The sequence below is a fragment of the Dryobates pubescens genome, chromosome Z, assembly GCF_014839835.1.
Source record: "Dryobates pubescens isolate bDryPub1 chromosome Z, bDryPub1.pri, whole genome shotgun sequence".
NCBI lineage: Eukaryota > Metazoa > Chordata > Aves > Piciformes > Picidae > Dryobates > Dryobates pubescens.
This window is the reverse complement of record NC_071657.1, coordinates 121,692,817-121,836,995: the sequence shown is the minus strand read 5'-3', so window position 1 is coordinate 121,836,995 and position 144,179 is coordinate 121,692,817. Positions and strand designations below refer to the sequence as shown.

General features: G+C 40.0%; 1 protein-coding gene across 3 annotated transcripts; it reads left to right on the top strand.

Moving 5' to 3' along the window:
• The first annotated feature begins 33,916 nt into the window (after positions 1 to 33,916).
• MET (MET proto-oncogene, receptor tyrosine kinase) lies at positions 33,917 to 128,059 on the top strand. Of its 3 annotated transcripts, none has more exons than XM_054178394.1 (21): positions 33,917 to 33,987; positions 54,444 to 55,658; positions 70,566 to 70,757; positions 82,869 to 83,003; positions 84,395 to 84,568; positions 89,911 to 90,071; positions 91,202 to 91,304; positions 91,533 to 91,669; positions 94,575 to 94,739; positions 95,590 to 95,689; positions 104,660 to 104,878; positions 110,617 to 110,763; positions 113,758 to 113,914; positions 114,692 to 114,832; positions 117,201 to 117,431; positions 119,648 to 119,728; positions 120,352 to 120,533; positions 122,083 to 122,192; positions 124,321 to 124,486; positions 125,408 to 125,544; positions 125,702 to 128,059. In XM_054178394.1, exons 2-21 carry the CDS (start codon positions 54,459 to 54,461, stop codon positions 125,910 to 125,912), a joined length of 4,149 nt encoding a protein of 1,382 aa, XP_054034369.1. In that variant the 5' UTR covers positions 33,917 to 33,987; positions 54,444 to 54,458; the 3' UTR covers positions 125,913 to 128,059. The 3 variants fall into 3 exon arrangements, with proteins under 3 accessions (XP_054034369.1, XP_054034367.1, XP_054034368.1); XM_054178392.1 differs by lacking the exon at positions 33,917 to 33,987 and adding an exon at positions 34,268 to 34,424; XM_054178393.1 differs by lacking the exon at positions 33,917 to 33,987 and adding an exon at positions 42,478 to 42,560.
• The last annotated feature ends 16,120 nt before the right edge of the window (positions 128,060 to 144,179 follow it).

Below are 144,179 nucleotides of genomic sequence, written 5' to 3'. Positions count from 1 at the left end.
CTTCAACAGGTAGCCCATGTATGCATTAATTTAGAAAAACAATGTATGTTTTCAGCAATGCTGCACACACTGACTTCTGGCAAATGTCTTCATTTTGGGTAGGGTAAGCTTTTATCAACTTGTTTGCAGTGGATATCAAGCACCTACGCTTAAAACTTAGGTGCTTGATATCCACTTTGGTCCTTCAAGCATGTATATCCTGTGGCTATATGGCAAACCCTTAAATCTGGACCTACTTGCCAACTTAAAGAGACAAGTTTTCCTATAAATAATGAAAGAAAGATCACTGGTTAGTTACAATGTACTCTCTGCCACACAATAAATACCCTGTGCTACCTTATTGATCATCTCCCCTCTACATCAGGATACAAAAAAAACTGAAACAAAACAAGAGTATTATGTGTAGTTGAGGAAAATCCACAATGAAGTGTTTTATTTATATATAAATATGAGCCTCCAAACTCCTAAATTAGGTGCCTCTATTTGCAGGCTGTCTTTCCCAGGCACCTTGCCAGGGGGAGAAAGCCTCCACTGGAGGACAATGTAATCCACCCAAACTGAGCTTTCCTTCTGAACTGCTGGGTGCATTACCTGCACCCCAAAAGGCGTCCTCAACAAATACATTTTTAAGAAAGGGTGTTCAAAGTCAAATAGCCTTGCAAATCATCATCAGGATTCAGTATTCCAATTACTATTGTATTTTTTCTATTGGAAGCAGAGTTTCAGATAGCTCAAAATACTCTGCAGCAACTTTTAAATTTCATTGGAATTGCAAATTAAAAAGCTAGCTGCAAATTAATTTCTGCAATGTTGAAACAATTCGCTGTTATCATTTCAGCTTTTCTGCTTCATATAACATGCATTCTCAAATTTTTCACTATGATTAGTTAACAAAAATATAGAAGTTTCTACACAGCAGGGCTTCCCTTTTCCAGCCTGCATTAGAGCTGACTCTAAAAATGTGTAGGATAGAGGAAACCTTTGCACATATTCCTCTCTCCGGAAGGCACTTCTATAGGGAACTTTGTGTAAACAAAGCTAACATCTATTAGTCCCAGCACTGGGGGGAGGGGAGGGAAGAAAAAGGAAGAAAAGAACTGGAAGACAATATAGCCTAATATGCTTTGTGTATTTATGAAATCCTGGTTGCCTTAGTTCCACTGAGGGGGTTTAAAATTTACCTGAGTGTATTCAGTCTATACCTCACACCCAGCTTTGGAGAAGTGAGCATCTTTCACGAGGTCTTAGGGATCCTTTTCAAGAGAAGTTGAGAATATCCTAGAAAAAAACCACTTGGACCTATCTGAGAAATACCTTACATAAATAATGTAGCAAATCTAGGTGACACAGAAATGCATCCAGATGGGTCTTGGAAGCCTCCAGAGAAGGAGACTCCACAACCTCTCTGGGGAGCCTGTTCCAGTGCTCTATAACCTTTACAGTAAAGAAGGTTTTCCTCATGTTGGGGTGGAACTTGCTGTGCTGTACTTTACATCCATATCCCTTTGTCCTGTCACAGGGTGCAAGTGAGAAGAGGCTGTCCCTTCCATCTTGACACTCAGCCCTCATATATTTATATACATCTATTAAATCCCCTCTCAGTCTTCTCCTCTCCAGACTAAAAAGCCCCGGGTCTCTCCGCCCTTCCTCATGAGGCAGTGCTCCAGTCTCCCTCAATCATCCGTGTAGCCCTCCATTGGACTCTCTCAAGTAGATCCCTGTCCCTCTTGAACTGGGGAGCCCAGAACTGGATGCAATATGCCAGGTGGGGCCTCACTAGGGCAGAGTAGAGGGGGAGGAAGAACCTCCTTCCATTTGCTGGAAGCATTCTTCTTAATGCATCACAGATTCAGAAGAGGACAAATTCTAGCTCCTGCCTATGTCTATGCATTAGAAATTAGACTGGATTTTGATTTCTTGTGAGGGAGTTACTGTGTATCATGGCACATCTGACATGATGCAGCTTGCCCTCATGCCTTCACTTGATGCACACTGATATTTGGTGTCCCATGCTTACCAGGTGCCAGATGAAACACAAGGAGATGTTATGGGAGGCGAGAATAAGGCCTGAAGCTGAACACTTCTGGTCTACACCTGGTTCATGTAGATGCATCTGCTCCTTTTCAGGAGATGCTGGAAATAAGCAATAACCTTCTTAACTGAGGCTAAAGAGAGAAGAAAATCCAGGTTTTATTGTTAGGAAAGGTTTATATTGGGGCAGGGGGGGCGGAGTTAGAGGGGGTAGGGGGAGACATGCTGTTTAATAAATGACTGGTTGCTCTCATAAATCATTACATTATTGTGGAAAGCTGCTGGCAGTGCTGTGTACTGAGATGGACAAAAATCAGAGTCAGAACTGGGATGTATGACAAAGAACTTAATTACAAAATCTCTGACTATAAGTGTCAGAATTTTGATTGGCTTGTCAGTTAAAAAAAAATAATGTTATTGCTGTAAAATTAATGCTGGTTTAATTATAAATAATGCTTTAATTAAAACTCATGATACATTTCTCATTGTAAAGGTGCCATGATTCTTATACTGACAAAATATTCACATTTGAATAGTATTATTATATTACTTGGTTTTTACCATTTATCAGTAGATCTCACCGGTGTGACCCACTATGAATGGGATGAGTTTACAAAAGCATTTGAGAGTGTTTATGAAACATTAATGAGTTGTGTCCACAACCCTTGGGGTAGAAAAGTGCTCTTAAAACAATTTAACAGTTGGATAAACTAAGGCAGGCAGTTTATCCAAATTATTAGAGGTCAACACAGAAAACCAGCACCTATTGCAATCCAAGTGTTCTTATCCTCAATGAACAAATTCCAAACTCTTTCTCTGTATATTTTAAAAATTTTATTGCAGTTTAAAAGACTCTTCTAAAAGGTTAGCATATGGAAAAATGCATAATACCCTGATGAAATATGAATACACTCAAGCAGGCAAAATGCAAGGCAGGCATCATGATACTGTAAGAATTCCATCTCCAGAGGAACCACTGGAGGTGGTACATAAGCTTTAGAGTGGAAAGGTGAATCAGCTGGTGATAAAAAGAAGGATCAGTTCCACATCCACCTCTGTATTTCATACCATATTCCTTCTTTTGCTGTTTCTATAAAACAAAACCAAAACAAAATTTAAAAAACTCCACATTTTAATGAAAGAGAATATTCTGTCACTCAAGCTTCAATAGGAGTGGGTTAGTCATAATCTGCTGCCCAATCTATTGCATCTGGAATCTGACTGTAAATCAGAGCCACAAGCAGTTATCTCATTTTGCTGTTATACAATCATATGAGTAAAGAGGCTTTCCAGATTATTATTTATTTCATTAATAGGAAGAGACAGTGTGTAGATGCCTACATATTTATCTAACTGGAAGAAAACCTCCCCAAGAAGCAGCTCATCAGAGCACCGTCACTCACAGCAGGAAGGTGGAGGGGTTGTGGCAAGGAAGTTTTGCAGGGTCCTCTGCTCAGCAGCACAGCCACTCCTCCTGCTTTATCTGATTGCATCCCTGTGCCTGCCAGTTTGTTTTTAAAACCACCCTCACAGAAACATAAAGTCTCTTTTGCTCTGCAAATGAAGTTATATCTTTGTAGTCACTATTGAAGCTGAGCTAACAAACTGCATTGCTATCGTCCAGGTTGTAAATGTGCCCAAGGGCTGTTTGACAAGCAGGAGTGATGACATTTCTAACAGATTGCCACAACATTAGTTATTCAATACTGTACTGAAGTCAAAGATGCTTGTCTGTGTGGGGAGGACATATTTCTATCATAGATCCAGCATACTAAATATTGAGTATTGACTGAATTGCTAACAGTTGGAAGTAAGAATTAATTTTTGCTTCAGGCACTAAAATAGGTATCTAGAAAGAAAATCTTGCAGATGTTTTGTTGAGTATTCGCTCATAGGTCTAAGCCTAGAACATAACCAGCAAGCAATTTAAAAGATAAATGCTATTTAATTATAGTCTCATTAGTTATATTTTCTAGTTATTTTAAAATCTACTTTATGAGTAAAGATACATATTGTGCTTTTTAAAACACAGTTCAATTAAACATAAATTGATTAATTTTCATCTTCAAGAAGCTTTAGGTAATTGTCTGGAAAAGAAGAAATAAGCATGTAAAATACCTAGAGGTTTGAAATCAGTGCTGTCCTCTTCTTTGGGAAAGAAGACTCAACATTCATATCTGGTGAACAGAACAGACTCATAAATTAAAACCACCTGAAAGGTTCATTTGTGCTCCAAACTGTGTCTGCACAGCAAGTAAGTTTTTAATTCAGGTGCCAGGGTCCATTTAGTCAAAGGATACCTGCTTAATTTCTAATTACCTTCTTTTACTCCTTGTGGTTCTGCAGAGCCATTATAGACACCTGCAGAGACACACAACTGCATCTGCTGTTGGTCATGCAGGAGCCACAGCACTGTAAGACAGGTTACACTGGCAGAATCCATACAGCTGACATCAAGCAGTGAGAAGAAAACTTGACTTGCCCATGCAGATGAAACACCTCTAGGTCTTTTTAAAAACATCTTGAATCTGAGAATTAGCTAGCAAACATGAGAGCTAACACTGCGGATCAGTTGCTCACATTTCAGAGAAGGACTGCCAGTTCAGTTATCTCCCCTCAGCCAATTCTTAGAATCAAAGATAGATCTCACATGACAGTCATGTATAACAAAGGAAGCCAGATAGACTGCATGTAAACTAACAGGTATACCTATCAGATTAGCAATCAAAAATTAATATTGTAGAAGAGAAGCCTCGAGAAATACCCTAAAGGAATGGCAAGAGTATTTTTTCCTGGGCACCATATAATTATGTAATACCACTGTATGAAAGACAATTGTTGCATTTAAATTATCCTGGCAGATGTAGATTTGGTATGGTAGCTTTAGTAAGGCAATCAGAAAATCATACACCAATCATCTTGAAAACCCAGTTTGGGCATAGCTTTCATCCTTTCATTCCATGGACATCAAAAGGGTCAATCAGTGAATTGTATCTGCTCCATCAGTCTCACGGGGGCAGCAGAAAGAAGAGACAAGACATAAGGTATCTTGAAAGACACAATAATTTGTTTTCAGAATAAAGTCAACTAACATGCCTAATTTCCATCAATTTTATGTGAATATGCTGCTCAAAAGTCTTTAATTGGCCTGAAACTCTGGCCATTTTATGCTTGACTTCCACTGGCCAAAGAATGCCCTTGTTTTTGATGATGTGTGGTTAAAAGGCGTGGAGGGAATAGGTGTAGAAAGAAATCAACACGGGCAAGCTAGGAAATGAGAATACTTCACCAAGCAGTTCAGTTGACATGAAAAACACAAGTTCCACAGAGATCATAAAGCATTTTAGACAGTCGTAAGGCTCAGCAAATCATGTTATTACAGGTGGAAAGTCTTTGATTTTCACAAAGAAGGCAAAATTTGGCACTGAGCATACAATAATCCAAGGGATTTTAAGTTCTGTTTGGACAGAAGAAAATCTCTCCCCAACTTGTTCTTTTTAGCACTGCAAAACTTGGCTGACGTAGCCCATTGCCATAAAAAGAGGAGGAAAATTCTCAGAGATTAATTCAGGCAGTTCAGAGTCCTGTGTGTGACAAAGTGCACAAAAGCATGGGAAAGCCCCATATGTGCAAGCAGCTATATGAAAGACCAAAAGAGCCAGTTGAAATGGGGAGAGGAAGGCGTCTAAGAACATAGACTAAGCCAGTTAAAACAACAAGCCAAGGTCTGACTTTAAAAGACATTTTTTTAAATTTTATTTTTAACTCTAAAAACTGTTAGAATTAACAGAGAGTGAAAGCAGGGATGGGAAAACAGATGATGTTCAGGAGGCAGTCATGCCAAGCGTCTACAAACTAGTACCCCATCAAGTTTAAAAAGTCACCCCGTGTAAGACTTTCTAATCCAAAATCAGCCTGAAACTGTTTGAAAGTAGTTCTGGCTAATGTAAATAGTTCAGTATTTTTCAGGCAGTAAAATGCTTATGGCAGAAGTTCATTCCACAGCAGAGTCTGATCACCCAAGTGCGAGTGTTCAGTTCATTTTTTCCAGTTTCCATTGTATTCAGTGCTTTGTGTATGTACATCTCAAGTGCAGCCATTTACAATTTCATGCCAGGGCCCCTCACAAAATTAGCATTATTCTTAAAAAAAACAAACAAAACAAAACAAAACAAACCCAAAACAAAACAAAAACCCCAAACAGTTAATGATGTGCAAACTCTTTTCATTACACTGTTTTCTGACAAGTTTTCAGCTAAATCAAGGTCTTAGTGAGAACTGGCCGTTTATCAGACAAAATTTTGTGGTTTTCACAAGTGAAGATGGATTTGCACATCAAGGTTCAGGTAGCAGAAAAGTTAGAGGTGTGGCTTGTATGAGAAGCTGATGGAAGCTTCCCTTTTGACTGATAGTGCCAAATGCCAGCCAGCTTCAAGATGCCTGTGTTGCTATCCAAGGCCAAACCCATCAAGAATAGAGGTAGCATTTCTGCGATAACACATTTAAGAAGGGGGAAAAAATGATGCATGAAAGCAATTTCAGCCAGAGAATATGTGAGAGAAACAACTTTACAGACATCAAGGTCAGAAATGAAGAATGGGGAGGAGGTACTCCAGGAGCTGAAGCAGAGATTCCCCTGAAGTCTGGAGCAAAGACCATGGTAAGGAAAGTTGTTCCTCTGCAGCCCATAGAGGTACACAGTGGAGCAGATATTCACCTGCAGCCCATGGAGGACCCCATGCTGGAGCAAGTGGCTTTGCCCAGAGGAGGTCCTGTGGGGAAATTAGGAGCAGTTTGCTCCTGAAGAACTGAAATCAATGGCAAGGACCCATGCTGGAACATTTTGCAAAGAACTGAAGCCACAGGAAGGACCTGTGTTGGCAAAGTTTGTGGAGGACTGTCTCCACACTGGAACATGGGAAGAGTATGAGAGGTTGCCACCCTGAGGAGAAAAGGAGCAGCAGAGATGTGTGAAAAACTGAACTCATCCCTCATTTTCCATCCCCCTGCACCACTAGGGCAGAGGAGGTAGAGACATTGGGAGTGAAGCTGAGCCTGGGAAGAAGGGAGAGGTGGAAGGAAGGTGTTTTTAAGTTTTGTATTTTTCCTTATTATTCTACTCAGAATTGACTGATAATAAATTAAATTAATTTCCCCCAAGTCAAGCCTGTTTTGCTATGACGGTAATTGGTAAATGACCTCTCGCTGTCCTTACCTCAACCCATGAGCTTTTTGTTATGTTTTCTCTCTGCCGTCCAGATGAAGAGTGGAGGTGACAGAGTAGCTTTGCTAGGCACTTGGCATGCAGCCAGGGTCAACCCACCACAGCAGATTACCAGAAATCTAAATTAGCTATTTTTTTCCCCTTTTTTTTTCCTGCCTTAAAACAGATTACCAGAAATCTAAATAATCTTAATAACATTTTTTTTTCCTTTAAAAATGCAAAACATTTCAGAAATGTCCCTATGGATGTTCATGAAAGATGTAGCTGTCTTCAGGCCCCTCCGTTGCCCAGGTTTTCTGGTTGGATTAGATATCATATAACAAGTCCTACAGCCGGGAACTCTTAAAACAGACAGGTCAAGGGAGGAGCAGTTTGTTTAAAAAGCCCACACAGCTGAAGGCTTTGGAGTATGAAGCATGCAGACTACTGCTCCCATGAGATGCTTGAGGTATCAAAACAAAACCATTTGCGACTGAAAACATGAGCTTTATTTTTCATCATAAAGCATAATTTTCATTAAGAAAAATAATTTCTGAGCAGCTCCAAACACAACAGCCCAGTGGCACACACAGTTCAATGGCTTATTAAAACCAAAGTGGGGAATTTGCACGTTATGAAATTGAGGCACAGCCAGGGTATTCTCGGAAAAAAAAGAACCAGGGGACCTTTACTAACCGTTAGCAGTACAGATGCCAGTGATAACATCTTGTCCAAAACCTGTTACCTCAAAAGTGCTGCACCTCCCTAAGACCCTGTGAAGGAGGTAATCAGGAAGGATTATGGGGAAACTTAACAACTAATAAAAGCCTATTTTTTGCCAAAGGTGAGTAAAACTCCTTTCTTTTGCCAAAAAGGAAATTATTCAATGTGTACCCCTTTCTCAGTTTATACTAAGATGGAACAGACTTCCCTACATTTGACTGCTGGTATTACAAATACTGTATCAACAGACAAGAGGCACATTAGCAAGAAAAGCATCCAACATTTTCAGCACAAAGTGAAGCAAGTTCCCCAAATGAATATTTGAAAACCTGAGTGCAGCACAGCAAGTCAAAGTACTTTAAGATTATTAAAAAGCTCTTGTTCCCTCAACATTAGGCAGCTGGGGTTGTTTACCACTGTGGGATTTATTGGCAGCCATAAACTTGTAATGGCTCTTGGAAAGTGGGCACTACCTTAAGGTGATACTCTAGCACGTTAATAAAGTATTTCCAGCAAAATATTTACTGCCCAATGGCTCTATCAGTCAGGATCTTTCTTGTTTCTCAACTGCTTTTCAGCACTCTCAATGAGTGAGAGTCAGGTTCAAAGGAAATGGCACAACCCTGAAGAGCATCATCAGAAGCTGGGTGACTGCCTTGACAACAGTCTCCAGCCCCATGGGTTGGTACCCTGCCTGAGCACTGCCTGTGGTAGAGTGGTGTGAAGAACAGATGATTGGGATGGTGTGGTGGTTTGAAAGGAAAGGCTCTGCTTTCCCTCCGCCACTGAGAAAGAGACCACGGCTAAACCCAGTCGGAGAAATGAGATTATATTTTACAAGGAAACAGATTCTATGTAACACAACAAACACAGGTATTTTACAATATATACAGGAATATACAGCAAATGAACTCAACCAGAAACCAGACCCCCCACAGAGGGGGCTTCCCCCTGTGCCCTCTTCACCCCCTACCTCCCTTCTCCCCCAAAGAGGTAGAAGAAGAGACGAGGATGGTTAGCAGGACAGGGGAAGAAGTGGACAGGCCTGTTACCGGAAGGGAGTTAGTTCTTATCTCTTGGCAAGAAGCCCAGAAGCAGATCCAACCGAAAGGGACAGCGAAGGAAGGAAGACTGAGAGAAAGTTCCCAACTCCCCTGGGTTCAATCTCTCCTCCCACAATCCTACCAATGAAATTCGTTTAGAATACCAAAATATTTTACAAACATTTAGCCACTGTGCCCCTTCCTTAAAGGCACAGCGTCAAACGGCCACAGATGGATAGGCAGCCACAAAGCAAGCAGGGAGTCTATTCATAACTGCAACAACAGTCCTAATGTTTTAGCAGCCCTGGGATTGAAAAAAAGAACTGAGGTACATTAAGGGTGAGATAACAAATGCTGTGTCTTGCCAAGAGTAGAAGCCTAATCTGAAGAGGAAAGTCCATAATAGCTGGTCAAATCTATATAACAGGTCAAAAACCTGCAGGGAAAATCCCCCATTAAAAGATCATAGTTGCAGAGCTGTCTAAAATAGGGGAATATTTGAGCCTTCCTACATTGCCATTCACTACAAACTTCTGGTACGTTTTTTAGGAGCATTCAAATTTTAACAGATTTTTTAATAGAAATTCTGTACTTAAAAAAACTAAACAAGAACAAATCAAATGATAAAAGTGTTTTGTTTCCAAGATGTCAAGTGTTTGCTCACTCAGATCTTGAAAGCAGAGTTTATAAAGAGATTAATATATTAATAGCTCACAGTGCTTATCTCTGTCTTTCTATATTCATTCTGCCTTGGATATTAGAAGAACTGTTGGAGTCAGACTCTCTTTCTAAAAAATTTGTCTTTTCTGTGTCTTACACTGGCCATTGGAATGGGCTGCCCAGGGAGGTGGTGGAGTCACCATTGCTGGAGGTGTTTGGGAAGAGACGGGATGGGCACTTAGATGGTGTTGGATGATAGGCTGAACTTGATGATCTCAAAGATCTTTTCCAAACTAGTTAATTCTATTCTATTCTATTCTATTCTATTCTATTCTATTCTATTCTATTCTATTCTAATTTCCAGTGTTCCCTCAGGTAAGAGAAAGTCCTAAGATATAACCCTCTCTTACACAAAAGCTACATTTGAAAGTGTATTCGCACTCTTACCTTGTAAATGTTCAGTCCTTTAATTATTTGCTGGTAGATGAGAACAACATCAAACTGCACACTGGTTTGGAATTAATGAACCAGTACTTGACCTCTGCTTACACTGTGAGATTAAGACAGGCTTGCAGACAAGCATGAGGACATTGAGCCTCATGCCATGCACTCTACACATTGATGGATGATTTCCATACCTATCCCTGCCTCTTAGTTTCACTAAATGTGCTTAGCACAACCCATGAATAAACTCAGGCTGTAGGCTGGTTCAGCATCTCTGACCTCCCTTGTGCTCATCTGTTCAGTTCACCCAAGTGGGGGCAGGTGCCAAGGTACCTGACCCAAGGTACCAGACCCAAGCTTCCCCTTCAGGTATATGCCAAATATCCATCTGAGCCCACAGCAAGGCACATTTCTGCTCACAAATACTGTGGAAGGCTGGAAACTGGAATTAGAGGTTAACATATCAGTGGTGCTGCTCCTACACATGGCTGCAGCAGTGTATTGCATGATACTCGTCCATGTCAACAATTATTTCCTCAGGAAAGAGCAGAACTCTGCAAAATTTACTTTTGTAAATGTATACAAAGATTAGTCAGGCACAGTAGAGAAAAGTATTACTTGGATGCAAACTATGCTGCTTGTATCTGCCTAAGACAACAGTAAAAAACACAACACTTAGGTGAAATTGCTGACTTTCTAGTCTTTTAGCTTTAAAATATAATATTGATATTGACTTTAGATCTTGCTTGATTTACTTTAATTTGAGCTGGGCCTCTACAGAAACCTGTTGCCTAGGTAACAAATGCTGTGCACTGTAATAAGGCAAATTGCTGTTGAAATAAATAGTAATTATGGCCCTGGTTTCAAAAGTATTCTCTTTCTCTTTATTTCAAACTATCTTTGGGTAAAGCTGTTGGCATTGGCTTTGTTCATTGGCATTGTTGTATTGCATAGCAGCTGGGGGAAGGGAGAGTGCCCACTTACCTCTGTGTCCTCCCTCTGTTCCTCTAGCAGCAGTGAATGTATAGATGCTTTCAAATGGCATTTAATTCCTCAAGGGGACATCAATACAAAGTGCAAAGTTCCCATCAGGAAAGAGCAGGGGTTGACATTACTCCTGTTCAGCATATCTTACAAGAATCCCTTACAGATGAGCACCATAACTGAACCTTGATTTACTCAAGCTTTCACAGGCTTTTCCACATACCATGTAAAGTCTTGCCCTGACATGAGGTCTTGCATACCTATTCACATCCAGTAGGTGCAGGATTTGTTCAGCATATATGGCTCTGCATCTCATAGCCTGGTGATTCACAGACAAGTATGAGCTCACTTGAGGAGTAACAATATTATGCCTAGCATTCATCAATTTGTATTCATAAGGTATTTGAACTGAAAAAATTAATATGGGAAGACATTTCCATGGCTGCTTTCAGTTATTTCCCTCTTTATCAGTTTTTGCTGGAGCTTGTTGATCCCAACTCTCATAATATATCATGACCAGCCATAGTGTGGCTGTCCTGTGGGTGCCCCAAATCAGCCATGAGGGAGCAAAGACCACAGCAAGCACTTGTTCACATTTGTTTTGGGGCTCCTGTCACAGCCCTACCACAGCACACAGCAAAGCCAAAGTCCCACATCTCACCTTTCTCCGTGCCCCAGAACAAGAAAAACCACTGCCAGGCAGATATGTGAGGAGTAAACTGCAATGTGGCCACGTAAGACATGGGAGCCATATGTGGGAATGGAATACATAGCTTCCCTGCTTGGTCCTACCACCCATGCCATGGAAGAAGGATGCTCAGGTTATCACTTTCCACAACAGCTCCTCTGCAATTCAGAGACACAAACTGATGCTCCCCATGTTTCACTCTGCAGGGAGTCGGGAGCAGAAGACAAACTTCTCTGGCTGTAGAGAATAACTATCTGGAAAGAGTCACAGTAAATTCACCCCTACTTGCGTCTACTGACGCAAGATTTACTGGCTTGTAGCAAACTGAAAAAGGTAAGCTGTTGTTCTTCCAGGCTGGTAGATTGCTGGAGTGGTGGCACCATCTTTAAAACATTCTTCAGGTTTATAATTTTCTTGATATTTCCCTGGTGTTTCTACCTCTGTCATGTTTGCTTCCCAGGGCTTTCAAGTATTCTGCCTGATAAACTACCATAGATCCCAATTTAATAATGTTGATGTGACAGCAGTCAAAGAGGTGAGAGGATATGAATAAAAGAAATGTTCAAAACACCACTTTGCTCAGGAAGATGTTTCCTGTCCATTAAGAGAACTAAGTAAGTCCTGGAGTGAGGGAAGACTTAGCTTCAGGAAGTGGGAGTAAAGCCAGTCATCCTCTTGGCTTCTCGAGCCTCAGTAGGAGCTATAGCTCACAGAGACACCACTGCATAATCACATGTTTGCACCAGCTTTTCCCGGCATGGCTCAGAGTAGGTCAAGGATCCTTTCAAATGGGGCCAGGAGTACATTGTGCATATCTTTATACGCCTATTTCTGGTAAGGTTTACACACCTCTTTGGAAATTCAATAGGAGTTTTGAAAGTAAACTGAGCTGAAGAGGTGACAGCCATTATGGTTCAAGCTCTGGGACACTGCCCAGGCAAAGAGTGCTTCATCAGGCTTTAAAAGCTCCATGCTGAGAGCAAAAGGATCAGCTATGGAAAGTGAATTTTCACCTACTTTGGCTACTTCTTAAGACTTCCAAAAATGTGCAGATCATGGATTCACTGCCCCATTGAGAAAGAATGACATTTTTCTAGAGCTATCTGTCCAGCTTATTTAATGAGCCCTGAAACCACTTTAAAAGTGCGTGTGCATGCATGCATGTGTGCACTGGAGGGCAGGAAGGCAGAGGGAATCAGAGACACTTTATCAGAAAACATGATCTGTGTTTTACCGAGTTTGACACACACAATCTTATCTAATTATTCAGAACATTTAACATCACCTAACTCCAGATAAAAATCTCTTTCCTCTTCCCCTGCCCCCTCTTTGCTGAAACTTAATACACAGAGACTAATACAACACAAAACCGTCTCATTGAGCTTTAGGATGTAAGACAACATTTCATGACCTTTGCCATTGATTGCCAGCCAAGTTACATGCATCTCAGAGTCTCAGTGGGCTACCATTTGTCATTGCACTGACAGTGAAATATGGCTCAGCTTGTTGTTCTGCAGAAGTAGCCTCAGCCTGGGGCACTGGTGATGTGGGCCAGTTTGCAAGATGTTGTGCTATGTTCCCTGGGACACCCTGTGCTGAGTACCGTGGACAGTCCCTGGGTTTGGGGAGAGGCCACAGCCACCAAGGCAATGAGAGAGCTAATTCCGTAGAACAGCTTTGGAAACCAGGAGTGACAGCATTGTCAGCCCAGAAAGGGTGAACAATAATCATGCTTTTGGAAAGATTATTGTATCTTGGATGAAAACAGAAAAAAAAAAGCCTTCCTCACCAGCACAGTGCATTTCTACAGTAAAATGCTGTTTGTGAGTCCTGTGCTCTCCAAACTAGGGGTTACCGAGCCCCTCCTATGCACATTTAATTTAGGCAAAGGAAAGAAACTCTGAATCAGACTGTTTATTTGGGTGTAGTTGCTCTCCCACTGTGCTGGCCAAATTTTCTAAAGGCCAAGCAGGCTGCCAGACAGCTATTCTTTATCATTTGGTGCCTGCAAATTAATGGGTACTATTGCAAGGACACTTTGCATTATGTGAAACAGGCATGCACACAGCCCAAGCAAATGGGTGCTCAACCTGACTTATGCTGTGTGGGAAAGATCCTTGCCTACAATTACTGTCTTCACCACACAGACATTTTCCTGACTGACTCCTGAAGTCCCAGATTGATGTCCTTCAAATCCCCATTTAACACTACAGATTCTCACAAAAACCTCTCCTGCCTTTCTACATTTCTACAGATGAGTATACTAACACCACCTATGTTTTGGCAACACTACGCTGTTTCAGCAAACATCTTTCATTCAAGTTCTCTTAGCACTGCTTCACTCCTATCATCACAAGATTATGGTCTTTGCCTGTCCTTTGAGAACTGACTCAGTAATCAGGAATTTATTTAATCCTGTAGAAACCACAATGTGTTGAAGATGCTGGTATGCCTATTAACATTCTGAGGAAGTGCTATTTAGTACCTATTTAGGATGGCAGAGTTGCTTTTCTGATTACAGAAGTAAAACTGCCAGAAAGCCAGATGCAGCCAGATCAATGGTCCGGTGCTACTAGAATTCTCACTGGCAATGGCAGCCTTTGACCTTCCAACTCTATCAACTGGGCTTCTGGATCATCTAAATAAAGGCTCCCTCAGTTCTTCCTGTCTGATGATGCTCCTGATTACACACATAAAATATTCTGTGAAGGCAGACACTGACTCTCCTATAGCTTACATGAAAACTCTAATTTCTGTTCTTACAATGTTAAATATTTATGCAATGCTGAACAGAAGCAAAATCACAAGAGAATGGGATATCTGGAATCCCATCTGACTAGGCAGTGGAAGGATCTGAGCACTGATCCCCCTTACCTCAAGTGACTCCCTAAACTGACAAGCTACCAGGCAAAAAGAGAAGGAAAGTTCTTCACATTGGTTGCAAGAAGTGCAATGAGACTACTCTAGCTCCTAACTTGGTAAAGGTTTCCAGGCTGCCAGCCCACAAGGTGATACTCTGGGCATGGTACCTTCCTGTCTTCTAGCATCCTAGGCTGTCAAGCTTATCTCATGTGTGATTCTATATTTAAAAATGTGCAAGTGCATACACTTTGGTAAAAGAATAAAAGCCTTAATTCTAAGTGCAAATATTTGTACTTCTGCTTCTAAGCACTATGGTATTTGACACTGCTCAAATTAAAGCCCCAGTGTTAATCTGGAGCTCTGGTAGCAGCAGCATGAATACAAGCTTTCTTCTGTGTTTTCCTAGTGACCTTAACCCTTCTTTCTAGAAACAAAAATTCTTGCCTAGGATGCCTCCATGATTTCTCTCTCATCAAAAGAGTATTGCTGTGATAAATTCAGTAGGGATTCTCTTGTGACATGTAAAAAGCCTGGCCATTTATCTTCCTTGTGTTTAGCCAAATATTGCCAAATAAGGAGGAAGAGGTTTGATGAGTATTTTTCTCTTTTGATCATTGGTCTTTTACTAAGGAAAAAAACATAATTATTAATTATGATGGGTTTTGATATTTCTGTTAGTACTTTCAAACTCTTAAAAATAGCTTAATTGGATTTGTCTCACTAAAAGAGGATTCAAGTAATTTAAAGGTGGAGTAGAATCAGAAGCATATAGTAAAGGCTAGACCATGTCAGATGGATAGGTCTATACAGCACAGTACTCTGACAAAAAGCTAACCTCAGAGGCCTATGAGGGTGGGGAAAGGGGGTCAGCATCTAGTAACACTGCCTCAGCCTCCAACAATTTTCAGATGCTGAGCTTCAGTTTCACATAATAAACCTTGGTGGTTTTTTCCTTTGGGTTTTTCAGGAGAGAAAAGTCATGCATAAGACTGGAAAATACACTGAGGAAATGAGATAAATATCAGAACTCCACTAAAGTCAACAGATTTACATTTGAATAAAGCTGATAGTCAAGAAAAAAATAAAAGTACATTTTAAAATAGGATATGGATTAGGCAGAAGACATTTTCTTGACTGGAATCAACAGGACTATATCATGGCAATTGTTTTATCAATCTTCAAGCCAGCTCCCAGATTCAGAATGTAAACTCCAAGTACTCTAATTTTCTTACATAGTGTTAAACATCTGTGCTCTTCCATGTGATTTCTTTTCAGCACATTTGGAGTGTTTTTATTACCTAAATAGTAAGACCTATAACTGTAAAGTTTGTTTTTGCATTTCTGTTTAAAATCAATGTAATACCTCTTGGATATAATACACATCTTTAAAAAACTCACTCTCCCTGTTCACAGAGATGCAGTGGTGGTGTACAACACTTGTTCCTAGGTGTGCCGGCCACTTCGGAAGGGCAGGTGCAATGGCCCAAACAGCTCCACCCTCCATTTCCTACTCACAGAAAGTAGGGAACCAATGAGTGTGAGTAGCTTGTAACTCAGCCTCGTATGCATTGCATAAATTCAGAGGCCTAGGCAAGAAGCCTGGTAGCCAGGGATGGGACAAAGGGTAAAGTTGCTGCACAGTAGTGGCTAGGTCACTGCAGCTTCTGTGCCAGGAGTCTTTGGAGGATTATCTGCAATCTGTGTCTTTCTGGTGATACAACAGGTTACTGCCTTACCCTGTCTCTTTAGAATAATCCAAAGTAGAGCTAAGATGGAGGACCATGTTATGATGGATATGACACGGAAATAGATATATTCTTACTGTCACACTACAAAATCAAACCGCTGTCCTCCTAAAGATCGTTGGAAATGGATATGATAAAACTGAAGAAAACATCATGAGAAAGGAGAAGATTTTGATTCTGAATGTCATAGGGATTGCTGTAATCAACAGATATATCTCCACTATACTCACTCTTTCCAGCCATGAGAGGTGCTTCCAAGCTGGTTTTAGTGTAGTTACACTGCATACTGACAATAGCAGAGCTAAGGAGTTATGGACTACAACAAGCCAAAATACTTAAGGCTCCTGGCAATTTTACAGCTCATAATGAAGCTCATTTCAAGAAGGGCAGTTCCTTATTGCCAAGAACACTGATTATTAGGTTGTGTTGTATAAAACATGAACAAGAGTTTTAGTCCTGGGTATAAACATACATCAACTTTTGTCTTCTGAAACCATTTCAAAAGTCTTAGCCCAGTTTCAAGTGAACATGTCCAGACAACAGAATCTTGTACTTTCTCACATCTTCCTTGAGCAGTTCCAGAGGGGCCATTCTTTTGCTCTGAGAAATAGTTCCTCTGTCAGAGCATTGCAGTTCATTGGTACAATGGTGTTAGGAAGAATGTAATTATGTACTTCAGAAAGAAAGGAAAAATCAGACTTAGAGTGACATTGCTTCAGGGAGTAAAGTTTAAAAAAAACACACCCTGTTTCATAATTATAAATTCCAAATCTTTAAACTTCTTATGCTTTGACTGCCTGAAATAGTGTGTGTTCTTCTTTTGTATTTCTTAAAGTAACAAGAGCAATGCTTCTGTGAAAAACAAGACAGGATAGCCAGTAGCAGACAAAGTCTTATCCATTGGTTTAATTGCATCCTTAGAGCTGAAGCATGATCAGAACTTTAGCTATACAGAGCCAACAAATAACAATGGCAGAGTTAGATTATTTACATTTATGTACCTCTGACATTATATAAGATGTCCTTTTGTCTTTGCATTCAAGCAAAGCCAGATTACTTAAGCAGCCATCTACTGAATACCATCCCTTCATCTGGAGAGAAAAAAAAATACATATTTTATTTATATATATGCAAAGCATAAAGGTAATTTCAAATTAAGAGCCACTGGCATGTAAATGTGCTGATGACAATCCCTCTAGTCCCAAGTTTTATCCTACAACACCTACTATGAACCTTTTTATTGAATACCTGTGTAGTGGTCTCTTGGTGCTGTTTCAGAGATCAGAAAAAGCAAAGTTGTTTTTAAACTGAGATGTCTTTCCTGTGGTAAAGAGAATAGTGGATTCAATGAAGAACTTAATGGAATATAATGGTGTCCCTTCATGCAGATGCCTTTGAAGAGAAACCTGCAGGTAGTTCCATCCTTCATGATTGTAGATTACAGACCAGTTACAACTCATGTTACATAATTTTATTTTGTGTGTGTTTTCCTGCACTTTCTGGAGCACAAGTTAGAATGTGTCATGGAAGGTGTCAGTTACAAATGCATAATTATTACCTGAAACTTCTTTCTAAAACAGACCATCAAAATGGCAAGATCACACTTGAAATGGCAATAATCACTCCTGTTCTTAAATTGTGATGTTTATTTCAAGTAATGAAAAAATAACTAATATTTAGGCTAATTACAAAATGAGCAGTAATATGCTCAAGGTATCCATCACTATAATATTTGCATGTTTTGCAGGAAACAATACTTTGTTTTTAGGAACCAGGGAAGTTTACATGGGAGACAGCATGTTTTCATCCAGAAAACAGGAATTTCTACATGGAAATGTAAGTCACACAATATAGTTCCATCATTTTTCAAAACTCACTTTATAAAAAAGATTGTTAATTCAAATTTACAAACTTTTCTTTCTAAAACAAAGTATTGCAAAGTATAACAAAACCGAGGAAGCTGTTTTCCATAAAACAAGATGAAGAAACTTCTAACATCTTTCCAGAATAACTTCCAGCTCTCAGATTTCTCACAAATACTGTTTAAAGCTCAGGTCTCTGTGAGTATCAAATTCTGCAACACACTAGTTTTATAGTGTTGCAGTGACATAACTCCTCATGGCTTTTATCAAAAACATTGTGCTTCTTCAAATAGATAATTACAGTTGTTACATTAAAAATATTGTTGTAGTTATTACAGTTTGCTTTGGCTTTCACTTTTGCCTGCAGTGTTTCATTTACTTAGTTTCTTCCTACATTTTTGCCACATAAGATTATTTCTGGAATTTATGGTATCACCCTGCCTCCAGTTTGGCTTTTATGGTATCTCTTACCACTTTCTGAAGTGTTATGGCAGTTTCTAAAGTATTATGGCAGTTCCTTCACCTATGTGAAGTGTTGCATTAACCAATGTGTTTCTATCCTGCAGTGCTGGGAGTCAGCCTTGAACAAGTGCCAGTGCTCTAAGAAACTAGCCCCACAAAGAATGTTTTATTTATTGTGAATCTTCACCTTGCAGTTGTGTAGCCTCGAAGCATCTTGGACCAAATCTGTTCATTGGTGTGCTTCTGGAAGAAGGTAATAAAGGTGAACAGTTAGAACCTTCTGAAGATGCTGCTAGTGGCACTTTATTTCATCCAGTCTCTGAAGTCAGTCATGTCAGAGCATGCATCCACAGAGCTCTCAGGAAGTAAATACATACCAGTTCTGAAAAATGCCAATGGAAAATTGAGGCTGCAAGACAGTAGGGCTATGTATGATGTTCTGTATCTGCTCTCAAAGGATGGTTATTGACTTTCAAATTTACATCTTTCTGGGCTGTCCTTAGACTTTGAGTAGTGACCATCCTTTCACTCCTTGACTTTGCACTTGGATTGAGGTGTACAGTTACGAGCTGAATCCTGTTGCCTTGAGGAGAACAAAGTGGCCAGCTAGGTTATGTGCCAGATTTCCCCTTCAGTTTCTAATTTGATAAAGTAGACTTATCCCCTTTACAAGGAAGTTTGTTTTCCATTTAAGTATTAGTCCACATTGGTCTCAGGATGGGATTTGCCTAGCATCAATGCTAACTTTCTAAGAAGTAAGCTCTACAGTTGCTGTTTTGCTGCTGAGGGTGTGCTAAAATTGAAGTCTGAAATAAGCAGAATGGCTGCTCTCCAGATGGATCACCTCTCTTCGTTGACTGCAGATAGGATTTGACTAGTTTACATTACATACCAGGCTCTTGCATTCTCAAAATTAGGTGCAGTGAATCTCATTTTCAGCAATTACAGGAGCTTGAGCTTTATGTTTTGAATTCTGAGGCGATGAGCTCTGAAAAGCAACTCATCAACGAAAGCTGGGGGCCTGTGTCAGCTGAACAGCACTGGTGGGTATCAACAAGAGGCAGATCCAACAACATGGTTTCTTACAAGCCCCTTGCTCTACTGAGAGGGTAATCATCTTGCTACAACTTTCAAAAAACACCAAGCACAGGAAGGGTAATAGCAGCATTTTCAGAAGGTTAGTAAAAATCTTCACTAGGATAGCTTGTGAGGACACAGCACTATAAACCAAAGCCTTATTGAAATTTCAACCCTAATGTCCACCCACCCACACAAACAAAAAAAAATGTTACCTTCCTTTGGAAGTACCTTGAGATCCCACTGCAGACCACAGTTAGACTAGTTTGTTGGGTTCTTTTAACCTGATATTTTGCAGCAAGGATGCTGACTAAGTCAAAAGCTGATAGACTGCTAGTACTTTCCCATAATTTCCCTTGAGGGATAAACAGATTCTCCTAAGACTGACTGAGAAAACACAAGGGCTAGGAATTACACAGTCAGATACAAGCAACAAATTGTGAAAACAATGAAGAAACAATTGTGCATACGTGGGTGTGCAGTTCACACCCAGTTTACATTAATTTGCCTTCTGAGACCTGACTGACAAACTCTCAGGTTAATTTTAAGTGAAAACCTACTCCAAAAGAAGTATTCTCAAAATCTGAAACATTATTATTAAGGAAAGGTTGGTGTTTTGTTGGTTTTTTTTTCATGGGCTTCTGGGACTAAGATTGAAACATGCTAGAACTAGAAAAAGAGTTTGAGTGCACTAACAAGGATGATACTCAAAAATGAGACTAAGTTGGTCAGGATTTTCCAGCTTGGAAATGTGACAATGAGGGGAAAGTGTAAGAGGTACAAAGAAAAGAAAAGGGAGCGGGGGGAGGGGAAGTAAGGAAAAATATTTAGTATTTCTAAAAATACAGGAGAAGAGATCACACAAAATAACAAGGCAGAGGGGTTAATATATACAGGAGGAATTGCTGAAGCTTTCTTTTTTCACACAGATTCCAGTGAGTGGAACTCATTGGCAGAAGACAGTGAAGGCCAGAAGTATGTACATGTACAAAATGTGACAGGAAAAATGGATGAAAGAAATGTCGATCAGGAGCAACAAAACAAAAGCCTAAGGAATCAGCAAAGTTCTCCAGCCACAGACTGATGGAAAATGAGGAAAACATCCCTGTATGTTTGCTTTGTTCTTATGCTTCTTCCCCAAACACATGGTGAGTGTCAGGAGTGTTACGGGTTTTGGGGACTTCCATTATCACAGTATCGCGGTATCACCAAGGTTGGAAGAGACTTCAAAGATCATTGAGTCCAACCTGTCACCACAGACCTCATGACTCGATCATGGCACCAAGTGCCATGTCCAATCCCCTCTTGAACACCTAATGATTCCATGTAGCGATTTTTTTTATGCTTATGTAGTCAGTGTCTTTCCCTGGATCTCTCCTTCATTGCTATATCTATAACTACTTTCTGAAGCCATACCTTCAAAGTGCATTTTGTCAAAGCTCATGAATTTTGTAGTATTTCCCAGTTTCATCCTTCTCAGATGACCTGTTGGGCCTTTGTCTCCACTGGCTTACTTTTATTGCGGATTGATCTATATTTCTTGGTATGAGCTTTTGAAAATAATGAGACTTCCTCTTCACGTGTTCTCTCTTAAACCTCATCAAAACTAAGTGAATATTTTTTTGGTGAGAGAAATAGGAAAATTATCTTTAGTGATATTCTTGACAATATTAAACAAACTGCATTAGTGAGCAGACATGCTATGAATAACAAGTAAGGCAAAAGCAATAAGTGAAATAAATAAACATAAAACGCCTTTCAACAATTTGAGGACCATATTTGATGCAGTGCATTTTTTTCAACTAGCCAACAGAAGTGTGAGTATGAGTAAGATGCAAGAGCTAAACCCAAAACAATAAAGCCAGTGTTCAGAGTCACAGAAGAAGGAAGTATGAGCAACTTAAAAAGCAACTGAGAAGTGGTAAATAGAGAAAATAATAAATGCAAATAAATCACAGCTGCAGAGGGAATTACAGAAAGTTAAATGTTTGATGATGTGAAATCTAAGTAGTTTAATTCTAAGTGTTAATTATTTCAAGTGCCTTTTGCAGCATGCTGAGTCTAGTGAAACAGTATGAATCACTGTCTAGCCTTAAATATGAACCATAATGGAATTTATTTCTATGTTGGTGTCTGTTTTCCTGTTTTTTGACTAAAGCAGTCTTCAGGCATTGTTTACTTAAGGGCATTAGGCCCTCCTCCTAGTTTCTGCTTTGTCTTTATACAACACAATAGATCTTTGTTCACAAATGTCTTCACAGTTAATTTTACACATGCAGAAGTGCTATTTTTCATTTCAGGGAAATGTCTTGATACAAATATTGATATAACTTGTTTATTACAGCTGCCACTAGCTTGTTCTCAGAAGAGATTCATGCTGCACATCAAGCTGCAGCAATGTTTTACAAGAAGCTGTGCTTCAGATATTGTCTCTCACATATATGGGGTTTGGACATTCTGGTATTATTCTTGGCCAGCTCAAAAAGCAAGGACAGCACTGAAGTTTCCATAATATGGTTATGGGTTTTTTCTCATTCCTTGATTCATTAGGCAGTCATTAATGATGTGCTGAAGAAATGGTTTAGGTCCTTCAGGGAAAAAGATTGTGTTGTGTTTTTTTTGCTGAGTCAAATAGAGTACTTCTCAGCCCATATTATTCATAAGCCAAAAGACAACAGGTGAAAGAATTCCTCAGATGCACATATCTCAGACTTTCTCAGAGGTGAATTGCAAAATTCAGTTTAGACTGCAACGAACAATAACAAATGGAGAAGTCTTTTATTCCTTGTATAAGCAGCCTTCAATCACAATTTGCAAGAATCACTACATCTCAGTGCAGCATTAACTATTATGTGTTCTACAGACTAACTGATTGGCAGTTTAGACTACTATTGCTTTTTAAAGCACTGCTTATGTAACAATATGCCTCCTAACTTTCAAAGAACTCAGCTTACAGGGTTGCTTGTGTAAATAATAGCAAGATGCTCATCTATAACATTAGAAGCTGAAATATTTACAGAAATATGGATTCTATATTTCTGAATTCTGTGGGTAAGAAATGGGCCACTGCTTGGCCATGACTTGTGATACACGTTCATGACACTATGTAAATAATGATGGTAGAATGTGATCTAGATATTATCTCAGAATCCACGAGGTGGCAGTGTCATAGTTTTCTTAGTATCTCACCTTGAAACATTAATTTTCTTCTAAAATACCCACATATAAGTGCCATATTTATCAGTTTGCAAAATTTTAGAGAAACATTGGAGACATCTCTCTCATTTCCAGAATGTGACAATGAAAAAGTGTTTTCCTTGGAAAATTATTGCTTAAGAAAAGGCAGAAACTGTTGTGTAAAGTTGAAGAGGTCGATTCCTGTGAGGCATCTGCCATGTTCTGAACAGTTCAGTCTTGTGTTACCTACAGAGGCTTGTGAAGGATGTTGAACTCAATTGTGATCATATCATGCATAGAAATCAGAACATCGCACCCTGAAATCAGCCAGTCTTCAAGAGCTACATTCATTAACAGTAGCAAAATAATAATAAAATAATTAAAATAAAATAAAATAAAATACCCAAATACTTTTGTCTATTTCAGTTTTATTTAGAAAGCCTTGAGTTTGTTATTTAGTAAAATGCTGAATGTTAGGTCTATGTTTGAGAATATCAGATCTCTTTAATAAACAGATCCTTACACAGAATGTGGATATAAAATAGGTCCCTGTGTTCATGAAAATATATCTGCATTATATTTTTAAAACCACCAAGAACACAGAAGTAGTAAGAATATCTAACAAGAGAGAGATACCCTTGTCCTATTCTAGTCTTCCCCAGGAAACACAACATCCCTGTTGCAAATGAAGGAAAAGGTCATGAAGAATTTAACAAGTGGTTTCATTTGAATTCCCTGGCTGCCGTTGCCATTGCACTCACTGTAAGGCTGCTCGCAGGCTGTTTTGCTCTGTGCTGAGGGCAGGGGTTGTGGCCATCGCCTTGGCAGCTGGCTCTGCACCAAGATGGAGCCGGGTGGCCACCACAGTGAGAATATTCATGTAATTGGATAGATCTCACTTATTGGGATCTGTTGGATTACGAGGAGGATAGCTGATTAATGTAATCTTATTTAAACACAGTATATCAATCCAAATCTTTTCTACACCAGTGTGAGCTTTCCTCCCTTATTTTAGCAAGCTGTTCAATAAACACCAGGGATGTGGGACCATGAATACACAAATGGAGTTGTTCTTAGCAGAACTGGTGCTGGCATTTCCTAGCCACCTCTTGGAGCAAGAGGTGCACAAATGTCTACCTTGACTTTTCACTTTCCAGAACAACCCATTAAGCTCTGTGGCAGCTACAGTCTTCTTGAAAACTCATGCCTGTGATTGTACCTCTTCTTTCTCTCCTGACCACTCCCAAGTGTGACTTTCACTCCTCTTTTTCCAACTCTCCACCTAGCTCTTGCCCACATGTAACATCTCAGTCATGGTCCCAGCTCTTTTGCCACTCCTAACTAGGCTCAGTGATGAAGGTGCCCATTTGAACGTGCCTACTGGCAGGTGTTTGTATGTGAGTTGGGTGCTCAGGCCATGCTGCATGGAGGTGCAATTAATACCATCAGTTCAGGAAACATTTAAACCTCCAAAACGAGTCTCAGCATCTGCAAGACATGCTCACTCTTCTGTTCAAGTCAGTCTTTCAGCCTCTCTATGAACATCTCCAGCAGGTTAGGTCAAACCTGGTTAAAGCACAGCTTTCACCTTTCCTCAGAACTTTTGTCAACTGTGTGCTGCTGCAAGTGTCCTGGGGCAAACTGCCCCCTCAGACCTACCCCCAGATGCTCACACCCAGTCTAAGTCGCAGGCTCTGTCTGAGTAAGCTGTAACTTTTCAAGCTCATCTGTAGGTAGTCAGAGCAATGGTGCTCAGCAATAAAACTGAGCAGGGGTATCTGAATCCCTTCAAAAGGCACAGTGGTTGATTCCCATCCAGAAAAGAGGCACATAAGGTCTACACTCTATCTAGTGAAAAATGCATCAAGGTTTGATTAGGAAATCCTGCACTGGAAACTCTTAATTTTAAATATAGCAACCTGTTTCATGCGAAGTAAATGCTGTTCAGACTACTGAAACTGTGAACAGCCAACTAGAAACAAGGTGGTCCGTGAGCCAAATTTTTTTTGCCATCTGTTCCTGTCCATTTATGAACTATTTCCAAAACAGTCACAGAGGTAGATTGGTAGTCCAAGAGTATCTCATCATCCAACTTTAATGAAACTTATTTATCACAATTAGTGAAATTACCCCTTTATGTTTTGCTGCATCATTAATCTGAAACAAACAAACAACCACAAACAAACAAAAAAGCTGGGCTTTTCCTGTCTGACTACCTGTCTATAACTGAGATCCAGATAGGAAGCATCAAGAGTCCTGCATCTTGAATGTAGTATATGAAGAAAAATAAAGCCATTCAGATTTTAGATACACTGAGATACATTCTCAGATGTTTTTCTCTGTGCTGCTGTTTACCATAAAAGGAGATGAGATTGACGAGATTCACACCCTGAGCATTTCAAAAGACACATGAGCTGAGTCTTGCCCAGGTGAGGCAAGAGGCTGGAAGCAGAAACCAACCTACCCTAACACAAAGGCCACACCTAATACAAAAGCCACCCCACAGCAGGGAGATGGGGCTGGGTACCTTCCTTTCCTTCCTAGAAAGGAGCAGCCTTTCCTTTTTATCTCCAGCCACACTTACACCCTGGGCACTCCCCTGACATGTTTAGGTGGAGATTAGGCCTATTGCTTGATTAATGCCAATAGGACGTGTGCAATGAGACACATTGAAGCCTTCTAAGATAATGTTAACAATTATGACATCATTACTGTCATTAAAGAGCACTACCATGTCAGCAAAATATTTGCAGTACATTTTAGCTCAGACAAAAGCATCAAAAACTACTTTAAGATGTAAAAGATTTGTCCAGGCTAGCACTTTCAAAGGAAAATGAAAACCAACAATAAATTGCCAATCTTTCTACTTGTCCTTCAATGTAACTTCTGAGAGTTTCACAGAACAAATCCTTTATTTATCAGGGGACTGAGAGGATGGGTTGAATTGACACGGATGCTACAGCTGACCTGGATGCTTTGACTGAGCTCACAAGCTGACTTGACCAAGGTAACCAAGATGATCTCCTTCATCTGGTGACCAGTATGCTCAAGGCAGGTGGTCCAAATAACTGTAATCTCTTTCCTGTTTCTCAAGAAATCATTGTGGACAAAGCCCCCTGGATTTCACAAGCAAGCAGTTATGTGAACATCTGTCTAGCAACTAAATTACTGTTGTATAGATTAACAACACAGCATTGGCAAAATGAGTATTCTCGGAATTAGCTTCGTAACTCTAGGTCCCAATTACTAAGATGTCTTTTTAATTCCATTTTTACATGAAGCATACCTCCCTGACCCATTTAGATACTAAAAATAAAATAAAATAAAATAAATATTTCCTCTAGGTTTTTCAGACCTTTGGAAAGGTAATTCTGTATTAGAACTGCCTTTCTCCATCTGCTTCTCTAGAGGTTTCCTTCCTGTTGTACCTTAGACAACAGTAGTGTCCTCTGTTCCTCAATGCCTCATCAGTCAACTGAATCTAACAGCACTTCTCAGCAGAGTTTTTTTGGGAGGATTAAGGCAGCAGGAGTTTGAGATGGAAAACAGTTCTAAGGGGTGTATGAAAGTTATAACAGTGTATGGAAGAAAGAAAGGGTAAAATCTTTCTTGTCTCTCAGTTAGAAGCTAAACTTTGGGAGCTAACGTGGGAGTCAATCAGAGCTGGATTTGTCCTGATGGTAATTGCTGCTTTTATAGGATCATTTAAATTGTCTGTCAAATGAAAATATTTCTGTATAATGAGTATGCTATTAAAAACACCCCTGCCAAACCGAGGGCAGACACAGTCACCATATCTATGAGGGACTAGCACAGGCACACAGCTACTGCCATGCCAGGTGAAGAGCAGCTCACCATGCCTGAGCCTTCCTTGGCCTTTCACAGCAAGCTGGGCAGGCAGGCAGGGTAAGTACTGATATTTAATTTAGAAAAAAAAGTGTCACCTTGCAGATCCTGTCTTCTGATGTACTCATTATACAGCTAAATTTCCTGAGCTGGATGGGGTTTGTTCCACTGGTCATCTCTTTCCTGCTGCCCATTTCTTGGTGGGGTGCTTTTGTTCCTTCTTAGAGATAAAATTAAATCCATGAAAGTCACTGAAATCAAGAAGGTGTTCTTATAAAACTCACATTTTAACTTTGAATTTTCCTTTGTTAAATTCTCTCAGCAGAGAGAGGAAAATGAAACATAAAATTACAATTCTGAAGTAATCACTTTTGGTTTGGCTCAGTATTACCTAGAAACTTCTTGTTTCATTTTATTTGAAAATGTTCCCAAACTCAGTAAAACTTTAAACTTACCTGAGCTCTTGCTGGTGTATTAAGCATACCTTCTCTTGGGATGTTACACAGCAGTGTTACTAACTCCCAAAGGAATATAAATGGTAACATTTTAATAACAGTACAAAGACACTCTGATTTGTACTTTTTCTTTTCCTTTTTTTTTTTTCTGATGAAGAAACCAATTGCTATCAGTACAGATGTATTGTTAAGGGCACAAATATTTCCTGGCTACACATCACAGTTGTGCTCATGCCTAATTTAAAATAATGGGATTTTAACATTGACTTCATTCTCCACAGTATTAGGTTCATAATCAGCACATGTGTCTAATTAAATTACGGAAGTTATTGAAAGGAGTAATCTCCTATTAAGATTCATATGAGCTGGGCTGTATCCTAAACCAGCCTTATGAAATACAGCTTTTTGGCAAATACCACGTACTTACATCACTGTAGAATCAACAATGTTATTCTAAAGTTAACTTTAAAATGCAGACTTTTTAATGATAATGAACCAAACCCAGGCCTGACTTACAATATATTGGCTTGGTCACAGAATACATTTATTTGTCTTTAAAAATGTATCAGAAAAGACATTGTACATAAAATGTAACACATTCTAAGCCACATCTGGGAAATGGCTCATATTTGATGAGATTAAGTAAAAAGTCACTATGAGTTTTTAGACCTGTGTTTTTCATGGCCCTATAGAAGACAAATTTGATACATTCAGATATGCATAAAGAATCAGGTTTTCCAAATCAACAAATAATTCTGTGTCCCTAGAGGTGGTGAAAACATGACGATGAAACCTAGACAGAGTTCTCCAGTACTAAGCGTGCCAGACAAATTCCCACTATAAACTACATCAGTCTGAGTCTTTGCCAGAGACCTACACTTTGGTAGTTAGAGAGAGCTAAAATGCAAGTTCACAAGTCTGCAAATGCTTATGTATGGAATTGATTTCATTATCAAACATGTTCTGCAATGGCTTTCCTTTCTCTCCTCTTGATGTCTGGTCAACATTACGCCAAGAAAATACAAGTCAACACACAATCTGTTTTTCCTTGTATTCCCCTCGCATTTTATGAAAGTTGTACAATGATAATTTTTGGTTTTAAAGCTCTTTCCTGTGTCTCACATGTTTGAAAAAGTATTAAGGCAAGGTGCTATAAATGCAGGTATGCACGCAGAAAATCCTCTGAGATAGTGCTTACAAACAGCATTACCCTAGGCAGTAGCATCCTGAGATGCTTTCAGACAAAGGAGAAATCTGAAGGTGATATTTCTCTTTCAACCTGCAGGAGCTCACCAATGGTAATACTTGTGCAAATGGCACACAGCAGAGCTGCGTAGTGACGAGGACCACAACTGCAGAATCTGGGCTGCAAATGCTCATCACATTTGGCATCATGACACTTAGGTATGTGCTTGCCTTTAGGTATCTGATTATCACTAGTGAAGCTTATGTCCTTCAAAAGTAGGCTAGGTCAGAACTGTGTTTGTCCACGTGTGCTCACATGTGTGCTAGTACAGTCACACCCTCCCCCTGCTCACCAGGTGCACACATAGCTGGAGGCAGTGTTTGTCCCTGTGCTTTTAAATAGGCAGATTTTCTATATCAAATTATCTGGCTGATACAACCTTTGTAAACACAAACAGCAAACTGAAGGGGAAAAAACTGTACCCACATCACAGAGTCAGACTGAAAAGAGACTTCTGGAAACATTTTAACAGTCCAAAAATAATCCTGGAAATACCATAATTAGGGTGATATTACTACAAGACAAATGCAACATGTTTGCAGCCAGAATAAAGGCATGTGAAATACATTTTAAATGTACTGAAAAGGATGTCTTATACTTATCAGACCATTTTAAGACAACTAAATGTGCAGTATCAGTGAACATATGAAGATAATACACAGCAAATTCCTCACTTGGTAAATAGACAACTTCTGAATATCATCAGATTCCTTTCCAGTTATACAAACAAATCTACTGTGCCAAAGTGGCATGTACATGATATTGGGTTTGGGGTTGTCACTGTGCTTTGCCTGAAGGAGTTGACAATAAGATATACTAGAAGAGTTCACTACATCATGTGCTGGAAAGCCTTTGCCTCTGTGGTGTGTGTTCCTATCTTAAGGACATGAGCATAAAATCATGGTTTTGTACATCCAGAGATGCTCATTCAAGAATTTAACATATTTCAACACCACTAAGAAGGGAGGCAAGGCTACAGTGGGGAGTGGTGATGTATCATCTCCTCCCAGTTTCCCTGCTGCTTTCCAGAGAGTGCAGTGCCTCCTCAGTTTAAACTAATGTAAATCTCGGCTGCTGCAAGCCCATCCTCCTCCTTGGTCTCTGACCTCGTCCTTTTGCAGCCACTACCACTCATATTACTGCATAGCAGATGGGTTGAAGAGCTAATCTGTTTGTAAAGTAATCTTTTTGCTTTTTAGTGATCAATTTTTTCTGGATTTCTGAACTTCGTGTACCAGCTTCCCTAGTGGTCACCAAGGCTCTGGGGCTTGCACAACAGGGACACAGAACCACGGTAATCCAGACTGCAGATGCACTAACCCCATCCATTCTGGCAATCCACATTGATGCCTGCACCAGAGCAATTCTGAAATTGCTCAGTCATGGTGTTCATTTACAACCAGAAAGACAAATAAAGGAGGAAAATCCCTCAAAGTAAACAACAGACTTCCCTTTGCTCAGTCAATACATAGAGGAAAGAAATCATCTGTGGTCCACAGTGCAATGAGTGGAAACACCTTCAGTTATGGTCTGGTTTTTACACAAATGGAGAACGGCCCAGGGTAGCTTAGTGATTAGAGATTAAGATTTCTTACTACGAACTTTTATTTCTGGCTTTGCAAGGGACATTTGCAACCTTCAGCCACAGGCTGAAATTTCTTCTAGTGCCATTGTTGACTGTCACAGAAACAAACAGAAGGTACTTATTCAGCTTGCAGAATCTACAGGCTTAGTTAATAAATGGCTAGATAATTAATAAATAGCTATAAAACACAGTGATGATCAAATCTTCCAAGCCTACAAATCTAAGTAGCAATTATGATATTTAAACTGGTTTCCAGAGAGACAAAGCAACCATCTCAGGCATGCTTCCTCCAGACCCCAATCCCTCAGTCACTGTCATCTGTTCATGCCCACCTTGTGCTTTTTGAGTGCAGGAAAGACAGTAAAAAATGGATTATGTCAGCGTGACTTGAAGGGACAAAGTAGTCACAAGGAAATGTGCCTCAGGCACAATCCCTTCCCTGAGCTGCCCCTGGCATTTGCAGCCAGGCTGCCTTCCAGTAAACAAGGGTCTGCAAGAATTACAGTTACACATTACCCCAGCAGGCTGTTTCACTGATATTTTACTTTTGGATCACTGTAAGGAAGTTGGGTTGGGTGGAGTCATCAAAGGCTCTTTTTTATATATCACCCTCCAGGGAGACTCAGACTAAGCTACTGTCAGTCCACATAGCAGAGCACTACAGCGGGAGCATACCTGATACCCACCACTGTTAAGCTCAAGTCTAGAGATCTTTGTCTTGCGTGTTCTTTAGCATTAAATTAATTCCCTTCCACTGTCTTGCTCCTTGTGAAATCATTTACTCATGAGTAAGCCCCACTAAGTCAGAAGTCTCTGGAGTCTCACAATGACGTTTGCATTTTATATCTGCTCCCAAAGGTGTGAATTACTGCAGCAGAGGACAAAGAGCAGCTCCGCTGATGGTACCATATAGCTATGGTGTCATATAGTATAATGTTGTCCTGCTGGAATGGCCAGTAAACCCAGGTTTGATTCTGCAGGATAAAAAAAGGTGGTTAGATTTGGATTTACAAAGACATTTAAGTACCTTCAATTTACTGAAATTACGTAGGAGTACCTAGGTGAATCTGTTCTTTTGACTTTGTTTTGCTACCTGTAGTTATGATAAATTCATAGTCTCTGAACACAAGTCGCAATCAAACCCATTGGACTGAACTGGGCCCCTTAGTGTGCTGGGCATGAGCTACTGCTAAGGCATACAAGTATAAATTGCCCTGTGTTTTCATTCCTTATCTTTATGTTTGAAAGTTTAACTTAAATATAGCCCTGCAATTAGTTTTACTAACTGTGTGTTTGTATCCTTGGACAAGTGACAGTGTTTGCTCATCAGCTCCCTATCTCAAAACACATCAGGGCTGAAAAGCATGTGCCAATATTCTCCCTGGTGTGTTCCACTTCTCTTGGTAAATAGATCACCCTGACAGACTCTCCTTTACACACTTGAATTGTTTTTTCCAGTGCCGTCAGCTACCTAAAGTGTGCCACACAATCATACTTATGCCAGATGCCTTAGAGAGTGTAAAGGTCCAGCTCCTTTTGGACAGGATAGAGAAGTGAGGAAACATTATTTAAACCCTAGGATGATAAATAAGAATGTCACAGATTCTTTTTCATCAGTTCCTGCACCTGCTTCAAGCCTCTGAGAAGTGGTTCATAGTTCATACACATCATTGCAAGCACAGTGAAGGGAGTATCTGAGGATTATCAAAGCCCTGCTGCAGTGTAGTTGTCTCATACAGCTAACCTAAAATAACATGGCATCAGCATGGTCAAAATGGAAAGGAAACATCTGTTTCTCCTTTTTATGTTAGCGACGACCCATTTATTAGCTTTAGAATAACACAGGCTGTCCCACTGATAACAGCTCAGGCGCTGGCTTGTCAGCTGAGGCAGGTGCACAGGGAAGTGAGGAGCGGACTAAGAACAGATAATACAAGAGGCTGCTCTTAAGAGGATGAACATTGGACTCAAATATTTTTCTTTATCACTTTCTTTTGAAACTAATAAGGATGATTCTTTAAAATCTGGTGTGCCTGTATGGATGCACACTGATTTAACTGATCAATAGATAAAGCCCAGCAAGTTCTACAATATGACTGTAACCACTACACCTCTCTCTGAGGGCTGGCACTTTGTGTGCTGCTTCTCAGTCTTCCTTTTCTCAACTACTGCCAAGTATTAACTAAAATAACAGTCACTGAAACAAATAGACAGATTCCCAGTGATTTCAAATAAATTAGATCAAACCAGTCAGAATATCTACACTGCTGGTGAGTTTTTAACAATTTTGTCTTTCAGGGCATAGGAGAAGGGACTGGACTTTTTAGCGTGCTGCTAACATACATGAAGTGAGGAGGCCATAAGTATAAACTCACCTGTAGCCTTCCAACACTTCTTGAAATGGGCTTTCTTACTATCTGTTGTCAGTAAAAGATACTGCAGAGTAAGAATTTCACAAGTTAGACACATTAAAAAAAATCACACTCTGCCTCAATCACATAGTTGTTTTTGTAGAGAATTAGTTTATAGCTATGTTAGATGGCTTTATCACTAGTGCCAAAAAGCCTGTAGGAAAGAGAAGACAGATAAACAAACAGTGAAAGCACTGCTGATGCAGATTAGTGGAAGGCGGGCTAACTGCCTTTTAAAAGCATTTTGTTCTGATGTACAGCCTTGTCTATACACACATCACAGTGACATCCCAGGCCTAAACCAGATGCATAAAATGCTTTCTTTAATTTTCTTTTCAAAATGTTTCAATGTTAGGTCTGACATTTTTCCCATGGTTAATCATGAAACTGGGCAATGTTTCTTACCATTCCTCGTATTTCACTCATACAAAACATTTATCGGTTGAAATGATATGATTAAGGGGAGCAGAGTTGGGGCCAAAAAAAGAAGCATGCAAAGGAAAATAGATGTCTTCACTAACTTCTATTGGAATATGGAGCCTTTCACTTAGAATCTGGTTTAAATCAGTAGCTGCTGAAACTCATTACCACAAAAAAAGATGGGTCTTCCAGGCCCCAGTGTTAAGACTTACAGTCTCAGCAGCTCCACAAGTGTACATAGCATTGCTTGGTGTCTCAGTTTCTCAGCACCTCTGAAAGGTGAAGCCACAATCTGCCTTGCAAACTGTGCAAGGGAAAGACACCAACATATGCCATTTAGTACCCTGTAGGAAGCTCACATGGGGGGAGGCAGCTATTTGATGGTCTAGATGAAGTGAGGTAATTTGCTCTGAATTACACGTAGGCAGACGTTCAGAGCACAGCCAACGCTGGCAACATCACAGGGGCAATAAAGGCTGAATTTATTCTCCAATACATGGACTGAGAGGTCCGAAGGCAAGCCTGGAGGTGATCAAGTCCTGTCCTCTCAGGGTAAGGCTTTAGCATCGCACAGGCGCAGACACCTGACAATGCCCAGAGACCGAGAGCGCAAAGGGAGGCTGTGCCTGCTACCGCTACCCACTGGGTCTGGGAACGCCCGGGTACAGGATGAGGGTCACCAAGAGTGGCCGCGGAGGGTCCCCTCGTGGCTTTACCCGTCTGAGAAGCAGCAGCCATCCCTCCCGCCTAGCCGGGAGGGATGGGGGAAAGGAGGCATGAAGGGAAAGAAGGGATGGAAGGAGGGAAGAGGGAGGGAAGGAGGCGCTCCCTCCTTCCTTCCCCCAGCCGCACACCCGGGCTCCTGCGATGTGGTGAGTCACAGGCAGGTCAGGACCGCGCCGGAGGGGCGGAGGGAGCCGAGGGGACCGGCTGATTTACCGCTGGGAGCCGCCACCAGCGCGGCGAAGGAGCCGGAGGGAAGGGTGCGCGGAGCCGCCCCGCAGCCCAGGTGCCGGGCAGGAGGCCCCCACCCGCCGGGGCTCTCAGCCCCCGCCGCCCCCAGGTAGAGACGGCAGCAGAGGAGGCGAAGCCCGTGGGGACAGAGGGGACTGCAGGGAGGAAGGGAACAGGCAGAACGGCGCGGGATCGCGGAGGTGCGCGGGACTGCGCTCCTCTCCTCTCCGCCCCGCCCATCCCGGGCTGGGCTGGGCTGCGCTGGGTGCCTGGGCGAGGACCGCGGGAGCCAGCCCGCCGGGGAGCAGCGCTCGCCCCTCCGGCGGCGGTTGCCGGCGCGCAGCCTGCTGCGGTAAGGACCGGCAACCGCGGGGAAGACGGGGCGAGCCGGGGGACGCGGGGAGCGGGATGAACCACGAGCGGGAGAAGCACGGGGAGCGGCCCGGGTGTTGCGCTGTGCCGCGTTGTGCCCCGCCCGGGAACTTGGCAGGAGCTACCCTCCTCGGGGCAAGCAGTCTCCGCGCCGGGTGGGCGCCGCGGGGGCAGGTGAGCCGTAGTGTGGGGCCGCTGACACCGGGTTCACCCTGTGCCCGGCCGGGGTCCGCAGGGTGCCCAGAATAGGGGACGCCCGCGAGATCGCAGCCACAGGCAGGGCTCAGAGGGCTGTACAGGACAGGGCGGGCAGCGCTGCGAGCAGCGACCCCGCGGCGGGCTGCGGGCTGCGCGCTGCGCGTGCTGCCTCCTCTCCCGCCCCTTCCCGCGCCGCGGGCGCGGCAGGAGGGCGCAGCGCCGCGGAGCTGGCGGCAGCGGCTGGCGGCTGCTTGCGGCTGCTTGCGGCGGGGCTGACCCCGCAAGAGCCACGGGAGGTTCCAAGTCGGAAACGGTGGCTCCGAGGCGTGGGTTTGTGGTGACCAGTTCGTGCCTTTCGTGAGGCTGAGGTCTCGGGGTGAGCCTGCAGGATTCTCCAAGTTGTGGTTTTGTACTTCGTGGCTGTACGGCGTTCGCAGCCTTCCCTGAACTCATATTATGGTTTGGGTTTTTAATTTTTTTTTATTTTTCATTTTTATTTCTTTTTTCCCCCCATTTTTGAAAGGGAGGATTTGCTTTAAATGATAAACAATTTGCACCATAGAATGGCATTCCACCGTTTCCGTGTCAGCATGAAATTAGGCAGTCTTTGGCTATACAAATGCTAAGGGCACTCCTTAGAAATTGGAAGTTTCACACGTACGTCTTAAAATAGGTATTAATAATCGAGTAACAGTGATGTTTAACAAACTGTGCGTTTGTAACCTGTAGGAGGTTATTCAAGCTGCAATACAAGCTTTTCGCTAAGAACCTCTGCCATGTGTGGTAGTACATTTGCTTTCATCCTACAGGTGCCTTTTGCATTGTCCACCAGCAAAAAAAAAAAAAAAAAAAAAAGAATGGTGCCTTTTTTCTTTCTTTTTTTTTTTTTTCTTTGAGATCTGAGAGGTTTGGATTCATAATCAGGCAAGATAAAGTGTCTCACATGTTTCTCTAAGAGCTAGTTTAATATTTACAGATCACTCTGAAAGCAAAACCTAGCCTTTGGCAGGAGTTGCATGTTGAAAACAAAGTTAGAGAATGGCTGTATCACTTGTTCTTTGTGTTCTTTAATCCTTCTTCAACACTGTATGATTCTTCTTCTGTCTTCTAACACAAACTGAATCATTTGGGGAAATGATTACAAATATTTTGTGAAACATTCATCCCTCTATTTACAGAAAAGAGAGTCATCTTCTTTGCCTTTTCGGTGAGGAGGGAATGAATTTTCTATGGAGCTTTTTCCCCCTCTGTTTCTTGGTTGGTTTTTGTTCGGTTCTCTAGATGATAACAACTGCTTAGCAGTTTTTTTACTGCTAAACTAAACTGCACATGTTGTATCTGGAGCATTGTTTGTGGAGGTGTTCTTTGCTATGGGGACACGGCAGCACAACCTATAGATGGATGGGAGTGGACTGAGTCAGGGCAAGCCAGAGATTCAGTGAAGAGTTCATGAATGCAAAACTGCATGGCAAATGTCCTCTCAGGACTGCCTTTCTTGTCCTGATTCCCATGTGTTTATAGTGTTTTGGTGATGACCTGTAACCTCCTCCTGCTGGTCCAATGCAATTGAAGGCACCAACCCATTTAGTCTCATTCTTCTGTGATCTGCAAGTGGCTGCTCCGTATTTTTCGACTTGAAGGAGAAATTCACAGTCTGCTGCCTTCTAGATCTGGCTTCTAGGACTCCAGAGAATAACTCCAGAGAGTGCAAGAGCAGCAAGCAGCCTTGCCCTCACAGCCACAAAGGGAACCAGTAATAACAAGGAATATTATTTTTTTTTTACAATGAGGGTGTTGAACACCAACACAGATTGTCCAGGAGGTGGAGAAGCCCCAGCCCTGGAAACATTCAAAGTCAGGTTGGACAGGGCTCTGAGCAAGCTGGTCTAGTTGAAGATGTCCCTGCTTACTTCAGGGGGGTTGGAACTTTAAAGGTCCCTTCCAACCTTCCATCAATTCTGTAATGATGACGACATGGTGCACTGAGGTAGCAAGAGGCAGAGCTGCAACAGTGGGAGTCCCAGACCTCTGGGTGATCTGCTCTGTGCCATGATTGCTTTGTGGTGGTGATATGTCTAGACTTTATTCACTTCAGGCAGAAAGCAAATAGAGGTTCTGCACCTCCATGCATATTTGTGGAATATCTAGTGTAAGGGAAATTCTGCCTGGGCTCTCAGCACTACAGTAACATATAAATTCTTGAATGAGACAGGGATAGAGAAACTGAATTTTGTTCTCTGAAACTACAGGAACATGAAGAGGGTTATAGGATCTGCTTGGTGCAAAAGAGAAGGATCAGGCTGCAGTGTTTAATACTTCAAACAGATTTTGGGTGGCAAACGTGCCTTCATAGCTGGCACCTTTGTGTCCAGGTTTCCCACCTACCCATTGCTCTCTCCTTGGCTGGCCTACAAGCCAGTGGCACAATTTCATGTTTCTTTAGGCTTACCCTAAGCCAAGCCATCCACCTGCTCATCTTGTTCACCATGGCCACAGCCTGTGCTTCTGCTTTGCTCAAAAAAAGGTTGCCACTAATAATTAAACCCACACAACACATCACTGATGACTACACCACATGGTCCTGAGCAGCATGCTGTCCCTGAGGAGGCAGGACCACAGCTCTGCAGAGGCCTCCATGGATGCCACCTCTGCCATAGCCAAGCCAGGAAGGTTTCTGTCGTTCTGCCCTTATAAAATGTCACGTTTTTCTTGGCAATAGTTTTAACAAATCCATATCTCATACATAGCGACTGATGGAAGCACGTTAGCAGAAGCCATTTTTAAATCAGTTTCCTTACCCAGGGGAAATGTAGTATAGACAGGGCCTTCAGGAAACGAATAATTAGGTGACCTTTTTCCCCCCAGAATATCAGGTCTGTTTTATGTAGAGCTGTTTGAAGTCTCACAAATTCTCATTACTCTCTAAATCTCTAACCTTGCCTTGTTTAAGATACCTTTTAGGAAATCAAATCAGTGTTTCAATCTAATTTCCAAAGGCATTCAAACACATGGTATGTGTGCTAACTTGTTTCCTCTAGCATTAACAAATGTAGCAAATTGCCAAGCTATTTGCCTTCGGGAAAACTATGGTGTTGCACAAGAAGATAAAGTATTTTTTCCTCAGATTTTAAAAATAAGAAATATAAAGGAGAGGTAAAGTTATCAGACTAAATTGGTCTGGGATACAACTCTTTTGAAGGAAACAGTGTTACCAAGTAGATTGCCCTCTTTTTTTTGATCTGTCCTGAGACCTCTTAGTCTCACTGTGATCTTTTTCAGTCACTTGCTGTGGCTGGATGATGACCAAATCCCCTTGGCTCAGATGGATGTTCCTTGAATTAGCTGTGATTCAGTACACTGAATATCAGAGTGGAAATCACAAGTGGCTATAAAGAATTTGAGGGATTTATAACCTTCAAATCTTAAGGGCTTGTAACCCTCAGATTTTAAGAAGAAACTGGGTAAGTAACCCAGCTGCAGGGTGCATCTGGTGCAAACAGGTAGGTGGTGGATGCCCTGAAACCCCTCTCCTCCACCTCTCCTCCCAGCACGCTAGTCTCCAGGGAAGCAAATGCCTCAGAGCATTTCATTTTTCAAGTAGGTGTCAATAGCAAAATAGTTTCTCTAATGCTGAGTAGTTTAATAAGCTCTAGATACATAAACAGATCCCCCTTCTTTTGTGCATCCTACAGCTCCATGACAGTCTCTTCTGCTTATCCCAATAAAGTTAACATATAATTATTCTTTTGTATGGTAGGCAGTGGAAGGGATCTCATTTGAATTCATGATAAATTTGCTTTCAAATGCATGCAAAAGGAAAATTGCTGAATGCTTTCAGATTTTCATTTTGCTCAAGTGTTCACACCATGGCCACCACCATGGTATTTGATAGCTATCCATTTTGTTGTGTACATTACAACTTTAACCTCTCTTTGAAGGGTCACACAGGCATATCTTTTTTTTCCTGTAGTCACAGAGAAATAACAATTTCTATGTAAGTTGCTTTACTCTAACATAGCTCCTTAATTTTGACATTTATGCAACTAAATGATATCAGGATGTTTTTGACATGCATGGGTATCATTTCTATGAAGGATCAGTGACCTAGCTTGATAAATATAAAAAATCAGCAATATAGCTACATATGTGACATTTATTGAAATTCATTCCTTGCCATGGAGCTACTTACTTTCAAAAATATTGAGAATAGTTAGAGATTTCAGCTGCAATTTGATTAAATCTACAGTTGTTACCATTTGCCTTCTGAAAATTGATTCCCTCTCCTCTTCATCCCCCAGCTTGACATGCTTATTGATTAAAAACTCTGCACTGGCCTAAACCAGCATATATTTGTTAGTGTTTGTGTGCTTCCCGTGCAAGTTCAGACAGGCTTTAGATGGTGGAAGCTGACTCTGTTCCTAAGTTATTGGAAATGGTAAGGTTCTTTAGCAATTGTTTTAAACTATATGATGACACATCTTTGAACCCCATTGTACAAAAGAAAAATACCTTCTGACTGGAGAGAGGCTTCCTGTTTATGTGTGCGTGTGTGCTGGAATTAAGCCTGTGTGTTGGCTGAGTATGGTTGTTGGGTTTGTTGGTTATTTTTAAATTTTTTTTAATCCAAAATGGTAAGTCACCTCCAGGGTTTATTTTTTGGACATTTTTTGGACAGGATGCAGGTCTTTTATTTTCAAAATAGCATGGTTATGGAGTTGATGATGAAGCATAGGAGCCTCTCAGTTACTCTTCTGGAAGCAGGCTCATTTAATTGTGGCAGCACATTTATAAAGACAGATAGATGTAGGCAATAAGTAATTAACTTTATTGACAATTTTCTACAGTGTAAGTTGTTCACTTCCCACACAGGAAGTCTTTGGCTTTAGGCAGATGTTCTTTCAGCATAAGGATATGAAATTTGCCAAAAGTTTAATTTATGTTATAAAATGTCCACTGTCATAGCTTTGATTGTGACTGAAGAAAGTGCCTTAATCTTCTGATTCACTTTGCAAAAGAGCAAAGAGTAGCCCAAGAGGTAGCCTCCAGGTAAGAGCCTGACTGCAGGATGACTGCATGCAGTACCTGAAGGCCTTTCAGCTGGGTAGACGTGGGCAGATGACCAAATAACAAATCATATATAATGCTTCTGCCTCAAGGTATCTGGGGTGATCTTGTAGTGTGCCTCTGCACCCTACATGCCATAGCTGAACCTGCTTTATGGGGGAGAGTTGATGTTACAAGATTCAAGACTGGGAGAAACCTGGACTGATGGACTGATTATGTCAAGCATTTTTTAGGTCTGAGAGCTGCAAGGCTCCAGTGCGAGATGTCCATGTCCAGCCCCAGGTGTGCCAGGTGCTGCCCCTGCCCACATCTGGCAGAACATTGCCCTCCACTGAATTCCAGTCCCTCTGTTAGCCACCACAATGGCATGGACCTATAATACACATCTCAAGCAACTTGTTTTATGTACCTTTTATACCTCCATTTGTGGTTGTACCACTTGCCTGGAAGGCGTCATGAGCAAGACTGTGGCCTTGTGATGTTCCCTAAGAGTTTTTCGACTCATTCTTCATGCACACTGGGTTAACTCTGCCTTTTTTTGTGTTTGCACATTGCTGACAAAATTGATTTATTCTCCTTCAACTTTAATACAAGATTGAGGTATCCTTTTCCACATGAAATTTTTCTCATTTGTACAAATTGATAATTTCTGCAGGAATTACTTATTTTTGTTAAAAATTTTGTGGAAATAGAAAGCTCTTCTGAGGATGTCTAATGTGCAGATGAAAGCAATTACTTTCTGCAGTCAGAATTCCAAACTTAGTTGTTTTACCCTTATTTTTTACATATTTTGTTACTTATTCTTTAGTTTGTTTGAGCAGCATGCTAAAGTTCACTTTTCATTCTTTCCCCCCCCGCCCCTCCCCCCCCCCCATTGAAACTGATTTATCTAGTATGGTTTCAAGCTTGGTAGAGGTCTATTGTGCCATGTAAATTCCTAGAAATGTTTGGTTTCTGTGGTTTTTTCTCATTGTTTTTGCTTCTTGCTTTTATAATGAATAAGAATACTTTTTCAACTGGTTTGCCAAAAAAAACCCCACCAAAATTTCAGAGATATTTATTAAGACATTGGGGGTTGCTTTTCCCTCCCTCATACCTCCACCATGGATGATCCTATGAGGATAAAAGTAGCAGGTTTCTGAGTAACCCCCGCCTTTGACCAAATTCAATCTATGGGTTGTTCCAAATACATGACTAGAATTTGTTTTGCTCTATAGAAATGAAATAACTTCACAAGCCTAATCTGTCTTCAGATATCTGCTGGGCTAATTGAGGCTTGTTTTATTCTCTAAGACTGTTACACAATGAAAATTTTATTGGGATTTCTGTTATGGCAATTACATATCCTTTTATCTGTTATATATCTCTGTATCTTTTATGGGTGTTATTATAACATTTTCATGTGTCTTCATGACATGTGTCTTCTCATCCAAAAATAACAGATTCTATTAGCTCAGAGAAAGCAGGAGAAAGTAGAGAGGCAGCTTTACTGAAGACAATGAAAGGTGTTGGTAGTTGAATTCATGTCAAAAGTTGATTAATTCCTCTTTCCTAATGTAATTGAAAATGTTAAATGAATTACTGGAGTTATATTCAGTTTTCCTGTCTACTTCTAGAAAGTGAGTACTGATTTTAAATGTTATATATTACTGTCCTGCAAAACCTTTGCTTAAACTCTTCAGGTTTATTGCTTTGGCTCTTTGGATTAGAGGCTAACACTTTTCCTGGGGAAAAGTGTTTCTTGTTAATATTCTCTATTTGATATCATTCTTACAAATACCCAAAGCTGCAGTAAAAACAAAACAAAATAAAACCCCAACAATCATAATATTAAAAATGTTTTAAAGAGTAGGTAGATTGCAAACAGTATGGGACTCTTCTGAAGCAGTGAGCACTGTGGAGCTCCATCTGTCATTAAACACTTTTTACATCAGAGAATATAATCCAAATTTCACTCTGAAAAATGTGCTTACCATCCATTCAAATCAGTGGGAAATGTTGTGCTTGTCTGAAGATATAATTTAGCCTGCAGTATATGATGAAAAACTTTATCCTAACTGTTGTTTAACTCTTCTGATGAGGAAAACTATGTCATCCACTTTGCTGTTGCCTTCCCATTTGTATTCAAGGACATCATGATGCATGATAATGATTTTTATCCTTGTTTGTGTTTGCAGCACTTCCAAACAGTAAATGGGGGTGTTGCCCCAACCAGGGGGTAGAAGCCTTTAGTTAAACTCAGGATATCTGGATACAAGCAAATTCCATCACCTTCAGTGGAAACTATGCAAGTGCTGGGAACAGGTAGAGGACCCACACTTGTACTATGGCCTTTTTTCCCCTGCTTTGCTTTGTTTTCCTCCTGTCCCAGTATTTAGTGTTTATTAAGTATATCACAGTCAGCATCTGCATTTCCCAAATGTCTGTTTTTCCTGATATTGCAAACACCAGCCTTACATACAAATCAGCAGATAACATGGCACAGTGGCAACATTTCACTCTGTTCTTTTGCCTTCTTAAAGGATTAAATATCTCCTTGTCTATGGATGTCTTTTCCTGTGACAGTCTCCTTATCTTGTCAGGCCTCCACCTTGGCTTGTCAGTCACACTTCTACATTGGGAATATCCTGTTGAATCTGTCCGGCATGGGAACCTTACTTTAAGATTTTGAACTACGAAACTTAACATCAGTTCTGTTCTTGCTTCAGAAATGCAATGTATTTAAAGCCCCATTTCATTTTATCTTCTGTTACATCCGAATGAATTCAGTTACTATTTTTTCTATCAAATTCTGTTGGATTTTTGTCTGTGTTATATCCCAACCTTGTGTCTACAAAAGAGATGAACTGCAAGGCATGTCCATTTGTGAGAAAGAGATTATTCCCTCCCTCTCCTTGTTATAATCAGAAAGACCTGAGCAGCAGTGGTTATCTTTTTCTTTTTTTTTTTCTTTTTCTCCTGGATAATTACAGCAGGGCACATGAGAGGAGTACCTCTAAATGCAGAGCATGCTAACAGAAGTTGGGAAAGATGACAGCCAGATGGGAGGTAGGTAAAGTCAGCATAGAGTGCATGAAATCACAAAAAACATTAATGACCTTTTAATTGGAGAACTGAATCTCATGTTTTTCTGCAGGGATAAAAAAGGGAAAACACTGTGCATGGTCATTATCAGTCAGAAGGACTGTTTGCCAGTTCTCTGGTGTTTTCATTCCTTCTGAAAACACATTTACAAAAATAAATGTGTGTTTGTTCTTCTTCAGATGCAAGCTACCATGATAAAATCAGCTGGGGCAGAGCTTCGAGACATCTTTGCAGCTTCCTGAAAATTGATGCATGGGGTTTTTTTTGTTTGTGTGGTGGGATGAATTTTTTCCCCCAGCATTAGCTTTTGCCAGACCAACTCAGTTAGAAGCAAATGAAGCTGTATTTACAAGCAAAAGCTACACTCTACAATGGAATGCAATGAATATGTGCAACATACACAGTATTTACAATGTTATACAGATATTTACCATTAGCAAACAACACGAAATCTCCCCTGGTCAAGAGACCAGGGAAGCCGTTCCACTGCCCCCCAACGCCCTATCCCAAGAGAGAAAGGAGCAGAGAGAGAGAAGCAGTGGGTTAGACTTAGCCAAGGTCAGCCAAAGCACGCAGATTTTCTCTCCCGAGCAAAGCAAAACAACTGAGATCAGAAGAGAAGAGAAAAAAAAGGGAAGCATTGTTATGGTGCAGCTCCTCTTTATTCCAGATATTTACCCAATTGATTTATTTAGAATAATCTTTCATTTTCCTTTTTACACCCAATAGTGATTTATTTACATTTTTCTACTTTTCTGCTCAAGACCTGTAACTAAATTTTTAAGGCATAGCCTAAAACCACCACAGTTTGTTTTCAGACTGAGAGGTTTTCATATAACATGCTTTGGAAGAACTCCTTTTATGCAAATAATACCACACTTCTCTTGTAAACTAAACAGAAGCTGGGCCAACCTCTGCCTGCAGATAAGCACTCATGGCTTCCAAAGTTTCCCTCACCGTAAAGGGAGGCCTTCCTGCTTATCTGAGGATAGTGTGCGCCTGAAATCCCTGCAGGGCACAAAAATAAGGTAACAACCAGTGAATTGTTTTCGTAGTACAAAAAGCCTTTCAGGAAGCAGCAAGAAGCAATGAGAGGTGGCTAAAGAATAAAAAAGTGCCCCTTTCCTTTCTAGAAAAGGCAAATTTGAAGGTAGTTTATTTACAGAGACCTCTATCATATGCTATTAATAGGGGTAAAAGGCAATCAATCAAATATTTGACTAGGGATGGTTTGTAGGGATTTCAAAGACTTATGAAAAGATAATGCTTGTGTCCATTAGCTAGTTACTTGGAAATGCAGTGCAAGTTAATTCAGTCTTTCTTGAAAGACTAATGATTACCTTCATTAACAATATATAAGATTTTTAAAGATTCGCTCTTCTGCACCTATCATCCCTGTTAAATTATCCCTTGTACCACTCAGTATTTACCTTGTATCATCTATTGCTCATTTTAAATGAGCTAATACTGAGATTCTGTCATGTCAACAGATCTTCTGTCTTTCAGCCTGGTTTAAGAACCCCATTTTCTAGTCCTTAGTCAGCTCAGCTGTCACAGGAATCAATGAGAATATTGTTTGCATCAAAACTGTGGAGTCAAGTTTTGGAAAAGGTGGCAGCTTCACAGTAAAGGAATGTAACAATCCTGACAAATATTTGGTCCCAAGCCAAGGCTATGTGTAAAGGTCCATGTGCATGAGAGTTTAGATCTGTCCCATCATCATCCCCAACAGCTATATATATTCAGATTTAAATTGCTCAAGTGAGTAATTATTAATCACATAAGTAGTCTATTTTTTATCTGCATATGACATACATGGTATTAATAAGCAATATGGTATACTTTGAATATTTTAAGTAGAAGCTGGGATGCATAAGAAAATGTCCTTGTTAAATGACAGTGACCTGTCTTCAGAGTCCAAAGTATTGAATTTGGTGGTATCAACTACTTAAAATTGCTCAGGAGTAATTGTAATATAAAGTCCTAAATTAAAAACATACATTAACTGACTTTTCCAGTTTTACCACTGTCTTTACCTTTGGATAAGCAGATCAAGCTTAAAATTATGGATAAGATCCAGAGTGGTTACTTTGGCATCTCAAATGGGGTTTAGAGTGAGTTTAGGGCATAACTCCAAGAAGGGGATCTGGAAAGCTAACACTCATGGGCCACAAAGCTCTCAGGTGCTTAGATTAACCAGCATGTGCACTTTATGATGAATATGCCCTGGATCTCACCTGAGCTCCACAGGAGATGAAATCACGTGGACCAATATGAGGCCCTCAGTCCTGGCTGAGTTACAGCTCCCAGCAAAGCTCATTTGCAGTCCCCAGACAGCATGGAGCCAGGCACTGCAGACAGGTCCAGCTGCTGACAGGTGACCTCCAGTCCCATGCTCAATTCCCTCTCTTCCTCCTGGCCCACTCAACTCTGGAGTGTGAGGAACACTTTGTTTAGGAGGATTTACATACATGCTCTCAACTGTCTGCATCTGCCTACTGGGACAGGAGAAGGACAGCAAAAACTGGCTTTCAGGGTGGGGTGCTGGATCTCTCACAGCAGAAGGGCAGGAGAGCCCAGGCAAGGGCTGCCTGCACCTAGGGAAGGATAGGGGGGTGAAGAAGGGCAGAGCTGAATCCTAGTCCCAAGTTTAGGCCTTTGGCCAACCTGTTCATGCAGGGAGGATGACTACTGTTTTAAATCAGCCCCTTTATATTAGGCATGGCCCTACAGCTCAGCATTGCTGTGCTAGGCCTGTTGTAATACTGACACCATGCCCTTCATAATTCAGAGGTGTTTTGAGGAATGAGCTAATTTATCCTGTCACTCATATGAAAAAGGTAAATTTTCTGAAGTTTGGGAACAGCCTCTTTGCTCATCTAACAAACTCCTGGAATCTGGTTCCATGTTTCCGAAGGAGACACTCTAGGGTCTAAACAAGTCCAAAACCTGGTACTAGGCCCTGTATAAATGAGAACATCTGAGAACCTCAGCTGAACATTGTAAGCTCCCCATTTCTCCCCAAAATGAGGGAAAGGGACAGGCTGAAAGAAAATAAATGAAGGAGGTGAAATATCCATTCAGAAAAAAAGCACTCTGACAGCTCATCTGTCCCTGTACACCTTCAAACTACTGAGCTTTTCAGCATCTTCTGAAGGTCAGTGCAGTAGTTCAGAATAAAAGCTGTGGCTGACGGACTCTCGCTAAGGGACATCTGCCAAAAAACAGGAGCTGAGGCTGCTCCAGATCAGCCACTCTGCTGATTGCAGCTGTGACACTGTTGCCTCTGGTGAGAGCCAGGATGTCAGATAGGCTGGTCCCAGGCCGTTTCGGGATTTATGAACACCAATATCGTAAAGTCCTTGGAAGGAGATCATGAATCACAGGTTCACAGCAAGGCAGCAGTCATGCCAATGAGCTATCATTAACTCAGTTTCTAAACTGAGTGAAAGTAGGGCATCAGTTAAAGTGCATTGCAATAACATCAACTTGCAGTGACAAAAGCGAGGTCAGCATTAAAAAGAAAAGGTCATAACCTCCTAACCAAACACAAATGCGAAATGAACACTATCCTTGACATTGCTCCTGTTTGATTATCAAAAAGCTGCTATGAACCTAAGTAGACCATCAGGTTATTAACTTTGGTATGAGATAAAGGATGTGTTCTGCTAAGCTAAGGCATAAATATAGGCTTCATTACTTTCACTAGCTGTTTTACAGGCAATTCAGTTTTATTTGTAGCTGATCTGAAGGTTTGCACCACATTTTCACTTGGGGAAAAGACCACCAAGTGAGATTTGCAAAGGCAGTTTGTATTTGGTTGGGATAGTTATCTCAAATACAGTGTTACATGATTATGGGTGCACTACTTGTGGACCCACCTTGGGCCTGTAATGAGTGCAATCTACTTTCCAGCACTAAATATAATACACGTGGACAAATCACACCTTCATCCCAATGGATTATGCAAGGCCAAACCTTTTCAGCAACCACACAAAAGCTTCTAGATGCAAGAAGGGGGCTTGGTGGCAGCCTAAAGACATTTGTGCAGTGCTAGCACAGATCCACAAGCAGAGCTTTTTCCCCATTTCTCCTTTTACCTGATAAGCCACTCTCAGCAGGCTGAGTAAAGGAGAGATGATGGTCTTATTCCAGCCCTTAGGCAAGCTCTCCGAATCTTACTCTTACAGATGTGCTGATCTTGCTTGGACCCTGCACAAAATTTGATCTTGACATCTTGGCTTGACTATGTATCAAGCAAGGCACCAGCAGCCTATTGGAAATCCTTGACCCTAGGTTTTGTCGCTAATTTGCCTTGTGGGTTTTGGAGACACATTGACTGAGAAGGGTGAAGTCATGGCACCCAGTGGCATGCTTTATGTGTGCCTGTGGAGCAGAAAAGCTGTTGCCTGACACCATTCTGCCAGTTCTTTCAGAGAAAAGAACAGAGCCAGCACAAATTCTTTTGCTTGGTATCCTAGGTATCTGTATCACACCTTGGAAGAATTTGGGGACTGGTTGGGTTTTAGATGCTGTCATTATTATATTCATTATATTTACTATGATATCGAAAGAAAATTTGATAATTTAGTGTGCATGTAGCTCCTTTGGTACAGTTCTCATAATGTACTTTATCATCACTATCTATTGACGTATGGCTATGAAGAGTTATTGTCCCAGAGTCTCCTAAGAACCATTAGCACCCAATGACAATTAAACTGCAGGAAATGCCCTGCGTCAAGATCATTCATAATTGCTGTTACAACACTTAGATCAAATCTGTATGCTGTCTTTGTTACTCATGGCTATCTGCCTTTTAATCTTTTTAATGTTATGACCCATGCCATTCCTTTAATTATCACAATATGGAAGGCTGTTAGCCTTACAAGACAGGAAAAGTTTCCAAAATCTGCTTTGCATTTCATTACAAGAATTCAGGTAGATAGATGTTATAACCATAAAGCATAAAGTAGAAAATCTAAATAAGTGCTGAGAGTAGCTAAAGGAATTGAACTTAAAGAGTGCTTGCAGCCAAGCTGGCCAGCTTGGCTCTCTACAAAAGGAGGAACAACATTCCAAGGAAATTACACTGTCCCCATTCTCTACAGACAACCACAAAATGCTCAGACTCATGCAAAAAACGTTGATCAACAGGATTGACTCAGAAATACTAAAAACCTGCTTTGTCCTACTGTAAGGTAGTTTGATCACACACAAAAAAGTTTCGCTTCTTTACCTAAGCTTGTGTGCTTTCATCAGAGAACCAGGTCACATGTCTGTCTTTATCTCAGCTGGCTGGAGCAAATAAAGGTCTTTGCAGTGAAAATACTTTAAGAGTTGAATTAGTCTGTCCAAACATGTGAAAAATTTGGAGTGAAACCCAAATATCTCTGCATTCACTCACCTGAAATAGAAGACCGATATTACACTGTGTTGTTGGCCATGACGTACAATAAGAAACGTACTGTTAATTTACTCGGCACAGCTCCTTTTCTACTTGTAGTGAACACTTGGACCAAATAAGATGTTCACATGTCAGTTGTCAGGCTGAATTATCCACTGCAGATACCAAACTTACACCTGTGATAGAACTGGATTATTTTTTTTTTTAATAGCAGTGTAGGGAAGAGCCACAATAGTATCACGGGCATTTTCTTACTGAAGCTCTATAATTCCTGACTTGCATTTCAGATGAATGGAGTGGATCAATAGTGTTGTGTTGCTCAAAGTTTACTTTCTTTTTCCTGCTATCACTAAACAATATAACAATTCTTTAAAAAAATCTTCTTATGCATCCAGATGTGGAAAGAAATCCTTCTGTATTTAAAGATCAAAATCCATCTGGAAACACAAGCATGACAAAGAATGAAGGACCTACCTTATCATGGATACTTCCTCCCTGTTTTTCACTTATTCTTTGTATGTTTTGGATTTATTTTCTAGTTTCTGTTCTTTGTGAAATTGACTCCTCAGCCTTTAGAATGAGTGCCACTTCCTCACATAAGAAATTTCACTGAATCACAGCAAATGCTGTGTACCACCTTTTAAACTGGTCTTTTTGAACAATATATAGCTCTTCATCTTCATCAGTGTTTGCTGAGGTTCATTACAAAAGAACCTGGAGTGCTGTTGTAGCCCCCCCCCAAAAAAAATTGATTATATAAATCCAATTGTACTGCAGACCTGAGTTGGCTTTAGGATGTTAAATTTGAAGCTTAAGTTTCAAAGAATATACTCTAAATGTTATTGCACTGCCTACCAAAAAAAAGAAATCAAAATTATTTTAAGACTAATACTTTCCCTACAGCAAAGGATAGATTAGTGCTCTTTCATTTTAATGCCTGTTGGAAATAAACCTGGCAGACAGTGAAAATGCTTCTATTGCTAGCTCTTGTGAATTACAATGGCCTATTAGACCCACTAATGATACATACTTAAAAGTATGTTTTATGCAGGGAGAATTTAGATTCATGTGTGTGTGTGTTTGAATATTGTAAGAAAAGGCATAGAGATCAATCAATCACACTAATAAAAGCCATTTCTTTTGATACACTCAACTGCACTGATCTGTAGAGGTAATAGTTGACCACCAGTTCCTCACCATCAGCTATCTTCAAGCACACACACCACTTGGAGTACCATAGAAACCTCCCAGCTCTGTTGTGAATGAATTTATGACCTAAATCACCACTACTAAGTCTTGTGACTCTATGCACTAGGCAAGTGCATCATATTAGTGTACATACCACACTGCAGAAAAATTATGTTTCCATCCTAGTCAGGATGAGAAACCTAAACTAGAGCTGAAATAGTGCTGAAGACAAAAGAACTTGGATTTTAACTCAAATTAGCCATTTGAAGTCAACTCAGGGGTCATTTGTGCTCATTGCTGACTTACTCTTTTGATTTCCTTGTTCTGGGCAGCCTGATCTAATTGGAGGTGTCCCAGCTCATTGCAGGGAGTTTGGACAAGATGACCTTTGAGGATCCTTTCCAATCTCATGCACTCTGTGAATTTGTTCTCTGTTATTTTAACACAAGGTAGCTAATTTAGGTTAGCAATTCTAGCTGAAAGACATTTTTGGAAAAATAAGTTAACCTCAATATATGGTTTACATATAACCAATCCTATCTAGAGGTGCAATCAGTTGAAAATTCTGATGAAGACATGTTTGCCATGGTCTTTGTTGAAGCTGATGGGAGTGCCGTGACAGATTTGCAACACCAGATTAAAGTTGGATGGATGGAGCTGTTGTCATCTGCCCTCTCATTTGCCCTGTCCTGTTAAATGATGCTGCTGTCTCCATGGCAGGGCCTCTGATCCATAGGGAATTAGGTCCTGAACTGGCAGACTTCCATTCAGGATAGCAAAGCAAATGGAACCTTCAGGAGCTGTAATCACTAGTGTTATCCTATATATATTTACCAATGCAAGTCTGTCAGAGCCCAAAGTAACAAAATGTACTAACCCACTGAAAAAATATAAAAGTATACTACCAAATATTTCCTTAAAGAGAGGAAAAGGCTAGCATTTGATACTGACAGACTTTTTGATGTAGGAATTAACATGTCTCTGCTGTTACATAACCTGAAATTACCTATCTAAGGACTAACAGTATTGCAGTACAAACACACTTTACATGGGACATGCAGAACTGTCATTTCCTTTTCTGTAACAAAGCAAGGGAAAACGAGATGCACCAAACAACCTACAAAATGCTTTCGTATCACTGTGTTGTCTTAGCTTGTGCAGATCCTCAGGAGTCCTTTGTGCTCAGAGTTGAATGGGAGTCAAGTTGTTGAAATGAGGGCTAGGAAAACAAGCATGACTATGTTTTCTGGCTTCCTTGCACAAGACAGCTTGAACATTATTCCACAATAAGGCCAGGCCTGACTTTTCGGTATGGTGGCAAACAGTGGAAAGGAGAGACATGATATTCAATATTTACAAATTATCACTCAGGCCATAATTAGGGAGAATGAAACTTGTAGGAAGAAGATTGCCATTGGAAAGCTCTTAATGGTACACAAACACTCAAGACCAAGCCTGGTGGGAAGCATCAGCCATAGCAGTTGAGATTGCCAAGCATGCTAATATGACACATCATTACTAGCCACTTGCAGTGGTTGACCAAAGTCCACTTTCTCATCGGTTATACAAGCTACTGTCTGCTGAGGGGTGGAAAAAATGAGCACATCATGACACAGGCTTTGAAAATATCGCTTAGAAAAAGGAATAATCCATCTACAGTTATTGCTTGCTGATAGTTATTACAGGCTAAAGCTTACAAGTCTTCTGTAGACACATGAAAGACACACTGACACACAAGTCATGGGGAGGTCACAAAAGAGTGGCTGTCATCCATCATTCAAACCAAGTAAAGAAACAATGAGATTACTTGTTTTCCTTCTGCAAGTGGTAGAGAGCAGCTAGCTCTTTGATTTGTACTCAAAAAGTGTATCTATAGCCTAAGTATTTTAATTCTAATTCAACAAAATTATTTAAGTGCTGAAATCGCATTTGAGTATGTGCTAATAACTGTGACTATTGGATTTTGAGGAGTGGTGGGACTGAATTTTTAATTCGTCAAAGTTTTCCTGCTCTTCAGGATGTATTCAAGTTAAGTGTGTTTGCAATGACCTGGTCTGGAGGTCACAAAAAAGCAGCTCTGTGCTGCAGCTTGCAGCAGTGGAATAGAGAAAGACCCTAGGTCAGTGCAGATAAAGGAGGCACTGAATGTCACAGGAGTCTCACTGAGGAACAGCAGAGTTTATGAGGTGTATGGACTGAGAGAAAACAAATACCTAACAAAAGGAGTTGCACATTGTACCTTTCACATAACTCTTATGTCATCTCTTATAAATGCCTTGCAGTAGAGTATGTGCCTTCTGATTTCAGGCACTATAAGGAAAGTGTCCTGAAAACTTGCATTGTTGACAACCAACTTGCCTAGAGGTGCCCATAAATCTGAGCACAGATCAAAATCAGCAGATTTCTTTCTGGGAGGATGCTTAAAACACCTCAAAAACATATAAAAGAACACAAAATGAAGCTCAAATATGAAAGCAAAGATGCCTTGGTCTTCATTTGCTCATATTTCCCTTCCTGTAGTGGTGAAATACAGTACCTCTTATGCCTGGCATCTTTTGCATAATACCAAATCAGAATTATAGAAAGCTAGGGGTTGGAAGGGACCTCCAGAGGTCTTGCTGTTTAGATTTTTTTTTGTTCCAATCTCACTTTCTAAAGGAGTTTAAAGAGGAATTTTTGGTCTTCGAAATTCAGCCAGCATTGTTTCAGTGTAGGCAGAGTAGCCTGTCCAAGGATACTGGCCTCACACCCTAAGCTGTAGTTTGAGGAGGAAAAAGTTGGTCAAACTGAATTTGCAGCTCTAAATCTCTTTACTGTTGGACAGTTGGGTATTCTCTTTTTTGGACACTGGAAGAACTGAGGGGCATACTTGGTGGGAAATATTAAAATAGGTATGTAGCACACAATATACTTAAGAAAGTTGTTGCCTGTCAAGTAACCTTGCATCTTCTTTCCTGTGTGGGTGGTTAATCAGCCTTATCCTCATCAAACTGTTGTCTTACCTATTGTTTTCTCTTTCCGCTACAGGGCCACCTCTTTTATATGGGTTTAAACTCATTGCAGTAAACTATACCTTGCCTCTGTGTTGTGTCAGAAATAGAGCACTTTGGAATCCTCTGCTTAATCTAGGATTTGTCAGAACATGTTGGTGCATCAGAACTGAATCTGCAGGAATGTATCAGTTTTAGCAGTTTCTCAGGTCACAGTGCTGGCTGAAAGAAGGCAGATGGTCAGACCAAGCTCCCCACTCTTCCCTTTGCAGAGACCTTCACTTGGCACTGTCGAGGCAGACATGAGCATGGTTTTTCTTGGATTGCATATGACTTCTGGGTGTTTCACACAAACTTTGAAAATACTTGGTTTCAGCCCAGCACAGAGCAGGAAAAATTCTGTAATAGCAAGAAGTTTCAGAGGATGAGAAAACTGTTTCCTGCCCTATACAACATAGAAGTCAGAGCTCTGCATACTGGGGTTACTGAGCTCTGCATACAGGGATTATTTTCTAATTATAACAATTTCCCTGCTTTTTTCTTTTTTCTTTTCTTGTAAACTTAAATCCATATTTGATTTGTTTCCAGGATTCTGTTATCACTAATTAAGATCAGAAAATGTTGTTGATTTGAAAGAAGATCTTAATTTCTCAATACCAGAGGTGTGACTTGTTCTTACCAGCTAACACTTGCAAATAGCTTGCATTTCTGATTTTTATCTCCAGCTTTCAATCATGATTCTCATCAGATAATAGAGAGGAAGAGCAATTCTTTGTTTCCAAAACCTATTATTTTGTGTAATTAATGAGGTAAGCCACAGTGGATGCTGAAATAAAATATCACAAGAAATGCAGGAGAATTATTGATGGATTGTTTTAACCAGTCTAGTGAAAACACTGAATTTATACACAGCTGAAACAGCTTTGGTGTATACTCATCTTTTAATGTTGCTTAATGCCTTCATTAAATAAAAAGTCAGCACAGTTTCCTATTATTTGTCTGACATTTTCGAAGTTGTCTATTTTAAATCCTTTTGGGGTCATAAGCATTTCTTGATTAGCAACAATTGCTGAACAATAGATAAGCTGTAAGTATTTTCCCAAACTATGTGACCATATTGCTGTTAGAATGTGTAATTGTTTTCTCCATGAAGAAGCTAAATTTGGCTTAACAACTGTGTTATGACATTAACAGAAAATGCCTGGTGTGATAGGGCATAGTGTGGACACTGCACTGAAACGCTCATAACCACAGTTCATTTAATTGATCTTCTGACGGGGTGAAATATCACACTAGTCATCTGCCTCTGGTTTTTCAAGCCACATCAAACAATTGTGTGGAGAAGTGAAAAAAAAAAAAAAAGAAAGAAAAAGTGCTAGGTTGTTCAATTTCATCAGTTAATGGCTGTAGGTCACTTGATACCCCTTTGTTTATAATACAGTGATATGCCTGTGTCTTGTAAAGGTTCACCAGAGTGACTGGCTGCTGTGGTACAAGGCCTAAAATAAAACTTGCACATGCCATGCACCACATGATGCATAAAATATTCTAATAATATATTGCAAAACCCTGTCAGCACTAGGGAAAATGACTATTCTAAGAAACAGAGCTGACTGAAAGAAAACGTTCTTTTTTCCAAGCCAGGCCTTATGAAATACAGTGATTTGGGGAGCTGGAGGGACAGAGAGAGAGCTTTCTTTCTCTGGTCTGGTGGAGAAAAGTCTTTGCTAGGTTAACAAAAAATGTCAACAGAATAAAAGAAAAGCCCACTTCTAGCTCAGATCTTCACATTATTTCATGTATTTTCTATTTCTCATTTTTTAGCAGCCATGATAATAACCAGACAAGTATCTTATATCCACACACTGGAGTAGTACAACTTTGTGTGCAGTTGTGTCCTAAGCCGATTTGCATTCAGCTGTCTGCATCATCTTGTTCTAAACTGTATCAGTCAACTGGTTCAATGCCAGTGTGGAAGCAGTCATCACTCTTCTGCCGAACAGCACTCTGAGGTGTCTTGCAAAATTAATCAAAAGAAAATCCTTCTGTGAATTGTTCTAAAAGCAGTGAAATCGGTGCCCACAGAGAGCAATAATTGTAAGCATTTCTAGCACAAGTTTTAATGGCACTAAGCAAGATTATGATGCTTCTTAAACCAAAATAGTTCAGCTAATACATGCAGCCTAGCAATGGATTTCTGTTGACTGATAAACTGTTTCAGTATAAGAAATATAACCACTCTTTTCTTTAAATATATTTTGACAGATTAAATCTCTGACAATGAAGCCTTTTACTGCATATCCTTCTGGGTTTATCATATTCCTGTTTGCCTTGCTGCAGAGGAGCCATGGACAATGCAAAGAAGCAGCTAAAAAATCAGAGATGAATTTGAGTGTAAAATATGATCTTCCTAACTTCATCGCAGAAACACCAATTCAGAATGTAATTTTATACAATGATCACATTTATATTGGAGCAGTCAACAAGATTTATGTACTAAATGAAAGTCTCCAGAACATTTCTATGTATAAGACCGGGCCCGTTTTGGAGAACCCTGACTGTGCCCCATGTGAAGACTGCAAAGATAAAGCAAATTTATCTAACAGTGTGTGGAAGGATAATGTCAACATGGCACTGCTCTTAGAAACTTACTATGATGATCAGCTCATCAGCTGTGGTAGTGTGTCTGGAGGGGTTTGCCACCGTCACATCATTCATCCTGACAACCCTGCTGACATCGAAAGCGAGGTGCACTGCATGTATTCACCCCGGGTGGATGGAGAGGCAGATAATTGTCCTGACTGTGTTGTAAGCACTTTAGGAACTAAAGTTTTGGTGACAGAAAAGGACAGATTTGTCAACTTCTTTGTTGGAAATACTGTGACATCTACGTTTCAACCTCCTCATGTACTGCATTCAATATCGGTTAGAAGGTTAAAAGAAACACAGGATGGATTTGAATTTCTGACAGATCAGTCTTATATAGATATCCTCCCTCAGTACCGTGACTCATATCCCATTAGGTATGTCCACGCCTTTGAAAATGATCACTTTGTCTATTTTCTGACTGTCCAGCGAGAATCTCTTGACTCCCAGTCTTTTCACACCAGAATTATCCGCTTCTGCACTTTAGACTCAGAGATGCACTCTTACATGGAAATGCCTCTTGAATGTATTTTTACTGAAAAGCGGAGAAAGAGGTCCATCCGGAAGGAGGTGTTCAACGTTTTGCAAGCTGCCTACGTAAGCAAGCCAGGTGCAGCTCTGGCCCATGAAATGGGTCTTGGGTTGAACGATGATATTCTCTATGGTGTTTTTGCACAAAGCAAACCAGATTCTTCAGAGCCAACCAACAGGTCTGCTGTCTGTGCTGTCTCTGTGCGAACCATCAACGAGTTCTTCAACAAGATTGTTGACAAGCAGAACATGAAATGTCTCCAGCACTTTTATGGGAAAGAGAGTAAATACTGCTTGAACAGGGTAAGTGACAATGAATTTGTTATATTTTGAGACTCCCATTCTCTTTGCCTACTCCATTGCCAGGTCACTGTCCCCTCTGTTTCAGTTACAAAATGTAAGTCCCTGATCATTTCAGATTACTTAGCATTGCCAGTGATTCATCTCTGGAAGGATTCGTTCCTGTAAATTGAGTGTGAAAATCACTGAGGTCCTTATGGTGCTAAAAAGGTGGAAATAGGGAAAAAATCCTTTTAAAGAAAAACATGTAATTATTTTTCTCAAGGGACTGTGATGCAGATAAATGGAATATTTAAGCAGTTATTTCTTTTAATATTTTATTTTAAATTCGTTAACATTTGTATCTATATTTGTAACTGAGGAGTCCCCAAAAATATCACTCATATTTTAAACTACATTAATGCTGAATCACTGCTCTCAGACCAAAAAAAAAAACCAAAACCCAACACACACACACACACACACATACACACACACGCAAAACCCCAAACAAACAAACAAACAAAAACCCCCAACAATCCAACCCAACACAAAAACCAACCCAACTCCCTCCCCCCCCCCAAAAAATACAAACAAGAAAGGGCTGGTTTGGAGCACACCTTGAATGTATTCACTCATTCTTGGTATGGAAACAATCCCACTAGAATCAGTTTTCTTAATGAAAGAAGTGTTTATGGAAAGTGAATCTGAATGAGGATACTGGTAGTCTCAGATGGGAGGGTTGCCTTTCTGAGGGTTGCCTCTCTGTATACTGCGTGTTCAGGGGGTGGCTGCTCTCCAAACTTCTGAAATACTTTAAGTGAAGGAAGCACAGAAGTTATTTCTTCCCTTCTTGCCAGTGTCTGTTGTCATCTCTTGTTAAGGAAATATGGAATCTGGGAACTGTGTACTTGTAACATTTACTTTGAAATATGAAATGAGCTTTGAATTTTACCCACTTATGCAGCAGGGCCTTAAGTGTCCTCTCTTGGGAGCTTTCTTTTCTCAAAAGAAAAAAACTGGAGCTCAGAGGTGGCACACTGTCCTCTGCCAGAGGGCCAGAGAACCAGAACTCTTATGATGTGGTTCTGCTCAGCATCACAAACCAAGATGAGGTCTATGTCACGATGGAACCTGCATTTAGAGATGTTTGGGATGTATCTTGTTCCATTGCTGGGATGGCTTTGGGTGAGGGTGGGAAGTGCAGGCTTTTGTCTCTCCAGTACCACCAGAGTCCTCCTCAGCTTGGCTGCAGAGCACAGCGTATCAGGATAGGGTATATGCCCCAGTTGAAGGTGGCAGTCTCCTGCATGAAAGAGAAGGGCTGCTTGTCACTGCCAGGAGTGAGTTAAGGTGGTCTCAGGGGAAGCATCTGTTACAGAGCAGCTGTGGCCTCTGCCCAGTAGCAGTGATATGCTCAGAGGTTGGGTCTGACCCAGTGTGAGCCTCATCACAACAGACTCAGCCTTTGGGAGGTGACTGCTTATTGCAAGCTCCACACGTTTCACACAGAAGTAAGAATTGCCAGTGGATGCTGATACAGCAACCACAACAGACGTACCATTTGATTCCCTGGGTTGTTTGTTGTTGTTTGGGTGGTTGTTTTTTTGGGAGTGGTGGTGGTGGAAAGGTAGTTTTCAGGAACAAAAAGAAAATTAGCAAACATTCAGCACAATAACTTATTATCATCTTTCTTCATTGTATTATTATCATCCTAATTTTTCATTTCAGTTCTTCTCTGAAAGTACTTTTTTTTCTCTTCCCTGGGATATTTTATTTGTGAGTTACTGTCCTTAAAGCTTGTGACCTTCAACTTATCTCATTCTGTACTTACCTTTTCATAGCAAAGTATACCATTAAAATATTGACAGAATAATTTGCCACTTTTCACATGCTGGGAAGTACTTTCCTGTTTTGAAAGGTTTTCTAGAGTCTGCTGCTGCTTTGCATATCAGAACTGAATGTCTTATACTGCAGACAGTTTATTATAGTTGCCCATTTTCAAGAAATGTCATCAAAATTCTGACTTCTGCTACATTAAACTGATAAAGGGAAAAATGTTTCTGTGAGTTCTTGTGATTCCTTTAAGTAGCATGAAGGCAGTCAGAAATTTTTGTCCTGTTTGTCTTGACACTGAAGTATCAAAACTGGCAAGTTTTGCCATTCCATTTCCTCAGCTTTTTTACAGAGGATTCATTAAGGCTCTAATAAAAAGTGTGCTATGAGGTTTTTGCAGGCTTCAGGTGGCCACAAAGATTGCAAGAATTTGCCAAGCATCATTTATACACCTTTATTTCTCAGATGTGTAAAACAGGCCTGCAACGTTGGAAGGTGAAGGAAGGGAAGGAGGAGACAAAAGAGGGAAAGCAAGTTATTTCATATGTTTGCATCAGGAATGTCAAAGCTGATCTTCCTTGATTTTGCTGGAGATAATAACATAATAAAGAAAAAGCCTCAAACCCCTCAACTCTTAGGGCTTTTTTTTGTACAGTAGAAAAATATACACGAGGGAATAACCCATTTTTTCCCCTTTTGTAAGTCATCTTCAACTTAAAAGAAAGCTGTGAGAGTTTGTCACAGTTTATTTTGGCAAAATTCAAAACCTGCTTTTTGTAATGTAGCCAAGATGATCTTTGATGTCGAGAGAATGAAACCACAGGCCACTGATGCAAGTGAAAGTCACTGACCACTGTGAGATTAAGTCATAGGACAGTGAAAACAGTACAGCAGTGAATATAGTATACCACCAACTTCAACATTAAAAAGAAAAATGAGCCTTTAGCAATGTTTGCAAGGGAGTGCTATCTGATAATTTACAGTTTGATTGATGAAGGCCATTTCATATTAACCAAAAAAAGTCCCACAAGACAGTTGTACATAATTTTGTTGGCCTTTGGGTAGTCCATCTTTTTGAGTGGCTATCCCTCAGGACTGTTTAATCTGAGGCTGCTGAAGGTAGAATTAGACCACAATAAAAAAAATCTAAAACACTTCCTCAACTCATTCTTCTCAGATTTTATGAATTTAAAAAAAATAAAATACTTTAACTCATCTTGATGTGGATAACAAAATTTGTTACTTTTTAGCCTCATTTCCTAAAGGAATGAAGTTTATGTTGTCAAGCTATTGTATGCCTGTTAATTGTCCTGACAACCTCAACAATAAGAAATGTTAAAGATGTGAATCCAGAGACATACCCAATATATGCTCAGGCTATGGAAACTGATGTAGTTTAAGGAGCCCCTTTAGAAACATGAGAAGGGACCAAAGCAGGTATTGCTCATCTGTAGGAAAAGTCTCCGTCAGAGCTTAGTTGGACGTGGCAAAGTCAACCAACCACAAGATATAAATCCAGACACAATGATGCTTTGCCTATTCCAGTGTTCATGGAAAACTTTGTAAAATCAAAATACATTTCCAGTGTTTTTAAGTGAAATAACTAGTAAGCCAAAGCCTGGGGACACTGAAGTCAAGGCTAGGAAAAGTGAATCCAGTGATATCAGTCAGATGCACCTCAGTGGAGCTGTGACTAATTGTTACTTCAGTGATAGGAAGGAGGAAACAGAATTGGCTTTGAACGAAAAAAAATAAAAATTGGACTCATAGTAAAGGGGTTTTATTGCCTGAGTCAGGACAAAGATGTCTGAGATATAGCTACTGTGAAGGGTTTTGAATCACCGTTCAGGAATCTCCTCACCCACAATGAGGAGAAAACTGGATGGAGGCTTTTAGCAGAATTTACTTGGTCACAGTTTAGTCACTATCCACCCTGGTGTAATGCTCCTCAAAGCAGAGTTGTACTTAGATGATGAGATAAATGCTACTTACATCATTCATAGACATAGTGCAGTAGTGTGCACCTTTATCATGTGATTCTCCAAGTGAGGAAGATGAGTTTGGTTTAGCCTTGACAATTTCAATTATACATTTCAGTTTTCACTAGTTAGATCACGACCTTATGAACTTCATTTAACCTTTTTGTGTCTCTTGTGTGCTAAACTATTTTTAATCCAGTTGTCCTCCAACACTTAAATTCAGTCACTATTGACTCCCATAGAGAAGCATAACTGAAAATGAAATCCAAATTGAGGTCTGTTAAGATCCTGTGGCTTTGTTTCTTCCACAGGTAAGTTCAGGTGAAAGGCTAAAGTACTCTGTTCACGCTACAGGAAAAGAGAAACCACAAACAGGCTTTTGCCACCATATTCCCGACAAGTACCCTAGAGCAAGATAAACTGGCCACAACTCCTGTCAAATGAAGGTCACAATTGGAAGAATGTGAAATGAAAACGGGAGATCGTGAAAATAAAAGATAAAGCGACAGTAAAATAAACACATGGTGATGCTTCTTTATTACCATTACACACATGATAGATGAGTAAAATTAGGTTATGCTTATATTGTAATGGAGGAAAATAATTGCTGCTTTCTATCGGGAAACCACAAAGGCACTTATTGATCTGTCATCCTAAGGGTATGTCTAGGAATATTTAATCAAATAAACAGAGACAAATAACTCTTTTGAGGCTCTGTAACTGCAATATTCCACACCACTTAGCTTAAAATTTTTTGGCAAGTTCAAAAATAACACCACATCTCTATGATTAAAAAGGGTTGATGTGGCTTACTTAGATAATCATGCAGTGTGGAGGAAATATTTTTTTATATTGTGAGTAGAATGTGCCTGAATATTTTTCCTAAAAGTCAGGCACCAGAATCCATTGGATTAGTTCAGTCATTTACTCCTCCGGAAACGCTATATCAAATGACATGTAGCACTCTGCCTGGGCATGAAGCCTGCTCTCATCCGTACAGATTCTGTACAAGCTTCTCCATGGTGTTCTGATGTCTCAGAAGAGTAAAGGAAGAGGGACTGGGTGATGGGCAGGATGCATTGACATGCTTTATAACAAGCTTGAACCACAGTAGTAGGATGACAGACTGCATCAGCATTCCTGTTGGTGCTCACTGCCTGACTGCTGAAAGCCAAGCTGTATCCTGAAGGTCCCTGTTGTGTAATGCATGGCAAGGTGTGCTCACCACATGGATCTGTTCCACTATCAGGTATGTGGCCATCTACCCACCTGGCCATACAAGGTCTGACTAGGGCAAACAGCATAATGTAAGGGATTGAAGGAAGAGTCTGAACTCCAGTTAAGATGCATTGAAGGAGGCACAAGTATGGGTATGAGTAAGGGTGTAGACAGGGGTGTGAGCAGGTATGGCATGCACATAGGTATGAGTATGGTTTTCTTAGGTTCAGCAGACATAAATGTCAAGGTAAGGCCTATTCTGTCCCCAGGGCTAACCACATGGACACCATCACAAGAAAAAGGCAAGGCAAGGCAGAGCAGAAAGCAGGTCAGGGAGTTTCTTTGCAAAGTACTACAGCACCCTGAGTAACAGATCTCTCTGCAGACTCTTCTGAGCCCTGTGGAGATTTAGGGCTGACCTGCTAGCCTTTGAATGCTGCAAAAACCAGTTTTCCTTCACCTGATGTCCTGTTAGGGGCCAGTCTCTGTTTGCCTCCCAGTCCTGCTGCTTGGTGTTTTATCATCTTGATGAAAGCTGGATTTCTCTGTGAAAAAGCAGTATCTATTAAACTACCATTTTCTGAAAAGGGCACTGCTTTATCAGCCAGAGTTACTAATAATGTTCCATTTCCAGACTTTTTAATCCAATTTTTCTACTGAAGGCAGGGTTCCCTATTGGTTATTACTGTGGAAGAGTCACTGCTGCTTTTCTCTGGCATCACATAGAAATCATTTCAGGCAGAAAGTTTTGGGTTGAGGTTTGGTTTGGTTCATTTTTTTTACATGGATATTGGTTATGTGGGTTTTTTTTTAATATCTCAGTGTTTCTTAAGGCCCTTAAATAATTCTGAAGACTAGAGCTGGACAAAGAATAATTTTGTTATCCTGTGTAACTGTGAAAATTTGAAAACCTTTACAATCTCAGAATAAAATATGTCCCAAATGTAGATTATCAGGTATGTAACTTTAATGACACTCACTACAGATGTATAATATTCAGATCTAATTCTCTTTTCCTGGGTTCAGAACAAATTCTAAGTCTCATTTTCCCCAGATTAATTTCCTTTCTAGTCTGCTGATGGCTCTTATGCAATAGAACTGTGTCAGCTCCTCCTGAAACCCGTCTTTGGGTTTCTTTATAAACAATTCCATGTTCCAGATTCTGTGGTGCACTGCATGCAGATCTAAGTCCTGGATTCATCCCACCTGGCTTTGGTAGGTAGTTGAGGCATCTAAGTAAGCAATGAATTTTCCCCAGGTTCTGCTGCCAAACAAAGAAGAGACACATAAATCCTGACAAAGCAGACATCTGCCTTTCAGCTCACTCAGCACCACCCTTACCTCAGCAGTTTCTCTACTTACTCCACTTTTTCTGACTCAGGACCACAGATTGCCATCATTATTGCTCACTAAAGCAACAGTATGTGGTTATTATCCAGGAGAGTGTGGTGTTACTTGAACTTTCTAGTAGCATGTGGGTTTCTGATTTCAGACAGCTTTTGCAGCAGAGTGGAATTATTCCTAATTTCCAAACTTACAAGTAAAACCAGAGTCAAAACCCACACTTAAATAAATAAATACAGCTAAGGAAGAAGATCCATGACATAATAGGCTCAGAAAGCAAGGGTAGATCTATGTAGTGGGTGAAAACAATTAAATGTTAGAGGATGAATGATCCTCAGGGAGTTGATAATGAAAGATTCCTTTTCTTAAGGCAGATGTTACCCTGTTTTTATTCACTGCCTATGGAAATAAGGGCAAATTCCTGCTTTCTGGACTCCTTTCTATCTAACACTTCTCTTGCACCACTGTTTTGACTAGACATGCAGTTGTTGTGCAAGATTGTCTTGGAAGAAGTCTCCATGCTCAACATTATCTTGGGGTAATTAGAATTCACTTGGAATTCACAGCTTTTCTGTTTCATCACAGCTTCCATGTAAATAAGGACTACTATGAAAAATGCACCTGATGTGCGCTACAAATGTACAGCAAAACTGCTTTTATCAACACAACATCTAAAATGCATTATTTTATTTCTTCAAAATGTGTAATTAGTCAACACCTGTCCTTTGATAATCTATATACTGAGTTAAATGTTAAATTAATGGGAAATCAGCAAAATACGAAGATTACTTAGGTCCATTTTATCTGCTGAATCAATAGGATTTACTTAGTGCTAATGCACTAACCAGATTATGAGAACTAATGCAGCACTGTTCAATGACAAAAGCAAATAACTCTTTGAATGATCTTGACAATAGAACATATAATCATCTTGATTTGTATTAACTAATTACATTTAACATGTCTTTTTGCCTTTTACCTCAAGTGAAGCATTAGTACTGTAACTTCCTCCTCCCTCTCATTTTAGCAGTCAAGTAGATCAAAGCAACAAGTATTTAGAGTTAGTGGGATGATCTACATAAAATTTTACATCAATGCAGTCCTTTAAAAAAACCTCTCTAGAGGTCAAAAAATTTGGGTAATCTTTCTATTGACTTCAGTGAGTTCTAGACTAAGTCTTTGAAGCTGAAAGTGTAGCTTAGAGGTAATTAATCCTTCAGTAATTCTCTCTAAATTAATCCTTATTTTGCCAGAAGTAGTATTTTGAACTGTTTGTTTCTTTTACCTCAGACCCACTCCAGGCACTAGCAACATATAGTAGCGGCCACAGTGTAGTTAGGATTGTTTATTTCCATCTTAAAGGACTGTTTCCTGTTGCTTGGGTTTTTTGGAAGTCTCCTGCTTTGCAGTTGAGTTCTGCAAATTTTATTCTCAGAAATGGAACATACTTCTGTATTTTATAAAAAAAAAATAAAAATGTATTTGGCTTAATTCAAATACATGAGGAATGTTGTGAAGAAGAGGAAGAAAGAAGAGGGAAACAATTTTTGTTTAAAACAAAAAGAGGAAAAAACTCTTTACCTTTTAGAGTAAAGCTTGGAAGCCTCTTCAGGAGTTCTTAGAAACAGAACCCAGTCCCATGCCCCAGTGTTCAGTTCTCCATAAATGTTGCACTGAGTTCGCAACATCTACACCTTCAATGTGTCTCTTACCTGTCAAGAAACTGAAAGCACTGTGGATCTGCTTCTATGGGAATTGTTAAGCACATAAATTTGTGTCCACTGGCAAAGTTGAGTTGTTCCATTTATTATTCATTTTCCCCTTCCTTAGGATTACAAGAAGCTCTTGGTGATGATGTCTGCTGCTACTGTGCAGAAATCTGTTTTACAAAGCACATAGCATTTTGAATACTGTGTTTTTAAATACTTTTATCTTGTGATGTGACTTCTGAGTGATTCTGTTCCACTTCTCCAGAACATGGAGTTCTTGGGAAGAACAAATTGTTTGACAAAATATAGCTTGAAGAAGAAAGAGAAATTCAGCATATCTAGTACCTATCACTGACACATTAACATGGAAATTAGCTGTGAGAGCAGCAGGTGGGGTGTACACTGCATATCTCCAGCAGACTGCTCTATTCTGGCTTCCACGCAGTCCCTACTGCAAATTATAATCACCCATTTGGGATACTTCTTTCTGAGGACTTAGGGACCCTATCAATACAAATATGTGCAATAGTTCAATATGAAAGATCTGATGTCTTAAATCCTAGTATTTGATGAATGAAGTGAAATGAAGGAATATGTATATGATGTAATTTTGTGCTGATAAGGAATACTATTCACATGCATTTGGCCTGCTATTGAACAGTATGTATGACAAGTAATGATCTGTAGCCAATCCTATTTAGTCCACAGGATCACAGGATGTTAGGGGTTGGAAGGAACCTTCAAAGATCATCAATTCCAACCCCGCTGCCAGAGCAGGAGCATGGAATCCAGCACAGGTCACACAGGAACACATCCAGATTGATCTCAAAAATCTCCAGAGAAGGAGACTCCACAACAGGGCAGGGCAGCCTCCTCCAGTGCTCTGTGACCCTCAGTGAAGTTCCTCCTCATGTTGAGGTGGAACCTCCTGTGCTAGAGTTTATATCCATTATCCCTTAACCTATGACAAAGTGCAACTGAGCAGAGCTTGTCCCCTCCCTCTTGACCCCCAACCCTCAGATATTTATAAACATAGATTAAATCCTCTCTCAGTCTTCTTCTCTCCAGACTGTAAAGCCCCAGGGCTCTCAGCCTCTCCTCACAGGGCAGTGCTCCAGTCCTTTCAGCATCCTGCTGTTGTCTGCTGGTATCCAGGGGAAAAATTCACTCTTACAGAACTTTCTTTTTTTAGTTAAAATTTGCTATCTTGATCTGAAAAGCACAGATTTTCCCAGCAAGCAAAATGATACAGATGGAAAGATTTCATTGTACTAACTACCACTGTGCTTTGGTTTATGAAGTGTTGGTGGGTTTGTAATTTTGGCCCCTTTTTACCCTCTAACCCAGAGCACCTGGGCTCTGTTGGAGTCTCCTCCCAGCCTAGGTGTGTCCACTTGGCCCTCCCCACCCACTCCCCTATTTAATGCCTCCCAGGAACAGCAGAAGCCCTAGGCTGAGCCCATTTGGGCTGGAGGATCCTCCTCTCATCTCTGGTGAGTCCCCATGGTGTGCACTGGGTGATGGTGGTGGTGACAACAAAGGCCGGGGGGCCTGGTGGCCCCCCGGTTGTTAGGAACATGATTGATGACTGCTCCAATCCTTTCCACGGGTGCTGGCTGGGACTCCTTACCATACAGAGGGCTGAGCTCCTCTGTGTGGTATCTTGGCTGGTGAGGGTCTCACCCCTGACTCTGGGATGGGTGCAGGAAAGGTGGTGGTGGAGCAGAAGTGTTTAGGCAGGGGGTAGGATAGTGTAGAGGCAGCAGGAGCTGCTTTGGGAAGATAAAGTACAGCTGCTTCTCTTAGAAATGCAGCAAAAAGCTTTGGGACCTCATACTGCAGCTACACTGACCCAGAGAGTGAGAAGTTTTCACTGTGGACTTGCAGTTGATCATATCAAAAGCCAGTATGGTACATAGAAAGAAATTCTGTCTCTCATGTTCCTCAATTCTGTCTTTCTTCTCTTCTGCTTTTGTACCAAGATGGAGTTTGTTCATGACAGATTATTTTTTGGTCAATTACTTCCAAAAAACACACATGCCCATATTTTTTTCCATGTATCATCATTGAGTGTGCTCACAACTGTAAAGAATTCAGACACTGTGACAGTTGCACATAGTGAAAACAATAAATATGACTATGAAGTTTTAGAGCTGCTGGCAGTAAACTTTTGTCTATTTCACAAATTTTCTGCTTTGTGGAAAAAAAAAAAAATCAGAGGGAAGAAGATCACTTTGCAATAGCATAGTAGAAAGCTATTTATATATCCCTCCTCTTCTCCATTATGCTCTATTCACACTGACCAGCTAAGGCATGAAAGCATGGAGGAAAGGAGGAGGGAGACAGTTTCTTTGCCAAGGGAACTAACAGAAGGCATGAATTCTGTAAATGTGCCAGAAGTCAAGAAGTTTGCCTGGGTTATTTTTCTTCTTATTTTGTCAAAGAACTGTAAGTACAAGGATCTTCCTAGTCATCTCCAACTGAGCTCAGAATTAAAGGGAGCAGTATGTAACAGCCAGAAATATTTGTAAGCTTTATTAAACTCAAGAAGTAATTAGTTTCAAAGATAACAGTGATAGGCCAAATTTATAGTGTTCTTCACTTTTAAATACATGAGAATAGGAAAGAGACAACACAGGTTCTAATTCCTGCCTTCTAATAGACCTCCAACAGGATGATTAAATCACTCATCCTCTTCAGGGAATATCTTGACTTTGCTGAGTTATTTGGGCCAGAATTTATCTCCTTGTATTTTACATAAAGAAAAACAATGATCAAATGCACTTCTTGCTTGAAAAGAAATACTGCAAACTGCTCAGGAAAAAAAAAATAAAATCATATGTATTACAGAAGAGCAAAACTCTTTGCTGTAAATATACAAGAAAACTTAGAGAGGAAAATCTGATAAGGTTCTTCTGTGTTCCTCACAGTTACTCTTCCTGTTCATAGTCTGTCATTCATGTAAATTCTTCACTATTATGTGCTTCATTCCAGTAGGATACAGTCCTGAGAACTGCAGGTTTATTATTTAGCTTCATGCACTGACTTCCACAACAGAAGACAGAAGCAGCTCATACACTCTCTTTTAGTTGTCTGGGAATTAATTTGTTATGCAGAATCATCTATTCATTCACTCTGCATCAGTCTCTTCGAAAAAATTTTTGCCACTTAGAGATACCAGGATCCAGCTTATTTAGCAGTAGCTTGTTTCCCCTTGCTCCTTGTTATGCTATAGAAATGTTCAAAGAAGGAACATTGTCAGCACCTGTGGGTGTCCACTTCTCTTGAGAGAGACTCCTAGGAGCAGAAAACAAAAGGTGTTATTTAGGAAGTCGATTCCTGGCATTCAACAAGTTAAAAATTATATGAACAAAGCTACAGGAAATAACTCCTGCTTATTGCTGCTTTCTTCATAACTGTGATACTTTACAAACAACACTAGGAAATTTTACCTAGTTACTTTCAGACCTTTTCTCCCATTATGCAAATTAAATTTTCATTTTAATAATGCCCTCTAAATTGTTCACAAGACAGTATGAGATGTTCTAAGTAATTAATTTCTAGTTTATTCAAGACATTAGGTGTAATGTCATGATATTACTTTTCATTGAGCACTGCACTTAACTAAGGTCTAGAAGGCTGAGTTCGGAGGAGTGTTCCTCCAAATTGCAGTAGTTGCAAATAACAGAAAAATAAATCAGAGTAATTGTTTAAGTTTTGATTATCTTTTTTTTTTTTTCCCTGAGTCTAGAGTTCAGACTAAAGACTAGACTGTGATTTTTTTTTTTCCCTGACACTGCCCTAACTGGGTATTTTCGTGAGATTTTCATTAGTGGCTTTAAGACTTCCTCTGTGCTTTTCACTTTTGTCTTCAAATGTGCAATTCTGCCCAGAACATTGTTATGCTCGCTGAATGGAATACATAAATCATCAGTTAGCTGCCAAAGAGCAACAGCTCCTGATAACCCTGAGAGGTTTTTAGTGGACCAATGCAGGATAAATTCTGAAACGCCAAATTCTCCTACGAACAAATAAGATAGCATGGGTTATCTCCTCCTCTTCTGGATGTAGCTGAAAGGCAGGGCTTGCCCACACCTCATTGCATTCCAGTGGCACACCTACACCAAATTCACAAAGCTCTTGCTGTGAATCACACACAATTGGCACCTCTTGCCCTTCAAGAGAGGTGATACAGCCTAACCCAAGCGCTTACCCAGGCTGTAATCGTCATTTCAATAGTTGTGTGATTTGTCACTGGAAGTTGGCACTGTATCCCAGAGTGCATCATCTGACATCAGTTATTTTTCCACACTGACAGCCAAATGGTTACTTACGTGTATATGGAGAGGGAGGGAGGGGGGAATTCAGTCTTCAAAGAGTTAATTTAAAGCAGCTTCTTTGCTGATGTTTTCCATGTTATCAATCTTCCTTTAGTTTTCTAAGTAGCCTTTTAATCTCTGTGTTTCTAATCAAAGATCAAAGCCTTCCTAATTCTTAAACAGCTAACCTTACATTATAGTTAATCCATGAAGCACCAGGTTTTGTTAAAATAGCCATATGTGGAACAATCTGCAGGTTCTTGGGCAGATACCCAAAATTACAACATCTCTGAGGAAGGCTGAGCTGACTTTGAAGAAGCCAGGAAAGGTGTTGGGGCGAGCACGAAAATCTAGCCACTTGTTGAAAAAAGCTTGAACATGGTTTCATAAGGCATGTCAGGATGCTCAAATTGTGTTGAGATGGCTACATAGGAGGAAGTACCTTTTTTTTTTAAGGTTAGCACAAAAACATCTCTCCCCAAAGTCATTTTCTTATGGGAAAAAAAACAAACCAAAACCAAACAAAAAAGTTACAGCAAAGAACAAAGATTGCAAGTTGGGGAAGGGCGAATTCAGAAATCTGCCTTATTTAAAAAAAAACCATAAAACTGTACATCTTTCTGCACTTGAACTTTTCATACTCATTGTAGGAGCAATCTTTGAACAGATATTTTCAGAAATACTTTTAGACTGGATAGAGTATGAGTGCAAAAGAATAAAGCTTTTAACTTACTTGGTGGCCAAAACACAGGAAAGCTACATTTGATGGTTGATGATTTAACACAGTCAAATACAGGGTTAAAAAAAATACTTAAAGTGTATTCAGTATTCCCAGTGCAAAGTATTAGTTCAGTTCTTGCCAAGCAAAACACAGCATACATTAACAGTTAATACCAAAACTAGTACAGCAAACACTTTAGCACATGGATGTCCGAACTGTTAAGTCACTGCTGTATCAGATCTAATCTAGAAGTCCTCTATCATTAAGGCACTGCCTGGTGAATTCAGTTGCTCATGTTGGATCGTATGCAGATTTTTACCTAAATAATACAGTAAGTTCACAGGGCACCTGGAGAAAATCTGGCTTCAGTGCTGACTGCAACTCCTAGGGGTCATAGAAAACTTGCTTACTAGTGGTATTGCTGTGCACATTTCAGGAACACTACAATTCAATAGCAAAGGATCCACCTACTGGGTTGAACATTTTGTTGACAGCATTTTCAGTGCCTGTTTTTCCCCAGAATTCACCAGAGTTCAACCAGCAAGAAATTCTTGGTTGATTGCTTGTTTTCTCATAGCACTTTGAAGGAAAAACATCTTAATCTAGAAAACAACAAAATAAAATGATATTCCTACACATTCTTTAAGGATATGGTACAGTAGAAAGACTGACTATCTTTGAAAGGTTTAATTTAAGCTTTTTAAAAGATTTTTTTAAAAACATGTTTTGTAAGAACAAATCAATTACAAAATCAGGAAAAATGAAGCTCTCTATTGATTTCAAAATGGGAACCCACCATAAGATCATTGATAATCTCCCTATATGTTTATTCATACAGTAGGTCACAGTGGGAACATGTTAAATGACTTCCAAATTTAAATGGGTTTGAGGTCCTTTAGAGGGTTCCCAGTTATCTGTATGATCTCACCAAAGCAGATGATGTAGTATCAATAGTAATGGAATTATCAGTTAATAGATTACTATTGAATTGTCAGGACAGCAGATTATATTCTTCTCAAGAGATAACTTAAGGAGTATTGTTCAAGGATTTTTTCCAATGAAAATTAAAAACATGTAATGTCTATTCCCAAACTGCAAGAGAAAATCCTGCAAATGCAGCAACTATTATAGTACAGTCAAGACACAGAAATTGGACAACACTGTGCATGAGCCATAGATGATCAATACAATAGCCAAAGTAATTATAAAAAGCTGACTGCCCCATAGTTTCATTTGAATATACAATCAGAAACGCATGTTTCCTGGTTTATCTCCTTTCTCTCTTTCTCTGTCTTTTTCTCCCCTTGTCCATCTTAGCACTGAAAAAAGGTGGTGAAAAGAGAATAAAAGGAGAAAAAAATAAAAAATTGTGCTTTTCATGAAAGAAAGTTTAAAATTAAACCTTTTAAGGTAATTATTTTCTAGGAATCACAGTTTTAAAAGCAGGGGTGTCACTGGGCAGATTCTTTAGTAGGAGAATTCTGAGACCCTTGAAGAAGCAGCATTATGGAAATCACTAGAGAAAGGATACCTTGATATATGTGCTTATATACATACCATCTGGTTAAGTAAAGGCTCGCTGTCTTATTCCCAACAGACAGGATAAAGAAAATTTAGAAGAAATATTTCCATAACATTAAGAAGTCTTTGGTTTCTCATGGAACACCATAACTGATGGAGCAATTAAGTTTGAAACATTTTAAAATTCTTTTGGTCAAATGCATTTGTGCTAAATGACTTCATTCTGACAAAGATCTATTCCTACTCATAAAGACAGTGCTCATCTGTACTTCATTTTCAAACAGGCTTTTTCAAGAAATGCTTCATACTGCAGAGCACAAGATGATGAATATCGCTTGGAAGTTACGACTCCTTTGCAGAGGGTTGACTTGTTCATGGGCCAGTTCAACAGTGTCCTGTTAACTTCGATATCTGTCTTCACCAAAGGGAATCTTACCGTTGCTAATCTGGGAACTTCGGAGGGCCACTTCATGCAGGTAAATATTACTATGACACTTTGACAACAAGAAACTATACTAGATTTTATCAGGATGGTGCCTCACCAACCTGATCTCCTTCTATGATCAGGTGACCCACCTGGTGGATGTGGGGAAGGCTGTGAACGTAGTCTACCTGGACTTCAGCAAGGCCTTTGACACCATCCCCCACAGCAAACTCCTGGCCAAGCTGTCAGCTCATGGCTTGGAGAGCAGCACTCTGTGCTGGATTAGGAACTGGCTGGAGGGCTGAGCCCAGAGAGCGGTGGTGAATGGTGCCACATCCAGCTGGCAGCCAATGGTGTCCCCCAGGGATCAGTGCTGGGCCCATCCTGCTCAATATCTTTATTGATGATCTAGAAGAGAGGATTGAGTCCATCATTAGTAAGTTTGCAGACGACACCAAGTTGGGAGCAGGTGTTGATCTGTTAGAGGTTAGGAGGGCTCTCCAGAGGGACCTTGACAGGCTGGACAGATGGGCAGAGTCCAACATGATGGCATTTAACAAGTCCAGGTGCTGCAATTTGGCCACAACAACCCTATGCAGTGTTACAGGCTGGGGTTGGAGTGGCTGGAGAGTTGCCAAACAGAAAGGGACCTGGGGGTACTGGTTAACAGCTGGCTGAACATGAGCCAAGTATGCCCGGGTGGCCAAGAAGGCCAATGGCATCCTGGCCTGCATCAGGAATAGTGTGGCCAGCAGGAGCAGGGAAGTCCTTGTGCCCCTGTACTTAGCACTGGTTAGGCCACACCTTGAGTCCTGTGTCCAGTTCTGGGCCCCTCAATTTAAGAAGGACATTGAGACACTTGAACATATCCATAGAAGGGCAACAAGGCTAGTGAGTGGTCTTGAGCACAAGCCCTATGAGGAGAGGCTGAGGAAGCTGGGGTGGTTTAGCCTGGAGAAGAGGAGGCTCAGGGAAGACCTTATTACTACCTACAACTACCTCAAGGGAGGTTGTAGACAGGTGGGGGTTGGTCTCTTCTTGCAGGCAACCAGCACCAGGACAGGAGGACACATTCTCAAGCTTTGCCAGGGGAAGTTTAGGCTTGAAGTGAGGAGAAAGCTCTTCACAGAGAGTAATTGGCCATTGGAATGTGCTGCCCAGGGTGATGGTAGAGTCACCATCCCTGGAGGCGTTCAAAAAAGGATTGGACATGGCACTTGAAGCCATGAGGTGTTAGATAATAAGTTGGACTTGATGATCTCTGAGGTCTTTTCCAGCCTTATTGATTCTATGATTCTAAGGAGCAATATTCCCCCCATTTAACAGGGTATTAAAAAATTGGAATTGTTGCATAAAATAGAGCTGTGGGAATATGAAGAAAGTGCCTAACAGTTTTCAGCATCTTAAGTGTTTACATGGGCTTTGTGGTTTGGAGCAACAGTCTTGAAGCAAATGCTGCCATGATCTCCAGTTAGTCCAGCTGGCTCAGTTCACAAAGTAGTTTTGTCCCATACAAACTAGATTTCTTTCAAAGGAAACTAAACTGGATGCCCTGTTTGGTATACACATCAAACATGCTCCAAACCCAGAAAGGTTCAAATATACACTTCATATGGTCACTTGGTCTAGAGGATCAGTTTAAACCTAGCTCAATGTATAATGCCAAGACAGGATGTAGAAGCAAGAGCCTCAGCATCGGTTGTTTCTGTACACTGATCCACTCTTCTGGCACCAAATTTCTTGCTAATGTACCCATAGCCTATGAGTCACATCTGCAGAATTGAGATTACCTCCTCCACAACTTACTTTCAAGTTTCTCTGAGTGAATCTTAGATTTTTGGGCTGTTGCTCATTCCCAACTCGCTGTTCTTTTGGACAGAAATTCTTCCTGTCCTAAAACAGGTTTCCGTAACAAGTGGAAGTCTGAAAAGTCTGTCTACCTCCACTGAGTACAAAGCTAATCTAGACAGGTAGATTATGGATGACTAATGAAATAAATCTAACCCACAGAACCAACACTCTTTTAAAAAAATTGCAGTCAAAATCAAACATCAGAAGACAATTTTTGCTTTGAGAGCACCAGGGGCTCCCTTTGTTTACTCATGTCAATCCTTATCTTCCTGCAATGACCACCTTAGTGAGCTTGGCTTCTCCATCTGCCACAGAGTCCAACCTGGATGTGTATTTTTGCCTGGATCACTTTTGCACTCAAGGACCTGTGTCCTCTTACTCTGCCAGTATTATTTATCTTATAGTGGGCTTCCTGAAGAATTGCCAGGTTTTGGCCCTTATTGCTCTGGAGAGTCATCAAAGCTAGCAGTGTTGTTCCTCAACCATCACTCATGATAAGGTCATCAGCTGCTGTGCCCTTCCAATTCTCCTGTTTTCCATTAGATAATACTTGGGCACATGTAACTTATCTTAAAAACAAGCCTTCCCTTTCTTCTCTCTCTCTCCTTCATTCTCTGTCTGTACCACATGCAGTAGGTAGGCTTACCTATTGTCCCCAGTATATGGACCCTTTCTGGACAAAGGAAATCCTATAGCTCCGCTTCTGTCTTCTGCACAGACTGAACACAGAACCTGCCACATCACGTAAAATCCATGATGCTTCTAGAGGGACGGAGGGCAAAGTGATTTACCATAATCTTTTCCTCTAAATGAAGGGAATGTAATAAAATGGTCAAGGACAACCTTGGCAATTTTACCTGAACTTCCCATGATGACCTTGGTAACTTTAAGCTTCAGTTTGTCTTCAGTGCAGGAAAGGAAAATGCTAAAAGCTACATGCTGAGCCCAGAACAAACTTCCTCTCTGTCCGTAAATGTAGTCACTGGTTCACACAACAAACACGAGCAATTTATTTAACCTTCCTGAAGCCATTTCCTAATCTACAAAATACCGTTAATAACAACTACTCTCTTACTTGCAGCATTACTTCTGGGCTGTCACAAAGCTTTTAGGGAGGTTTGGTGGAAAGTGCAAGGCAGCATTATTTTTATTTGTAACATTCTTTAAATTATTCATTCAAGCCCTGAACTACACATTTCATTCAGATGTCTGCCCGGCTCAAGGAACAATTAAAATATTTCCAGAATACATTTCCCATTCCAGATTCATCTACAGATCAAAAGAAAGGCTATTGTGTAAACTGCACATTGCCATTAGCAGAAATATTCTCATCATTGAATTAAATGGGCTGGAGCTACAGGGGGAAGTCGCACTGGGCTTATATTGTAATAAGTAGGAGCTCTTTCTTTGAGGGTTTTGTGCAACCAGCAGGAGAATAAGCATATTGACTACATTTAATGATGCTACCTCCAAATAAAAAGGTTATTTGTTTTGCCTTTAAATGATCTTGGAAGGGATACTAGGTCCACAGGATACAGCAGACACAGCTTGTTGCAGGATTTAATGTTCACTTACATTAAAAAGTTTTTTCTTTTTTTTTTTTTCCAGTAGTCGTTATCTAGGAAGTGCTTTCAAACGTTCATTAGCAAATGCCCAAGTAAAGCAGCTTTGCAGTGTTTCTATGGAAATATAGCTATTAACTGCAATGAGATGGAGATCATTCAAAATCGAGCTATTAAATGACCATTACTGAAGTAAAATGGGTTAAAAACAAATTAGGACGATCTAATGACTTAATTTATCAAAAATATATCCCCTGATGCTTCCCCACATTTTTAGCAACTAAATGTAATGATATTCTTTGTTTCATTCACAAATCTACTGGAACATATTACAAAGAATCCTGGTTTTCACTTAATCCACACCTAGCTTCTGCACTCATATTTTTAGCTCTTTGTACGTGCAAACATTGAATTTTTCTGCATAACCTGTCGCTGTTCAGAGTTGACTGTATCCCTTCAGATATAGCTGTGCTTTCAGGGATAATTAGGTGCAAAATTCTACCTATTAGGCAACCTGCTTTAAAACCAATGATGTTGTATTAATATCTTGTGAACATATTTTCATGCCAATGATGTAAAAGCAAAAGAAAAAAAAATTCACATATAGGTTTCTAAATTTAGACAATCATCTCAGCCTTTCCAGTGAATCCAGTTCATCATGTATCCTCTTTGAAATACCAAGCCTTACCATATTTAGACAATTTAGTTTTGTGACAAATTTCAGCACTAGCAGACATCCATGATATTAAAAGAAATAGCAGTGCAATACCTCTGTCTCTGATAACTGCATCCTGAACCACCCAAATATTTTAATTTGGGTTTATTTCACAATTTTGATGCATTCATTCCTTAATTTAGTGTATTAATTCCTTAATTGTTAGGAAAAATGGGGAGGAGGGAGCACGGGGGGGAAGGGGAGCTGAGGAGGGAAGGTGGGGGAAAGATGGTGAAAACTAGGTGACATTCACCATAACTGAATTGAAACTCCAAGCCTATGCTGTGGAAGCCAGCAGGTACAGCTGCAGGCTACTGATACTCAACACAAGTGACACTTATTTGAAAATGTTTCTCATTCTCCCATTATATTTGCTTATACATGATCAGTAGCCAACCACTTGATTCTTTTTTCCTTCTTCATTCCATTTTTCCATCTCCTTTTGCGTTTCTTCTGCTCATCACTTTCTGCCTTTCTACTGCACCGTTGTATTTCCCCATTCGTCCATTTGCCTCTCTTAACCTCACAACAATAGCACAGCATTGCTGCAAAAGTCAACAGGTTTAACATGTAGTTTCTGAGAACAAAGTTTTTCCTTCTGTAGATGATAGCTACCTGATTCTGGGGGTTTGATGTATTTTTAACAATGAATGCTCCCTAATTTTACCAATTCCCCTGAAGCTTCTGGCATTAGCCATCAAAACTGTGCTAATGACCCAGGTCAGAAAATAGCCTGTATTTTGCTTATTTTTTAAAAAGTCATCTGAGGATTCAATAATATTCAGAATGAAAAAGCAGGTATATCTTATCCAACCAACAGTCACCTGTTGTTTTCTGCTTGTACTCTTAGTTTGATTCACTTAAACAGCTCTGGGAAACCCTAATACTGGAAAGGAAATATAGCCTTCTTCACTAAATGTTTATTCTATTTCAGCCAAAATATAAAACTAAAAGAAAATCAGTTTGGATGGCCCAAAAAAAACCCAGAAGATTCATGAGTCCTTTTAGGGAGGATAATTAGGGCCAGGAGGTGAATTCCAAAACTCCCCTGCAAAGTAATTGCAGCCCATTGACATACTGAGCGTGTTTTGGCTTCATCAGAAATGTTAAATCTGTATTTGGCCACGAATAGATTGTAGTTTTTTAGTTTACTGAATATTGTGGAGTTTCTGTTTCAAAACACAGCAGTAATAAGTTTTCTAAGACAGCTGACATGCATGAGACGGAAAAGAAAAATGGTTTTACTTCCTTCTTAAGCTGGAGCCTGACAACAAGCTCTTTTCCCCCCACTATTTTTTTTTTCTGTGGAGAAGTTGCAGCTGTTTCAGCCTTTCTTATTGTGTTCATTTTCAGAGTGTGACTGGGAACACAGACTGAAAGTACAGCTGTTGGGTGCAAAGTGAATCAGGTATTTCACAGTGGTTATTTGATTATAAAACAGCACCCAGTCACACTGCTGTAGTTGAGGAATCAGATTTTCAGCTGGTATAAAGCAGCCTTACTCTGCTCAAGCCAAAGAAGCTATGCTGAAAAAACAGTTTCAAACTGAAAAAGACACTTTGATTACCAGCTGGTATTTGGGTGAAATTCTAGTTTGCCAGAAACACCCACAAAACTATGATATATTAAGTTAAAATGTCATCTTTTTTTCTTTTTCTTCTCACTTCCCAGGTGAATTTTAAATATTTTTTAACTGCCTGGAGCTTGGTATTGTTCAGTGAGTGACGTTCAAGTAAACAAAAGAGCAAAAATTCTTCAGGAAGGGAAAATCTTTTTGATAGTTCTGGGGAAAGTGGAGTATGGGAAAATGTTACAAGATTTATGCTGAAAAGGTCACATTTGATCTGGCCTTAATAATGAAGACAAGACCAATGCACCTGGCACATGCAGAGGGTGGATTTTGGCATAAAAGGGTGAGTTTGGAAGCAGAATACTCTGTGTGCGCCCTACACTTAAGGCTGGCCTCATCAAGGTAAAGCTCAAGCAACTACACTGCTTGTTGGTGGCTTCCTGGAGGAAGAGAGGGATTTTGCTATGGGCAACCACTCTCTTTAGATGCAAATTTGTTAACAGGGCCGTCTTATCAGTCTGACCACACCAGTGAAACTCAGCACACAGTGGGGCAGCCCTGCACTCTGTGGGGTGAGTAGCAACCTCATGTATCTTCTCATCTTCACAGTGCAGGACAGTTGCTTCTAGAGTTAAGGAAAGGGTCTTCCCATGGATATATATAAATACCCTGAGATACAGTCAACTATGCACTTGCTGCAGTCCTGTCCAATCCAGATGGACACGATCCAGCTCTAGCTAAGAAGCCAAGTGTAAGCAAAACATGGTCACACACTGTCATGTCTGAACAGACTCTGGACTGACAATTGCTTGGAGCACAAGAGCCAAAGCGTGATGGCACAGATAGGCCTCAATGGAATAGGCCTCTTGTCCTCCTCAGTACCTTGCTGCTTGTTAGGCATGAAAAAATAGAGAAAAACAATGAACCTTATTTTAGGGACCCATTATATATCAGTAATTCTATAACAGTACTTCTATCCAATATTACAATATTTGTGACCAGAATTTTAGCTAAAGAGGATATAGGGGATTAGAATAAAGGTTCAAGAAGCAGAGTTTCTTATCTCTGCCAGGAACTGAGATGTATAAAGGACCGCTATGAAGCATTTGATAGTCCTTGATGGGTTTCTTTTTCATTAATTTTGCTTATTGGTGTTGAGGTTTTTTAATTATTTGTTGGTTTATCCTGTGGCAATGACTTCCATAATTTCATTCTGCTTTAAATGGTGAAGAGCTTCCTTTGCAGTTTCCTTAACCTGCTGCTTTATGGTTTTGTTTGGTGCCCCTGATTCTGTCTGGTGAGGAATAGGGATGGGGCTTCCACAGATCAATGGCCTGGGAAATTTTCACATGCTGAGCACAAACCTGTTGGCTTTCACATCCAAGTAGAGCACGTGACAGTCACGCTCATTTCCCAGGAATACTTATGGTTAAAAAATAAACACCACCACCAAACATTAAACACATCTCATTTCCCTGAAAAGAGAGAAATTAGCATGTGCCAGAGCTGCTTTCATAGATTACACACCAGGCAACATAATGCAGGCTATAGAAACCAGTATAGACAAAAATAATCACATCTGCTTTTTATTTGCAACTGAAGTCAAGGCTTAGAAAAATTTGTCCCAGAACTCAGCAAGATGACAGCCAAGCCTTCAGCATTGCTCTCCTCGTGCAAACAGTAAAATGGCAAGACCTTACCACTCTGGTATTCAAGGCTTAAAACCATGGTGTCAATCAGTAAAATTAGTCGACAAGCAAAAAAGTACAGAGCTTGCATATTTCAGCATGCTCATTCCAATCCAGTTTACAGTGTAGTATACTAGAAGCCATCGCCTTTAAACCAATCAAATTTCTTATCTAGTGCATGTCCCACTACACGAAGGCAGGCATAATAAAACCCACCAGTACAAGTTGCAAGCCATGTTGTGAGCAAGTGTGAGATTAAGAAATAGATGAGCATGGACCTTAAACCTTAGAGGGCCAAAAGGAGGAAAGAATGATGGGATGCCCATGGAGTCATTGCAGAGGTTGTCCTCAATGCCCACTGCTTTCCTGCTTCTGCGGTCCAGCAATTCAACTGGCTTCTCAGTGCTAGCAGTTTGACCCATTTACGGTTAAATGCAAACTATACACACATGGATTGGTAGGAATGTGAATATTTGCAATCCCTCACGCTTTATCATTTTCAAACCAACAGAGAGCTGTGGCAGACTCTTGATAAGTGACACTTTTGTATCTATAGCTCAACTTTTAACAGTTTCATAATAGCAGTTCTTTCTGTGATAACATTTCCCCATTCTCCCAAATAAAAAAACAACACCTTTTTTTAAATAAAAATAAATTATTGCATAAAGCAAAATCCTTATAGTCCAATTCAAATCAACACCTGGCACCAAATAACTGTTTCAAGAACACATATGTTTTAATATTCAGTTTGAGTAGAAAAGCTTGCACTCTTCAGAGGAGATCCATTATATTCTCCATGGATTAGAATGATATACAGCATTTAGAGAGCACATATGTGCCCTTTGCAAGGCTGTGCTGCATATCCCAGGGCATTTGAGGCGTTACACAATAAAGTTAACCCTGAGCCTATCTCTGCTGGGTAATGGCCTACACCTGCTAGATATCTAGGGAAAAAATAACAATATGATACTTAGATGGGATTGCTTTTAGAAGGCCTCTCATTTTTTGCAGAAGATATTTCAACGTGTAGACAGTAACATTTGTAATTCAATCCTGCTGACTAGCAGAGCTGAGCATCAGAATGATTTTTAAAAGAAGCTGTTGCATGCTGTTTTTCAACTCATGTTATTGCGGTCTTAATTTTCCATATTATGCATAGGTAAACCTGGAGTCAAGTCTTCTTACTTAACATTAAAACTAGCTGATGGCAGGGAAAGAATATTTAAATAAATTACTTTAATGTTCATGGACTTAAGTGATCACTGATTTCCAGTACAAAAGATGTGATGATTCATATATTCATTCATTAATTAACTGCTGGCTGTTATCTTCATGGACACACTTGGAGCTATTCTGAAAGGCCACATACTTGTTTGGTTTTCTCTTAAATAGAAGGACATAATATTGTGTTTCCTTTGTGAGGACGTCTGGGGTTGTAGTTACTGATAATGAATGTGATTCTTAGAAGGGTTATTTGTAAGAACATCAGAAGACCCACAGGGAGGTGGTTGAGGCCCCGTCTCTGGAAGTGTTTAAGACCAGGCTGGATGAGGCTCTGGCCAGCCTGATCTAGTGTGGGGCATCCCTGCCCATGGCAGGGGGGTTGGAACTAGATGATCCTTGTGGTCCCTTCCAACCCTGACTGATACTATGACATTAGAATGTTTTTTGATTTGTTCTCTAATCCTTTTCTAATAATTTCTGAGTTTACATTTGGTCGGGAGTTTTGGGGGTTTTTTTGACTGCCACTGAGGAGTGAAAAGATGTATTCATGGAACTATCTATCATATACCACTTTAAATTCATCTTCTTTGTTGTATTTCACCTGCCATTTTGTTGCTTTGACATGCTGTCTTATAAAGTCCTTCTGCCATCCTTCATAGTCTGTTCTTATCACCTTGAATACCTTGAGATCATCAGAAAACTGTCACTGGACTTCACAACCACTTTTCCAGCTCATTTATGGATGTGTTGGACATTATGGATCCCAACACAGACACCTTGAAGAACACCTCTGGTAACTTCTTGCTGTTGAAAGAACCGACCATTTGCTGCTGACATCAGTTAGTTCTCTTTTTAGACAATTCTTTGTCTGTGCAAGACCTTCCCTCTCTCCTAACTGTTTGAGTGCAGGCACATAGATTACTTTAATTTGTTCTATTTTCTGAAGAAAAGCTTGGATATTAAATTAATTATTAACATGTAAAAAAACCATAACAGCAGCAAAACTCCCCACCCCCAGAAAACAAAATAAAATAATAATTAAAAAAAAGCTTACCCAAAACCAAGCTAGCACTTATAGCCTTTGTGAAAATAAATCCTTCTGTAGCACTGAACCATTCCCATGGTAGAAGTGGCCCCTGTATGGTGATGTGTCCACGGTAGATTAAAGCCACACTGTACGCATACCAGCCCACTCCCAAGCAATAAAAATTAGAGGTTTCTGAAAACAACACTGGAGGCCTATGTAGTCTCTTCTTCCTGCTGGAGAAGCTGTCCTCAAATTGTCTTTTTCTTCAGGATTATGTTGGATAAGAGTGAGATAGAATTTCAAGGACTCAGATGACTTATGCGAAAACACTTTTATAGACCAAAAAGAGCATTTTTTCATCTAATATCTGTTACAGCAGCACTGTAGGCTGGTAGATAAGTTCTAAGAAAAATCCAAACTTTTATTCTATATTCACATATTTGAGCGGCCTTTTTGTCACGAGGTCAAAGTCTCTTCTCTTGGATTTGAGCAGGTGATTTGAGTACCAGCCTCAATAAAACAAAGGTTGGTCAGTATTAAAAGTGCTGACAAATTTTTCCAAGATTTCAGAGCTTGTATCCAAATTTTTATGTACAGCTCTGAGGTTGCAATGCAGATGTGTTTAAAGGGTTAAGACTGTGGCTCAATCAGAAGGAATGCCTGGCAATAGAGGAAGCCTGGATTAATGATAGAAAAGAATTCTTAGCATTTTGTAACAGTGGGTATTCGAGATGAGACACAGCTAATGATCAACTAAAAAGGTATTTGCAGCTGTGGTGCTACCTCTCTCCATAATGCCAACATTAATCAAGCTTTTTCATGCAGCTTTGCAGTCCATTCTATTTTTCATTGTCCTAAATATTAAAACAGAGCTCATGCCCTAATACACTGAGTCAGAGACCATACTTCTATGTCACCAAAAATTACCAGACTGTATTGATTTATAAAAGCTGCACTTTCTGTTCTGTGAAACAAGCCCACAGCAAAGACTAATAAAGCTAGTTTCATTTTTAAAGTTAAAAAAACCTCATGTAACTCCAAACTGTAAATACTTTTAGGATGTAAAGCGCTTACCACCATGAATAAACTTCTCATGTATTTTCTTTAAATCTTGAATTACAACAAAACATCATCTGTAATTACATCATCTCTCTAGTTTTTGGAGTCAGCCATCTTGTTGAAAACCCTTGGCAATGTGAAAAGCCAGCGAAATTGTGTAAGTCAATGTCCTAGCTGTTCTGATGCTGCCTTCGGAGTCAGAAGAAAAGCTTCATTATAGTGACAAATTAAACATTCGACATACAAGTTATTTCCAGAATGGCTTCAGTCTTTTTAAATAATGAACCCCATTGAATCTCAACTTCTCAGAAAATGCCCATTATCTAAATTCCTTAAGTAAACTACACGTGATGGAGCTTTTGAAACATGAACATGATCTTCCCTCATGTAAACAATCCTCTGCCTTTGTTGCCTGATGCTATCACATTTGGGCGCACATCCTTCTGGATTGCAGGCCCAAGCCTATAAAATCTCACTATCAAATATCCACCCCAATCTTCAGATGCTTTATGCCTCTGCTTAACAGCCGTGACTCATCCCATTAAAGTCAGGGAAGTTACAGTAGTGAAGTTAAGCGTGTGCTTGCAGGAATAGGCCCAAATTCTCAAAAGTATTTAGGTAATCCAAGATGCAGAGAGAAGACTAGTGGGGGAATTTCATACTGGTGTGACTAATCTCTCTAAGATCTCCTAAAATCAAGAGAGAGAGAGGGCTCCTGCAAAGGGGCTTCAGGACAACTAAATTAGGCTCCTGTTTTGGACCATCTTCTCAAAGAATCCTCCATCTCTCCCTGTCATTTTAGAGTTTCTCTAAGTTCTCTGTCCTGGGCACTGGGCTCCCACACAAATCGGGAGGAGTCAGACCTCCAGATGCCCAGACGCATCTTGCAAAAAAACTTGCTTACAGCAATAGCTACCTTGCTAGCTCTGAGAATCAAGCTCCATGTGCTTAAGAACTCTGTAGCACTACTCACAGTGACATTCTGCACCTGCCGTAGCTTTGTGCTGGCCTCACATGCATCAGACCCACTTGATGACAGAGTTTGAAGTTTACTTTTCAAATTGAAGGACCAAAGTGAAAATAAATGGAAATGCCTTTGACTTTTTAAGGTCTGGGGAGTTTTAAGATTCTTCTAAATGCGCAGGGCAGACAAAATGACCCATCTTCTTTTTTATTGTTGATTTATAAATATCTGAAAGGATTATAAAGCATGCAGTGCCTACTTCATACTTTAATAAATACCCTGTATTTTGGAGATCCTCTGACAGCCATGATTTTGCTGTGTTAAACAAAGTAGATTTTATAGCACTTTAATCAAATCATGATGGAACATTATGCAAAATATTATGCAATGTAATGCAAAGTAATTAATGCAAGCAGAGAAGTGGTAGGAACGTAAGACTGCTGAGCAGCAAGCATTTGTGTCACACATTGCCTGCTGATTTTCCTAATTTCTTTCTTTTTTAGATAGTGGTTTCCCGTTCAGAACCCACAGCTCCACATGTCAGCTTTCAGCTAGACTCCCACCCTGTCTCTCCCCAAGCTGTTGTCAAGAATTCTTTAGCAGATGATGGCTATACCCTGGTAGTGACTGGGAAAAAGGTGAGTGGCTCATAATCTAATCATTCTGTTCGCTGTGTAAACCTGGCTTCAGAGCAGCAATTTTCAGTAAGAGCAACTATTCATGCTGTTCTTTATGCTTTGCATCCTCCCAGCCTTGCCATTCCCTTGGGAATACTGGAGGTGCAAATTTCCTCCAAGATTTTTTTTTTTTTTCCCTACTAAACAAAACAGCCTAAGATTGAGAAATGTTCAAATAATGTAAGAGCTGTGATATAAACCAACAAAAGCCAGGAAATGCAAATTTTAAGACTGAAGCCCTGTCCTTATTTCAAATGCTTGCAAAGAAAAAACTCACAATGGCTTAAGAAAAGAATGGTGCTCACAGTTTCCTGGCTTTTGTTCATTCGTGTCATAACATAACTTTTTAAGGAGGGGTGTGTGTGCAAGAATTACATGGGTGTGTTTAAAATTGAAATCCAGCATTCATAGGTAAGGTTTGAAAGTTTTTTTAGCATGTAGTCTACACAGGGTTAATGAAAGATTAAGAGTTGTCATAAATATGCTACTGTCATGAGCAGATATGCATTATAGAATAAGTTTAAGGCATCAGCAGATAACATTACAGATAATCCTAAACTGTAAAGGTAAGCAATAATTTGACCCCTTGAGTTCTATAAGAATTTACAGAAATACATCAGCCATTTTTAAAGATGGTTATTAATCATTTACTGGAAATGTACAAGGGATACAAGGATAATCTTCCAGAAGATGTCCAGAATAAGGAAGCACCTTATGGAAGGTACCGAAGTGTAAAGTATGATGTACTTACACAGTAACATAATTAAATATTAATTTTAATATCTTGACTAAAAAGGATTGTTATATATTTAGAGCTACTACTATCATAACTATCCTGGTGTTTAAAAGAATATAAATTCTAATTCATATTTTAGGTATAGTATAAGGGTTTTCCATTATAGGTATTCAAGAGTAAGTATTGGGCAGTGATATGCTCTAAGTGTGTCACAGATATTAACACAGCTTTGCAAAAGTTAAAATTTTTACAGCTGTATTAACTAGGACACACTGAGATACACTGTTTTTTCCAAGAACTAGTGCAGAACTGGGGGGGAGCATGCTGCTGTTTTTCCTTCCATCAGCAAAAAAATGCTACCTTGCTGTAAACACCAGATGCTGGTAGTAACTATATAACATTAAGATGCCTTTAGGATTTCTCCCAAGCGAATTTGAAATCATGTCAGTTAAATTACTTATAAGATCCTATAATTACTGAGCGAAGGAGAAGTCGAACTGCGACTCGTACATCTGAAATCTGGGTAACACCACAGTTCGTTGCATAAATAGTGATTCTCCTTGCCACTTTGTGTATGTATTAAAAGGGTCTGTGCACCATGTCTTTCCTTCAACAGATAACAAGGATTCCACTGAAGGGACCAGGCTGCCATCACTTCAGGTCCTGTAGCCAGTGCCTGCTGGCACCTCCCTTCATGCAGTGCGGCTGGTGCAGTCAGCAATGCCTTAGGTCTTCTGAGTGCCCCAGTGGCACATGGACCCAGGAGACCTGCTTGCCTAGGGTTTATGAGGTAAAACAATGGATGTCTCTTATTTTTGTGAGGGAAGAATGTGGTCTGCATTCTGCAGACATTTTCTGTTTATTTTTATGCAAGTATGATAAATTGTCTGCTCTCCTCAACTTCCCCTGGGCATCAGTGTCCATAAAGCCTCTGGCTGGATGTATATACTGTCCCTGAATGCTGCAGGCTCAGGTACTCACAGTGGACAGCTCTGCATGATCATCCTGGCTTGCCATGGATGAACCTTGGCCCTGCAAAGCACTCATGATGAGGAAACATCATGGCTCTGAGCCACCCTGGCAGGGCTCTGACAGGAAAAGCCAGTCACACAGAAGAGTACCCTTCCTCTTAGACCATTCTCAAAGGAGAAGACAGCTGCCACAGCCTGACCTAATGCAGGATGTTTCTGCCCCCTGTTCCTTATCTGTCCCATACTGGACCCATTGATGGAGGAAAGAGTGGTGGTTACCTGTGGGGGAAAGTCTCTCTCTCTTCATTGCCTGTACTTTGACAGAGCTGTGAACCAAAACTCCACCCTGAGTGAGCTGTTTTTTCATAATCTCATCCCCTGGCTCCTTGTTCTTATGGGTCCACTTTCCACTGAGAACGAGCCTGTAGCTTCACCTCTCCCTGGGATATGGGACAGCTGGAGGCTGCTGCCATCCAGCCAAAGCCCATCAAGGGTGTGCAAGAACAAAATCTTACAGATGAGCAGAGTCACACTGGCTCATTCCTGGTTTAATTTAGCTATGGTTAATGCAGGGTTCATACTGGCTGGCTGTACGTGTAACTGAATCATCCCATGTGAAGTGTGACATAGCTGTGAAGGCAGAGGTTTTACAGGGCAGTAAAGGACTAGAAAACTGAAAGAAGGACAAGCATAAAACTTTCTGGTACTATTTAGACCCATTTACCTTTTTTTTAGTACATTTAAACTACACCATACAGTTAAAAATACATTTTCCTTTATGGGCCTACAGCTTATAAATGGAGATCAAACTCTCAGAGGGAAAGAGAGAAAAAAGGGGGTTTTAAAATAAAGAATGTATTTCTTTAATCAGGCAGATGATTTCATGTGCAATAACCTTCTAAAGAGCAGACAGGTAAGACTGCTAATAATTTAGAAACACATTCACCAAGTGTTCTCTTTCTTTTCCATGTTCACCTTTCAAATACAAAATTTGGAATGAACATAGAGAAAGTTCCATGAAGCATTATAGGAATCAAACCCAAAATGGATGGAAAGGGGGATGTGTGTGTTTGTCTTGCCTTCTATTGCTATTTACCTTTAGTCAAATGCAATGTTGAAAAAATGCTAATGTGAAGAGTTTACTTTCCTTTTATATAAAACACATATATTACAAAAATGCTATACTAGATAACCATGTAGTCCCTTTTTTCCTTTAGTTTGTATGAGACTATGAACCCTTGATTCAAAGGAATACACTGAGAATTAGTCTTGATGTCTTTTCATACACCTCTTCAGGCCCAAGCTGCTCACTTATCCTCTACATCTTGTCTTTCCTAGGGCTCAAGCACAAGTACCATCCCTTAATGCTTTGCTCTTGGCAAAACTTTACAGCAGTGGCTGTGTGTTGCCATGCCTCTGAAAAGATTTTTAAGGCTCTCAACTGCTTAGTTTCTTATTTCCAGAGCTGCTGAGCTCATACAGGCCTCTTAAATTTCAGCAGTTTTAAGAAGCAAGTGTCTGAGCCCATACAGAGAAACTTAGACCAATAGGTGCATCCCCAAGGCCGTCTCTACAAAGTCACTAGGTGACTCATTCAGGGTAGCATACCTTGAACATGGCTGCAGGAATGGGGCTGGCCAGGTGCTCTCCTTCCCCATGTGATTCAGCTCTGTCTGCTCAGCACAAGCCCAGTCTACCCTTGTAATGAATATGGATCTGTGGCACTGATGGATCTTAAAGTGAAATCTCAAGTTACGTTTGTAGAAGTTGCTTCTAGAAGGTTTGTAAGAAAAAAAACATGCAGCTGAGTACTTAAATCTCTTTGGATTGCTAGCTGTTAAGATAGATTTCATGCTCTACTGGACCATGACATTTCACATTATTACCGAAAAAAATATAAAACAGATTATTCATCATCTTCTGATCTGTCTTTAAACCCATATGCATAAAATATGAGAAACAAGCTTGGTTTGTTCTTAACAAACAGAGGATGACCTGCTTTGCATAGTATCTGAAATTCAGTCTGAACACCTTCCCCCTCTATTAATTTTGCAGCTTTCAGAAGGACAGGTTGCTTGAGATTTGTCATTTGATCACTTTAACCTGAGGGGAGCACAGAGCTTCTCTGAGTGTCTGATCTAATGGACAGTATCTTCAACAAAGTTTTCCCAGGTTATTACATAGAGTGGTGTACAATGGAGGAAAAAAACGACCCCCCCCCCAAAAAAAAAAAACAAAACAAAACCAACCAAGCAAACAAAAAAAACCAAAACAAAACCACAAGACTTTCATCTCAGGATGGATGGCAGAGAAGAAATCTAGCATTTACCTGGTGAGCCCTGCAAATCTTTTGTCTTTCTGCCTAGCTTTAAGCACTTTTCCTCGGAGCTGGGGGTGGTAGGGCTCAGTCCCACACCCCAGCCCTGCAGGGAGTGCAGAGCTCCAACTCTGCCTGGGCACCTGCCATGCTACAGATGAGACTGGCACCAGGCCTCATCCCTTCCACAGCCTTGCTCCCACCCTGCACCTCAGCACTGTACCCTGCTCCCATCCAACACCTCTGCCAACATCAAGGCATGTTTTGTCAGCCTGGACAAGCAGTGCTAGAGGAAAATTAAGGAACTTGAGGGAGTGTCCTCATGGATCACTTGCTGGAACTAATTGCAAGCATCTGCTTGTGGTGTTCATGTTGCGATGAAAGGTGAATGGCATAAAAGAAGTAACAAATTGGTCTCCCTTTTGTTGCTTTGTTGTGATTAAAAACCTGCCTGTTTAAGTTGGGGACTGTGCTGGAAATTTAACATCGTGTCTCTTAATTGAAATGAATGGGCTGTTGAAACTGTAATAAATGGATACTTTCTTCCAACAATTTATAATGTGTGTGGATATTAGCATAATGACTGTCAACATAAACAAAAGAAAACCACAGTGCTTAACATTTTTATTAAAAGAAAAAGCTTTTTCTCCCTTAACTCAAAATCCAAATTGCTGCAGGGACAACAAAAGGCTTGCAGGAGGACATGCTCCATGTTATCAGTGGAGTTTCCTTACTACAGAGTACTCTTGAATCCAGAATATCATAGTATTTAGAACTGATTTGGGTTTTGCTTACTTTCTGCTACTACTTGTGCAATGTAAGCACACAGAAGTTACCTACGTATACTTCAGTTCAAAGTCCAGGAGGTCCACTGTTCATTCCCACTGATTCTCCCAAGAACAAGTCTGGGAAACCACATTTGAGTTTCAGAGGTTTTTATCGTACAGAACAAATGAATCAAAGATAAAGACATGAATAAAACCACACTGGACCTATTTCTGCAGGACTTAAATACAAAAGTTTAAGATTTTGTTTATTTTTCCTATCCACTCAGAGGTCTTGCCTACTAAATTTGCTGGCAGAATGCAGTAAATACTTAATTCTCCCTCAGTTAAGGCTTCTATCACAAGTCACTTCTGGCAGATAAGATGTCTCAAAACCAGTTAAGTGCCTTCAATTTTTATTCTTCATGGTTTTGTGAAGGCTGATTTTAACACCCTTACTTGGCTAACTTAGGGATTACATTTCAAACTCTTCAAATGCCACACGTCAATGTGTTATTGTGCAAAACACTGAGACATCCTGTACCCCCACAGAGCAATTTCAGTTTCTATTAGGGTTTTGTTACTCCAAAAATAGACAGTGTGCTGAGATACTGAGTGGAACAGTTGGATCTGAGGTCAATCCAGATCTGAAATAAAAAACAGCAACAAAAAAACAAAACAACAAAGAAATAAGGGAAAGTTAAACTTGGGAATTGTACAGACTCCATGGGGTGCAGTACTGCTCCACACTCTTAGCTGTAGTGTGGCGTGTCAGGGGACTGTGCGATCATCATTCCTTTCTTAGGGGATTTGTGCAAACGTACTCTTCCTGCATACATTCCCTCTTCTTTGCTCACTGAGAGCTGTTTCAAAGCTCATGAAAATAGGAAAGATTCCTACTGGCTTCAGTGCACTTCATCAGACTCTTTGTCTGGTTTCTAGTGGGGGCAGTAAATTTTGCCATATAGAATATATGGCATAATTCTTTTGAAGTATTCTTTAGCTGCTTTTTCATCTACAATAGTTCATTTGTGAGAGTCTTGAAGTATAGCTACAAGAGAGTTGAAAAGAAATGTGCTGTCTTACTGGATTTCCAGATGAAATAATAGCCAAGGATCTCTCAAACACTTTCCTTTCAGCTTGAAAATTAAGTCAGGTCCTTTGAAAGACAGAGCTGTATTGCATGTTAGGGCCCAAATTACTATCACTAAAGCATTAAATCCAAGACATATAGGCCCTCTGACCACAAGCAAAAATTCAGTCTCTCAGTCTGTGGTTTGTCCAGTGGTTCTGATATGCTTGCAGAATTATAGTACTGTTAAAAGTCCCCGCAAGCCCTCAACCAATGTATTTTTATTTCTCTCTTTCTCTGTCTTTTTATTTTTTTTGAACTGGTACTTCCAGCCAATACTTTTACTGAGTTTTTAAAGATCATACAGTGTTCCTACATTTTTTCCCACCATTGTTATATTTTACAGGACAATTTACAATATACAGAAAAAAAAAGGCGTTTCCTTTGTAGATTGTCTCTGTATTTCTGAGGTGTAGTTTATTTTTAACTCAGAATTAGAGGTGACCAAATGTAACAGATTTAAGGAAAGAATAGCAAAAGTTATGTTAACTTTATCACAGCCAATGTGATACTGGATTATGGTGTCTTTGAAGTTACTTCACTCTGAATCTGACTTTCATCAAGATGACCAAAAAATGGTCATTTTGGGGCTCTTTTGTGTTCAGTATTCAGCTTCTGACAAAATAAGTACATTGTATGTTTAACATGCCAGAAATAAGATGTGAAAGACAAGAACAGTAGGATTTAAAAGACTATTACAATGCACAGCTTGTTCAGTGCCCCTAAACACTATCCCTCAAAGCTTCCTAGTATAGGTTTTGTTATTTATTGCACTGTCAGGGGAAGCTCATAATGTGACAAATGAAAGGTGAAGAACAATTAAGATGAATGGTAGGACATAGGCTACCAGAAGAAATGCTTTTCTAAAATTATTCCTTTGCACATTCTTTAACTGCATTTGAAGTTCAAGAAAACCTGATGTAACTAACACACTATTTTTTTTAACAGATTCTCCCTAACAGTGCTCCCTTAGAAGGCGGGACAAAACTCACACTGTGCGGATGGGACTTTGGATTCAGCAAAAGCAATAGATTTGAATTTAAAAATACAGTAGTCCATATTGGAGGACAAATTTGTGCTCTGGAAGCAAAGTCTAGCAACAAAAACAAGTAAGAAACCTAAACTGGGAATTTTCATTTATACAGATGGTCCTTACGTGGTATGGATTTTTTTAACAACAAAAGTATTCAGCCTATAAGTGTCATTTCTCATTTTGAAATTTCAAACAGGAAACAGTCTTCTGGTTTGCTAAGCTCCCCAAGAAAGAGGGCTTGAAATAGAGATCACATAAATCTAGTTAATACTGTGGGAGCTGTGAAGAATGAAACTATTGAAAGGTTTGAAAGGGGGCAGGCTGGGATCCTGCAGAGCTCAGTTATGTCACCTCCGTCTTTTTCATCTATGAACCTGCTGGTGAGAAATGTGACCAGATGCAGGTATTTTGTCACTGAGAGGCTTATGGCCCTCAGCTGCACTTCTCCTTCTCTTCAGAAATAAGTATTTGAGACAGTGGGATAATGGCTTAAGTTTAAGACAGAGGTTATTTCAGTTCTTATGTCACAGAAGTTATAAGTCTAAAGAAATCCTGTCTCAGTTCAAAGCATGTGACTATCTACTACCAAAGTAATGTGCAAATCGTGGCATGGGTTCTCCCTTCTTATACATATAATCAAAAAAAATCACCTTCCAGAAGTAATGAGCACTCTCCTATCTGATGTTCTGAACAGCCTTAATGCAAACAAAATTACTTAATGAGACTATTTCACATATGAGCTCGTGTAAATGTGATGTAATACATTGACACATGCTGCCACAAAGTTTAAGTTTGATTTTTGGTAATAATTAGATTCATACAACAAATTTGTGCGTATGATCCATTTTTTTCTAACCCAATTGTCTGCCGAAATTTGGCATTGAAGGAAAATTCTAAAAACCAACTCAGCTGTTGAATGGAAGGTATTTGTTTTCTCTAGCATGCTTCCTCCTTTTCTGAAATGTATTTTATATACTAAAATGATCCTCTCTGGTGAAGTACAAACACTACAGTGTTTGTATTGAGTATTAAAGATGACCACAGTTCTTTCAGCTGTTATTTTTAAACTATCCATGACGCACATAGATTGATGATTTGAGTGGTATGGATGCTCCATTATTATGAGTTTGAAGTGGTTCTCTTTTAATACAAAAAGATCATGCCAGAAAAATAATGTAATCTCATGTTTTTTCTTGTTTTCCAAAGGCTGGAATGCACAGTTCCTGCTGCAAAAAATCCAGGTTTTAATATATCCAGTAGTGTTTCTGTTGGACACGGCAAAACAATATTCAATACATTTTCATACGTGGTAAGCACTATGTGTAAAACTTTGTTGTCAAAATTATCTTTGAAATTAACTGGAAGAAGACTCCCCATGAGTCCAATCCAGTGTGTTAATTCTATTTTGCTGGGTTTTTTATTACTACTACATAGAAATGCTAATAAATATTTTAAGATTCTTCCTCTTTGCATTTTGAAAATAATTGAACAATCCACTGTTCTTATTTTTACACCTCTTCCCCTCTTCCTGGCTCAGAATCCTGTAATAACAAGTATCTATCCCACCTATGGCCCCAAATCTGGAGGAACATTGCTAACTATAACTGGAAAATACCTAAACAGTGGAAAATCCAGAAGGGTTTTTGTTGGTGAGAAACCATGCACCTTGAAAAGGTAATGTACTTATTAAAATAATATTGAAATGCCTTGATTAAAATGTTTGGCAATGAAAAAAAAAAGGCAAATGTGCATTGCTTTCCTCTCCCCTTTTACATATTGGACAGCTAATAGAGCAATAAGCATCAATTCTGAATGACATCTTGAGTTTAGGATCACAGTATCACATTATATTATTAAAGGTTGGAAGGGACCTCAAGAGATCATCAGGTCCAACCCTCCCTGCTGAAGCAGGACCACTTAGAGTGGTTGGCACAAGAATGCATCTAGGTGGGTTTTGAAAATCTCCAGAGAAGGAGACTTCACAACCTCCATGGGCAGCCTGTTCCAGTGTTCTGTCACCCTCACTGATAAGTTTCCCCTCGTGTTGAGGTGAAATTTTCTATGTTCAAGTTTGAACCCGTTTTTTCTTGTCTTATTACTGTGTACCACCAAGAAGAGCTTGGCCCCCTCGACTTGACACCCACTCCTCAGATATTTATACACATTGATGAGATCCCCTTTCAGTCTTCTCAAGACTAAATAGCCCCAGGGATCTCAATATTTCTTCACAGGGGAGATGCTCAAGTCCCCTAATCATCCTCGTGGCTCTCCATTGGATTCTCTCCAGCAGTTCTGTCTTTCTTGAACGGGGGAGCCCAAAACTAGACGTAGTATTCCAGGTATGATCTCACCAGGGCAGAGTAGAGAGGTAGAAGAGCTTCCCTAGACCTGCTGAACACACATTGTGACATTGTGAAAGGTTTCTGAAGGAACTACAGTTCCCTAGTAGACTTGTTTATTCTGTAATGCCTGCATTAACCTCATTAAAGGGCTGCATAAAGAAGTAGCAAATCAGCTTCTAATGGACTAGAAACTGCCCATTTCCCATCATTTTTGTCACCCCAAGTCTGACACTCTCAGCCCTCTCTTACATTATCAAGAGCTGCTGTTTATTTAGCAGCTGCCAGTGAACATCCAGTGGGTCAGATTGACATTACTGGTTTGTTCAGAGGGAATTTGCCAAGTGGGAATGTGTATCCTCTGCAGAACAGCAGCTATTTCTACACTGCTAGTGAACAGACTCCAAACCAGAGGAAGCATCAGTTTGGAAGTTTTCCTTGGTGCATATAAAATTGTTTTGAGGATTAAGCTAGAATTTTCTGTGGCTCTGTACTGGTTCCAGTAGGAGCTCAGTCAAGAATGTTTAACATGCTCTGTGTGGAAATGCCTTCTGTCCCAGCCGATAATGTGGAATACCAAGCACACATTCTCTGATATGGCCAGAGAAGTGGTGGCCGTTCTACCATGGTACAAGTCCTGCTTGCTCCTGCTTTCAGGTAAAGTGGGATGGCTCTAGGATTGACATCTCTGTGGCCAAGGACAGAATCTGGCCCACTGTATTCCAGGAACAGGATGTACAACAATTGCTCTAAATTTTGAGTCTTTTCTAATGATTATGGAAGATTGTAGTAGTGAAGCATCACGTCACTGTGGAGAACTTTGAGAAACTATAGCCTATTAGTTAATGTCAAAGTCACAACAGTTCCATTTTATTCTTTGCTGCTAAAAGATTTATTGTATGCTCTTGATCAAATCACCAAAGTCTAACTAAATCAAGAAAGGGATTTAGATATTTAAGTCTGATATTTAATCACTATCGAGATCTTCAGCACTACTGTTCAGTGACTACTTAATAGTTTAGGGTGGCATTTATTGATGCCATCATCTCAGCTGATCAATTAATGGACAAATATATAAACCTTTTGGCAATGATTCATCTGGTCCATTTGAGCTAGCTACTGTAGGAGTGAGATGACAGCCAGCTCAGAGACAGACAACTGCTTTGGTCAGGTGGAGCTCTAGGTATCAAACCACAGTTGAGGCATCCCCAGTATGCCTCTTTCTCACCAGCCAAGCTGTCTAGAGACTTCTACACAGGTCTTAGCTGGTTTCTCTGGGTGGATATTTCTCTGCCAAAACTGCCACCTTTCCCCAGGGTAGATCAAGGGCTAGATCAAGGTGGTAAAAGCATTCAGATACATATGAACAAATCACTAACCTCTATGGTACGCAGAGAACTGTACCTTCCTGGGAAGCTTCAGAAGTGACAGTAAATGCCCCTCATGCCTAATCTGGAGACAATCTCTCCTATCTTTTGGCCTCACTTGGAGGGCTCCTGAATGTGGTTGGGCCCAAATCACTGAAACCAGTAATCAGTTGTTAGTCTTGCCTCTGATGTGATGGGCTCCCTGTAGCCACACTTCATGTGCTTGAAGCTTCAGAATCCTTCACCCCTCTACTGCCCACTCACCCACTGAGCTCAGTGTAGGAGGAGGGCTTCTAGAGTCAAGTATGAGACAGAAAGAAAAAGGTAAATATCCCAGAGATTCTGCTGCTGTATTGGATCCAGCCAGCTGTTTCAAAATTTTCATCTTCTCCTTCCTCCTCCTTGCCTTCTGTCTGCCCCTCAGTAGCACCTGGAGTCCAGCAGGTACATTCCTCATCAACACCTTTGCTTGACGTTTTTAACACAGGGTAAAGCCTGTGGATTAGAAAGAGAAAGATGTTATCCCTTGGTTACAGCAGAACAAGTCGTTCTCCTTAAACCTGGAGCATGCTCTCATTTTCCAGGCTGGAAGAAGGCTTTGCAGAATGCAGGGGTTGATGTGGCTGTCATCAGCACTGGGGAAACGCCTTTCAGTAAGCAAGGTACCAGCCAACCAAATTAAGATGAATCTTGAGCCCAAGCAATCGTATTGCTGTTTCTACCTCACACCATGCTTATGTTACAAAAACGATTGTGCAGTGTGGGACTTTTACAAGTGGATCCCTAGGCAGGACTGGGGCTTGGGAAAGGACAATGTTTTAAATCAAGCATGTTTCATAACACTGACAAGCAAGCCTTCTTCTGTCCTTCCAGCATTTCAGTGAGCACTGTGGAGTGCTACACTCCAGCACAACAAATTCCTCAGGAATATCCTGTGAAGGTGGGCATTGACGAAGCTATTCGAGATGCAAGTGGCCATTTCACCTACAGAGAAGACCCTGTTGTTTTAAAAATTCATCCAGCCAAATCTTTCCTTAGGTGAGTAAAAGTTTCTTACAGAAATAAGAAGAGGAATGAATGAAAGAAGAAAGGCTATGCTATCTATCAAAAGAAATTGCATTTTTATCTCTTATCTGCCATGTCAATTGCTTCTATTATGGGGCAGTTGCAGAGGGCAGATCATTTCCTTTCAGAGGTGAAGAAGAAGGGGGAAGGGCACCTCTTCTCTTTATGTCATTTGACTCCTAGCTACTGCTGGGCGTACCTGTGATGTCCTGCTGAGATACCTACTGTACAGCTAAGTGCATCTCCTGTGCTGCATCTGGACATTACACTGATTAGTGAGGAAAATCATTTAATGTGACAACTCAGCAGTACTCAGGAGAGCAAATGGATTTTAAAACAGCCTAAATCCGGCGCTACATAAATATTATGAATATATATGTATGGTAGTATGTGAGTGTTTTTAAGTGACATATTTATGGTCTCAGTAGCTCTAATCCAAGCCATCTGCTTTTGCCAGAAAAATGTCAGCAGTGAAACAGACACCTTTTTCAGCACCACTGAAAGCAGTAAGTTAGCAAATGCCAAGTACAAGTGTACACCCTCTTTTAAAATGTGTGCATTTGTTTTATAGCCTACCATGCCACAATTTTTAAAACTGCTTTTCTTTTCTTGTGTTTGATTAGTTGTTGCAGCAAGCGTAAAGTTCCTTTCCCAGGAAGGTGATCTCACTGCTCAGAGCTATGTATTTGCATTCACTCGCTATATCCCTAATTCTGGTTTTATGTTGTCATTTGCTCTAAAATATAATTTGTAATTAAGATTATCATAGCAGATGTATCATTATCCTACTCATGAGGTTTTTTAATTTATTTTTTTTTCCTAGTGGTGGAAGTACAATCACAGTTCAGGGAATCAACTTGAACTCAGTGTGCTTTCCTCAGATGGTGATTACTGTACCTAAACTGGGAATGAACTTCTCTGTGGTGAGTCAGTCCCACAGCAAACAATCTGTTATCTTCTCCTCTTGTGGTGAATGGCACAGAACTTTCATTCAAAATACTTTGATTTTTGCCATGAAGATTTGGGGCTTCCACTAACATTCTAGTATTATTTTGCATGTGCTGTTGGTACAACAGCAGGATTTAGCTGGGTTTTTTTGCACATGCTGGAGGTAGAACAGCAGTTTCCAAGGAACAGCTTCCAAAGAAATAAGGACTTTCACAGTGTCTGATAACAAGATCCTTATATTGCAATTTAACAATGCAAAGTCAGTGACTAAACACAGAACAATGCAATACAGGTTAAGTCAGATTGCAGGGCAACGTCAAGTGCTACTTGTGATAAGTAAGAAATACATTCAAATGATGACTGTGGATATAAAAGGAAAATGGAACAAGTGTTAAAGGAAGAGGGAAAATAAATATGTAAAATCAAAAGTAAGCATCATTTTGAAGAATTTCTGATTGCCAAATCACCTATTGAGGCAAATATTTCCTAACTTAACTAAAGTCAGTAACTAACTGTTGAGAGAATTTGGGGCTTCTGCAGTTGGGTATTTCTACATGAGCAGAGGGTCAGTCATGGATCTGATCCTTCTTTTGTTACCTGAGTTGATAATACAGAGTGTCTAAATCTAAACAAAGTGTCCAGATATGACCATGCAATCTACTTTAATTTTTATAAGGCAAAGATTACATTTACTGGCTAGTTGCACTGGAATTGCTTCCTGTAAGCTTTTGCCTACACATTTTGCACCCCCAACACTTTCTGTGTAGTCTGTTTAGCCTAACTGAAACTAAACTGGCCTATACTTTTTATGACATGCTACATTACTGCTTATATTCTCATCTTAATTCTAACAATCATCATACACTGTTACCTGTATTGAATTCTAAGTATTAGACCTAGGTTTGCTCAAAGCATTTTAAATGGTATGTCTGCAAATTTGCAGTCTTTTACAGCTTCAAGGTCATAATATTCTTCATGATCCTAATTTGTATAATATTATGTGTGTTGGGACCTGAATTTCATCTGGATGTAATCATGGCTTGTAATTTAGTGGGTTCTGATTTAAATCTGAAAATCAGTGCCCCTGCAAAGAAACATGGTGTTCAATGTTATCAAAGAATCAACTTACCCATGAGTCAGAAAACAAAATATTTCAGTGAAAGCAACCAAACTCAAAATTTATTAAGATTTTTACTATGTGGGAATGATTACTTCTAAGCAAAAATTATTTCCAAAGAAAAGATTATTGCTGAAATCGGCTCTTTAGATTTTGCTTTATGTGAATTTGAGCAGGCTTTCCTTAGAAGTTCATTCACTTGCTTTCTGTGTTGCCCTGTGAGAATATGCAATGTTGCTTCTCTTCAGGCCATGATTCTGCACACTTTGTGTACCAAATATTTGGGACTTCCTCAGAATTTGATCAGATTTGAAAGGAAATTAAGTTTTAAAGAACTTAACCAGCTATCCAAAAATGACTGGCAACTTCACTGTAGAGTTTACTATCTCCCCTAAGTATTAAGCAGCAGCATTTCCTTTGAGTGGTTGCTTGCTGCCATCCTACCTTTTAACATATTGAAAAAAAGACATGGAAATAGACCATTGGAATTGTCTCCCTTATTCTTTCTCTTTCCATGCATGGCAATGTGCTTGATAGTTGCCATTACACAGGAAGAGGCAGGTCTGGATCTCCTTTTCCATAAGGATACTCATGTCCCACCACTGCTGATCTCTAAGAGTCTGCCCCAGCAGCTGTACACAAGTTTATTCTCATTGCACAAAGGGTGGAATATAACCTTAATCCAGAGTCTTTTAGACTTTGACACTTCCCAAGCCATATATTTTGCTCTATTAAAATTAAAGGCTTCTGACACTCAGTGGCCACTAATCATAGAATCATAGAATGGTTTGGGTTGGAAGGAACCTCCAGAGTTTATCCAGTCCAACCCTCTTGCAGTCAGCAGGAACATCTGCAACCAGAGCTGGTTGCCCAGAGCTCCTTCAAGCCTGACCCTGAATATCTCCAGGGATGGGGCCTCAGCTACCACCCCGGGCAACCTATTCCAGTGTTCCACCACCCTCACAGTCTACGATTTCTTCTTGTAAAACACCAAGTGCTTGACTGAAAGTGTCATTTCTTGCTGCCATAATGAATTGTGAGCTCACTCAACACCTGCTACGATCTGTTTCCTCATCAAGAAATGGGATGCACACACACGTGTTTCAGAGAATGTGTTGCTTGTTGTCTGAACAAGATGTAGGGAAAAAAACAGTGAGAAAATAAGCCTTGCTGAATACTCAGCTAATAACACCCCCCAATTTTGTGCAAATATATTTAATGTTTACCTCAAGCTTATTTCTCACAGAAGGATATTAGTTCTCAGGAAGAAGGGGAAGAATCGTAAGTGGCAAAACAAGATTGCACTGTGCAACTGAGGAAACTGCTGGCAGAGTATGCCTATGGCTACAGCTTGCCCCATCCTGAGCTGGAGGTTCCAGACCCTATGCATGAGCAATATGCCAAAAACTCCAAAACTTTCATCCAGTCCTTACAAAAATGAACAGTGGCAAGGAACTATTTGCAGCAGGGGTGCAAAGCACTAGGACCAGCATACTATTTTCAAAGGAGAAGACAGATGGTGGTCCTGAATAGACCAAACCCAGACAAACAATATAACACAACCTATAGCTGAGGTTATATATATCTTTTTGCTTCCTTAGTTTGGGAGAGGAGAGCTAACTGATTAGTTGTTATTTAAGGCCTTTTTCTTACAGTTTTCTCTCACCGGCCTTCTCCAGGAAGCTGCTTTTGTCAGCATTCAGAAGTTCTAGCTCTTGGGAAAACCAAAGCCAGCACTGAAACACATCCCAAAGCATCAAAGGAAAGTACAGCTGGGAGGGACCACAAAGGTCTAGCCTGGTCTGGACTTCCCTGCTGTAAGAGCAAATGTACCAGCCACTACCTGACAGATATTTGTCTAAGCTGTTATTAAAGCTCCTTTTGAAACATATTTCACAACATTGCTTAAACAAGCTTTGGAGAAAGCTGCTCTACCTGCTCACCTGGTGGTTTGGAAAGACTTCTTTCTAATAATTAACCCAAATCCTAGCTGCTAATTTAGCTTGTTTAACCCTCAGTGGACACAAACAGATCACCAGTCTGTCCTGCTAATTTTACATATTTGCACTATATTATGATTCAGGGTTTCTCTTCTCTAGTTAAAACAAACTAAACTGCTCCAAATTCTCAAGGTAAGTGTGGTTTCCTAGAGGTCTGCTCATGCTTTCTGCCACCTCACAAACCCTCTCTCATCTGTCTAAAACTGTTGGCACCCTATTTAAAAGAGCTCCCACCTTTTCCTGGCAGCTATCTATCTCCAGACCCTTAATTCACTCCCTCAGGCTTAATTGTGGCTTAGAGCCCTGAGAGAGTCACAGTATGAGTGGAGGGTCAGTTTCATAAACAGCAGGAGCTGTTAGGGATGCTCTGCATCCCAAAGCCTCAGGGAACAGAGCTAGCTGACACAGCCAGTGGCATTTGCTCTTTGTCTGTTTCTTTTCATCCCAGTGGAAGACATAAGCAGTACAACTGCTAAAAAAGATTTTCTGCAACAACTCTTTGTCAGAAATGGAGTTTCACTGAGATTGGAAAAGTTTGGGGGGCAATATGCCAGCCACCAAATGGAAGAAGCATTTAAGCTGAGCTTTTCAGCTTTCATGTTTGAAGTTCAATATTTCTGAAACTTTTTCTTCTGGAAGGCAAAGATGCCTTACTGAAGTATCTTTTTCATTCATATTTATTGAGATTTCCTTTAAATTATTCAACACTGTATCATACTATATTTATATAGTAAATATATACAGTATAAGGTATTTATATTACCTTCCATGGTAACACTATCAAAATAATACAGTTTGCCTTCTTTGAGTTTGGTATTTCAAAGAGTGAAAAAAATGTTCTAGAGTTATTGAACCATATGTTTCAACACTTGGAATGTGTTTCTTTTTAATTTCTACTCCATGAGTTCTTTTGACCATTTGTTCTAACTAGGAAAAAAGTTACTAATTTAGACAGTGCTGTCTAAATTCCCAATAGTTTTAGACAGTGCATAAGGATGCACAAACCCTTTCATTTCTACTCACAAGTCCAGTTCCTGTGTGAGCTACACATGGAGGGAAGCAGCTTGTTCCTTCCTTTCACTTTCGACTGTGCCTGTAAAAAAGTTTTGCACAGTTTGAAATGGTGTTTGACTAGGAGCCTGTTTACAAAATAACTGTCTTCTAACCTCTGTTATAAGTTGTGCTAGATGATTCTTCTGCTTCTGAAGCACGTGAGGCCAGTATTTTCTCTTTGAAAGCCTGTCCTCTACATTGATTCCCCAAGAGCGAACAAGTGGTAATTTGGGGATCCTTTTCTGTAACATTTTTAATATTATATGTATTAACCAATTTGGTTATATATTCCCACTGCTTAATCTCTTCTAACCATGAATGTCCCAAGATATGCCAGGTTACAAAATTAGGGAAAAGCACCTTTTTCTGCATGACCTTCAACAACTGATCCTGTAGCTATGCAGATCATCTCTTTTCACAGACTTCTAATTAATTCTCCAGTAAGTAGTCACTTGAATGGTCTTTAGTACTTCTTAATTGCTCCCTACTAGATGCCATTTCCTGCTGTATTACAGGAGAATTTTAAAATACTATAAATATCTTTAAACGTTTACAAGCCCATGAACAATCTGTACTCATAATACTCATCAAAATACCTAGAATTCATCTGCCAATGTCTGCTTTAGATTTATTAAATAGTGGTAGGAGAAATTCCCTAGAAACTGTGGATGGTGAGCATGTGATGACTGAAAACATTCCTCACTACCTATCTGAAGACACTCAGGGTCTGATCCTCTAACTGTGTTCACTCAATGGCATAAAGCTGTCACAGAAGCCCAGCAAAGAATTTCCCTCACAAAGGGGAAACATTGGCCCTTCTTTCTATGTCAAATCTGCATCTCATGCATGTCTTGTTCAAGGAAAGAGTGCATCAGTATCAGGGTAAAACCTCACACTTTAAAAGTAAAAGGGTGCAAGGGTACAGGTACACTGACCATCCCAAGCCGAGGGATGAATTTAGACTCCCAGTCAGTATTGGTCATGTTGTGCAAAGGGCTGCCCCTCAGCCCTAAGGGTAAGAAAGGTTTTACTCTACCTTCTGGTACAACGATCTGATAGACTAGAAGTATCATCTCCAATGCCTTCATCCAAGAAGACAACTAGAATGAAAATGCTACAGATCCCTTAAGGCCATTCACTGTACTACCTAAAATGCAGGAAAAAGCAATGAGTTCTCTGAAGAATCTTCATGCTATGCTGCTTGAGTTCACTGGTCAGTTTCTCACCTACACAGAAAAGCCTTATGAATGGGCTTTACTCAAGTTGGACCTGAATTCTCATCTCTTTCTATTGAGAAATCATCCTTTGGCAAAGACAGTTGGAGAGTCTCCCAGTCTGTCTTTAACCTCATTCATTTTTCATTCCTCACTGGAACTCCAAAATTTTACTTTTTTATGAAAGGATAAATTAGCCTTTTTGTCCCTTCTGACTGCTACAGATCCTGTAATACACACCCAACTGCCCCTTTCTTAACTGGGCCAGCTGCTGGGAGACCTCTGGAGCTCAGAGATTCTCCCTTATACTTCTTGTTCTATCAGATGAAAAAAAAAATTGAATTGGCCACTGAAGTTCAGATTATGTAGGTCAGGTTTGAATTAATTGCCTCAAGGGTCATATTTTACAAATGAAACAAGAATACATACCTTTAAGTGATGAGTCATATGCATTGTGTAATGGGTTATTATTCCCTTCGGGGTATAGTATTTACTTATGCTTGTGAAATGCTCCTTCATTTTTAGATCTTTTCTTTCTTATCTTCAGATGTATCATCACAAGAGGAAGGTAGACTTAGCTTTTAAAGTGAATGTACTTTAAATGCTAATTAAATAAAAGTTAAAGGTGCTGGGTGATAGGCAGTTTCTTAACTGAGAAGGCAATAGATTGAATTAGGGTTTTTTTCTTATAGATCCTCAATCCAATATTTCTTGAAAAGTAAACCGGCATATTCTTCAATTGCTAAAACCAATTTCAAGGTAAAAATGTCATGTCAAATCATGTACCAATAAGGGCATTGCAAATGAGATTTTTCTTGACCTTACCAATCAGTCACATTGCATCTCCTCCAAAGAGTATTATTAGATTTTTATCATTTTCTGAAAGCTTCTCTTCAGAGACCAGCCTGATAAAGTAAAGTATTCGATTCTAATAGATAGCCACAAACAAAGTTACAAATACCGCTGCTATTCACTTAAGGGACATCACTACTCTGCAGTAGATAAAAAGTCTAATGAATTTACATTAATCAACAATATAATGATTATCTGGGACATACTTGGGTTTATAATTATATCTATATTAGTGATCCCTTTTTAGAATGGACACAATATGATAGATATCTTTACAAATATTCATATATCATGGGAAAGTATGGCTTGATCATCTACTATACTAATGAGTCATTTTATTAGTACCATACTGATTAACAAAGCCTGAGATATAGTCAATGGGGGTATTCAAAAGAGGAAGGACAGTCTAATACTGTAAGTAAATGGAGCAAAATTCTGCCTTGTGTCCCATGAGTTAAATTGTGGTCATGGGGGATGCATATATATTTCTGAATTTGTGCTAGGAATCTAAATGGGCTGTCAGTTACATGAGTGCAAGCTCCATTAGCATCACTGAGAGCTGCACCAAATTATTTCACTAGGAGTGCCAAACTCACAGCTCGCACATATGTAACCCAAGTAATAGAGCTCTAAAACCCTAGCACTCAGTTTCAGAGCCTAGAAAATGTTTCCCCTGGCAGATTCAAGATTTCACAATATTATGCAGAGAAACATGAGTTCCTGTAGAGATAAGGAAAAGTGCTGATTTGTAAATAGCTAATTTAATCCCACTTTTCAAGCTAATGTGAGTATATAACTTATACAGCTTGAACAGTTATGTCACTGATTTGAAACAGCAAAATTACATGGCATTAATTTAGCATATTAGAGGCAAATGTAAGCTAATTTCACAGCTCCTTCAGGCAGCATTTTATGACAACCAACTTGATTTGAAAAAACAAAAAAGAAAAATGTATGTATTTTGGCTTTCTTCAGATGTTCAAAGGTACTCAACAGTGCTGTTGGTTTTCCAGGGAAATTGCTTGTAGAATAAATGTTCATACTGGGGCATGTGTCAGCTGCTCTATTTATAGTTTAAAAAAAAAAAAATTAAAAATGAAAAAATTATAATCTCTGCTGTCAGGGCATTGTGTACAGGGAACTACTTACAGATGGTTTATACAGTTGGAAAAGAAATGCTTCTGTGAAGCTGAAGCAAATTTGTTTTTGCCAGAAGTCCTTCAACCATATCCATAGTGGGCAGCCTGAAAGGGAGGCACAGAAAAGGGACTGTAAGATAAAGTCACAAAAAGCCACTCTGCAGTTTGCATGATGCTGCCCAACACCCACCCTGTCTCTCATTGATGCTTGTAGATATGCTGTTGACATTATAATCAAATTAGTCATGTAGAAACCTTCACAGTCAAGAGAGAGAAGCTGACCCTTCCAGAGCAGTGTTAATCTAATTAAAGCTGTTGTCTAAAATGGATCAGTGCACCCCACCCTAGGTGAGCCTGTTTCCCTCTGTTGACTATAAAGGCAATTTAGAAAACTAAACTCCAGTGAAGGTGTCCAGATGCATCTTGGGTGAATCCCAGCTGCAAGGACTCATATCATCCCTGCAAACTGCCTAAACAGCTTCAAATCAGGCTGCCAGTAAATTCTGTGCGTCCTTGCCTGCAACACAGCAATCCTTTCATGAAGCAGCCAGGCCCATCTTCATCTCACAAGTCATGTGCCAAGGCAGTATGGGGTAGAGAGAAGCACCCTGGCCTTACATTTCACACTGGCTCATACCCCTACGACACAAAGCATGCTCTGGCAGGTCATCTGGATTGCAGCATGCACCAGCAGTTTTCCACTGCACACCCAGAGCAGGCCCTCATGAGGAATGACAGAGTGAGGGCTATGTGTGGCTTCATTCCTGTTATCAGGCAGCACCCGCAGAACAGTGAGGGGCAAACATCTTATCCCTGCTTGTTCAAGGTACAATATGAAACACATCCCATAGTCAACACACCCAGGAGGGACTTGTATGGCACTTGTGTAACTAAGCAGCTCATGCTGCACAACTAGGACTTTACCCATACACTTTCAGGAAGAAGATACACTGAGCTTTTGTGGCCCAGAATCCTGGTGCAGCTTCAGCTTTAAAGCATTTTCTTGCAGAGTCCCCAGTACCATTCTGGAAACACAGCAATTTAGATGCACTGTGGATAAACAGTGCTTTACTCCTGTCTTCTGCTCTTTCAGTCAGATTCATTGTCCCTGTTTTTACCTTCTCCTCTAGTCCCTTGCTGTTGCTTTAGTAGTGAAAATGGAAGAGAAATCCATGTGGCAGTGACTCTGACACAGTCTGAGTAAGCGGAATTATGGCTACTCGGTACATCAGGCTAGCCTCCTGATGGTGCTTGGCTTTGGAAATAATTTTCCATTAATTATCTGCAAAATATTTACTTTAAAAGTGCTGTGAACAATCAGGTCAGGAAGCTTGTTTATTTGAACATTTCCTCAACAAGAGTGCAAACACCATTGACATTAAGTTTTTATACTTTTCTCCCAGCTCTAAATAAACGCTGTGTAGCACTGATCAGGATTTTGCTTTGCTTAAAGAAGAACAAGACCCCTGGTGTTTATTTTTTCAATATATGTGCATTGTTAAGAACAGTTACATTCATCAGTGACTTCCTATGCACGTACTTAGAGCAATTACCTCTTTCTTTCTTACAGGCATGTACCCACCGCTCTAGCTCAGAGATAATCTGCTGTACAACTCCGTCACTGAAAGCCTTCAATCTGCAACCACCCTTTGTAACCAAAGTGTTCTTTATTTTTGATGGTGTCAGTTCTTTGTACTTTGATTTTGACTATGTAAATAATCCAGTATTTAAGCATTTTGAAAAGCCAGTGTTCATCTCAAGAGGCAACCAAAACATTCTGGAAATTAAGGTAAGAAATCTTGAAGTACGTTTTTCAATTATTCACAAGCGCACATCAGCAATGTAGCATGGAACAGACGTTTCGATGAAATAAAGGAAGCCCCAAGGAGGCACAGGCAGAGAGAGCAGTGTGTTCAGTACTGCGTTCACCCAGCCCCCAGATGTCACAAATTAAAAGATGCAGAGTTGAAAACAAAGGTATATACAAGATTGCTTTTTGGTATCAGGTGGAGGTGGGAGAGGGGCTTTTCTTACCCTTGTGGGAGGACTGCATCGCAAGAGCTTCTGATTGCAATGAACTGCGTCACCAGTTCAGGATTAAGCATGGCCATCAGCCCAGAACCTGAAGTGTGTGTTCTGTGTGCAAGTCTCAGCTCTCACTGTCAGATGGTTTTGTGTCCTTTCTCACAAAAGATGTAGAGTTGTCTTTAGAAAGTGAACAAGCAGATTTGGCTCTCTAGAGCTGAGGGAAACTGGCCTGCACACAAAGTCACTCATGAGGATCAGTCACCACTGCAGCTTAAATATTTATGGATCCATGAAAAATGCAAAGTTGATGCTGAGTGCCTCTACAAAGAGCACTGAGAATAGCCTATACGGAGCTGAGAAACACCTCTTAGGAATGTGGGGCCCTGCTGTAGGAAGTTAAATGTGTTTTGTGACAGTCCAATTTCTTGGTATCTAGTGCTTTTCTGAGTTAGAGTATCAAATAGAAAGAGTGTAAATACAAGTATTCATACTTTAAAATGAATTATTATGAAAATTCACATGTAATCTATATAGAATAACCATCATTTATATAAAAATGCTTTATGGAAGAGAATCCATCTTAGTGCTGTGGTCAGCTCTTTGCTTAGATCCTCCATAGCTCTGTAAACTGAAAGTCTTCTCCTCTATGGCAGTCATGAAATCTTGAAACCCTGAGGTCTTTAACTCCAAATGGTCCAGGGGACCAGCTCCCAAGCTGCAGGAAATCAGAAGGAGTTACTTCAGAGCCTCTGTCAGCTATGCTGGGTTCCAGTCAAATTCTCTTAAGGTTAATCTGTCTCCACAAGGTGTTTTGAGAAAAATACAAAGATCAATCAGTCTGATTTTTATTTTAGTCTTTCTGCTTGAAACTTGGCGCTATACAATCATCAATTCCTCAATGCAGAGCAATTCTTCTCTTCATATATAGAGAAACACTGGTGAGAATTCTAGTGTGTGGGTCAACAGAGAGCTGGGAATATATAGCTGCTGCATGGCTCAGTGCTTCTGTGCAGTAACAGCAGTGTTTTCCAGTATTTTCCAGGTCATACATATCAACAGTCTTTGTAGTGTAACCCCCTTGATCAGAACAGGGCTAAGTTAAAAATCAGGTCAGGTTTCCTATGTCCTTGCCTAGATGCATTCTGAAGATCCCCAAGAACAAGGATTTTACAGCTTTAAAATACTCATCCCCCCTAGCCTTGCATCCTGGGCTACAGCTTGCTTCCTAGCTCAGTGGCCCACTGCTGTATTTATCCAGTTTGTCAATATCTCTCTGATTCTGTCAGGTTCAAAACTTGGCACAATTCTCTAGGTGTGGTTTCACAAGTACTGGCTTTGCTGCTGCTAAAGTATGTGGTGAGCTGCTGTCGCTACAGAGGCACACTGCTGTCTTACTTCACCTTGTGGTCCATGAGGACTACAAGTCTCTTTCTATAACCATCTTTCTACCCTGCTGTCACTAGCCTGGGATTATTCCAAGCTAGGTGCAGGACTTTGCATTCATTTTTGTGGAATGTATGAGCTTCCTGCTGGCTCATTCCTCCCACAGAGTCATTCTGAGGAGTGATCATGTCCTCCAGTATCTCAGCCATTTTCCTAAATTTGATATAATCTGAAAGAACACTCTTCAGGTTGTTGATAAAGATTTTAAGCAGTACTGGTCCCAGTAACAGCCATTGAGTAATGCCAGTTCTAACATTTATGCTGACAGCCAGTCAGTTCTCCACCCACCTTAATGGTCCATCCATCCATCCAGTCCATATCATCCACTTGCAAACCACGCTAAACATAAACATTGTCCAGTGATCACTCTTCATCTACAGATTCAGTCATCTCCTCATAGAAGACAATCAGACTGCTTAGGCAAAATCCACTATTAGGAAGTTATGCTGGCTATTTCCAATTGTGTTCTCATTCTTCCTCTGCCTGGAAAAGCTTCTATGAGGACTTGCTCCAAAATATTCCCAGGGACTGAGATTAAAAATTAGATGTTTTTTTTTTTTACACTGTACTCATTTTTACTCACAAACCTATTATTATTCTTTAAGAGGAAGTCCCAAGTGCTGTTGAGTGCTGGGAAGAAGCCATGCACGTGAGAAAGGCTAGCTGAGGACTGTTTCACTGACAACTGACCAGTGTTGCAATTTTGTAGCATTGATGTCCCCTGTAGTCATGGCAATCAAAGTAGATGTCTACCTAAATCTAATGAGGTTGTTATTTCCTGGCAACCAACTAGAGAATAACATTGTGAAAGCTGGTCTCCTGGAACATCTTCCTCTAAATAGAATTAGTTATGATGGGATGCTTCTATCAAAACAGTGAGGCAACTTTCAGAAATTATAGGTTGGGAGCCAAAAGGTCATTACAAGCCATATTGGCAACACTTTTGTCTTGCCTTATACCCAGATTCAAAAATACACACACACAAGTTTACATGCCTCATGGTCATATTTTGTGCGGTAATTCAGCAAACTCAGCATGAAATTAAATGGCAGCTTGCTTCAGTGAACAGTCTGTTCTACCAAACCAAAGTTCTTTTATCTTTTTCTTAATTAGTTTCAGAGGGGCAGAGGGAGCTTTTATCACAAGTTTTTCAGTCAAACTAATCTAGTGTGACATTTGGCTTTCATCAAATGACAGTGGGTACCAATTGAAAAGTTCTGTTTGGTTTCCCCCCATGACCATAAGATGTTTTTGTAAGAAAACGTTACACAGAAGAAAGTGTTAAGTCCTCTATCTACAACACAGTCAGGGCACTGTGTGCCACAAATGCCAGCCCTTCTTGTTTTCACTGTCAACCCTTTTGTCTTATACACCACCAAGCCTCTTAAGGTCCCACATCACCACTGTCTTCTTCTGCCAAGTATGTAGCTCTTTGAAGTCTCTCATTGCCCACCATGCTCCAGTCAGAGAGGTTATGGCAGAGTGGCTCAAGGCACTTCTCTGCTTCAACACCATGAAGACACCACTTCAGAAGTGCTTCTATCTCCTGCCAGCATAGGAACCTCTCAGAACAAGAAATTGTGATGTTTCACTGTTGGGACAACCAAAGACCTGAGTCTGCGGAAGAGGAGAGAGTTCATTTGCTGCCTTCTGCAGGAGCTACTGAGCCAGACCTGCAAGCTGTCCTGCTGACAGCCCAGTGTGCCCTAGCTGTGAAAAAACACCAACAGAGAAAGGAAAAGCTTCTCACCTCAATCTGACCAGAAGCCTGGTCTGGTTTGAGTTTGTGCACCGAGCTTGTGCAAGAACTCTGTACATGCTTCCAGAGCAGGCCTAGGAATTGGCTGCTAGGTGACTAAAAGTGTGTTTGTATATATGAATTTTCCACTAGAGAAATAAGTACCACAATTATCATTTCATATTACACATCTGAGATCTTGGCTGCCCTCTGGCACATTTGTCCTAAAACTCAGAATAGACCAAGACATACTAAGTTGCCTACTCTATTTCTAAACCAGTACAACATATTCTTTATGAGATAAACTTAAGGAGCTCTTGTCTTTTCATAGGTCACTCTATAAAATGCATAGAAAATTATGTTTCTTTCAATGTCTGGTCCAGGAGAGTGCAATTATTTCTGAGCAAGCTTGAAGTGGAATCGCTGAAGCTGCAGTAACTTCTCATTCTTCCTAAGTCAACCTGATGCAATTAGGAACCTCAAAAATTCTGATATCAAACTCAAAGTTTCCATGTCTTGGGTTGTATTCTTTCTACTGCTTCTAGTTTTTTGTTCAAATTATTCCCATCTCTCTACACTTGTGAAGTATTTAATCTGTCAGACTGGTTTGCAATGACTGCTCTTTCCAGTAACAAGTTGTTCCAGCTTGTACATGAGGGAATTGCACAGCAAGAAGGGGGTAATATGCATTTTAAAATAGGAAATATTGTTTCCCAGCTCTCACAGGAGCCAGTTTCCACCTTTTCTTACAATTGTAGGCACATTCTGTGGCTCTGAGAAGAGCAAAACCACTGCTCAAAAAGTTTGGAAATGCATATATATTGAGATACTGCAGAGAATATATTTGAAATTATAACATATTATTGATAATATAATGGTAATAAGTGAAAGCTGCTACCTGCATTATAACTGGCTAAGGACCACCTTACCAGTATGGTTTTGGTTTTGTTTTTTTTTTTCCCCTTTGTGTAAGTGTTGGCTTTGGTTGAGAAAAAAAGTCTAAGATTTGGTGTAGAAGAAAAAGAGGCCATTTGCCCACACTATCCAGGATAATACATTTATCCTCAGGATGGCAAACTCATATTCCTTTCAGGTACATCATTCAAATGAAAAATCTGAACATGAATGGCTCACAATCTGCAACAAGTCTCCATACCAATAAGCAGTCAATCACACACTCATTGAATATTTACTTAACTAACATCAAACAGAATGGCTCCAAGTAGACAGGAAATAGAGTGCTAAACATACTTTTTTTTGGCCAGCAATTAAAAACCACTTACCTGGGGTATGACTTTGCCAGTCAAAACAGAACATTAAGATGGCTCTCCTATATGCATGTTTTTTTTCCCCAGGGCTCAGCCTGATTCTGCAAGAATCTGCAAAAAAACATATGCCAAAGTAATATTTCTTTGCCCCTCAGAATGGGATTCTTACTTTCTTTCAGTATATATTGCCTTACAGTAGTGTCAGACATGATGCCTTCCTCCCTCCTTGTGAACAACTCCCAGATCCAGCCAAGATAAATAGCCTGTATTATTGCTGCTCCTCATCCTCCCTTCTCCCTTTTTAATCCCACTTAATATGACTGTTCTTTCATCTGAAGATGGGCTGTACACAGGATAGGGCAACTTCTTAAATACTGAGCCATTCCTGAGCACTTAGCATCCTAAACTTGGCCTTTGGACACTAATATCACAATTCCAATAGGAATAATATTTTATGCAAGTCTAGGATGTAAAAGTGGGTTTTCTGAGTAGGGAGCACACTTTGCATGCTGTCATCTGTACCAAGGTTTGTTCTTTCTTTTTTTTTTTTTTTTCTTGTGGTATGTGTAATGTGATTTTAACAGATTTGTGATATTTTTTATTTTTGTAATTAATTAGTTCTTTTTGAAAGCTTCACTTCTGCTACCAGACCACTTGCAAAACAAAATGTTTGACACGCCTTTGCTTTGTGGATAATATAACGCAGTTTTGTACAAACAATAGAGTCACATAATGCATCCTTTCTTGTGCAAATTATGTGCACATCTAAACAGGACCAACAGGATTTATCTCTTGGATGCTGACATTTTTAGAAGTCTGTATGGGCTTTATGAATATTAGTGAGAGAAGATTTTATCTGTAAATTTTATCACCCCCTCTGGCCTGTCTGTCAAACTCCTGATACATGCGTATTGACAGGGAAAGCAAATTTGCATTAGCCATTTATTTCACAATTGTTTTTTTCCATTAAAAACATTTTCCAAAGTAATAAAAGGACTTCTTGACATTTATGAGATGGTTGTGTAATATGAAATTGATATTTTTTCCAAGGGAAATTATATTGATTCAGAAGCTGTTAAAGGAGAGGTGCTAAAAGTTGGAAACAAAAGCTGTGAAAACCTCCTCCTGCAGTCAGAATCAATTCTGTGTACGGTTCCCAGTGATCTCCTGAAATCCAACAGCGAGCTAAATATAGAGGTAAGGCACCTACACCACACATGAGATATTAATGCCATTTTTATTATCATTCCCAGTATCACTATTGAACCTATAAACTTTTTCATCCTAAGACTGTGTTTACAGAGATATTTCTATCCCTGTTTGTTTAAGATGAATATTCAAATAATATTGACTATTTGAAAAGAAATATTCTCATCATTGTTGTCATTACCTGATTGTACAGAGACTTTCTGGAGCCTTAGGCACAAAGTAGAACCTAAACTAAGCACAGAATAAAATTATAGTTACTAATAGAAGCACAAGAGAAAACATATGGGGAAGAAAAGGAAGATACAATGGAGTAGGTTAACTTTGGAACTCACAAGCCCATTTTTCAGCAAAAATTTCTGCTGCAGCCAAGAGGTACAGATCTCTTCTGAAAGAATTTTTTTGTCTGCTTTTTCTAATTTCATTTCAATTCTCTTTGTTAGATGCAGACACCACAAATGTTTGATTTTCACTCTCATTCTAAAGGTGGTGTCACTAGAGTCATTCAGAGTGCTACTGCAAATTCAAATTTTAGACAGTTTTGACCTACTGAATCATAGAATAAGACACAACTCTTTGAGTATTTTCATACATATTTAAAGATTTTAAAAAAATAAGTCATGGTGGAATAGGATTTCCTTTAAACTATGAAATTTGCCAATCATGAATTCTGATTCACTAAAAACAGTGGAGACTTTGCTAGTCATGTAAGTGTGATTAGGATCAAAGTCTATGTAAGCTGTTTGGAGCAGGTACCACCTATTTTTCCTGTCTTTATGGCATTTATGTCAGTAGGATCCCAAGCCATGTGCTACTGTAATCTAAGTAAGCAATAATAACAAATGGTGAATGGTGCCACATCCAGCTGGCAGCCAGTTCACTAGTCATGTCCCCCAGGGATCCGTGCTGGGCCCCATACTCTTTAATATCTTTATTGATGATCTGGATGAGGGTATTGAGTCCATCATCATTAAATTTGCAGACAACACCAAGCTGGGGGCAGGAGTTGATCTGTTAAAGAGTAGGAGAGCTCTCCAGAGTGACCTTGACAAGCTGGGCAGATGGGCAGAGTCCAACGGCATGAGATTGAACACATCTAAGTGCTGGGTTTTACACATTGGCCACAACAACCCCATGCAGTGCTACAGGCTGGGGTCAGAGTGGCCAGGCAGAAAGAGACCTGGGGGTACTGGTTGACAGTAGCCTGAACATAAGCCAGCAGTGTGCCCAGGTGGCCAAGAAGGCCAATGGCATCCTGGCCTGTATCAGGAACAGTGTGGCCAGCAGGAGCAGGGAGGTCATTCTTCCCCTGGACACAGCACTGGTTAGGCCACACCTTGAGTACCGTGTCCGTTTCTGGGCCCCTCAATTTAAGAGGGACATTGAGACACCTGAACATGTCCAGAGAAGGGCACCAAAGCTGGTGAGGGGTTTGGAACACAAGCCCTATGAGGAGAGGCTGAGGGAGCTGGGGTTGCTTAGCCTGCAGAGGAGGAGGCTCAGGGGAGACCTTATTGCTGTCTACAACTACCTGAAGGGAGGTTGTAGACAGACGGATGCTGGACTCTTCTCCCAGGCAACCAGAACAAGAGGACACAGACTCAAGCTGCACCAAGGGAGGTTTAGGCTGGATGTTAGGAAGAAGTTCTTCATAGAGGAGTGATTGCCCATTGGAATGTGCTGCCCGGGCAGGTGGTGGAGTTACCATGACTGGAGGTGTTTAGGAAGAGACTTGATGGGGTGCTTGGTGCCATGGCTTAGTTGATTAGATGGTGTTGAATGATGGGTTGGACATGACAAGGTCTCTTCCAACCTGGTCTGGTCTGGTCTATTCTATTCTATTCTATTCTATCAGCAAAGATATTAATATTAATTTATTTTGAAAAGTACAAATTAAATTTCTTGGATGTATCAGGTGAACTATAAAATTAGATGCAGCTCTTCTCTTGGTGTATCCATTTCCCAGACCTGTAAATGCTTAGTTACACATAGTACCTGTCCACATGCTACATTCTGTACCTGTTCATATTTTTACATATGCAGCTGGGACTGGCACTGCATCCAATCAGTTCTACTATGCAATATTTCCTTAACTTCTAAGAAACAGATATGCATGACTTGTATTTCATACACAGAAAATAACACAACATCAAGGGGTTAAATAAGGTTTCTGCTTGTTTACTGGCAAGGTGCCTCAGAAATTGCAGTCTGCCCAGTGAAGAAGAAAATTTTCTCTTTTGACGGGCAAATCCATCATTACAGTACCCAGAGGAATGAATTCCACAGGAGGAAGAGAAATGATGGCCAAATGCATTCCAACTGACTGAGCTAGTGCCATGTGACCTAAACCAGTTTTTCCTTGTTAGCTGCTCGGTGTTTGTTTGGTTGTTGATTTTTAGGGTTGGTTTTTTGTTTTGATTTGTTCTGTTTGGTCTCTTTAAACTATCAACAAGTTGGAAGCTGGCAAGGGACAGACTCACGTGATCTTGGGAATAAAATGCAGGCATGATGTCAACAGCAAGAGAGTTTGATGTTACAGCCTATCTATGCCAGAAGGATGCATATTAAAGACATTTGGGTGGTTTTACTTTTTAAGATACATCTCAGCCCATATATCCATAAGTCCAGACATATGAGGAAAAGTAGGAATTCAGCATTTTGAATCAACATCTGTTAGCACTAGAGCCCTGTTATCTGAAGGGTGTGTGTGAGAGCTTGCTGTACATATGGCATAGCACATACATAGCTGTGTCACTACCAGGGCTCTTGAGGGTGTGTAATGAATCATAAAAACACAGATCTGCTTTCACGTACAGCAACACAACAATTTCTCCACTCCCAGTTTCTTATCACAGTACAGCATCACAAAACCAAGATTTAATACATATGGGACATATCATCTTATACTTTAATACTAATAACCTATTTCTTGCTTGTGTTTAAATCATCACACTATTTTTTCTTTTTTCTTTTTTTTTTTTCCAGTGGAAACAAGAAGTTTTGTCAACAGTCATTGGAAAAGTGCTGATCCGGCAAGATCAAAATTTCACAGGACTAATTGCTGGAGTCGTTTCAACATCAGTTTTAATTTTTATCTTTTTGGTGTTTTTCCTCTGGAGAAGGAAGAATAAACAAATTAAAGGTCCATCACAGTCAATTCCATCAAATAATTCAATTATTATATCTTAGAGTTTAAAAACTTGCATCAGCTTATGTTTTGCTTAACTGCCATGCAATGCCCCGATGTAACTTGCCAGCAGGGGTTTCATAATCAAGTCCTCCAATGTTTAGTTGTGTTTCAGTCCTTGGCACTTGCCTGAGGTGGGTGAAGTGCCACACTATTTCTAAAGGAGAGGATTTTCAGAGAAACTGTGAGCTATTTGGAAATTTTTTTCTCAGTCAGTCTTGAAAGAGAGGATGAGTAAATGACATTCATGGAATCACAAACACTTCACCTTCATTCAGTTGCCTTTTAGTCCTCCCAGCTGGGCCTAAGTTGTGTGGTGTCATGGTCTCCTGCTCACCCAAATCAGGGATTTGGTCAGAGAACACATCCTCTCTGGCCACCATGTCTGGGTTTCCTTCCAGTGGGAACTGCCACACTACACACAGGGAGAGGAGGCAGGGAGCTAGTATACCAGATATTGTTCTGATGCAGTACCACAGTCAGACCATGAAGATGGCCTCAGAAGCTTCAAAGTCTCTTTGATCTTTTAGTGTGGCCAAGTGTGAGGCTTTTACACAAATTACAGGTAACATTGTGCTGTTCAAATAGCTCAACTTCAGGTCCTGCACACATCTGCAACCTAACCCTCTTTTCAGCAAAGCATAACAGCTAAATATAAGTAAATACCTAGATGTATGCTGGCACACAATAATCATGAGAGTTTTCTAACATTTCTTTCTCTTTCTGCCTCAGATCTGGGAAGCGAACTAGTGCGCTACGATGGCAGAGTGCACACTCCTCACCTGGACAGACTGGTGAGTGCAAGGAGTGTAAGTCCAACAACAGAAATGGTTTCAAGCGAATCTGTAGACTACAGATCAACTTTTCTAGAAGGTATGCCTCTGTTACTAATCTGTACAGGTAGTATTTTATACATCTTGCTCTTGATATGTCTTCAGAAGAGAGCTATTTTGATCAATGTCTTAATTTCAATTTCTCATTTAGTTTCTCTGTGTCTGCATTGTTTTGGACTTTAATGTGTCCACAGGCTTGCTATTTGATCTGAGCTTCTTAACTACTTCCCAATTTAAGGTGCAAAGGATTTTTATATAAAACTCTCTGCAAGTAATCCCCAGAATTTATTAAGTGCCAGTGGACATCATGATTTTGTGTTACGCTGAGGGCCATCACATCATGTGCAAAGCCACTCTTGAAAAATAGCGCTTTTAAGTAGTTGTAGGTTTAGTGTCTTTGTAACTTCATACAGTCATTATACAGCAGTTCTGTCAGCCCTGTATTGGACATAAAATTTTGTCTGTTCATGCCCTTCCTATAAAATGTCACATTGTGTGAGATACAGAAATGCTAATTTTAAAAATGAAGTAAAGGTATGTGAGAGCTGTGATAAAATCAGTGGAAGTCCAAGTGGGCTGAGATGCCAGTCTTGGAAAACATGCTGTTCATTTCCAGACCTGTGGGACCCTATGCTAAATATATTTTTGTGCCTTCTGACATCTTTTTAGAGCAGGTATTCTCCCGAAGAACACTCTGCTGCATTTACCAGATCATGTTAGGTTGCACATGTCCTTTAGGATGATTCTGTCATTATCATTAAAAAGTCTTTAACTATTAGTAGTTACCATATAATGATATTTGAGATAATCACAGCTATTTGTTAGCCTTAGTGCAGATACAGTCTTGTACTATTTCTGATGCTGCCATATATAACAATGTAAATCACTCCAAATCCTTATTTCACCTTTGTAATCCCCAATCATGGAGCTGTTTGAGAGCCAGGCCCATTCCCAGCTTCCTTTATGATTCTTTAATTGCTGCCGCCAGCTTGCACAGGAAGTTTCTTGATTGAAGCATTCCCAAAGGAAAAGGAAAGCCTGTTCCACAGGTTAGAAGGGAAAGTGGTACATAAGACAAAACGATGCAAGGATCCTTAATGGAAGGTAAATCTGCAGTGCTCCTGGGGCCATTGTGCACTGGCAAAGCACAGGCAAGAGCACACCCAGGATGGAGGTGTGTTCATTAATGTTCCTCTAGGAATGTTTACATCAATTACTGTCAAAGAGTAAAATGACCTGAACATTAGAAAACATGTACATTTACATCTAGCAGCTGTAAAAATTATTTTGCAGCCATGGCCAGAGTATTTTACTATGATTATTAAAGTATTTGCCCTCAGTAACATAAATGTGGCTTTGCAAATGTTAAGAGTTTGTATTTTTGCTTCTAGGTAGAGTAAGTAACACTGAGTTTTTCTCAGCACTCAGAGTAATACTGGCATTATATGAAACGTTCCCAAATTTTATGCTTATATAAAACATGTCAGTACAACATCTTTTATGCTTTTTATGCTCTGTGATAATATATCTGGTAATTTCTGTTGTTAAATTTATTCTCTTTTTTTTATTTTTTTTTTATTTTTTTTTTATTTTTGGCCCTGGGCTAAATTTTGTTCAGTGTCTCCACTGGAATCATTCCAGACTGAAATTAGTGTAAATTAAACTCAGTCCATTGATTTTATTACCCAAAAAAAAAATAAATAAATACAAAAACCTTTTAAACAAAACCAATTTAAAATACCTGAGCAACATGCTGTTGACAAAAATAGTTTTCTCAAATAAATGATCCTTGCTTGACTGAAACATTTTAATTTCTGCTATTTTAAATCATCTGGCTCATGTTATTTTCATGAGTAGCACCAACTGTATTATCTTCAGCAGTTACAGGATATGAATCACCTCTAGGCATTTCCCTGGTTGAATATTTACCATTGGATAAATATAGCTAGTCACCAGCAGTTTGGAAACCTTCATGAAGTGTAGAGCTCCCTATCAAATTAGAACACAACAGTAATGAAAGGTTTGATGTTTTTAATTGTTCACCACTTCCTACTCCCATATCACTGTCATTTTCACAATTTACTCTTGTTACTCCCAGTTACTAGAAACGCTAAAATCCACCACTTGGCAAGAATTGGCAAGGCTTCATTCCATCCCTTTAGAAAAGTGCAGGTTTTGCCATTTTTTTTCATAAGAGCAGAGCTGAGACAAACCTAAGATTCTAGTGACATGGTTTTCCTGTCATTTGGCAAATAAGAATTGCATATTTTCATTTCCCCTTTGTGACCAAAATTTCTGCAAAGCCAAGCCATTTCCAAACTGCTAAACTCAAACCTTGTTTGTGAAATAAAATTCTTCCTTTCCCCCGAAGTCTGAAAGTGTTATAACAATTTCTGTTCATCTTGCAGACCAGTTTCCAAGCATGTCTCAGAATGGATCATGCAGACCTGCCCAGTACCCGCACTCCGACCTCTCCCCAATTCTGTCTAGTGGAGACTCAGATTTAGCCAGTCCACTTCTCCAGACTAATGTTCATATTGACATCAGTGCCTTAAATCCTGAACTGCTCAAAGAAGTGCAGCATGTGGTTATTGGTGCTGACAGCCTGATTGTGCACTTCAGTGAAGTAATAGGAAGAGGTGAGTACTGCAACTCTTACCTTGCAAACTGCTATTCTTTTTTACACACCCATTCATCATAAACCATTCTGAATAAGGTGTCTACGTGGAGCTTTTTCAAGCTTTTTACTTCTTACAGCACTGCATTCGATGCACCAAATCAAGGGGGGAACCAAAGGGCTCTCCTCTGAAGTCAGATGAAGGATTGTGCATTTGATCAGTTGGAGAAGACACCAGAGGAAGGAAAGAGTCTGCCAATTAATGGGGCTCCTTTGAACTCAGAGGCTTGCTGGTTCACTCACCATTTTCCAAGCGATAGAAAAGCACAGCTAGAGCTTACGATCCATGAAGCTGTGATACAGGAGTGAGGCTGCGGCAGAATATTGCACCACAAATGCCTAAACGGCGGAGGGGGGTGGAAGCAGGGACACAAGCAACTTTAAACTCAGAGCCTGAGAGCAGGCAAGATTGCTACACAACACAGAAAACTCCTGCTGTCGCTAGTGCATTCAGTAGAAATCCCCACGGGCCAGGTGAAATACATACAACCCTTTATCCTCTGCAAGCTTTTCCCAGCTCTGAGGAACTCGCGGTTTGTTTCCTCCCACCAAAGGCTCTCCATTCCCCCTCAATCCTTTTTCATCCCAGCTGGTTCACTTCCCCTTATTTTCTTCCTGATGTAGCATGTCACCTATTCTGAATTTCTCCTATCATTTCTCTTCCTCTACAACCCCATAAGTAGGTGCCTTCCTTTCATAGCCCAAGCCAGTATTTCTGTTAAGGGCATTTATTAAATTCTATACTATTGTGTATCAATTACTAACCCAAGTAGAAACTGGGTTTTCAGTACCTCTGCAGATCATACATGAGAGGTTTCTTTCTGAATATCAGAACACTGATAAAGATTTGGCTATGCATGCCTAATGCCTCTTCTGCAGGAAAACACCCAGAAATCCTATAGTCAGTGTGTTTCCCCTCCCATGTTTTCCAGTCCATCATTCCCAAAGCAAGGGTGGGACTTTTTCTTTTCTTTCTTGTTTCAGAGAAATCCAAGTAATTTCCTATTTTTTTAATGTTGAAAAATATGAAGAATGACACCAACAAAATTAACCATTTTTAATTTTCTCCTCTGAACTATAAATGGGCCAAACCCCAAAATATATTAGACACACCCGATCCAAGCTTTAGGATTTGTGCCCAGGCTCCAAACAATCTGTGGTCTGATGGGATTTTAGTTGCTTTTATAAAACAAACTTTGTATTAATTCTACTCCAAGCCAAAAGCAAAGCCAGCTGGGCTCTGACCAGGACTTGAGACTGGAACCTAGTAGAGTTAATCAGATAGTCTTGCTCTTCACAGTACTCACATTTGACAAAAAACTTATTTTGATTTCTAACTGCAAATATTAGTATTTTTAAAGTGTCCAGTAAATAGCACATCTGTGAATTAAAACCACCAATACATGTACATAATTTGATTTGGATAAATGAATGTATGCACCTGGCGCACAAAGTTCTTTGTCTCCCCAATAGGTCAGCTGGACTTCTCATAGCAGGTTTCCTCATATTAGGTTTATATAGACTACCCTATTTGCTTAACAGGAAAGCACAGGATCAGGAAGGTTTATTGTGTTCCTGGAAGTTTATTTCACTGCTCAGAGAGATTTTGCTCACCATCTTTGAGTGACATTTTGTACTCAGAAGTGGACTATAACAGAGACCATTCCTGACCAACAACTCCTTATAACAGCCATGGAATAGGAAGACTTGAGAGACTGTATGCAACTTTCCACTGAAGATGCCTCAGGGCTGTACAATCCAGTAGACCACTTAGCATTGGCTTGCAAACCATTGATCTGGTAGTCATGTCAGCTCCTAACTGCTCTTTTGTGCCTTCCAATGCCCTTCTTTGACATATATCTCACAAGAGTGTATGGAGGGGATGGGCTGATATGGTTCTTGTGTGCACTGTCATTACAAGAACGTGAAGCATCATGGCACCAGTCTTGTCGCTATTTACACTCTCCATCTATAACAGTTATACTGCAAACTGAGTTTCACTTTATGTAATGGTGATTATATGTAATGGTAGTTTTATGTGTTAGTTATGAAGTATACCATACAAGTTTTGGGAATTGGACAGAACTGAAATGTGATTACTTTCTTAAAGCATAATTGCAACCCAGTGGAAAATACCATTTTACTTATTAAAGCTAACCTTGCTCATTTTTTACACAGGACATTTTGGGTGTGTATACCATGGGACATTGCTGGATAATGACGGCAGGAAAATTCACTGTGCCGTGAAGTCACTAAATAGTGAGTTACATGTTTAATAGTGAGACACTACCATAATTCCAAATATAATCAGGGTGAACTAATTAATTACAGTGAAGTGTACTTTCACAAATAAAGAGTCTTAGTTGCAGCTGGATCAGATGTGTCTCTGGAGCAATTCCAATAACTTCAGACTACCACGAGGCATTGATATATATTTGTACATCAAGTGAAATTTCCATTTATTTCCTCTATAAAGAAAAGGACTCAGGAAAATGAGGGCAAGACAATGTCAGTTTTTGTTCTACTTATTACCAAAGATTTGGGTTTGGAAGTTAAATTGCTAAAAAGTAGGCAAAGCTACTGGAAAAACAGGAAAAGAGTATAATAACATTTATTAAACACCTTAACCAAGTGTTGTTATTCAATTCTAAGTAATTCATAATAAGGAAAGGAGAAACAGAATGAAAATTGCCAACAAACTGGTTTTGATCATTGTAAGAAAACCGCTGCACATAACCTAATTTTAATGTGGGTTGTGGGGAGCATGTTTGTAGCTTCTCACTATCACTTTGTTGTGCAATGACATGGACCGATCTACCAAAATTAATTGCAACTTGTTTAGGATTCTTTTAATCAACTGATTTTATTACTGGATTTCTCAGGGATTACAGACCTAGAAGAAGTGGCTCAGTTTCTGAAAGAAGGAATAATCATGAAAGATTTCACTCATCCTAATGTTCTGTCACTCCTGGGAATCTGTTTGCCCAATGAAGGATCCCCATTAGTCATTCTTCCATACATGAAACACGGAGATCTTCGAAACTTCATTAGGAATGAGACTCATGTAAGTACATGGTGAGGTCTATCAAATGGTAGCCACACCCTGCTTTAACACCACAGGTTATAAGGTCTGATAATTACATTACATCTATAACTTGCTGCTGCTATTACACCTTAACCTTTAGAACTTGCTTAGGCTGGCACCAACCCTGACCACAGTGCTGCCACTCCTTCCCTTCCCCCTCAAATTCCTCTTTAGAATGTTTCCCAGAAATTATCAGCAATAAGTATTTCTCATTTCCCATCCATAAGCCTCTTTATAAACAAATGTGTTTATGAGATCTAAGTCAAGGGGCCCAGCCTTCTGCTGGTTTAAAACACCACATCTCTGTTAACTTCAGCACCCCTGTGTCAGTCATCACCATCTGCTCATCCAGCTCCCAGGTATGGTATCTTCACGTCCAGCTAGTGTCACAGTCCTGTTACTACCAATATTTTTTCTCTAATATTAAGAATGAAAGCCAGCAACTGTTACACAAATTACAACTACTCTATTATCATAGACTTTCCCTATTTCCATTGAATGACTACAGATTTCTCAAATGTGCCTCGCTGCCTTGTCTCAAGTATCAGACCACACATCTTGCCTCAGCTAGGGTAAGCCCACATTATGCTGTAGTATTTCACTCGCTTCACAGTGCTGGGACAATACAAAGTCACTTCTGGACCAAAAGGACTTTGCCCCTCCCTCTATGGCAATCAACAATAGCCAGAACAATTTTTAAAAACAATGCATTTGACAAATTTTTGGGGAAGTTAAGATTTATGAGGTAGGGACCTCCTCCATTTTGAGCTTTCTTCATTCTACAAGCAATAGAGCTCATGTCTGTGAACACTGCTGTGCTCCTGCCTGAAATAAACAGAATAATGACCACAGTTGAACAAGATTGCTCCACAGAAGAAAATGACATGGGGCAATGTCAAGAACACAAAAATCTGTGGGACTTTACTATAACATAGCAAGTCATACTGTTGGATAAAAGACTTACATATAAGAATAAATATATTTATACTGATTTTAATATTTAGCATTTTCAGTAAGGTCTCACTTTGTTAACCAGCAGAAAGAGTTACCAACCTCTGTGGAAAATTTTCCTCTAGCAACTGCAATGGTCTCATTTGCCTTTTACATGACATCACGCTGATGATAGCTTGACTTTATTTTGTCCCAAATAAGACTCTTTCCTTTCTTGGTCATTTCAGCTTATTAGCTCCAAGTTCATAGCTAGAACCTTCTACTGAGTTACATGTTATTATTACTCTAAATGTGATTTTTGTGTACCAATTGTCATGCTGAGGGTTCAGCACGCTGTTCCCCTTTCCAGCCCAGGTCACGCTGCTTATGCTGAAAACTCCTCTCTCCTGGAGTCTGTCAGCATGTTTTTTATTTCTTAAAGCATGCTTCCTCACTGAAGGTAAGAACTTGACCTAAATTTACACCAGTCTTACCACAAGTACAATAGGTGTGTCAAAAACTGAAAGTCACAGCATAAACCAGCCCACTCCTTGTGCTTCTGCATTCATTGTATCGTGTAAATGTTTGTATTTTACAGAACCCAACAGTAAAAGATTTAATTGGATTTGGCCTTCAGGTTGCAAAAGGGATGAAATACCTTGCAAGCAAAAAGTTTGTTCACAGAGACTTGGCAGCAAGAAATTGTATGTAAGTACAAGTATCTAATTCTAGCCACAGTATCACACTTGTCTGTGTAAGAGAAAGTTTCCAGAATTGTGCTTTTTTTAGTCAAAACAAGGCGTGTTTTTCATTGTTCCATAATTATACTGATGTTTGTCTTGCATGCTAATGAGCTACTCAGCTTGCTAAGGGCTTGCTTTTTACACATAAGCTTTTTTTTGAGTGTGGGAAATAAGAAAAGCTGAGGTGAAAGTATAGCCTCTCAAAATCATTGGTTAGAGAATTTAAAAGGCATCTCCTAAGGGAAGTTAAACTGCTGTTGTCTCAACTTGCTGTGCTTCCACCCAACCTCTTCAGAAGCAGCATGTCTGCTGCTGCACCTAGCAGAAGGGAGAAGAACACAGGGGAACTTTGTGAGAAAAACAGGAACATAAAGAAACACCAGTGAGACCTCTTGACAGTAATCTTTCATTACATGTGTATAAGCCTACTTTGGCTCAATTGCACATGCAAATTAACATTAAGAAACCAGAGCATGCAAAGAATCTTCCTAGTGTCTGGATAGTCAGACAGTAAAATTCAGAAAGACTCACTGATACAGGAGTTGCCAATACTATTATGCTGATTCATCACCTATGTTGTGAATTAATGAGGTACAAGTTTAATCATTGCAGTTTATTATTAGCACATTATAATCTGGAACTCTGTCTGCAAAAAGTTTATTCACTTGTGACATTAGATTTCTTTTTTTTTTCCTCCAAAGAGTACACACTTCTGCAGCTGAACACCTTCTGAAAAAGAGCGTTTTCTTACAGCTGCTGATTTTTTAAGGGAGATAAAAATTCACAAGTGAAATGATTTTCAGGTTTCCTAAGAAGAAAGGAATTGGGTCACTGGATAAAAGTCCTGGTTCAGTTAACCAAAGTCCAAAGAGTGGCAATAGGACATTCACTCTGGCCTACTGTCTGTTCTTTGAGTGAGGAGGGAAGAGCTACCAAGATGTCTCCATGGCCAACTGAATGGTTGCTTTTGTACTTCTGTATGGCTCAGCACTTCAGAGCCTGGAGAGCTGCTGCCACTGCTGAGGAAGTTGTAGGGCTGAAGACCCACATTCCCCAGTGGCCATGTGCAGTCCAGCAGTCTGAATGCTGCAATTGTAATGTCCATCAGAAAGGAAGCCAAGATGAAAACACAATCCCCATGGACTCTTGACTCCATTCCACTGTCCTGGAAAAATTGAAGGAAGCTGCTATGGCATAAACCATCCACTGCTGACTCATCAGGGTTCCCTCCTACTCCATTGGTACTGGTTTAGTTATCACATCTGTAAATACAATGGATGGTTGTGTGCCATTTAGAGGGACCAGAATTACTCAGACAGAAATCTCATAAATTCAAGATAGGGAAATCCCACATTCAGAGGCTGAGAGAGAGAGGGGGTTGCCCAAAAGAGCAGGTGTTTGCTGCTACTAGGTCTGCACGTATAATGAAGGACAGGCTTAAGCACGTTAATAACCGTGTGTTTTCCAACAGTGATGCCACATACCAGGACAAATGCCAGTCTTAGGATGAGCAAAGCTAGGGAGACCTGGTATGGCTGAGCTGTCATCCTGTCATCCCAGCAGAACTTTACTTATGCCACACTTCTTTCTCAGTACAGACACCAAATACATCCATAGCTACGGTACTATATTATTACATACAGGCAGTCACTGAGCTAAGGATGGATCATTCCTTAGCAAAACTGAGAGTGAACAGGAAAGGTGATGCCTTGACTTGGAAATAAAAATGAGAGATTTCTAAGGGTATGGAAGAAGAAACAGCTGTAGAAGAAATGATGTAGCACACAATCAGGATGCATAGGCTATTAGCACAAATCTTTTTATACAGGGCAATTGTTTCAAAAGAATTGTAATTCAAATTATATTATCAAAACAATATCAGTAATTTCCTGAGTTTATTCACTCTGTTAAATGGGTGTCAAATACACTTTGCTGCAGTTTTTTGTTTCACTGTGCCATTAGTTAATAGATCCAAGATAAAGTACTGCCTTCCAGAGTCACAGGCTCAAACGTGCAAGGCACTCATTATAACCCACCGTCACTACAAACCTTGCCTGCTCAGTTGCAGGTAATACTGTTTGTCATTTCTCTAGGCTGGATGAAAAATTCACTGTCAAGGTTGCTGATTTTGGTCTTGCTAGAGATGTCTATGATAAAGAATACTACAGTGTGCACAATAAAACAGGAGCTAAACTGCCAGTGAAATGGATGGCTTTAGAAAGTTTACAAACTCAGAAGTTCACAACAAAGTCAGATGTGGTAATGTATAAACATATTTGTATCACCTCTTAACTTCTCTTATATTGCCTGAGGCATTTCTCTAGTATTTAATGAATGGACTAACTCCAACCCAAAACTTACATTTAAATCTAGCTTTAGTTCCCATAAGAATAAGAAACTGTTTCTACATCCAGAAAGGGTATTTGTCCCAGTCACAAGGCAACAAGTTGTTGACCTGATTATCTGTTACTGCTTGGGAAAGACTAAGGAGTTTAATTCCACTCCAAGGGAAACTAAGGACATTCCAAATTGGAGCCGAACCCTGATATAGGAGGGGTTCTGGAAAGCTTGACAAAACAGGTTGACTCTGAGACTTGCAAAATTGAACAGTTCTCAAAAAGACTTTATTTGCTTTATAAATACTTACTGACTGCCTACAGCAACTTCAGGTGTTACCTGGCCCTTTATAAAGAAAAAAATTATAAAGATGAAGTCATTATTTGGCTGGATCACTTTGTGCACTTTGTGTTTTAGCTCTCTTTTCAATCCAGACTCAAATTATCCTCTGATCCATGGAATTTTCACCATGTATATTCTCTTCAGTATATATTTACACAGGGTTAGTCAGATCATCAGCTCACGTAAATTGGCAGAGCTCCATTAACCTCAGAAGATGTCTGCCAATTTACACCAGCCAAGTAGCAAGCCTATAGGCTTCTTTTTATTTATTTTTTTTTTCAATTATTTACTTAGTTGAGTTTCCCTGCTGTAATTTAAGTGGCTTTTCAAGTCCCTACAGCATTTATTAGCCCACTTAAAAGAACCCTGAATGCAGTAAAGTAACTCTTCAGAGGGAAAATCCATGCATTTGAATCCTTAAATCTGTCAAACCGTCTTCTAAAACTGGAATGTAAAGCCCCCCAACCCTATAACTTATCATTTATTTCTTTGCTTTCTTAGTGGTCCTTTGGTGTGTTGTTATGGGAACTTATGACAAGAGGGGCACCACCTTATCCTGATGTAAATTCTTTTGATATAACTGTTTACTTATTACAAGGAAGAAGGCTGCTACAACCTGAATACTGCCCCGACCCACTGTAAGTAAATAGTTTGCAAAGCCTTCTGCAAATGCGGCTGATTCTGACACTATAGTAAGTGAGGCTGTGGGAGGAAAGAGGGTGGGTTATTTTTTTTTCCTTTTTTCCATGATTTCATAATTGAACACTTCTTTTATTTTAATTATTCGAATGGCAGGTATGAAGTCATGCTGAAGTGCTGGCACCCAAAACCTGAGATGCGTCCAGCATTTTCTGAACTTGTTTCAAAAATATCAACAATCTTCTCCACTTTTATTGGAGAACATTACGTACACGTCAATGCTACTTATGTCAACGTGAAGTGCATTGCTCCCTATCCTTCTCTTTTATCATCACAAGACAACACAGGTATGGATGTTGACACATGACGGGTACGTCTGAAATAGAGGAAAATCCATCTGTAGTTGTACGAACAAAAAGCAAAATGTTCTGTCTACTACTTTTTACTGCCAGGTCTTTGTGAGAACACTGTTGCACATGTTTATGTTGTTGCCCAAGTTGTACTAGTACAAGGACATCGTATTGTTTAAGGCTGTGGGATTCTATAAACCATCACTGTAATTTCCAAGTATTTGGAAAATGGCACCAGTTCACCAAATCGAAGCTTTGTGTGCTACCATCCAGAGCTAGTTCCCAATAGCTCTCATTAATGTGGGCTCGGACCCAAGAACAAAGATTCATCATTAATGCCATGAAGGAAAAAGCAGAATACCAATCAGTACGGCTGGAAGGACTGTTACTGTTGCATGTACTTTAGGTTAATGAGCAGTGCAGAAATGGTTTTCACACAAAAGGCAAATGCTGAGAGTTACAAGAGTTTGAAATATCTTTTCCTCCTGCCCAGTCCAGACTTCAGAGTTTTGCACTACATCAACAAGGTTTTCTAGAACACAGGCAGCTGAAAGAGCCAGCCTTATGGTAAATATCTCAGCAGAAATCAAAAAATGGTGTGCAGTAAAATAAGTATGTCAGCCTTGCCAGTCCTCTGGTGTAGTCAGACGGTACATAAACTGAAAGAAAAATCATCTAGCTTAAAGCATGCCTTATGTCAACTTTATTCCAACATTCAGCCACTTCAAGTCAAACAGCTTATGTCGACACATCTCTCACTGAAAAACACAAAGCCTTCTTTCAATAAAGAATTAACCACTCTCTGAGAATAAAAACTTGGAGGCATCCATATTAAATGTTAGGCCAATACATGGGAGGCAGTAATACGGGCATCATTATTTTAGAGAGGAAGAGGAGACAGGCAGACTGGCAACCCTAGGGTGCTGCTGTCTGGTGAGTCACACTGAGTGTAGCTGAAGCTCTGCCACCTACCCTTGGGTGGAACTGCTGCCAAAGATGAGTAAAGAGCAGCGGCATTGCAGCCAGCCCTGACCTAAAAAGACACTGCCATAACAGGAGTGTCGATAACTTCTTTGTGCAAGCCTTCAAGAGCTGAGAAGACTGATCAAAGGAAGAAACAGCTTTAGGCTCCCCTGCCTCTTCTTGGATCACGCCACCCAGTGAATGACAATACCTACTTTATTTCTAAATTAGGACCAGAGAAACAATTTTTAAAAGAGACTGTAAATACAAGTTTCATTCATTAGGGAAGAGTACTACAGCTTTAGGGCAAGCATCACATGTCATTTCTGTTCCTGTGGAATTCTGTGCATACTACTGTATAGCTTGTTTAGTATAGGATAGAATCAGGTTTGTTGGTGTAAACACATAAAGTATTATATTTTTATATTAAAAAGGAAAAAAAAGAAGTTTATTTTTAATGACATTTACAAAGTTTGGTTAGGCCACAAAATACTGCACTGTGAACATTTCAGAAAATGTATGTCATCGTACATGATTCATAAATCGTAGCAACCTTTAAAAAATGCTGTGTAGATACTAAAGAGGCAAAGAACTAACTGTAAACACACTCCACCCTAAGCATAATATCTCCTTTGCTGCAAGCCAACCATTTTAAGATCTTCAAAGAGAAGTAGTGCAGATAAAGAACGGATATAAGGGAGATATATTGTTCTTGGGAGACGGTGTTATAACTGAAAGATTTATAACGAGGGCAGAGTGTGTAGGAAAACTATGAGCAGATAATATTGTATTGTGTTTCATCACCACTTTCATTTCAGAAATGAACTTTAATGTCTGCTGAGAGCAATGCTAATTGTAGATTGCTCAAAGACAAAAGGCTTCGCTCCAGGCAGGAAAAAAAAAAAAAAAAAAATCATCTCTGTAGTTGTTAAAACAGCTAAGGAAGGTTATGACACACAGATTTGGAGAAGATACTCCAGACTTGTACATACATGCTTGAGGAACGCTGCAATGTGAGACAGAGGACATTTTTACTATTTATGAACTTTTGCTTAATAAAGTTAATGTTGTGTCTGGGACACCTGTAAGAATACGTGATTCTGGTAAAGATTTGATGTTAGTTCACATATCTGCAAAGAGCTGAATGGTACTTATGTTTATAGTTGTTGTTACGATCTAATAAACATGTTATTAAAATGAATTATTGTAATACTTTACTTTCCGAGTGCTGTAATTACTGGTCACAATTGACTGTTAAGCCGATAAAAGCCTGTGTGCTTTGTCTGACTAACATGGGAAGAGCAACCTGTGGAACTGTGCGACACAGAGGAAACAACTCAGACACTTGAAAATACAGAGCGTGCACAAATGAATCAAATACGCAGTTCACCAGCCTCCTACCCATTAGTAGGTCAGAGAAAGGTGTTAGAGTATTTGTTGTGAACAGCTATGGCACAGCATAAAGAGGAAGCATTTTGTCTAACCACAGGCTGCACCCATGTAAAGTCTTAAAATTCTTCATATGCTTAGAGCTGGGGGTGACATCTGAAGCTTGTAATTTAGGCATCATAAACAGTACCTATGTGGCCTACAAGGGTGCCATCACTTGTCTTTAGCATCCAAGTTCCCTAATAATTCATGATCCACAAAAAACTTCAAGCACCTAAACCTGTGTCACTCATAGTCACCCATCACGTGTTTAATCCCTGCAAGGTGCTTTGTATCTGTGATACCGGAAGAGAGAAGGCATTGCAGTCCCCACGTGTCTTGGTTCTTCTAGCGCAGTGCTAGCCAGCCCCACTCTTCACCCATCCATTGCCTCCCTGTTACACTAGATGCCTTCCACTGGATTTACAAGTTCACTTCTGTGAGGTATATTTTAGGTACCCTGCAAACATTGCACATGCACTGTTTCGTTCCAGTCTTAAGCCAGAGGACGCTACAAGCTTACTTCACCAGCAGCTTACTTCAGGGGGGCATCTTGTACTTAACTCACTTGGAAATATTTTAATGTACAAAGGCTCAGCTGATTAAAACCAGCATTTATGTGCTCCTGTAATTTCAAAATATCAAGCAAACCAACATCAAAACACGTTTTATCCAGACACATTTGGTTCTTAATAGAAAATATATATGCTGTTTCAACACAAAAGTACATTGGCATGGGGGGTGGAGGGAAGGCCTTGAAATTAGCATCTAAGGATGAAACTTCCTTCTGTTAGTGGCATGAGCCCAGTCCAGCTAAAATATTAGGCATTTTTAATTCTAATTATTTCCATCTAATTTATTTTTCAATACATTTTCAGAATTTCCAGGAAAAAGTCTCCAATGTTTTACCACAGTCTGCTATTAATACCAGGGTCTTCAACTGAAACCAGCACAACACACAACCAAATGATGCTCTGAACTAAAGTAACAGATTTGTAACACATTCCTCTGATTGCTTATGATTTCTAAGCAATGTTATATACTGCATTTTTCAAAGGGTCAGCAGAATCACAGGCTTCCAGTGCTCAGTTTTTCATCCTAGTAACTTTGTTTATACCAGGTACACACTGCAGCAAATCCTCAGCTGACTCGTACTGGAAGGTTTTAATCAGCATGAATAGTAACAGCAGATAGGACCCATGGTCAAAACATTGTGTAACAGATACCCTACACAAGGAGGGATAGCTGCACCTGGAGTACTGTGTCCAGCTCTGCAGCCCTCAATACGGAAGGACATGGACCTGATGGAGTGGGTCCATAGAAGGGCCATGAAAATGATCAGGGGGTTGCAGCACCTCTGCTACAAGGCAGGCAGAGGGAGCTGGGGTTGTTCAGCCTGGAGAAGAGAAGGCTCCTAGCAGACCTAATCAGCACCTTCCGGGACTTGAAAGGGGCCTGAAGGAAAGCTGGAGGGGGACTGTTTGCAAAGGCCTGTAGTGATAGGATGAGGGGCAATGATTTTAAATTAGAGAAGAGTAGATATAGATTGGATGTTAGGAACAGGTTCCTTACTATGAGGAAGGTTGAGCACTGGAACAGGCTGCCCAGAACGGTGGTTGAGGCCCCATCCCTGGAGATATTGAACGTGAGGCTTGACAGGGCTCTGGCCAATCTGATCTAGTTGACGATGTCCCTGCTTACTGCAGGGGCATTGGACTAAATGACCTTTGGAGGTCCCTTCCAACCCAGGTGATTCTATGATTCTATGATACTCACCCCACAGACATTTTCTTGTTGATTTCATGCACTGTTTTGGTGCACCATTAATTCAACCACCTTAAATAAAGTGCCTATATTGAAGATTTTTTTAACACAACAAACAATATTAAATGTTTCTAAAATCAAAGAAAACACTATACTGTACCATTGGGCTGCTAAGGCTTTGTTAAAATTTGATCATGAAAAATGGACCTACATGCCTCATGTAAATGAATTAAGAGGAAAGGTGTGTTACAGTTTTTGATACAATGTCAGAAGCAGTACAGATGAGCAACAGCAAAAGAGCATCAAAATGTTTTTAAACCTGAACTTGAAACTCTCCCTTCAGAAATTTCATTGCTGGAATTCAGCTGTAACACTGTGTCACAGGCAGAGTACATAGCAGATAAATGAAATACAAATCCTAATTGTGCCTTTTGATCACTAAACAAAACATCTGTTCCTAAGGAATTCAAATTTCCATTATTTTTAACAAATAGGTCATGAACTGAGTATTCCGAGCATCGAAGAAAGAAGTCGGAAATCTTAGGATTGTACTAAACTAATTAGTGAAAACATTTACAAGAAACTGTGATCTCACAGACAGCTCAGAGAATTCAGAGCAACTTGATGGGCTCAGCAGACACCAGTCCAGAGGACATCAGCTTCATCCCAGAACTGGAACTGTGTGCTCTGATAATAAACTTGCATTTCTGTTTTGAAATCCCCATCCACCTGCTCATGATCCAGGTGTAATCACTTCCAATGAGGATGCAGAAAGACTTTCTCTGATTAAGGTCAAGCACTTGTAGCCACTACATGACCTCCTGGGGGACAGAGAAAAAAGGTTTCTGTTTTGTACAAAGCACTGCTTCCCTGGCTTGTGTTACTATTAACTTTGGTGCTCTCCTTTCCAGCTCCAGCAGCCTCCCTATGACTCACCATGCCTGGGGAGAGACCCTCAGCCAAGGGGTAAATCCTTGCCAGGGTCAGCCCAGGGAGACCCTCCTGGCTGAATGGCAATCAGGTGCAGTCCAGACAAATCAGGCTTAAACACTGTACTCTGACATGCAGACCAGGCTGGGCATTTACTTCTTCAGTTAGTTTACTTGGGGTTACGGGAGAAAGGAGAGGCATATTCAGATTTCTTTTCCCCCTGCTGTCACCTCATCCCTTCCTCCCCAGATCTGGAGTTGTTACAGAAAGTCTAAGGGCAGCAGACTGATGGTCTGGGTCTGAAACCTTCTGAGGCTCCCAATTTCAACTAAGGAGCATGGTTGTAGTGAATATAGCCAGGTTTTCTCTGTACAGTCTAAGGTAGAGCATCAAAGAAGGGTGATTTGTTATATCTAGCTTCCATGCACTTTTCTCTTCCAATAGTGAGTACTTTGCACTGTTAGAAGGTTCATTAGTATCTGCCAAACATCTTCTCACATTCATTACAATAATTTAACTGGGAAGTAATGCTCACTCAAGCCCCTGAGTCCCTGTGCATCTCTAGAAAGCCTATGTAGCAACACTTGTCAGAGTTCTAATTGCCAAGTGCACATTGAGCCCCTCTCTGGTACAAATGAAAGCTGATTATCCTCTTTTTGGATGTCAAAACTGTTATTGCCAAAAAACTTTAGAGTGCATGACCAAACATGGACACCTCAGCTGCCATGACGTTGCAGCTCACTGAGGCAGTTGGCACACTTTGCAAGTGTGACAAAAAAACCATGAACACTAAAAATACAGTTTAAGCTGTAATTACCACAGGGGGGAAAAAAGGCCGTCAGACAACAGGGTTATGTTCTCTCTTTTGTGTGGCTGAGAAAAAGAATTCACACATTTAAGAAAGACAATTGAGGCTCATGGTGCAGAATTCATAGCAAACACGGGTGTTGATACGACAACACACATACCCTAGTCAGCAAGTGGGACATAACAAGGAGTGAGTCACATCCAGCTCCCAATTTTGTGCTAATGGTTTTTGTAAGAAAAGCTCTATCTTAGAAAAGATTTCTGCCACAGGAAGGATAACCATCTTCAGAAGTCATAAACACTCTCCCCAGTTCAAGAGGGACAGGGATCTACTTGAGAGTGTCCAATGGAGGGCTACAAGGATGACTAAGGGACTGGAGCATGTGCCCTATGAAGAGAAGTTGAGAGGCCTGGGGCTTTTCAGTCTGGGGAGGAGAAGACTGAGAGGGGATCTAATAAATGTATGGAAATATATGAGGGCTGGGTGTCAGGAAGGAAGGGACAGCATCTTCTCACTTGCACCCCGTGATAAGACAAGGGGCAATGGATGTAAAATACACCACAGGAACTTCCACCTCAACATGAGGAAGAACTTTACTGCAAGGGTCACGTGGAGCACTGGAACAGGCTCCCCAGAGAGGTTGTGGAGTCTCCTTCTCTGGAGATTTTCAAGACCTGTTTGTATGCATTCCTGATCCTGCTCTGGCAGGGGGGTTGGACTTGATCTCCAGAGGTCACTTCCAATCCCTGACATCCTGTGATGTAACTTTTGTATTTCATAGAGAATGGCCTTATTCATTTACAGTTACTGGAAATGTATCTATTGAAATTAGTTTCTCCATTTAATTACTTGCCATGCCTAAGATACCTGCCATCCGGCCACAAGAGACATCGTTCAAAGCATTTCCCTCAAAGCTCAACAGCTCAATAACTGTAAAAATACCTCAGATTTCTTGTCCTCCACACACCTCTGTGCACCAAATTGTTGCAGCTGTTGGCAGAACTCTTGAACACCATCTCCGAATCAGAGAGGAAGAGGGGAAAAGTTTCTCAGACTCATGCAGCCTCCATAAACATTGAATCTGTCACTGAAGTGATAAAAACAAACTCACCTCATTGACAAGTGTAAACTTGGGCTGCTATATGAAAGTAAAGGTAAGTAAAGGGCATCTACGCCAGGACTATTCTACTTCTTCTCATGAATATTAAGTTTACTTAAAAATATCCTGGAAAAACGTTTGTACATCTGCAACAACAATGATAAAATATGTTTGCTAGGTATCTTGATATTACATTATAGCAGCAGGGTTTTCTTAAATCCATCACCACAATACAAAATAAATTGTGTCAAATTATGTTTAAGTTTATGTCATATGTCTAGGAGAGTGAACGTCTTCAAAATATGTCTGCCATTCTATTTGGATGAATTATGGGAATTCTATTAGACATTCTGGGCCTCTTGAAATAAATTTTGTTTCTTCTCAAGGCTGAGTTCTTTGGGGAGGAGACCAAGGATACCAATTCTGGGTTATTTGGCAGAAAAAGGAGTTCTCTGCAGTACCTGACAGTTTTGTCCACCAGAACTGATTTACCAAATATTTTACCCTTTTTCTTGTCACTAGTATCTTCACACTACCAGAAGACATCACAATATAGAGAATAGAATAGAATAGAATAGAATAGAATAGAATAGAATAGAATAGAATAGAATAGAATAGACCAGATTGGAAGATACCTTTGAGATCATCGAGTCCAACCTATCATCCAACACCATCTAATCAACTAAACCATGGCACCAAGCACCCCATCAAGTCTCTTCCTAAACACCTCCAATGATGGTGACTCCACCACCTTCCTGGTTCTGTGTGCAAATATCTACCCAATATTATTTTCTGCAAACAGTCCTGCATAGGAAGATAATACCTGGCTGGTGATGATCAATATAAACAAAACCTTATTGCTACAGTGAACAAACCAGTATCAACACAGCACGTTTCCCATGTACCCCGTTCCAACGTCCCCACAGTACTTACCCCGACTGCATTAAAATTTAAGTAGTCCTATATTTTACAACATAAACCCATAAATGCTGTGACAATAATATCTTCATTGCAGGGAAATTGGTGCCCATGAAGGTTAACAGCCCATACTTGAAAGCCAATAATATATGTGCTTAATGAAATGCCTGGCTTAGATCACACTTGTTGTACTGCAGTTACACACTATTCTGCCAGGTATTATAAACCAGACTCATTCATAAAGTACAACATACAGAAGCAACACTCACGTACTTTCAACCTGAATTCAGACTAACAAAGTCTCATTACAGTGGAAACTAAAAAAAGTTAAAAAATAAAATAAATTTTAAAATAACCAAAAATATTCCTTTACCAGTTGAATGAGAACACAGAAACTTTATCATTCCTACATTGAGCCACAGTGCAGAAACTAGAGAATGCAATGAGACCAAAGGATTCTACTACTCAAGGTACTAAATACTATTTTCTACATGTTTAGTATCACTCCTCCCTACCCCCCCTTAGTTACATACTACTCCTAAGACTTAGGTCAAGTTTTATGAGAAGCATTTTTGAAAGCTGGAAGATCTTTCTCTGGAAAGTAGCCATCTGTTTGAAACGTTTTACTCCTTCAAGATCTGAAATGTTTCCCAGTAGTTTTTTTTGCTTCCCAGATGTATTGCAAGTTTCAAGTATCTAAGCATAAAGTGACAGACTTGCACAGTTGCAAGGGAACTTATATTTCGTGGTAAAGCACAGCTGAGAGGTAAGGTGTGTCAGTCACATACAGGGCATCTGAATGAAGAAGGCTACTGCTTTGGCTTATCTAGGTTTTGCAATGACAGTGTTATATTTTTTGTTATGTGAAAAGTATCCACAACTTCCAGAAGCTTATGCTGTGGAATGGGTGTTTCTTAGATACAGATTGTGTTTATAATACATCTTTCCACAAAGACAAGCTATACCTAGAGAGTATGAGAGCTGTCCCTCATTCTACAATAATTTATAGCTCAAATCAAGCAAAAAAATGGTGAAAGGCTGTTCCTATATCTGTGAACATATGAGATTACATCAGTACATTGCCCAACATTAAGGTATTGTCCAGTAACAGGGACCACAGCGTACAGCTCAAAAATCAACCATTCTGAGGAGGAGTGTTTAAAGAAATTAATGGCAAAATTGCTTGTTATTAGGAAACACTGAAACATTGGGAGAATTCCTAATAGAAATGTCATTGTAAAAGCATCCTCATTTCCTTTCCTGATGATTCTAATCAAACACTCCTCTGTTTAAACAGCTAGTGACAATTTCAGCCTGATACAATAATGCCTTGTGCCAAGGCCTGAGAATGAAAGCTGAAAGAGAAAGAGCAGAAAGAATCAATTTTAGAGATAAGAGTTTTCCTTCATAACTACGCTAAGAAGTATAACAAATACTACAACACAGTTTGGAGAGGGTGCTCTTCATCAATAAATTTCAAAGCACTTGCATAGAAATATAGGGCTGGAAGAAATGTCAGATCATCTGGCCCATCCCACATCACTAAGAAGGGTGAATGCATTGAGGTTGCCACGGCAAACATTTGTCTAACACTTTCTTTTTAAAACCCCACCTGTACAAACTACAAGGATTTCAGGCTTTCATTATTTGTATAGTGCTCAAGTAGTCCTGGATTTCTTTTCTATATCTTCCTTGATGCAGCGTAGGAACCAACCCCTCTTCTTTTTGCCCCAGTACTAGTCACATAGCCAACAAACAACTATTATGCTATTACAGAAAAAAAAAATTAAGAAAATATGTCCTGTCATATTCTCATATTTTCTAAGATGAAAAAAAGGTTTAAAAAAATTCTGTCATCCTTTATTTTCCAAACATCTTAATTTTTTTCCTGCCAGAGATGAACCCGGTACTCTCAAAATGTACTATTTCATAAAGTGATTAGATCAGCAGCTCTGTTGCTCATGGCTAAAGAAAGCCAGTGATATAATGCAAGTTGTCTGGAAAAGCAAAGTACTACAGCACATTATATGCTTAGAGGTTTGTTCACAAACAGATGTAGATTAAGAACTATGGTTGTAGGTGCTAACAAAACAAATTAATAACTTGCTAGAGGATCTTTCTGGTTATACAAGTTAGATGGGTCTGAAATTCTCTGAGTCCTGTCTTTTTAAATTATACGTCCCACATTTGTCTCAGCACAATACCCATTCCCTAACTAATTCTTTTGTGATTACCTTAGCTGAACTATTGCAGTCAGGAAGGATGCCTCACCAGGAGGGCAGCTTTCACCCAAAGAGCTACAGCAAAGCTGGAAGAAGAAACTCCAGGTGGTTGGAACCCCAACCCTTCAATTCCTTAGCCTGATTGCCAAGTGAAATTCACTTAAAAGAATGATAATTCTTCATATTTTTGAATATGTTATATATTCTGGGTTTTCACACTAGGTTTGTCTGTTTTAACTAATTTTGATAAATTAACTTAGAGTAACTTGCATGATCCAGCCAGGCAGTGCCAGAGAACTAGAAATCTCTGGCTTCTAAAAAGAGTGCTGTAAATCAAAGATATTTTTTGTGCACATATTCATGAGATGGGTCAGGTAGAAACCAAGCCAAATCCAGGCAGCAGAGCAAAGCCTAGAGCACAAAAGAGACATTGTGTGTGGTGTAATATGCAGCTATGATATTCAGAAAGATGGGAACATCAGACTTCAGTAGGTAAGGGAGGAGGTGTGCTGAGGCTCTGTTTGCTATGTTATACTGACACTATTGCCAGCCTCTCCCTCATGTAAAACGTGGCACATGGAAAAATGCTCCAGAGCCCAGATAGGGGCTTAACAATTGTTCTCTGAGACCACATGTCCTGCCAGAGAGCTTTGTCATGACTGTAGCTGGTGTGTGAGGGATGTTGAGGTATCACCTTTCAAACTGAATACAGAAGGAGATACTTCTTCACCAGTGCTTACACAGGCATTGGGACTGGCTCACACTGTACAAAGGCTGGCAGGGCAGTGAAAGCTCACGCACACATTCATCGAACGTCAGCTCCCTCTACTGTGAATACATTGCCATATATTACTCCACCACCCCATCACCTGCCAAAACGGTCGGGTTTGATAGAAGCACTACTCTGAAGCACGGCGACTAAGATCCCTAGAAAAAAATGCATCCTCCAGAAAGGCCAGACAGAATGACAGCATGGATTGTTCTTTTCATTTATTGTGGTTATGAAAATTGGCTTTTCAATCTTCTTGCATGCTGCAAATATCCATCTCTAGTTTGTCTCAAAACTAGAATAAATTTCATGATCTTAATCTAATATCTTACAAACGACTGTAGACTGCAGTCTACCGAGCAGTCTGCTGCAGTAACTGCAGTCTTGCCTTTATTAGTCACAATATTAATTACTAACAGAAAATGCAATGATGTGGACCCCAACTTCTGCTGATCATTATTCTACTTATGATGCTTGTCTTCCTCGAAAGACTGAAAATCTGACAAGTCTCAATAGCTGATGGCATCTGCCCATCCATACTGAGGGCTATTATTGGTTCCAGCAGAAACCAGAGATGTTTACAGCACAGCTTGGTAAGACAGTCCCATTAACTGATAAGATTTACTCTAAAGGACAGAAATCATTGTTCAGTGCAGACTAAATTCAATTAATACTTCAAGCCCCAAAACACAAGAAGCTGTGTTGTGGTTGGTTTTTTTTTTTCAGAGAAAGGGAAATATTTATTATTTTAATTGACCTTATTTTTTTAATGTCAGACTAAACAAAAGTTTAATTCCAGATTAAACCAGTGCTCATGGTTTTACTTGGCATGAAATAAAATTAAATGATCAAAGTATCAAAAGTCAGCCAAGAGATCAAGGAAGACGAGGATAGCATAAGGGCTCTGAGACTTGCCCACGAATGGATAGCCAGAGCCTGTTGTGAAATTTTAATGTAATGGAAAGCACAGACGCTAGATCAGAAAGAATCCAGGCACCTGGAGAAGTGATCAATAGCCTGTCCATGAAAAAGGACCATTTATTGATTGTAAAAAAGGAGCAGGAAGAAGATGTTAAAGTTGTAAAACTGTGATGGAGAGCTGAGTGTTGAGATTCTAATTTGTTTGAATGTTGAAGAACAGATGCAAGGAAGAAGATGAAAGAGAAAGAACAAGTGAAAACATGATCAAGAAAGGTCAGCTCAGAGGACAAGGAAGCATCAAGAGGATGAGCTGAAAGCACTGAAAGTATTCAGCTAGCAAGTATCTCCAGGTAAGGAACACTGACAGATGGCCAGAGCTGCCCTAGACAGGAGAAAGGGAAGGGAGACCCAGACACCAGTGTGCCCCACAAGAATGGACTGGAGAGATTTCAACACAAACACACAGAGCTTCCTACATATATGCTGCTGTACAGAGGGTCACATCTCATCCTTAGCCGTGGGCCCTCTTGAGTCCCTGAAGGCAGATAATGAGAGAAAAGGGATAAAAAGCAGAAAGGGAGCTTGATCAATTTAATGCTGCTTTGTACCATTCCTTTGATAGAAACAGAACACTCAAAGCAAATAAAGCTGCTTTGAAATAGGAATTGACAGGACAAAATATAGCAAATACATGAGAGGAACTTTATCAGAATTATGTTGCAACTCATTAATCTGCATCACAGTAATAATGTTACTTTAAAGTTAACACCAGTATTTCAAAGCAGAAGGTCTTCTGGATCTCCAGCTCACTGTAAACCCTTTACAGCTAATCAGTATCATTGCTTCAAAAGAAATTAAACAGTCTCCACCCAGTAACTCTACTGGCATTTGATCTACAATTGGCTTGAAGTTAAAAATTAATTACCCTTCCAACATATTGATTACATGACTATAAACATAAAAGCAGCTGCCCAGAACAATGTACACTGACCCTCTGTTGAAACAGCATGTTTGTTTTCAAAAGGCAGCTAATTAAGAGCTCCCTAGAAAGGGAAGCCGGCAGTGAAACTAAAACCAACAGTGCCATCTAGTGCACCAGCTCCTCAGAGAGCAGCTCACAGCCACCGCAGTTGCCTTCTTTTCAGCTGCTCCTCAACGCTGGCAAGAAAGAACTGATAAATTACCAACACACACAACATGCATGAAGTCCCAGGTTTTACCATCGGGGAGTACATGACTTCCAGACGGAGAAAGCCTTCCCTCACGTTTACATTTGTATAAATAATAAAACTATAAAGATAAATCTACAAAGGAGAGCCATGAGGTTGATTAGGGGACTTGAGCATCTCCCCTATGAAGAGAGACTGAGATCCCTGGGGCTATTTAATCTTGAGAAGACTGAGAGGGGATCTCACCAATGTTTATAAATATCTGAGGGGTGGGCGTCGAGCGGAGGAGACCAATCTTTTTTTAGTGGTGTGCAGTAATAAGACAAGGAACAATGGGTTGAAACTTGAACATAGAAGTTTTCACTTCAACATGAGGAGAAACTTCTTTACAGTGAGGGTGACAGAGCACTGGAACAGGCTGCCCAGAGGGGTTGTGGACACTACTTTGGAGACTTTCAAAACCCACCTGGATGCATTCCTGTGCCAACTACCCAAGGTTGGACTTGATGACCTCTGGAGGTCCTGTCCAACCACTAACATTCTATGATTTTATGATAACAAGTGGATTTAACTGCTAAATGTGAATTACCTGGAAGAGATGAAAGTTGTGCACTGACAGTAATTCTCAGGTTTCTAAACTGTTGTGTTTCAAAATACCTACACTGGAACATCTCATTGTTTTTACATGGTATCTTTGTAATATCCACTAAAATTAATTAGATATAAATCTCTGAATCTCTTTCCTGGCTTTTTAGTAGATGTAGATGTATACACATCACTAACAAAGCATGCAGGTCTTGCATGCTTTGAGCCTCTTCCCTAGAGAAGCCAAAGTCTGATCCATATGAGGAGCCCTCACAGAAATTATGATTCCACAGAATTGCTCTTCCATTTTATTGCCACCAATTTTATGCCTCTCTTTGTCTGCTTGAATGTTCCTTATTATTAAATGTTCCCTTTCAGGAACACTGGTTTGTCTTCCTTTTTGCAAAACCCTGTAAAGTCCCTCCCAATGCATCACAGTTGGCCCTCTGCTACAGATTAATGTACATTCATTGTCAGCTCTTAATATAGATTGCTTTCAACTACAAAAGAGAGCCTAAAATCAAGGCCGTGTATCCTGCAGCAGGAAAAGATTACAATCTCTATGCCAATTGCCTGGGATTCTTTTCTACCCCAGGGACTCATATTTCACTGAGCTTTTTGGCACCCATAGCCTGGTATCACTAATCTTTAATCCACACAAAATAGTGTCAGGCACATGTCAGATGACATTGGGCACACAGATGTGTGCAGCATGCACAAAAGTCAAGCACACATCCTTCTGATTTTGAAGCTTAGTCAAGACTGAAATTCCCCTCTGTCTTCTTCATCAGGTCCTCCCCTGAAATCAGGGGAATTAGTCCATCAATGCCCACTGAAACCGCTTCACTATTCATTTTGGTTTCCCTTTTGTTTTGCCTTTCTTGACTAACAGAAAATTCTGCAAATGTTTTAAAAACATTGGGCTGACATAGACCTGGCCTATCTTAGTCCTCGCCTCTTCACTTCATGCCAGGGACAGGAGCAGGCTGTTTCAGCCTTGGCCATTTGCAGGGATGGCAACCTGCAGGTGACCCTACCACAACAAAATCTCAATTTTTCCATGTTTAGAGGGCTGCCATAGACTTTCATGACTAGATGGAGAGGTTTATGAACAGCCCATTTGAAAAATCTTTCCCCAGACTACAGCCCACAATGAGCAGCTGGTTGTATTTCATTGAAACTGAAAGGCAACATGCTTTAAGCAAAAACACACAACATGAGATCTTCTTCCCTCTCTTCCCCACACTCCTTTTTTCCCACTCCTTTCCTAGGCCTTCTCTTTATTCCCTGACTCCCAAGAGAAGTCCCAGCAGGGAGCAATGGTGGCAGAAGCAACCTGATGTGATTCGGAGCAAAGAAAAGACTGTGACTAAAAGGTGTGTTAGGCTAAACAAGTAGCAAGTACGATCAAGAAATTAACAGAAATGTACACATACAGGTCCAACCATCATGAGCTATGCAAGGGAAGAGCCAGAAAACAAATCCAGTACTGTGGGAGCATACATGTCACACCAGGAAGCTGGACTCAGCAGCAGATCTGTGAATAATGTCAGCTAAGTCCAGAAACAGCTTTTCATGTCATCGTGTCAACAAGCAGTGCGCAAATGGTCCACCTGTGTCTCACTGCCTCCTGCCTATTATTGTTCCTTCTAGGTCTGTCAGAGGTTATCAAAGTCTCACAGCATGCCACTATTAAATTTTCAAGAAAACCCTTTGCCTTCTCCTGTGTTGCACTTGAAACTCCTTGCTGCTCTCCTTTGCCTCTTTCCCTAAAAATACTTTTGACTTGAGGGACATAAAAACTTTTAAAAAGAATATTGAGAATAAGCCCCTCTCCATCACACTAGATGGGGTTACATTACATGTCTGCATATCCCACTTCTGCTTTGTCTCTCCATCACCCCATCCTACTCATCACAACACAGATAAGACTCCTACTTTTGCAATATGTCCTGATCCAACACAAGGGACTAAAAACTAGAAGTTCAAAATCTTATGGTGAGGAAGGACATGGAGAACAGTATTTGCATTACCTTTCCACAGATTACAAAAGTCTAAGTTTACCATCTGGAAAGAAAGTACCTGAGGCTTTCTGTCAGATTAATGATCCATATCAGTCAGGGGTATCATTATAACAGCAGTTGGAAAGGCACAGATACACAGCAAATGCAGTTCTCTAAAAATTACAAAACTGGTTAAAGCACACATGGAATACAACTTTGTTCCCTTTCGAGGATCGAAAGCATCTTCTTTGTTTCAAAATAGTTCATCTATGTCTTGAAATTCTTTAGTGAGCTATTAATTGCCACAAAAATGTTCTGGTTTTAATGACTTCCATTCCACATTAGTTCACACAAAATGCTTGCTAAAGGTCCACAAAGAGAAAAGTGGCAAAAATTCTTTTCAGAATAAGCATGGTTTAATCCTCTGTGTATTTCTTGAATGTGGAGAAATGAAAGTAGTATAATTTGACCTTTAGTTTTTGTATTACTTTTATTCTGAGTTGTTCTTCTTAACTAAAAGATTACTTTTTGGAGGAACATTATGGTAGGATGTCTTTCCTCTAGTTTTGCATTGGATTTTTGTCAGTTGTCTTTAGTGACAACTGAGGGGGAATCTGACCAACTATCCCTATTCACCAATCGACCACAACAAAAATAGTCTTTTTTTTTTCTTTTTATAAACTTCTCAGGAATAGACAGAGTTATCAACCAGTTAATTCCCACAGAGATAATCAATAGTGAAAATGCCTGGGGAAGAGGGCAGGAATTCTTCCCTGTAAACCACTGAATAATGAGGTGTCATTGTGAAGTCTATGAAGCTGATCACAAAACAAGCATGAAATATTACAATGGATTACTGCAATGAGCTTTTGTTGTTTCTGATATTAATGTTGCTTTTTGCAACAGACCTCTGTACCATGATATAATCCAATTAAGTGTAAAACTCAGGCTTGAAAATAAGAAAATGGGAGTTTTTTAAGTCAAACAAGAAAAATGCTACCTTGACACAATGTATAGATGTGTCAAACTTGGCATTTCCTCCCACAGACAGACATGCTGCCCATTTGTCTGTAACCTCCTCCCATGATTCTCAATCATTTCATCCTACCTGAAAAGGCCCATGGTAATCATTCAACTTCAGAATCAAAGTGGGTGAAATCCTGGCTCTCCTGTAGTCAGACAGAGACCTACTAATTTCTAGGAGCAGTAAACTGAGGACAATTATTATAGTCACATAAGAAGATTACTTTTGTTTTTACATCTAAGGTAGTTTCACTGCATCCCTGTGCAGAGGTAAGAAATGACAGAGCTCCCAAGGAAGCAGATCATGGGTTCTAAAAGGCCACAGGTGAATTCCGACTGCTATAGGCAACAGCACTACTATCTGTATCAGTCCCCAAAACAAAAAGAAAACCAAAACAAATGCAAAAGACCCCTCTTTTAACAGTATTGATTTTATCAATATGTAACATAGCAACTGTTTCAAAAAGTAGATCACAAAAGTTATGTTCCCACATCAACATTCAGACACTGTCCTAATTTTCACAAGTATTTAGTATTCAGGACTTTTACTGAGCCTAGAAGCAAGTACACTAATTTTGTGCATCATTTAGGGGCCAAACAATCAAAAACAAAATTATGTTGCTTTAATTCAAAATCTTAACTCCTCCTACTACTATTTCTGGCACAAGATCAAAAATTAAGGATCCACACCACTGTTAAGCAGCATGAAATAGCACTGTCTCTGAGGCATTTTTGTCTACACAGCCACAGAAATTCTCAGCCCATCAGCTTGCATGGTTTACCTTTACTGAGATTTTATCTTCATAAGACATCCAGTTCTACAGAGCAAAAGAAAAAGGAATCTGGACTCCTCCAGTGAATCTCAACTTCATTAAACAAAACAGCACACTTGCCATTTCCTGTTGAAAAATAAAATTGCCAAAGAATGTCTCATTTAAAATGAAAATAAATAAATCCAGCTAGAAGACTGCACTTTCCTCATTCAGAAATGAGTAACTAAAGATGTAAACAGGAACCAGTCTCAGTGAGAGGGAAGGAAAGGAATTTTTGTGTTTTCTCATGGAGCTTTTCAAACTCATGGAGCTGCTCTATTCCTGCAACAAGTTAATGGCTTGGAGAGCAGCGCTCTAGCTCCTTTGCTTTCCTCAGTTTCATGTGCTTTCTCCTAGCATCACTGCTGGTTTTTCCTGTTCCTCTTTCTCTTCCCAACCTACAATGGTACATAGCAAAAGGAAATAAATAATGTACAACAGAGAGAGACTGGTTCAAGTTGGAGAAGCCTCAGAGCTGTTGTAAGGCACATACTTCTCTGCAGATCCTCTTCAGCTATTATGGGGTGCAGAACCTTTGACACTTCATCTCTTCCTAATCCCCAATCTGTCCTCTCCCTTTGTTAGTGCTAATCCTGCTCTGTATTATCAATAGCTACTGATTCAGCATTCCTGATGTTTGAGTAGGAGCTGCAATAAAGGCCCTCTTCGTACAAAGCCCTCTTCGTACAAAGTTTTTTTTGGCTGTGTGATTTACCTCCCCAAGGAACACGAAACAATGCTGAATTACATGTCCTTTCTCCCTTCCCTTAGCCTTGTAACTTCAGATGTCCTTTTTGTTTTTCCCTTAGCCCTTGTTCCCCTTCCTTGGCCCATCACCTTCTTGCCCTTTGATCTTCTAATACTGAAAGG

What these genes read in the sequence shown, in the direction of transcription:
- MET (XM_054178392.1), top strand. Translation starts at nt 34,287, where the DNA reads ATGAACCACGAGCGGGAGAAGCACGGGGAGCGGCCCGGGTGTTGCGCT. An exon ending in ACAGCGAGCTAAATATAGAG is followed by an intron (nt 110,764 to 113,757) that starts GTAAGGCACCTA and finishes TTTTTTTTCCAG; the next exon opens with TGGAAACAAGAAGTTTTGTC. An exon ending in GAAGAATAAACAAATTAAAG is followed by an intron (nt 113,915 to 114,691) that starts GTCCATCACAGT and finishes TTTCTGCCTCAG; the next exon opens with ATCTGGGAAGCGAACTAGTG.